At 42.3% G+C, this 122,674-nt stretch overlaps 13 protein-coding genes, 1 long non-coding RNA gene and 2 other non-coding genes across 27 annotated transcripts; 5 read left to right on the forward strand and 11 right to left on the reverse strand.

Moving 5' to 3' along the window:
* Window positions 1-11,313: 11,313 nt before the first annotated feature.
* LOC147322668 (uncharacterized) lies at window positions 11,314-19,561 on the forward strand. The gene is made up of 3 exons (XR_015131123.1): window positions 11,314-11,976; window positions 12,390-12,459; window positions 12,659-19,561. It is a non-coding gene; the product is annotated as an uncharacterized LOC147322668 (long non-coding RNA).
* Window positions 14,747-19,319, reverse strand: LOC147322669 (uncharacterized). Its single transcript, XM_086307209.1, has 5 exons — window positions 19,278-19,319; window positions 17,940-17,946; window positions 17,747-17,850; window positions 16,169-16,765; window positions 14,747-15,817 (listed from the first exon to the last, which is right to left on the reverse strand). The coding sequence occupies exons 1-5, from the start codon at window positions 19,317-19,319 to the stop codon at window positions 15,140-15,142; spliced, it is 1,428 nt and encodes a 475-aa protein (XP_086163335.1). The 3' UTR covers window positions 14,747-15,139.
* A 6,945-nt stretch (window positions 19,562-26,506) lies between the features above and the next one.
* Window positions 26,507-26,588, reverse strand: trnas-cga (transfer RNA serine (anticodon CGA)). Its single transcript has one exon. It is a non-coding gene; the product is annotated as a tRNA-Ser (tRNA).
* A 575-nt stretch (window positions 26,589-27,163) lies between these two features.
* Window positions 27,164-27,235, reverse strand: trnag-ucc (transfer RNA glycine (anticodon UCC)). Its single transcript has one exon. It is a non-coding gene; the product is annotated as a tRNA-Gly (tRNA).
* A 916-nt stretch (window positions 27,236-28,151) lies between these two features.
* LOC147322672 (transcription factor 7-like) lies at window positions 28,152-29,462 on the forward strand. Its single transcript, XM_086307196.1, has 3 exons — window positions 28,152-28,355; window positions 28,491-28,598; window positions 28,736-29,462. Exons 1-3 carry the CDS (start codon window positions 28,266-28,268, stop codon window positions 28,868-28,870), a joined length of 333 nt encoding a protein of 110 aa, XP_086163322.1. The 5' UTR covers window positions 28,152-28,265; the 3' UTR covers window positions 28,871-29,462.
* A 418-nt stretch (window positions 29,463-29,880) lies between these two features.
* LOC147322673 (leukocyte elastase inhibitor-like) lies at window positions 29,881-31,426 on the reverse strand. Its single transcript, XM_086307118.1, has 5 exons — window positions 31,292-31,426; window positions 30,834-30,911; window positions 30,599-30,688; window positions 30,347-30,527; window positions 29,881-30,219 (listed from the first exon to the last, which is right to left on the reverse strand). Exons 2-5 carry the CDS (start codon window positions 30,888-30,890, stop codon window positions 29,993-29,995), a joined length of 555 nt encoding a protein of 184 aa, XP_086163244.1. The 5' UTR covers window positions 30,891-30,911; window positions 31,292-31,426; the 3' UTR covers window positions 29,881-29,992.
* Window positions 31,427-36,732: 5,306 nt separating this feature from the next.
* LOC147322674 (protein CIP2A-like) lies at window positions 36,733-40,299 on the forward strand. The gene is made up of 3 exons (XM_086307221.1): window positions 36,733-37,850; window positions 39,247-39,392; window positions 39,468-40,299. The coding sequence occupies exons 1-3, from the start codon at window positions 37,758-37,760 to the stop codon at window positions 39,592-39,594; spliced, it is 366 nt and encodes a 121-aa protein (XP_086163347.1). The 5' UTR covers window positions 36,733-37,757; the 3' UTR covers window positions 39,595-40,299.
* LOC147322675 (leucine-rich repeat-containing protein 31-like) lies at window positions 37,891-41,324 on the reverse strand. The gene is made up of 4 exons (XM_086307220.1): window positions 41,200-41,324; window positions 40,710-41,057; window positions 40,422-40,577; window positions 37,891-40,148 (listed from the first exon to the last, which is right to left on the reverse strand). Exons 1-4 carry the CDS (start codon window positions 41,252-41,254, stop codon window positions 39,691-39,693), a joined length of 1,017 nt encoding a protein of 338 aa, XP_086163346.1. The 5' UTR covers window positions 41,255-41,324; the 3' UTR covers window positions 37,891-39,690.
* On the reverse strand, window positions 41,272-45,473 carry LOC147322676 (kinesin-like protein KIF1B). Its single transcript, XM_086305062.1, has 6 exons — window positions 45,470-45,473; window positions 45,009-45,195; window positions 44,824-44,890; window positions 44,592-44,676; window positions 42,431-42,614; window positions 41,272-42,161 (listed from the first exon to the last, which is right to left on the reverse strand). Exons 1-5 carry the CDS (start codon window positions 45,471-45,473, stop codon window positions 42,589-42,591), a joined length of 369 nt encoding a protein of 122 aa, XP_086161188.1. The 3' UTR covers window positions 41,272-42,161; window positions 42,431-42,588.
* A 523-nt stretch (window positions 45,474-45,996) lies between these two features.
* LOC147322677 (TIMELESS-interacting protein-like) lies at window positions 45,997-55,415 on the reverse strand. Of its 2 annotated transcripts, none has more exons than XM_086307108.1 (8): window positions 55,146-55,415; window positions 53,833-53,980; window positions 53,284-53,374; window positions 51,985-52,060; window positions 51,554-51,676; window positions 51,404-51,467; window positions 50,409-50,621; window positions 45,997-46,592 (listed from the first exon to the last, which is right to left on the reverse strand). In XM_086307108.1, exons 2-8 carry the CDS (start codon window positions 53,966-53,968, stop codon window positions 46,348-46,350), a joined length of 948 nt encoding a protein of 315 aa, XP_086163234.1. In that variant the 5' UTR covers window positions 53,969-53,980; window positions 55,146-55,415; the 3' UTR covers window positions 45,997-46,347. The 2 variants fall into 2 exon arrangements, with proteins under 2 accessions (XP_086163234.1, XP_086163235.1); XM_086307109.1 differs by lacking the exon at window positions 55,146-55,415 and adding an exon at window positions 55,085-55,106.
* A 2,940-nt stretch (window positions 55,416-58,355) lies between these two features.
* On the forward strand, window positions 58,356-67,534 carry LOC147322678 (transcription factor 7-like 1-B). 6 transcript variants are annotated; one of them, XM_086307153.1, is made up of 8 exons: window positions 58,358-58,500; window positions 59,422-59,472; window positions 61,001-61,154; window positions 62,692-62,903; window positions 65,373-65,469; window positions 65,639-65,795; window positions 65,931-66,038; window positions 66,727-67,534. In XM_086307153.1, the coding sequence occupies exons 4-8, from the start codon at window positions 62,879-62,881 to the stop codon at window positions 66,757-66,759; spliced, it is 420 nt and encodes a 139-aa protein (XP_086163279.1). In that variant the 5' UTR covers window positions 58,358-58,500; window positions 59,422-59,472; window positions 61,001-61,154; window positions 62,692-62,878; the 3' UTR covers window positions 66,760-67,534. The 6 variants fall into 6 exon arrangements, with proteins under 6 accessions (XP_086163277.1, XP_086163279.1, XP_086163278.1 ...); XM_086307152.1 differs by lacking the exon at window positions 61,001-61,154 and having other exon boundaries at window positions 58,360-58,500; XM_086307151.1 differs by lacking the exons at window positions 59,422-59,472; window positions 61,001-61,154 and having other exon boundaries at window positions 58,356-58,500.
* On the reverse strand, window positions 60,250-64,512 carry LOC147322679 (serine/threonine-protein kinase pim-1-like). The gene is made up of 9 exons (XM_086307079.1): window positions 64,299-64,512; window positions 63,648-63,890; window positions 63,361-63,513; window positions 63,145-63,239; window positions 62,960-63,007; window positions 62,638-62,856; window positions 61,441-61,621; window positions 61,184-61,354; window positions 60,250-61,094 (listed from the first exon to the last, which is right to left on the reverse strand). The coding sequence occupies exons 1-9, from the start codon at window positions 64,357-64,359 to the stop codon at window positions 61,003-61,005; spliced, it is 1,263 nt and encodes a 420-aa protein (XP_086163205.1). The 5' UTR covers window positions 64,360-64,512; the 3' UTR covers window positions 60,250-61,002.
* A 3,866-nt stretch (window positions 67,535-71,400) lies between the features above and the next one.
* Window positions 71,401-72,280, reverse strand: LOC147322680 (uncharacterized). Its single transcript, XM_086307100.1, has one exon. The coding sequence runs from the start codon at window positions 72,223-72,225 to the stop codon at window positions 71,401-71,403; it is 825 nt and encodes a 274-aa protein (XP_086163226.1). The 5' UTR covers window positions 72,226-72,280.
* A 2,230-nt stretch (window positions 72,281-74,510) lies between these two features.
* LOC147322681 (TIMELESS-interacting protein-like) lies at window positions 74,511-87,183 on the forward strand. Of its 3 annotated transcripts, XM_086307090.1 has the most exons (9): window positions 74,511-74,569; window positions 75,986-76,089; window positions 78,984-79,131; window positions 79,590-79,680; window positions 80,700-80,775; window positions 81,084-81,206; window positions 81,293-81,356; window positions 82,139-82,351; window positions 86,177-87,183. In XM_086307090.1, exons 2-9 carry the CDS (start codon window positions 76,072-76,074, stop codon window positions 86,419-86,421), a joined length of 978 nt encoding a protein of 325 aa, XP_086163216.1. In that variant the 5' UTR covers window positions 74,511-74,569; window positions 75,986-76,071; the 3' UTR covers window positions 86,422-87,183. The 3 variants fall into 3 exon arrangements, with proteins under 3 accessions (XP_086163216.1, XP_086163218.1, XP_086163217.1); XM_086307092.1 differs by lacking the exon at window positions 74,511-74,569 and having other exon boundaries at window positions 75,973-76,089; XM_086307091.1 differs by lacking the exons at window positions 74,511-74,569; window positions 75,986-76,089 and adding an exon at window positions 77,533-77,819.
* On the reverse strand, window positions 86,907-98,350 carry LOC147322682 (DIS3-like exonuclease 1). Its single transcript, XM_086307057.1, has 9 exons — window positions 97,726-98,350; window positions 95,611-95,703; window positions 95,240-95,528; window positions 92,572-92,807; window positions 91,233-91,387; window positions 90,879-91,057; window positions 90,643-90,788; window positions 89,808-89,979; window positions 86,907-88,241 (listed from the first exon to the last, which is right to left on the reverse strand). Exons 1-9 carry the CDS (start codon window positions 97,962-97,964, stop codon window positions 87,924-87,926), a joined length of 1,827 nt encoding a protein of 608 aa, XP_086163183.1. The 5' UTR covers window positions 97,965-98,350; the 3' UTR covers window positions 86,907-87,923.
* Window positions 98,351-101,883: 3,533 nt separating this feature from the next.
* LOC147322683 (uncharacterized) lies at window positions 101,884-107,653 on the reverse strand. 4 transcript variants are annotated; one of them, XM_086307047.1, is made up of 12 exons: window positions 107,498-107,653; window positions 106,992-107,289; window positions 106,618-106,770; window positions 105,553-105,629; window positions 105,014-105,344; window positions 104,551-104,790; window positions 104,270-104,393; window positions 104,048-104,153; window positions 103,710-103,948; window positions 103,459-103,614; window positions 103,167-103,278; window positions 101,884-103,077 (listed from the first exon to the last, which is right to left on the reverse strand). In XM_086307047.1, exons 1-11 carry the CDS (start codon window positions 107,570-107,572, stop codon window positions 103,191-103,193), a joined length of 1,887 nt encoding a protein of 628 aa, XP_086163173.1. In that variant the 5' UTR covers window positions 107,573-107,653; the 3' UTR covers window positions 101,884-103,077; window positions 103,167-103,190. The 4 variants fall into 4 exon arrangements, with proteins under 4 accessions (XP_086163173.1, XP_086163171.1, XP_086163174.1 ...); XM_086307045.1 differs by having other exon boundaries at window positions 102,548-103,077; window positions 103,167-103,361; XM_086307048.1 differs by having other exon boundaries at window positions 102,551-103,077; window positions 103,167-103,361; window positions 106,618-106,689.
* Between the last annotated feature and the right edge of the window lie 15,021 nt (window positions 107,654-122,674).

The raw sequence follows: 122,674 nt of genomic DNA on the forward strand, positions 1-122,674 counted from the left end.
TTGGACATCTGTAACAACAGCAGACTGCAGATATTGGTGACTTAAGTGCACTATGAGCCTTAGCATCAGCTGACTAGCTGTCATTTCCAATTACTTCCACTTTGTTATAATATCACTAACAGCTGACTATGGAATATTTAATAGCGAGGAAATTTCATGACTGGACTTGTTGCACTGGTGCATCCTATCACATTACCATGCTGGAATTCATTCAGTTCCTGAGAGCGACTCGTCCTTTCACACATGTTTGTAGAAGTAGTCTGCATGCCTAGGTGCTTGATTTAATACACCTGTGTCCATGGAAGTGATTGGAACACATTAATTGAATGATTTGGATGTGTTAGGGAATACTTTTGGCAACATAGTGTATGCCTGACCTTACAAACTCTATGATTATAACAGTCATTTTCACTGTTTTCAGAACACAAGTTATGGTTGGAGATATCATGACCGCCACCCCACCATACAGATGTTTTGGGAGGTATTTGATGAACTAACTGAAGAGCAGAGGAAAGATTTCCTTCGTAAGTACTTGCTGAAGCCTCCATTATGATATGTTACTGAAATCACACTGTATCATATAAAACATTAGATTTTTCTGCGCTTTACCAAGATACATTAGAGAGCAGCATTGTTCTGATTAATATACTGTAAAGCTGCTTCTAGCTGGTGGACTGAGCCGCCTCACCTTTCACCTGGCTCACGTCACACACCTGGAGAGACTCGACCTCCACCTGTGTTGCCTCACGCGAGATGATCTAGAGGCTCTGAGTCAGTTGCTACCAATCTCACACGCCGGACACTAATCGCATGCTCGCTGCAGCAGTCATGTGACTCGTTGTTTTTCAGTCCAGGTGCTGCCCTCTCTCACTGCACTGACCGAGCTTGATGTGTCATCCAATAAGGAAGTGGGAGGTGTGGTCCACCTGCTGGTCTCCGCCCTCCCTGCGACACAAATGAGGAGGCTGCCATTCAACAGCTGCTACATGAGCAACGAGTCCTTCACTGCTCTGGGTAACACACACACACACACACACACACACACTTGTTTATTTATAGAAGTTTTCCTTCAAGTCATTCTCCCTGAATACCTCTTCCACCCTCTAGCCTGAAATGGTGAAAACTTTGTGTTTATGCATCAGCCCTGGCGGTGTCCTATCTGCGCACGGTGGATATTTCCTGGTGTAAAGTGGTTGGCGGTCACTTGGCGCTCCTGCTGGATGCTCTGCAGCCATCAGTCGTCAGCGAGCTCCGTCTTTACAGCTGCGAGCTCACCACTGATGACATGCAACATCTGGGTAACTAACACACAATGACATTATACTTTTTCTTTTTTGGTCTGTAGTGGATCATTAGGCTGCATAAATGTATATTAAGACAAGTAAAGCCTGAAGGAAATTGATATTTCTTTCATTTATTTCATGCTGCCAGCATCTGTAGCTGTCGTATAAAACAAAACAATGAAACTATTCGGTGTTATTTTTGTCTCCATCAGAAACATTGTGAACAAAACAGTAAAGTGAAGTGATCAGTTATCAATGGGTCCTCTTCCTCTGTGCAGCTGCCGTGTGCAGACGGGGCTGTCTCTCCTCACTCCGTGCACTGGATCTGTCCTACAACAGCTTGGTGGGAGACAACGGTTGGTGCAGTCTGTTTGCAGCAGGAGGTCTGGGCTCTCTGGAAGACGTGGATGTCAGTTTGCGACCTTCAACCTCTGCTCCGTGCTCAGCCTGGCTGCCCGCTCTGCTCCGAGCTCTGCCTCAAATGCCGGCGCTGGCTCGACTGGCCATGCAGAGGTGGACAGCTGACTGTCAGGAGAGAGAGCAGCTCAGGTACTGTCTGAAAAAGAGGAGCGTCCTGCTGGAAAGGGATCCAGATTTACAAGACACATCATCAACATGTAAAGGGAACAGTCAGGAGAGCCTAGAAGAGAGTCAGCCTGAGGAGATTGGAGCGGACCGCACTGGAATTTACTGTCAAAGAGCGACCCACTTTGTTGCTTTATTATTATTTTTTTAAGTCTCTGTTACCACAAGAAGGTCAGTGTTGAGGTCAGCTGCATCACGTCTGATGTAAACTGTGTCACACGTGATGGTTTCAGGGAATACTGGGAACTTACAGAGTTAAACACAGCTGGTGTGGGTTATCATATTTGTCGTCTCTCACCTTGGCTGCAGGGTCTGGGTCTTTCCAATGCAGCAGTCCTAACACTTGAGACACACATGCCGAGAAGTGGGGATACCTGGAAATGGACAAAGGCTTTCAGCAGAGTTTTAAAGCAGCTATTCAGGAAAAGAGCTGTGAATTATCTGCATACCTTGTTAGGTAATCAGCTATTTTGGGGTTCTTTAACAAATCAACCAAAAGGTCGACTGAGTATTTTCTCGTCAGAGTACCTTCACCGTTCACGATGATGTTGAGCACAAGCTGGAGCGTTTGATGGATGTTCTTTGCATCAAAGAGCTACGAGGAAATCCCAGAGATTAGAGACAGGATATTATGTGAATCAGCATGAATGTTGTTTGTTGTTCAACAGATAAAAACAAGAAGAGAAAATAGAAACAAAGTAAAAAAGGAACAATTGTTTCTGCCGTTAAGAAAAAAAAATTGAGTCATGGCAGAGACCTGCAGAAGTCTTGAGTCTCATTTGATGACATTTTGTCAGATTGCCTTGTAATTTAAAAAAAACAAAACTGTTTTTTGAGCAAAAGTTCTCCAGGTTTTTTTGGAGTTCTTTCAAAGTTTTCTTATTTTTGGACGTTAGCTGCTTTTTCACTCTTTTTCAGTCCAGTCTGTGCATCTGAACATTTACAGAAAGATTTCTTTGTTTCGTCTTTAGACACTTTGTTAAACGCAGATCCCAGCAGAGTTCGCCTACCTTCTCTCCAACCTTCTCAGGTTTTGTGGATATTATACATGGTTATGCTGAGAATATGTCGGCTACTTTCCACTGGAAATGCCTTTTGGTTAAACTGTCAGCGAGGAATTTGCACTGTTACATTTTTATATAACTTTAATGCAAAAAAAACAGCTGCTTGTTTAAGTGAAAATACACTGATGGGGTTTTTTTCTATTCATGAACAGGAGTGTGATCAGTTTAATAAAAGAAAAAATAACCATAACCAAGATATGAGGGGAAATCTTGGACAAATACAAGCAGACTGGAGCAGCCAGCGTTCAAAACACCGACGTTCAAGGTAACAGAAGGTTCCCGAGCCACATCCACCCAGCTGGTTTCTGTGTTTCTTGTGTATTTGTGTACACTGTGACTTCATGGCTGTCTTGGGCTCCAGCTCTTGTTTTGGTGTCTCATTAATTTGATTTAATGTCCTGCTTAGTGATAACATCACTCTTGGCCTCCCTGCACTGGCTTCCAATTGAATTTAGGATTCATTTTCAAGTTCTTTTATTGGTTTTTAAATCTTTAAATGGTCTGGCACCTGCTGAAGCCCTATGTCCCCACTCGTTCGCTCCGGTCAGCTGAGCAGCTGTTGCTCTCAGTCCCCAAATCACGGCTGAAACTGAGAGGAGACCGAGCGTTCTCTATCGTGGCTCCTAAGCTTTGGAATAATCTTCCTCTTCACATTAGGCAATCGACATCAGTGCTGGTTTTTAAATCCAGATTGAAAAAGCATTTTTATTCACTGGCTTTTGACTCAGTGGTTGACTGACTTGTATTTTATTGTTTTTCGCTATGTTTATTATTGTATCGTATTTATTATTCTTATGGTATCTATTATGTTTCTATTGTTCAGCAGTTTGGTCAGCCTTGTGTGTTTTTAAAGTGCTATATAAATAAACAATGATGATGATGATGAACATAGTAACGTGTGTTGGGTTGCTCTGTCTTCAGACTCACTGTCAGACTGATTAGACAGTGAGTCTGAAGGTGAGAGTCCTCACTGCCCACGCCTGTCTTTGGGTCTGACCAACACCGTTTCCTGTGTGTCATTCCCCCCTCGCCTTCCCCCCATCCGTCCTGTCTGCACTGACCTCTCCAATAAAGACAAAAGGCCTCATTTTCTGAAACTCTTCCTATCCCATCACCTTGCGAAGAATCACTTCACCATGTTGATTAATAAGGACGGTGGGAATGGTTTGAAGTCTCGTCACAGAAAATGTGCCAAAGGCAAAGAATCTGAGCTTGAAATAAAATGAAATGAAAGATCAGCCCCACACAGGGGTTAAATTCAGATGGAAACTCTTATCACACAAAGAGAACAAGCGAATAAATATATCTGAGTGTGGCCCCTCGACTGTCACAGTGTAGCTGACATTTGATCTTATCATGTGTTAAAGCTATTTTAATTACTGAAGAGAACCAGTGTCAAACTCAGCCCAAGTATGGTTGTACGTTAATCCTTAAAGCAACAACGTTTTTAAAGTTGCAGCGTCATTTTTACACCACACCTAAAATCCCACTAATCGTCCGGGCTCTTCACCCTATGACCACACGCTGGGGTATCTAACACCACATGACCCAAATGGAAACTATGTCAGCTGAAAGAAACCCATCGAAATGTGCAACACTTAAAACTTTGCCTGATTGGAGCATGGCTTCAAATACAGCCCTGAAAACAGACAGGCGGTCGTTGGCATTTCGCCCTCGTTCCTGAGAGACTACATCGATGTATCAGTCAACAAATGAACTACTGTGGCGTCACAGCTGGGGCCTTCTCTGTGTCGTTTATAACACAGAGAAGGACCCAGCTGTGACGCTGAAGTGGTATCTTTAAATTAGCTGTAGGTGTGAATGCTTGTCTGTCTCTCTGTTAGCTTTGCAACAGACTGGTGATATTCAGAGTGCACCATATGTCTGGTATTATTTCCCTTCCAAATTAGTGCTTCCTCTTAGTTGCTGGTCTAAATTTGTTTCCTTTCATGTTCAGGCCGTGTTAGTGTTGTCTCTGTGTGTAGCAGGTTTTGTCTCCATGTTTGTTTCACTGTCTGCCTGTCTGTCTCTGTATTCTGTACTTCTGATAGACGTCTAATTTTGCCAGTCCCTCTTTTTGTGCGCCTTGTACCTTGTCACTCTCTGTGACCGCGTCTCACTTTGCCAGTTCCCATGTATTTAATCAGTTAATGGTGGTCTGAGTAACCCTCACCACTTTGTTCTCCAGTGTCTTTGTTCCTGTTCATCCTACATATTTTCCCCCATTTGTTATTTATTTCTGCTGTTTGCTATTTATATTTTATTCCTGCACAGTTTGCTTGAAGCACTCATATTTTGTCTATTCTATTCATGTGGATCTTATCTTTCTATTTCCTTGCTTCCTTTTCTGTTTACTTTGCTTCTTGCCCGTGTTTCGTCCTTTTGCGGTGTCTGTGTTTTTTTAATCCTATGGTCTCTTTTAAGTTTGTTTGTCTCTTTACTTCTTCAAACTGAATTCAAAGTGGAGCAAATGCTATATAACATTCTCATAGTCTCATTCACACTAACGTTGGTTCTGTATCTTGTAACCAAAGGAAGCTTCAGCATGCAGACTGGAGCCAGCGATCAAAACACGTGCTTCCTATTTTATTTTGTTGGTTATGTTGAGTTTTGCTGTAACTGTCTCATTACTCCTGATTTGTCCCTGCCGTCTCCTCTTCCCTAATAACCGTCCTGTGTGTTTATTGTTTAATCTTCTCCTTTCGTCACCCAGCTTCACTGGTCATGTTTCCTAGTGTTATCCCCCAGTATAGGTTTCTGAGTTTCTCAGTTCCCTGTCAGATATTTCATATCATTCTCTCCGTCCAAAATAAACAGGCTGCCTTTAGTTTATCCTTGCCAGCCTGTGAGTCTGCATTTGGGTCTTCTTTTTTCATAACAAATGATCATACTCCCCGCAGATTGTGATAGTGACACCTCCAGGCCATGCTGCAACTCTCTGGAGCTTTCCGCTCTTCAGGAACTCTCTCTGCAGGAGGGGGAGATACAGGAGAGGTGGAGGAAGATCTCAGCCTGGGCGTCTATTGTCTTATGTAGTCTGGAAGATGAGTGGATGGTGGGGTGGGTGCAGTTTTCTCTGTGGTGGGGTTGGGTGGACTGTCCCGGGCTCTGTGGGGCCGGGAGGCGCTGCTGCACTGGGCCCCGGTCTGGATGGGCCTGGGCCCCCTTTCCCTGGCGGGGCGCGGAGTATGGGGGTGTCACCAGGGTGCAGAGGAGGCTACCCCCCCTCTGTCCCCTTCTGGCTGCCTCTGCCTCAATTTTATCCCACAACTTAGACATTCACATTACTCACACTCTCATTACACATACATATAGGATCTTGGGGGTGGGCACAATACATGGATACATGGATACACGATACATGTACACCCCACCCCTGGTGTCGTTGCCCACCTCTCAATTTTAAATACACGTAGACATTGAGGGCTATCAGGAGGGACTATGCGCTTACCTGCTGCTCTCTGGCAGGTAGCTCCATGCCCTCCTGGGTTTTAAATGCACCTTAGAACACACATGCATCAACACTACAATGAGCGGGTTGAGGGAGGTTTGGAGTCTTCTCTCACCCCCATTCTCTGCGGCCTGCTGGAGCGGGGGGGCTAGGAGGAGGAGTTGGCCGTCCGACTGCGGTCTGGAGTGTGGGGCCTCCCTGCTGCTGCGGAGTTGGGGTGGTCTGCCTCTCCCCACCGCAGGGAAAAGGGTAACACCACCTGGGTCTGAGTGCAGTTCCCCCTCCAGGGGCAAGGGTACCTAGACCCGGTTTGTAGAGTACGCTTGGGGAGTGTGATCGTGTGTCTGTCTCCACGTTGGTTGAGTGTGGAGTAAGTACATATGAGAGCATGAGGGTGGGAATGGATGTTTGTGTCTGTGTGTGCCTGTATGTCTGTGTCTATATGTCAGGTTGGGTATCAGGCGCCACCTCTCTGGGGACATCTCAGGCCCTCCAAGGTTTGGAGGCCTATCTCCCCCTACCACCACTTCCCCTGCCAGTGGCGGACTCCCTCAGACATCGGTGCGTTGGTGGTTCTTTGTGTCCGGGGATGCGCGTCCAGGTACACACCGGCTCACTCCTTGGCGGCCGCTTATCGGGGCCTGGAGCCTGGGGCTCGCTCGGGCCCCTTCGGAGGTGGGGGTGCCCCCGGCCTCTCGGCCTGGGGCTCGGTCACTCAGGCACGGCTGGCTGCCGGCGGAGCTCACGGGCGCGTCACTGCAACTCCCCCTGGCTTCTGCTCCGCGGCTGCTGAGTGAGCCCTCATCTGGGACTCTCCTCAGCTCTTTCTGGGACAGTGGCGCGGCTGCCCCTCTGTTGGTCTTCCTTGGTCTGTTGTGTTCTGGGGGCCTCTGGATGTCTGGAGTTTTGATCTCCTCCATACCTGCTTCATGCCCTGGAGGACGGGGCTGTGGCCCCCCCACACCCTCTAGCAGATCATTACATGAAGGAACCTTTTTAAAAAACAAGCGCGTCCATGCTCACAGGTGCTCACACACACAAACTTCACCCTTTTTGGCTCCTACCTCAAAGCACACTGTGTTCTGTTGATCTTATGTGCTGCACAATAATGTTTAATATTTAGTATTTACTGTCATATTCCCATATATCATTGTGATGTTGTTTATTCTATTACTCTTGTTCTCTTCTGCTTGTTTTCTTTTTTCTTTCTCAACAGGTGATCCAGGTGATTAATAGATGCATTTTTTTTCTTTTTTTTTTCTATGGTTTTGTGTCCAGATATCAGCGCTCACCTGGCTGGTACCAAGAAGGTTCAGCAAGTGCTCCCCAGACCTGGAGTCCTGGACAGATTCTTCCCAGACCAGCCTCAAGCTGTGCAGCAGATCCGAGCGACATTGGCTGACCTCTACACTCTAGACATGGTGAGAAAAAGGGCACGGTTTGTTCATTGTTTGGAAAATTTGGCATTAGATAATCCTCACCTGGGTGTTGCTGTTCAGTGTAAGCAATATTATTTGCATTTTATTCCTCTGATTTATTTCTCTGTGGCGTTTATGAACTCGTATTTCTTAGGCTGGCTTTTAAGGAAGGAGAAAAGGTATGTATCAGTTGGCTGGGAAGAAAGATGGAGGTGGAAAGGATGTGCGAGCTATGGGACAAAGTTGCTGAGACTAGGTTAAAAAGAGGTGAGGATCAGTGAGCAGGAGTGTGGCTTTGTGCTGAAAAGAGCACAACAGATTGTTTGGAGAGAAGGTGAAGGAAAGTCAGCTGAAGCAAGACAGTTTGTGGAGTTTGTGTTGGACTGTATGTTATGCTGGGAGCCTGGGGATTAGTGCACTTTGATTCCAAGTTAATACTAACTAGTGTTTCTCACTGGTTTTTGGGTGGTGGAGTAAAAGGGATTGGTTGGTGGCTGTTTCTAATGTTAGCCTTTTCTTGGTTTTCTTACAGGCAGGGTAAAGACATGGTGATGAATGAGTGTGTGGGCAGACGCTGAGGACCAAGAGCTCAGGACAGTCAGACGGGGGCGTCGCAGCAGGAGTCACCGTGCTCGACAACCCTCTGCTGTCCTGAGATGTCAGACTCCTGCCTGCACATACAAACCACACTGAAGTCAAAGTTCCACCTGCACCTCCACCTGTTCTTGCAACAGCATGAAAACTGACAGAGGTGAGACAGAAGAAAAGTTCTTGTCTATTTTATTTATTTTTTTACTAAGTTAAGGAATTAAGTTAAGAAGAGTGATTAAATAAATAGTTTCTTGCATTTTTGATTCAATGATTGTGTTTAGGATTATTTCAGAAACATGTTTAGAGGATCTTTGTAAGCCTGTATTTACTTTAAAAGAAGGGAAGCACTTCTTCATCCTACAGAAAAGGTGACACATTACAGATGAGTTCATAAAAAGTGTCTCTGTCACTCTTTCAAGGCTCTGTCACTTTTTCTTTTGTACTGGAACAGCATGGTAAAGTAGGCCTAGGCTGACATCTTGTGGCAGTGTGTTGTTACTACAACATATGAAATTGTGTTTCTATTGGAAATATAATTCAGCACCACTGAGCCGCTCTCTCAGTTACAAACTGAACCTGTTTTGTAGACGTATAAATCACTAAGTACAGTGAAGCTTTTGGTTTTGTAAAAGTGTTTCTTATTCTAAATGCATGTTGATTTTTATCAGGGTGAAGAGCAGTTAGCAGTGCATTCATGGACATCTTTAAACTATTAATTGAAGAATCTTTGGTCATGATGGCATGAACTAGAAGCGTGAGCTCCAGGTGAGACTGCACAGAACAACAAGTGTCCTTAAACTGCATCAACTGATGACGTCTTACAATTTTATTCCACTGTGTGTTTTTATCATTGAATGTTTCTGTCTTTGTGTACATGTAACGCAGACACTAAAGCTGAGCCAGAACTTCATGTTGAAGAGAAGGATTCTTTTAAAATGCATGGGGGAGCAAGCGAGTCAGATACCAAGGGCACAAAGATGAAGCAGGTCTGATCGGAAACCGTTTATTTCCAGGCCAGGGAGCACAAATAAAAACACCCTTAAAAGGTTCCCTCCTGCTCAACCGCGTCACTCCCTACGGAGAGAAGATCTACATGACCTTATCTGCGTATCTGGAGGTCAGCCGCTGCTCCGCCGTGTTGTACCTGTTTGTACGTGTTTTTAAGTCTCTTGATGTCATCGTGTCTAACACACACCCTTTATCTCCTCTCTGCAGCTGGACCATTGCATCCAGCCTGCCATTATCACCAAAGACATCTGCACGGTCTTTTACTCCCGAGACGCCAAGATTTCCCCACCCCGTTCTCTCAAGAACCTCTTTGGGACTGGATACTCCAAAACTCCTGACTGGTAAATCTGGGCTGCTGCACTGTGGCCATCTCTGTTTCACAATCAAAGATATCTGCCCTGTTACAAAGTTTCCTTGTTCAAAACTTCTGCTTCATTATAGCAACCGAGTGACTGGGATCTACGAGCTGAGCTTGTGTAAGATGTCTGACACTGGAAGCCCAGGTGAGCGGCCATGAAACATGTTTAAAGAACGGCAGCTGTTTTATCATAATTCTGTGGAGAGCTTCATCCTAATGAGGGCTCATGTCCTGAGCAGGGATGCAGAGGAGGAGGAGGAAGGTCCTGGACACATCAGTGGCTTATGTGCGTGGAGAGGAGAACCTGGCCGGCTGGAGGCCCAGAGGAGATAGCCTCATCCTAGAGCACCAGTGGGAGCTGGAGAAGATGGAGCAGCTGCAGGAGGTGGGGCCTTAAAAGATTCATAAAGAAATAAATCTGTTTAATATCGTAGAGGGAAAAATGACTTTTCAGCTCAAAGACCAAAGTGCTATTCTAAAAAGTTTTTTCTTAGAGTACAGACTTTACATGACTAACCTCCCCTCTTCTCCCCACCTCACATTCGCCCCCATCTTTCGTCCAGGTGGAAAAGACCCGTCACCTTCTGGGAGAGGCGGCTCCCGTGGGAACAGCTCCCACCACCAAGTCCCTGAGTGAGTCTCTGTCCCCCAGCGTGAGCTCCGGCACTCTGTCCACATCCACCTCCGTCTCCTCGCAGATCTCCAGCACCACCTTTGAAAGCGTGAGAAGGAGCTGGCCACCAAGGTGAGAAAAACGTGGGCTTAGTGGGCGTTCTTGTTGCTGCCTTCTTCCTTCTCTGCTCGGAGCTGATCGGTCTTGTTCCTGTTGTGTTGTAGTGCCTGCGCCTTCTGACACACACCTTCAATACTGAATACAAGCAGCTGGTGAACAGCATCAGTGACTGCAAGGTGAGAAATAATACAAAGAAATAAAAAAATAGCCTTTCTGTGTCACATCAGGGAGTTCCTATATTGACGTCTACCTCATCCTGCTGTTGTTTCACTTCAGCTTTCTCTCATCTCACCGATCGGACGTGATCCATCCGTGACGAGCTTCAGCAGTGCTACCCTCACCCCTTCCTCTACCTGCCCCTCTCTCTCGGACTCGCGCTGTGGCTCCATGGGCCAGAAGTAAACATATTTTTAGGAACATTGACCTCGATCTGCAAACGGTTATTGACAGGTTATCTATTTGATTCTAACTTGGTGTGATTTGTGTTAAAGGACCCCTGAGAACAGCTCACGTGCCTCCAGTCCCTCCTGCTCAGACTGTGAAAACTTCCCGATGGTTCCCACTCTGGAGACCTCCCACCTTGCGCGGGCTGCAAAAGAACGAGTTCCTGAACTTGGTGCCTGATATTGAAGAAATGCGACCAGGGTGAGTAATGCCATATTAACCCAAATACTGTCACTATGACATGTGTCTCACAGACCAAATGTAAGTCGACACTCATGTTCTCTAGTTCAAGCAGAAATGATGTGGATCGATTCAAATTCCTGAGCCTGGATGATTTCAGCTGGAAACAAACCAACTCTGCTTCTTCCTCAGATAATTCAATTCAATTCAATTCAATTCAATTTTATTTATATAGCGCCAAATCACAACAAAAGTCGCCTCAAGGCGCTTCATAGATACAGAGAAAAACCCAACAATCATATGACCCCCTATGAGCAAGCACTTTGGCGACAGTGGGAAGGAAAAACTCCCTTTTAACAGGAAGAAACCTCCAGCAGAACCAGGCTCAGGGAGGGGCGGGGCCATCTGCTGCGACCGGTTGGGGTGAGAGAAGGAAGACAGGATAAAAGACATGCTGTGCAAGAGAGACAGAGGTTAATAACAGATATGATTCAATGCAGAGAGGTCTATTAACTCATACTGAGTGAGAAAGGAGACTGGAAAGGAAAAACTCAATGCATCATGGGAATCCCCGGCAGCCTACGTCTATTGCAGCATAACTAAGGGAGGATTCAAGGTCACCTGGTCCAGCCCTAAATATATGCTTTAGCAAAAAGGAAAGTTTTAAGCCTAATCTTGAAATCTTGTCTCCTGAATCCAAACTGGAAGCTGGTTCCACAGAAGAGGGGCCTGAAAACTGAATGTGTTCACTGACCGGTGTTGCCAGCTTTGGTGGCTCGTCTCCCGCTCGAAGAGGACCAAAAAGAGAACAATACAGTGTTCAGCTGCCTGGCTGTGCTCTACACACACAGCCCTGCCTTGGTACAGTAAAAACCACATTTACATTTGTTTACATTTCCAATGTAGAGGATGAGTTTAGATCACTGTGGTCCAAGCTTGTCGTCAGTTATAGAAACTGGATGTTGCACAGGAAAGTGTGTTTCCTTACATTTATTTTGTGTTGACAGAAGTCTTTGATTCATATTGATTATTAAAGAGCAGCTGTTCACATGTTTAGAAAGATGCTTTGAAAGGAAAAACTTCCAACCAATCATTTCTTTTATTAAATGTTAAATCAGTTATTCTTACAATCCAACACATGCAGAAACTTTGACATGCTCTGATGTAAATCTTGAACTACTTCACATTGTGCATTTTGTCCCTAAATTTTAAAAATATTTTTAATTACACTTTTTTCTTAAATGTTTTTATTTTATTTTTTTTATCTCTTTCAGGTCGTGAATTTAATGAAACCCATAGTTGCTGCTTCCAGTCATGTCGTGGGCAACAAGGATGTTGATAAAGGTGAAGATTTCTATGGCCACATGCAGAATAACTCATCAGATTGCATGTTAAAATTCCTTTGAATGAACCCTCATGACTCAGAGCTTCATATCTAATGTCTCTTAGCATCGTGCACAGCACTCTCATCAGTATTTGGTTCTTTTGTAGTGATCTGTCTCCAGTGTTGACCTCTAACTCTCAGTTTGTTTCTCCTCCACAGAAAGCCAGAACATTTCAGTAGCACTCATGAGAAAGTTTGCCCAGAACCACAGTGCTGAGGTCCAAGCAGCTGTGACCTCACTTCCTGCACAGCAGAGACCCTTGTTAACGTGCATGCCGTGTTTACTTTTTCTTATGTTAGGAGTTCGGGTTCACCATCCTGTGTTCTGTATTTTGATTTCCTGCTTCACTATAAATCGCTGCTGCTGTTCTTTACGCGGTTTGGACACACTTCTTGCTTTGTTCTCAAGAGTGTGAAGTAATGGATTTAATCTGCTAAGGAGAGTTTTTCATTCCCATTGCTCTTTGGGAGTCAGCGGGCTTTAACCTGTGGAGAAAAGCGTGTGCTCTTGCTCCTTCAAACGGTTTTCTTCAGAGATTTCTCACTGTTTGTACACATGCTGAGTGGCTAGTTTTGAAAACACTTACTTTACCTTTACTACTCTGCTCAGAAATGCAACCTGTGACCTTACACAGCCCAAAAACTTATCCTAAAACATAAATTAACAAGGACAGAAGCTTTTTACAAATGCTTCAACAGTGTAATTCTAACAAGGTATGCAATACATCTAATGTCAGTTCAGAGGTATGAAGTGATGACACTTTGACATCACTGAATAAAAGCAGTCTTGTCATAATAAGCTTTGCTGTGGACAGTTGGCGCGTTCATGTTAAACTTTTTCTTACAAATAAAAAAGGTAATCAGATGTTAAGTTTGTTCAGTTTTAGTTGTTCTCATCGTGTTGCTCCTCAGATCTCCCGTTGTCCCTGAGCCTGACTAAAGCTCGGCAGCTTGTTTTCAGGGCATGGCAATGCAGATATGAGCTAAATGTGACACAGCAAAGAAAAATCAGAATCAAGAAACCCTGAGCTGACTTTCATGGCTGCAGACGTGACATTAAGAGCCTCACAGATCAAAAAAGTATGGGATTTAAACTGCTTCTAGACCTGCACACGTCTGTTTCCAGGGCAGGATATCCATTCCAGTGCAGCAGAAGGAGCGGTCAGTGTGGACCTCGGTGCTGTACAGGACCTCCTGGAGCTGCTTGTCTCCTGGCATCTGGGCTTTCACTCGTATCTGAAGGACAAAATAGGAAAATCAAGTTGCTCTCACTGTCACCTGATTTCCACAGACTGCCATCTGACCACATCCCTGCAGTTGGATCCCACCGCCGTACCTCTAGGATGGGTCTTCTTGTTGTCAACCCAAACCACCCTCTCCTTCAGCTCTGAGCTGAATATATACACATGATTGCTTCTTAAAAAACAAACAAAAACAAAAAAACGTCCCCACACAGAGTGAGACTCAGTCTTGGATGCCCAGATCAGCCAGTGTGGTGTCCAAGAAAGGGAAGGGTTGGTTTGCCAAGTTGGGCTGTACCTCGATGGGCAGTGTCACCAACATGGGGATATCCTGCTCCAGTCTGACGCGCAACATCTTGTTGTGGGACCCCGGGAGCTTCCTGTCTGCCGATCCGCCTCTCCGTCGGCCTGCTCCACAGTCGCCGCCTCCTCCAGAGAGCGTTTTGTGTCGTCTGCTGCCAGCTTGACTTGCTGATCTTTATCTCAGGAGGCAGTGGGTTTTTACCCTCCCCCCCTTTGATCCTGTGCGTTATCGTTTAAAACTCGCTATCTGCATCTTTTGGCTCCAGCACGTCTTTATTGTTAGAGTTGTTGCTTGCTGTGTTCTTCTGCGGGGTGCTGATGATTCATTGTTCTGCTTCTTCTGATGGTAAACGCCTCTGGAAAGCCTGAATATGTGAGCGCGTCTGATTCATACAGAGTTCTGCTCTGCCCCCCCGGACTGATATATGCAGCCAGTGTGAATGTGTGTTATGTATCAATCACATGTTAGGTTCATTAGACTGACACAAGGGTGATGCACGGATGTTGGTGTTTTTAGGGCCAAGTGTGAAAGTGGAAGAAAGACAAATTCTTTTGAAATGTTAAAAGAATGTTGGAAATTTGATCAGAATACAGTAAAAATGAAAGAAACAGATATTTTTCTCAGATCATTGTGTTAAATTGTCATAATCGCCATGTTCTCTTTAAGACTATCAGCTCTACTCTAAACAACCCTGAAAGCCTCTGCTGACACATGTCATCAGTTCCTTTCTTTCTTTGTAAACAAGGTCGAGTCTGTCAGGTCAGCAATAGTACTTCCTACAGATGACCCATCAGTGTTTATTCCATGACTGTAAACATGTTTCCATTTGTCACTTCAGTCTTTACTCTGAAATACAGGAAATGACATCATGGCTCAAAATCTTTGTCGTTCAAACAATTCTTTATTTAACATTTTTTTAACTTTATTTAACAAAATACATTCAATAAAAACTTAAACAACAGAAAACTGATTTTTAATCCAACCACTGGAAAAAAAAAGGTAACGACTGAACACAAACAGAAGAACAATTTATAAAGATTAAAATGGAACTACAGGAAGTTTGATTCATAGCCTCATTTGAACTTTAACTTAAACTTAAGGAGAGCCGACCTGAGCTCTGTGGAGCCTGATCTCCAGGGTTTTAAGTTGGACTCTGAAACCAGAGGATGTTTCTCTCTCTTCAGATTCACTCTGATCCTGTGATGGGAACGATTTCAGCCCTGCGTGATCGCGCTGATGTTTGCACAGAGCAGATGATGAAGTGAATGTTTTGGCACATTGGTAACAGTGAAACAGTTTAGTAGTAACGTGGGATCGTTTGTGTGCAGAGTATGAACTGAGATTACTGAAGCTCTTGTCACACTGCTCACAGCTGTAGTTTCCTTCCATGTGTGTACGTTCATGCTCGTTACAATTACCTGACTGTGAGAAGCTTTTGTCACAGTGTCTGCACTTGTATGGTTTCGCTCCTGTGTGGACTCGTTTGTGTGTTTTAAGGTGACCTGCAGTGGTGAAGGATGACCCACACTGATCACAGAGGTGCTTTTTGACCCCACTGTGAAAGAGTTCATGTCGTTTTAACTCAGCTGATGTGGGGAAGCTTCTCCCACATTCTTTGCAGTATTTCAGTTTGTCTCCAGTGTGTTTACGTTGATGCATTTTTAGGCCGGCTTGCTGACTGAAAGTTTTTCCACAGATGTCACAACGAAAGTCTTTCCCACCACCACAGCGATGACAGGGTTGAGAAGTGGATCCATCTGTGTCGCTCTGCTTCTAAACAAAGACACAAAGACAGTGTAAGTCAGTCCTTCAACACTTTTATCCTGAAAGTCGCCTGAAATAAAGAGCATCTCTGCAGACGTCCAATTACATTTTACTGTTTCGATTAACACACTCAGTTTACTGGGCTACAATAACTACAATACTACCACCATAATACTACAGCAATACTTATTTAATATTACAGTAACATCTGACTTACACTTAAATGAAATGAAAACCTGAATAATGGCTCAGAGCTACTCTTCGGTGCAGTAGAAGTGCTAACATGCTAACACAATTTAATGAGCAGACTTGTTCCAAACAGTCAGACTGAACTTACAAGAATAAAATAAAAATACAAACCTCACAGTAACTGCACTTGTAGAGTCTCTTTCTGGTGTGGATCTGTTGGTGTTGTCTCAGGTACTGTGGAGTTTTAAAAGTCTTCTCACACAGGTCACATTGATAAGGTCTCTCCTCAGTGTGGGTAAACATGTGGTGTTGTAACTGTGCGTCTGTTGTAAAGTATTTACCACACTGATCACACCAGTACACATCTTCTCCAGAGTGAATGCGTAGGTGTATATTTCGGTACCATAGCTGGCTGAAAGTTTTTCCACAGATGTCACAGCTGTATGCCTTAACTCCAGAGTGGGTAACTAGATGTCTCTGTAAGTGGCTACTTCGAGTAAAAGCTCTGCCACACTGATCACAGCTGTAAGCTTTAACTCCACTGTGGACGACTTGGTGTGTTTTCAGGGCATTCTTCCAGGAAAACGACTTTCCACACAAGTCACAGCTGAACGGTCTCTCTCCAGTGTGGATGAGCTGATGTTGTTTTAGTTTAAACTTCCAGGTAAAATCCTTCCCACACTCGTCACAGGTGTATTTTTTCTCTCTCTTTCTTCTGTGAGGTTTGTCGGCCTCCTGAGAGCGCTGACTTCTCGGTCCACGTTGGTCCTGCAGTGACAGAGATACAAGCAGAGGCAGTGAGTGAAATGCAGTCATTAAACAAACTGAAGCTTCAAACTCCCTCCATTAACACTAGTTTTAAACCTGAAGGTGGAGTGTGGCACCAAACACCACCAGAACCTGAACGACTGCAGGTGCTGATAAGTTGCGGTCGCGGTATTTCAACATCTAGTTAGCAATACAGAAGACGAGCGAGAATAAATGGAGTAATATTTTTTATGTGGCAGGTAATTTCAAATGCAGCGATTCTATCAGCCCAACAAACATCAGCAAACACACAAACTGTTTGTGTGCAGTTTGTCTCACAATGTGATTTAAAGACTGCAGCAAAATCCTCTGCAGGTTAGTGCAGGATAAGCAGGCAAGTTTACTGTAATGTGATGGATTTAAGTAAAGAACAGTGTGTGACTGGTGCACAGTGACTGTGGTGCTCATGTCAGAGTTAGATTACATCAAGTGTAGCAGAGATTAACTTAAACTTAAGCTCATGATGCTGACATTCATTCACTGAGCTCCACCCACATACCAACAGTTTAGTGTCTAATATAAAGACAGTGTACTGTCAGTGTAGAGAAAGGAAATCAGCCAGGACAACTCGTGAAACATCTGCAGACATCTGGATGAATTCACAGAGAGCAGCAGGTCAGCTGATCACAGCCTGTACATTAAAAAAATCTACTGGAGCTCTCAATAGAAATGATTGTGAGCTGTGACCCTTTTCCCCACACTGAGCCACTACAGCTGATTTTAGGGTTGAATCCTGCTGAATCCCACTTTAACATCTTCCTGCTCATTTTGATGTTTAGAGGCAACGTCACCGTCTAAGATGTAGGCATTGTATACATTGTATACATTATTTCTACATTACATTAATATTGCACAAGGTTCACTTAGTTTAGCATAAAATATACATACTGTATCAGTACTTCAGCTTTTAATGGAGTATTTCTTAACACTAGTATCTGTCACCTTCTGTGTTGAGCTCATTGTTTTCTCTGCAGTGGCTGAGCTGAGTCCAAGTAGCTGAAATTTCCTCTGCTGCTCCGTCAGACTCTTCTCCTCCTCCTGATCAGCTGGGACACAAAACAGAACTTTGTTAAGCTCCACACTGCACTGAAGAGTCAAAGTGTCTCATATGTTCATCTGAGAACACACAGAACACATTTTAGCTTCCCTGGGTGGACAACTTGTTTGAAACAAACACAAAAGGTTTGAGCACCGATACCAAATTCAGCAGTATGGCACACCAGTACCAGGAGAGCAATTCCTCTTTAAAATATGCCCTGGCCAAGAAAAAACCCGACAATATACGTGTGCCGTGAGAAATGATAGATAGATAGATAGATAGATAGATAGATAGATAGATAGATAGATAGATAGATAGATAGATAGATAGATAGATAAAATTTATTTCAAACATGCAAATATAATTGAAATAACAACAGAAAAAAATAAAAATAACAAAACTTAAAAATCATCAAGTTTTCATGTAAATATCTATGTCTACAGAATGTGTGTGCTCGAAAAGGAGTAGGATGAAGTTTTCTTGTTCCTACCCCCTTATTTCAAATTTCATTGCTTACAAATCCATATCCAGGATTCAACATTATTTGATCATATATTTAACTATGTACAAGTCTAACACATTGAACATACACAAATAAAACCATTTTCAGCACGTAAACCAGAACAACAACAAACTACATTTTTTACATAAACTAATCACTCTGTTTATAACAGCCGCTTAATCTCTGAGTTTATTTTCTATCTATGTGACAAAAACCTTAATGAACACTTAAGGTTGGGTTACTCAGGCCTTGATTTATAAAAAATGAGGACACAATGAGACAACTCAGTCACTGAGAGGAAGATTTCCTATATTCATACAATTTATTATTTTTTGAACAATCCTGTGAATTTTTGTATTGATGTACTTGTCTTGATTTCATCTGTATATCCGAGTGGGTGTAGAAATCTGAGCCATCATCTGAGTAAGCCTCATCACAACTTTGCGCTGATAAAGGCAGCTGTGTTTTAGCCTGGAACACATTTATTTTTACATTTCTCATAAATGTATTTCATTATAGCACTTTTACCGCCAACATGTTGGGTCTTTTGGAGCCGGAAGTGACCTTATATGGAAGAAGGGTGGCGCTAGCTAGCTTAGTTAGCAAGCTGCATTCATAAGCTGTGCAGGTGCCACAGAGATGCTAAGTAGCCTTAATAACAGACTAATAAAACAACACAAACTCTGATTACAATGAGCTCATTTAAAAGCTTTCTTCTAATAAAATTATTTTCTTCTCTGTGTTTCACAACCTTTTGCTGATATCTTTCTGTAAATTAGTTTAAAGCAGCTTGAGTCAATTTAGTCAGATTTTTTTTTCCAACTTGTTCACAAAAACTTGAGAAGAGACACCGAGGAGAGCAACAGAAAGCCTCATTCAGGAGCTAAACTCAAGATTAACTAGACTCGGATTAATATTAGCTCGATGCTTACCTTTAAATCAGTCTTGACAATAATCGGAGAGAAAAACGCCATAAAGCGGGAACTCGGCTTCTTCTTCTTCTGCTCTTGTATTTTTTGGCGGTTAACGCTTTAAGGCGCATTACCGCCACCTGCTGGACTGGACTTTTCATGTCCCAAACATCATCAATTGGGCACAAATTCGTTGGAGTTTCTGTTAATAAAAAAGATGGAATTCAAGGATCTTGTTATTTGGTTTGTTCGTTTTTACCATTTACTCTACAATTTTCTGCCAGTGTATAGCAAACCCCACAGCTCAAATCAATGAAGAATTTAGTATTTTTAACATATTGCTTAAGCTGGAACCAGCAGCTATATAGGCCTAATTTTTAATCCAAACATGTGATAGAGGTTTACCACCAGGAGAAGCAGACTGTAAATAAAAGACTGTGCTACTGAAAACTGTTAGTCTGACTTTGGATTGTAAATATGTTTCCATTTGTCACTTCTGTATTTGTATATGGCTCAAACTATTTGTTATGAAAGCAAAACAAACAAACTGATGTTGTATAAATTGATTCAGGATTATTTACTTCGAGTCCAGAAATCATAGCTGTCTCATCAGATCCAGTTGTGACATTAGCTATAGTTTCCGCGGAGGGTACTTGGTTCTGTATGACAGCACAGCTTTTAGGTTGAATTCAAGCGCTTGAGTACAGCCTGATAATTAGAGGCCTGCAAACTGTTTGCTGATGAACTTTGGAGGTAAAAGTACAGACAGCTATAGAAGACACAGGACACGAGATGGGTTCATTATTTCTTTTGAGTTCCATGTAACAATCCGTAACTCTGTAATTAATGAATGTGCCATTTAATCTTGGCTGCAGCCAAGATTAAATGGCACATTCATTAAATGGCTAAAATGGGTTGGCTGCCGTTCAGCATTTAGCACAAGTCAGCTTTTGATCAGAAAGTTTTCTGGTTTGATCCCTGGCTGCTCCAGTCTGCAGGCGAAATATCCTTGGACAAGATTGTAATCCCAAGCTGCTTTCTGATGCATCCATTGGAGTGTGAATGCTTTATAGAGTTTGTGAAACAGTTGTACGTGTGGTCAGATTGTTTTGTATTTGTGTGTGGATTGAAGCACATGTCTGAGAGCACATCAATCACTGCACATATTTTTTAAAATCTTAGTTTAAATAAAGTTTTTGATTATTTATTATAAAAAAGAGATGATATATATATAATGCAGTGGGCACTCTACCAGCTAACATGTCAGTTAATTTGACACATTGATTTATTTATCATTTCTTTTTCTCTCTCAGCTTTTCAGCTCCATATTTTTGCCATTTCTTCCACACTCAACTCTGTTCTACAAGGTGAGCCCACAGTTAATGTAGGAGAGGGCAGGTGGCATTAAGAGATTTGATTGGGCAATCTAGGGCCCAGTTAGTTCTTCCTTTTGGTGAAAGCTGGGCTCTTCAGTTCAGCATGGTACAGCTCCAAAGATTCTGCAACATCAAACCCTCTGTCTGCTAATGTTACATCACCTGGGCTGAGGCAGTCCAGGTAATTGCAACAGTTTCTTGAAATTAGTTAATTCAGATATAAACAGAGTGACAGTTTACAGATTCAAACATGTCTCAGAGAAAACAGAAAAAAACAGTAAAGCCCAACTCTCCTCTTTGTGATCAGGAAGACAAAATTCAACTTCCTGATCAAGTAGACAAATCATTCAACCAGCTTCTAGAAAAGGAAGATATTCAAAAGTTGAAAGAAATGGAACTCCTAGAAATGCAGGGAAGAAACTTTGAGCTCCAAGCAAAGCTTGATAAAGCACTAGAAAAACTAGTGCTGAAGGACAAAAAGAATCAGGAGCTGCAAGTAAAGCTTGATGAAAGACCGCACACAAATGAAGAGTTTCTTCAAGAAAAAAGGCTACAGGAGATAAAACAGAAGGAAATGGATTTCAAGCTCCAGGACATGGAGAAACACAACAAAGGCTTGCAAATCAAGCTTAATGAAGCTCTGCAAAAAAAATTAAGAACTCCTCCAAGAAAAACAACAACAGGACATGAAGCAGTGCAAACTCCAAGGCATGGAGGAAAAATACAAAGCGCTTCAGGTAAAGCTTGATAAAACACTGAACAAAAATAAAGAGTTGCTTCAAGAACAAAAGCAACAAGAAATTAAACAGAAACAAACGGACTGCAAGCTTGAAGACGTGCAGGAAAAATACACAGCGCTGAAAATAAAACTTGATAAAGCCAGAGGTGGGACCAAGTCATTGTTTTGCAAGTCTCAAGTAAGTCTCAAGTCTTTATCCTCAAGTCTCAAGTAGAGTCTCAAGTAATGTCAGGCAAGTCAGAGTCGAGTCTCAAGTCACTGGTGTAAAAGTCCGAGTAAAGTCACAAGTCTGAAATTTTGAATTTCAAGTCCTTTCGAGTCTTTAAAAAGAAAAAAACGAAAAAATAATGTTGCAGTTATGCTAAATGTAAATATTAGACCATGTAATTTTTAAATCTGTGTTTTTCTCAACACATGACAAAATAGTGAACGTAGAAAATATACACAAATTGTGAAATTGCACCTCTTTAAAATGCAGCTCAATTAAACCTAGCTCCAAGGATAATTTTCACCGACAGTTCTGAGATAAGCTGCATGTTATTCTTGGATGCGGTTGTAGGACCGGTGTCGTGCCAAAGTAGGTATCCCCGACAGAATTTGTTTCCCCTGTGCTGGGAGCATGCAGGAAGTACTGATGTTTTCATTTTGTGAAAAATTAGTATCGTTACATTACCATTCAGTTTGAGGGTTACAACAGAAAATTATATATTTATTGCTCACGGGGTATCAGATGGGATTATTTTAATAAACCATAAACATTTTGGCTAATAACTATTTTTATTCTCCTGTAACTTTATTATATAAAGAGCTAAATCCTCCAAAGTTTCAGGAGAAATGCGTCATAATAAGAAGTGTTTGTGAACGAAAAATCAGCAATGTGGGATACTGTTTGTCCGTGATTTACACAGGGGGAACAAATTGTGGCAGGACCAGCCTGATATTATTTGTATCCCACTATAACTTCGTTGTATAAAGAGCTAAGATCTCAAAAATGTCAGGAGTAGTCAGTCATTATAAGAAGTGTTTGTAAACTAAAAATCAACAATGTGGGATACTGTTTGTCCGTGATTTGGACAGTCCAGCGTGTGCTCCCGACGCAGGGGAAACAAATTCTGTCGGGGATACCTAGTTTGGCACGATAGTAACTTCAGGTCACTGCAACAAGCCCAGGTACAGTTTACCGACGGATGGGTGCAGGACCTTGAAATGCACCGTGTAGAACGAAAGACCATCGTACGTATCATAAGTTTATCAGTCTCACAAATCGTCTTCATAAATACACATTCGTTAACCGTTTATTAATAGGACCTTTGAGCTCAATGGTAATTAATTAGCAGTGGAAATAATTTCTGGTAGCATCACAGAAATGTAGCAGTGACAATAATACTGTATGCTGTAATCGTACTGGACAATTAGTGATACAAAAAACCTGTTTTATCCTGTCAATAAAAGTATATGTTTTTGTCAATGTACCAAAATAACAGAAGCGAAACGCAATATTGTGTCAGGACAATTCACTATTTATGCACAACAAACAAAGGAGCGACAATTTCTGTTCAGCGCCAGACTTGCTTGTAACCTATATCACCAATTATGTTATGAAAATGACGCATTAACTACAACAGCAGACTGACCTTTGTGTAAATGCTTGGAGCAGACTAACCTGTGAGCTGGAGGGTTCTGGGACGTTATATTTGGTCTTTGAATGGCTGCAATCCAGACCACCCGTCGCCTCTTTGTTACTTCGGAAACATGGCTCGAACAATTTCTCTTCAACAACGTAATCCGATAACAACCGATCTCTTTACCCGTCGGCTTCCCGTGGCTGTCATGCGACCGGCTATTGCAGTTAATAATACAACAGCTTCTTGCCATTTTTGTGTTTCTTTTTTATCGCTGTGATTTCAATTGAAAGCCTGCGTGCGCTAGTACCTCTTGCCACGAGTTCCCAGAATCCTTTGCGGTTTTACCCCTGAATGACGTCACATTTTCAATCTCTATATAATATGTATGTTAAATTTTATATTTGGGGTGAAATATCAAGTCTTTTCAAGTAAACCGGTTCAAGTCCAATTCAAGTCCCAGGTCATTGGTGTAAAAGTCCAAGTCAAGTCACAAGTCTTAGAACATTTTTTCAAGTCAAGTCTAAAGTCATAAAATTAATGACTCGAGTCTGACTCGAGTCCAAGTCATGTGACTCGAGTCCACACCTCTGGTTGTTTATGATCAGTAAAAAATAAAACAAACAGTGGGACACAGAGTTTTCTTAAAAATAAACACATGAAAAAAGTCTTTGGTATATTATCTTAATTGCCTCTAGATGCTCCCAGGGCTAGGACTCAGCTGTCTCCAGCATGGACTGCAGGATGGAAGCAACAACAATAAAGAGGATGATAGAGAGGAGGAAGGCTCTGTGGATGACCTGCAGCTCAATGAGGCCAGTTTGGACAGCAAGGATTAGCAAGGTGATCCCTTCAGTCATCCCCCTGCACAGAGAGGAAGCAACCTATTATGCTACAATATAGTCTTTGTGCCAGCGAGGCTTGTACTTGACGCGTGGCAGTCTTCTGGCAGTAGGTGAGCCAGTCTGAGTGTGGTGCAGCCTAGCAGTGTCAGCGTTCTTTTCAGTCACTGGGCGACAGCGTGCTAGATGAGTGGCATTCCAACTCTTTCCATCACTCAGCAAGAAGGCATTCAAGCCTTTGGCTTTTGTTACTGTTACAGGAGGGGTAAATCTGGGATGTCCTTTGGGAACATGGTGGGGTTTCCTTATCCTCACACTCTCTCCTGGTAGAAAAGAAGGTTTCCGTGCGTGACGCCTACCATCAGTGTAACGTTGCATTTTCAACTGATATTTCTGAACTGAGTGACGTGCAACGTATCCAGTGGAGACACAGCAGGAGGCAAAGGGAGTACATCCAGTATAGTACGCATCTTCCTGCCACACAGGAGTTCTTAGGGAGAGGGAAGTAGAGGGAAGTAGTTGCATGCGGTGTTGCACAGTAAACTTGAAGCCAATCCAGCACAGTCGCCTTCCATGGTTTCGACTGCTGGATTGATGTCTGGATACAGGTGCGGAGGGCACGATGAAACCGTTCGATTGCTCCGTTTGCAGCTGGGTAGTAGACAGATGTTCTGCTGTGGGAGATGCCTCTATTCTGGAGGAATGAGGTGAACATTACAGAGGTGAACTGTGCACCATTGTCAGTTATGATGTTCTCTGGGTTGCCATGACGACTAAAGACAGATGAGAGGAACTGAATGACATCATCAGTAGTAGCATAAGGTGAAAAGGCAAGCTCAGGCCATTTGGAGTAGTAGTCAGTCAATGTTATGACGTATCTACAAGCAGGTATTGCAGTATCAAAAGGCCCAACAATGTCAAGACCAAGTTTTTTCCACGGTCCATCAGGCAGTGGGACGGGTTGGAGAGGAGCAGGATTAGTATGTGCAGTTTTGTCATTGGACTGGCAAAGGAGGCATGAGGTTATGGCAGACTGAACTTGTGAGTCCATTTTTGGCCACCAGTAGAGATCTCTTAATCTTTGTTTTGTGCGCACAATGGTGACTTTCATGTGCCAGTGCAATCAGTTTAGGTCTCACTGAAAGTGGTGCAATGAGCCTTGAGCCTCTGAGAACATAATCACTTAGGGTTGAGAGTTCATTACGGATTTTGTAGTAAGGTGCAAGCGTGACATCAAGTGCTTTGATTGAGGCAGGCCAGCCACTTTGTATTTGTGAACGCAAAGCAACCAGTTCAGGGCAAGTTGAACAGGCAGAGTCAAAGTCCGCAACTGGAAGTGAGGACATGGCAGCAAAAACTTGGGCTACCATTTCATGATCTGAATCTGATGTGGAATGGGAAGAAACGGGCAGGGGCAGGCGAGAGAGACAGTCAGCTGTATAGTTCTGAGAACCTGGGCGGTAAATAACATCATAGTCAAAACACAGGAGGTGGGCAGACCAGCGGGCGATGCGCATGCCAACCCTATTAAACCCTTTGGTGCTCAGCAGCGTTGTCAGAGCTTGGTGGTCTGTCCGCAGAGTGAAACGTCGGCCCCACAAATACGTTCTCCATTTCTCTGCAGCCCACACACAAGCATAAGCTTCTTTTTCAACAGTTGAGTACTTTTGATCTGTTGCAGGCAGTGTGCGGGAAGCAAACGCCACAGGTTTTTCTGTGCCATCAGGTTGCACTTGAGCAAATACAGCACCAAGCCCATAGTCACTTGCATCAGTAGAGATCACAACACGCAAGGCAGGGTCAAACAGTGCCAGTGCAGGACTATTCACCAGGAGTTTTTTTACTTCTTCAAAGCTCGCTTGTGCACCTGAAGTCCATGTGAAAGTGTTCTTGTCGTTAGCACAGCCACACATAGGGGCTACAACAGTTGCAAAGTTTGGCAAAACTTGGAGTACCATGACACCAAGTCCAAGAAGGATCTCAAACTGAGGGAACTGGGGAGGATTAAAGGGGCAGCACAGCAGCGTTTTGGAAAACAGTGTAAAGGCTTTTCAGGAAGCTTTTAGGACGCTGTGAAAATACTGAATTTGAATAGTGGAGGCTAGAAGTAGTGAATGTATCCTTCCTCTCTATCATTGGATGGAGAGAGTGTACAAAGGCCGGCATAGTGGGTCTGTGGCCACTCTTGCTTGCACTTTTGCGTGTCCGTCAGCCAGCTGTGGAGAAGAGCAAAGTTTTTACATGCAAAGAGCTGAAGTGAAAAGCAGTGTTCCAAACAATGAAATGTGTCCACTCTTTGTGCTTTTCATGCAGTAATGTTTGATGTTTGAAGCTATTTCTGCTGTTGTCCCATTCCCGGTGAAATCCGCTGTCCCTCCAATCCCGATCCTCTTGCAAAGCAATCAGCATTTGTCAGACGCATCAGTCATTGGCGGTACTCAGACAGGATCCTGGATGACTACACGTCTGGGGTGGCTAAGAGAGCAATTGAAGGATGCCATGTTTACTGAATATGTGCCTAATTTTGTCAGGACATAGCTGGGTCCATTGCTTCTGCGTGCTCTATTTTCACAAGCAAAGGCCTGGCTCTTTCTCCTGGCACCTTCTCAGGTGATCTCCATGCCGTGGCTTCTTCTCAAATCAACGTCTGGACTGCCGCAAAACAGCTGACCGTTGTCGACAGGATTCAAACCTGTGCGGGGAGACCCCAATAGATTTCGAGTCCATCGCCTTGACCGCTCAGCCACAACAACCACATTTGGTTTTGGAGCTACATACTTGAAAGACATACGTCTTCCAAGTCCTACGCCACACGTCTTTCAAGTAGGATGTGCACAACAACGGCCACGCTGGATTGTAAATGCGGTAGCTGCATGACTTTGGTGAGAAAGCTTGTGGTTTTGCAGTTCCGTGAGATCGGTGCAGCACAGCTGCGGTTGAAGCTAGCTGGCTGACATTAGCTTGCTTGTTTGCATGAACAGTAACACACACAGCTGATGATTTTGCCACCGCAAAGAGCTGATCAGTACATGGTTAGTAAAATGTTATCTTCATTCCAAACATTCAGCACAATATTTAAAGTGGGACTGGGTGTCTTTATGAAGAAGTAGCGTGTCCAATCACAGTTTCATGTAAGAAGGTATATGTATGAAGTGATGAGAACTCAAAGCCTGTGTGAACAGTGTCTTTCCACAGCAAACGGTAGCAGCGAGGCCGATGAAGAATGCACCTGGCCTGACATTGTAAGCCTTTGCAGAAAGAGCGGAGAACGTTTTTACTGTAAAACAGTACGCAGCCCACATGCTTGAACAGCACTGCGAGAAGCAACTGCGATGGCCGGGAATCGAACCCGGGTCAACTGCTTGGAAGGCAGCTATGCTCGCCACTATACCACCATCGCTGTGAAAAACTGCAACATCACTGAGTCATTGTCCGGCTTATGAAGCTTTCAGGACAATTAACAAGGTGGGCATTGGGATTACTCGCTTGTCAGGTTCTAAACTGGTCAAAAGGTAGATCACTAAAAAGACTAGTGCTCTCATGCAACTGCACATTTAATCTCATCAGCTAAGCTTCTTTGCTACTCAAGTGTGGCCTCTCACGCATTTAAACTCTTGTGTGATTTTTAGCACCTTGAGAGTCGCAATGGTCACGCGAGTTCTTCAGGTCACAGCAGACAAGGTGCGAATAGGTGTGAATCTGTCTTGGGACGAATCTGGGACGAGGACGTCTTTGGCTCCTCTCTCTAGTTATTGGACTTTGGCAAAAAGGTTTCACGCTTAATTAAAAAATGAGAGCAAGTGTCTGTGTCCCGAATACAAAGTGGGAGCTGGTTCCACAGAGAGGGGCCTGAAAAGTGATGGCTCTGCCTTCCATTGTACTTTTAAATCCCCTCGGAAGACAGCAGTCTGAGAGCAAAGCACTCTGTTGGGATGATATGGCACTGTGAGATCTTGTAGACAAAATTGGGGGTGATTATTCAAGACCTTGTGTGTGTGAGGGCAAGTATTTGGATTTTTATTTGGGATTTAATTGGGAGCCAATGAAGAGAGAAGTCCATATGGGGGAAATATACTCTCTCCTTCCAGTCCCTGACTGTGCTCTGGATGCAGCGTTTTGGAAAATAGTGTAAAGGCTTTTCAGGAAGCTTTTAGGACACTGTGAAAATACTCAATTTGAATAGTGGAGGCTAGAAGTAGTGAATGTATCCTTCCTCTCTATCATTAGATGGAGAGAGTGTACAAAGGCCGGCATAGTGGGTGTACCAGAGCAGGGCTGTGTGTAAAGCACAGCCAGGCAGCTGAACACTGTATTGTTCTCTATTTTGTCCTCTTTGAGCGCGAGACAAGCCACCACAGCTGGCAACACCTGTCAGTGAACACATTCAGGATGAAGATGGGCCATACGTCACGAAGCTGCCAAATGCCTTCATGCTCTATCTCAAAGAGCAGAGGCCAAAGGTCATTGCTGAACTCAACATCCCTGGAAGTGCAGCCGTAAATGCAGTGGTGGGACAGAGAGTAAGTGTGTAACTCTGCATACATTTATGCATCTGTTAATGTTGTCTGCTCATGTTTTTGCATGTGTCCCAGCTGTCCTGTAGTTATGTGTAGTAGCAGTGCTCACAGTGTGTTCTTATGATCTTCTGTCCACAGTGGAAGTCGCTTTCAAACGACCAGAAAGCCAGATATTTCAAGCAGGCTGAAACAGAAAGACAGAATCATGCCAAAGAGCATCCAGCCTGGTCGACCAAAGAAAACTATGTATGTCCAAAGTGCCAACATGCAGTTCCTACATGTGTGCATCACTGCACTGAATGATGAAACAGTCACTGCACAGAGTTTGTATCAGCTAATGAAAACTCTGTGTTTGTTTTCCTCATTGGACTCCCCTGTTGCAGCCCTTCAGTTCCAGACAGAGGAAGCCTTTGTCGCAGACAGTGAGGAAGAACTGCTGTCAGTGCTGGAAGAGCTCGACCCCCTCCCCATCACTGCGCAGTCTCAGCAGCCCTCACCCACCCCTGCCTCTCCTGTAGATGCCTCTCAAACTGCATCAGTTCAACCCCGAGTTGAATTATTTCAAGACCGAGATGAGCCCATCTGTTTTGCTGAAATCCAAGAAGACATGTGGTCAGTGCTTGACTACCTCCCCGTCTCTCAGCAGTCTAATGTGCTCTCCTCTCCTCATTCACACAACTACTCGACTCCTAAACAAAATCTCATCTGTCCTGCTGATTCCCCTCCATCCAAACTGGCGTCCTCCCCTGTTGCATTCACTGAATTGCCGTCAACAACCCCCATCTTTTGCCAACTAATGAAAAACAATAATTTCACTATAGACGATTGGACCGATTTCAATTGAATTAAACTGTTACTCCTGTTATTTCAACATCTGTCTTTGTGTAAATAAATGAAAAAACAAACAAAAGATGCTTCTGTCATAAGTTACAGCAGGATGAAACAACCTTCATGTAGTTCTTGTTTTTAACACTGCAAACCTTCTTTAGTTCTTTTGTTTCCTTTCATATTCAGCACACATCTGTCAGTGTCCACTAACTGTCAGGGAAAAGCCAGATAAAAACACTGTGGGGTCTTTTGGGACACGTGCTCGTTGGGTTTACTCATAGATATCAGAAATGATCTGTTTTGTATTCAAAGGATACACGAAGGACGTTTGTATTAAATGCAATATAGCGACTGATCATATGCTGCTTTCTTTGGGGGGTTTTCACCAACATGTTACACAAATCCAGTTTCTAACTGAAAAGAAAATCCTTCACCATTTTCTAATCAAATTCCCTGGTTTCCCATGTCAGAGATGTCATGGCTGATAGGATCATCGCATATTGAGCTCAAAGCTAAACTCTTGTGTAGGGCCTCTTTCCATGTTGCACCATTCATTTTAAAAAGTCCTGGTAACAAGAGACAGAGGTGACTTGATGTATTACAGTTACTTCCCAATTTACAGAAATGATGTGACTTCTGACATTTTCCTAGCAGGAAATGTGCTACTGTGGGACACTGAAAGAATAAACAGCAAGGCACGTTTTGTTTTAATAACTTTTCTTTACTTCATTTGTATGAACTAGGTTTACCTTACAAAATCTTATACTGTATATAATGTTTTATGTTTAATTCATGTCAATGTCAGCTCGTGTTTACTCGGGTGAGCAGTACCGGCCCACAAAGAGAATGCTCTTGGTGGGTTTATGTCGGATGAAGAAGATGAAGGGATGGTCGGCAACAAACTCAGCGGGAATCGTTATAGAGCGGACTTCCATGTCAACCCCAGTGGCAGCAGCAGCCTCAGTTCCTTCTTCATTTACATCCACGAAAGCCTTGTGGACAACTTTGGACACTATCAGGTCATTTGCTGGAGACATTCCTAGTAGATGAAGAGCCCAGAAATCAGTTGTGTTTTTTTCTTTACCAGATGATGTTTTGCAGTTTTTGTGCTCTCAATATAACTGTATAATTGATTCAGTGTGTCTCATTGGTGCAATATTTCTCACCAGAGAAGTCTCTCTTGTAGATGTCAAAAGCGTTCTCCATTCCCATGTTGGTCAGGATTTTCTCCAAGTCATACTTCTCCTCCATCTTAAATCGAGGGAGCTTGACATCAACCTCGTTGGGGCTCATCATGTCTGGGCGAGTCCAGTCCACAAAGTTCTGATAGGTCAGCTCCTTCTCCAGCTGTGTGGATACAGTGTCACTAGCTTGTCTGATTGAAACTGGACATTAAAGTACTGGTAAGTGCATCTTACCTTTTCCAAGCCTGTGGTATCATCTTCTATGTCATTAGGCAGGAATATGAGCATGCTGAGGTCATTTCCTTTATACGGCATCTCAAGAATCTGTCCAGAAACATTGTTTTTATTTATTACTCCATCAAAGATGATCTGACTTCCTAATCTAGAAATTTAGGCTGATATTTGTAAAAGACAAGTTTTAGATCATGCTGGTGAAATCCTGTAATAAGCTGAAAGTGATGGATGTTACCTTGCAGTTGGCCTCAGGAATGGTCGCAAAAGGAAATTTACTTTTCTGCTGCATCATCTTCACCGGCTTAGTGTCGTTCTGAAAAATAGGGGAGACAAGAGAAATGTTTTTTGTGTTTAGTCTCAAAATGATCTCAAAAAGTTCTGTCATGGTTTTATTCCAGCCATTGAGTGGATTTGGATGTAGAGCACACGTCACAACACAATTTGTTCTTGTTAGCCGAAGTTTGTGTTGTGCTGTTGTTTGAGATTTATTTGAGAACTTATTGGATATTACATGAATAATAAACTGCATTGCATAACTGCATAAAGTTGGAAAGTGATCGTCCTAAAAGCACGATTTTATCCCCTCAGAGCTCCAGGCTTTATGTTCTCATTCAGCAAAGTCCACAGCTCGTTTGTAGTATGACAGATCAAAGTATAACTGCACCATCCTATGCTGCCTTTCTGCACTGTTACCTTGTTCAGTCGAAAATGCACATCAGCAGTCTTCTCCTCCTTAAACTGCGTGTTCCAGCTGCCCTTGAAGTAAATGGCATTCACGAGAACCAGCTTCGTCAGGCTACCCACTGCATCCTGGCTTAGCAAGTCCTTGATTTTATCTGGTAAAAAGAATTTATGAAAACTATTAACTATTACCAAAGATGCACTAGTTACTGTACAACATCTTCAGCTATAAAATCAGAAAACAGGGCAACAGCAAGATGGTTTTTATTTTAAAAAAAGGTGAAAAAGCTTTATGATCAGTATAACAGGGAACAAAAAACAAAAATTCAAGCGTAGGCTTGAAGCCACTGAGGTGGTTGTTAGCGGGGGTGACGCGATGCTTCTGGTATGCATGAATTAATTAAACAGTCCAATAACTCCAGCAGTACTTATCTTGTCCTTTTTGGTCTTTGTTCCAAACATTTTAAGATAAAAGCGCAGCGGTCACAAACGTTTTGCCTTCTTATGATTAACAACACACCTGACGCTGATTACGTGCGTCCACCTTAAATACCTTACATAAACCTACCATACAGGAACTTAAAAAGGTGGAATCCTCAGTGGTGCTTGGTGCCACACCCTCAGGGACTTTAATGTTATATAAAAACACTGACAGCTCAATATCTGCCTCAGTCACTCTCCCCGATCCAGCTGAGTCACCAATAGGAAAAATCTGCTTTTCACAGGAACTTGGTAACAGCAATAAGAGAATACGTAGTTTATTCCAAGAAGATATCGTCTCTCTCCCATATATAACATCTTATTGGAACCGATATGTTCCAGATATCAAGTGGAAGACAGTCTGGATGGTCCCCCATAAATATTTGATTGTAAATAAGGTGAAAGAAGTCTCATTTAAAATTCTACATAAATGTTATCCAGCCAGTCACTACATGGTCAAATTTAAAAGGGACATAAATACTAATTGTACTTTCTGTGGGGATCATCCAGAAACTGTGACGCATCTTTTTTGGTACTGTTCTTTTACACAGAGATTCTGGAAGGAATTTAGCAGGTTTGTTATTGTCCATATTTTAAGGGAGTTTTCTTTACGATGGGAAAATGTTTTATTCTGTTTGTTTAAGTTCCCCAAGAAGTATGAGAAATGTTTTTTATGATGAATTTGTTCATACTTTTAGCTACATTTTTTATCCATAAATGTAAGTTTACTAACAAAACACCATATTTCTGTCATTATTTTAAGGATGTGGAAATGTACATACAATCAATATCAGACTCCACCAACACAAAGGCTCTCAAAACAATACATGTATGTGTATTCTTATAATTGTTACCTTTTTCTTTTACTCTTGGCTTTTTGTGTTCATGTTCTGTTGTTTTGTATACTTCATCTGTTCGTATGTTGTATACTCATTGTTTGTTAAATAAAGTTTAAAAAAAAAAGAAAAAACTTAAAAAGGTTACCTCTAGCGGCAACATGAGGTATCAACCCAAAAATGGCTCCTACAAAAATAATGGGATTAAGATGTCTCATTTCCAGCAGGTGGCACCACAGTCCTATAACCCTCATAGAAAGTCCTTGTATCCTATTATTATAGATGGTAGATTTATAAATGGCCTGTATTTGTATCGCGCTTTTATAAAAACAATGAATGAATTTCCTGCTGCACTTAAGATAATATAAAGATATAGAATCAATAGCAGCCAATCCTAAATGGGCCTGAAAAATAAAAATATGTTAAAGACACAAGTGATCAAAGTAGAAGTACCCATCACATAATATAATAAGAATAGAAGAATTGGCCTGCTATTTACAGCAACATACTGCTGTGATGGTTTTATTAATAGCATGAAACCAAACAGTAAAACCCAGAGATAATGCTGCTTAATACTGAATAGAAATTAGACTGGAAGAACTGGAAACAGAAAATAATGTGGACGGTGGACAATCCGGTAATAATGTCTCAACTGAACACAACACAACTGATCCCCAAGGATTTACAGTGGAGATCATTTAAAGTTACATTATGCTTACCTTGTGTCTGCTTCTCCACCCAGCTGTTGATGTGGACCCTGGCCTCCTCTGCATTTCCTTTGAAGTCCACAGACTCGAGCTCAGCGTTGTAATGCTTTTTGGTGCCTTTTAAAAATTCCTGGAATTGTGAAAATAAGTCACTCGAAACAGATTCAACAAACTACGGAGACTTCAATCAAGTTCAGTCACTGTGTTAAAACATTTTCAGTCCTTTGGATGCAGTTGAAGCTTGAACTAACCAGTCAGCCTTTGTCTAATAAAAGATTAAAGCAAATAGCTTGTTGGATGCCAATTTAAGTAGCCAGCATAGAAAAATACACAGATTGTGGGTAAGCTGGTTTGTAACGTTTCGGTTCAGATGGCAGCAGTTTTTGCTGACAAATGTAAGTTTTAGTATTTCTAAGTATTAATAAATTACTGTTTTACTTCTTTATATATTTCTTTATACTATTTGCAAATATTTTAAAAGTTTAATCTGCTGTGATGACTGGAACACAAAGGAGAGAAATGGTGCCTTGTCTCTTGTTATGAACTGTAAATAGCTAAGTGCTTAGAGCAGCTGGTCCTAGCACACTTCAAATCCTGTCTCCCCCCCACCCTGGACCCCCACCAATTTGCATACCGCCAGAACAGGAGCACAGAGGATGCAGTCTCCATCGCACTGCACTCTGTCCTCTCACACCTGGACAACAACAACACCTACGCCAGAATGCTGTTTATAGACTTCAGTTCAGCATTCAATACATTCCACCCCTCACAACTCATCAGGAAACTGACAGACCTGGGCATCAGTTCCCTCATCTGCAAATGGTTACTGGACTTCCTGACCAACCGCCCCCAACATGTCCGGCTGGATAACCGCTGCTCATCTACCATCACAATGAACACCGGTGTACCACAAGGTTGTGTGATGAGCCCTTTCCTCTACTCCCTCTTCACCCACGACTGCAGACCTGCTGATGGTTCCAACACCATCATTAAGTTTGCAGATGACACCACGGTGATTGGCCTCATCAGTGACAACGATGAGGCCGCCTACAGGGAGGAGGTGGATCGTCTGGCTGAGTGGTGCGACACAAACAACCTGCTGCTTAACACCGAGAAGACCAAGGAGCTCATCGTGGACTACAGGAGGAATGCTGACCCACATCCACCCATCCACATTAAGGGGACGGCTGTGGAGCGTGTGAGCAGCTTCAAGTTCCTGGGAGTCCACATCTCCGAGGATCTCACCTGGACGACCAACTGCTCCAAGCTGGTCAAGAAGGCTCACCAGCGCCTCTTCTTCTTGAGGACTCTGAGGAAGAACCACCTGTCCTCAGACATCCTGGTGAACTTCTATCGCTGCACCATCGAGAGCATCCTGACCAACTGTATAACAGTCTGGTACGGGAACTGCTCTGCCTCGGACCGGAAGGCGTTGCAGAGGGTCGTGAAAACTGCCCAGCGCATCGCCGGAGCACCACTTCCTGCCATAAAGGACATCTACAGGAAGCGGTGTCTGAAAAGGGCTGGGAAAATCATCAAAGACCCCAGTCACCCATCACATGGACTCTTCACCCTCCTGCCCTCTGGGAGGCGCCACAGGAGCCTCCGGACTAAGACCACCAGGTACCGGAACAGCTACTTCCCCACAGCTGTCAGACTCCTGAACTCTGCCTCCTGACATCTGACCCACGTTAAACTCATGCACTGAACATACACACCCCCACAATGGACAACTGTACCCTCAAACACACAATAATAACATGGAGTGAACCACCACTCACAACCACTAGCACTTTATATAGCCTCTGTAGAAACTATCTACACCCTCACTTATCTTAACTGCACTACTGTATAGCTCTGTGTAAATAATCATTCTGTACATTCAATAATCTTTAATCCTACAACTGTTTACAACTTGCATAGTTGCCGGGGATTCCCATGATGCATTGAGTTTTTCCTTTCCAGTCACCTTTCTCACTCACTATGCATTAATAGACCTCTCTGCATTGAATCATATCTGTTATTAACCTCTGTCTCTCTTCCACAGCATGTCTTTATCCTGTTTTCCTTCTCTCACCCCAACTGGTCGCAGCAGATGGTCCCGCCCCTCCCTGAGCCTGGTTCTGCTGGAGGTTTCTTCCTGTTAAAGGGGAGTTTTTACTTCCCACTGTCGCCAAAGTGCTTGCTCATAGGGGGTCATATGATTGTTGGGTTTTTCTCTGTATCTATGAAGCGCCTTGAGGTGACTTTTGTTGTGATTTGGCGCTATATAAATAAAATTGAATTGAATTGAATTATCTGAAGAAGAAGCAGAGTTGGTTTGTTTCCAGCTGAAATCATCCAGGCTCAGGAATTTGAATCGATCCACATCATTTCTGCTTGAACTAGAGAACATGAGTGTCGACTTACATTTGGTCTGTGAGACACATGTCATAGTGACAGTATTTGGGTTAATATGGCATTACTCACCCTGGTCGCATTTCTTCAATATCAGGCACCAAGTTCAGGAACTCGTTCTTTTGCAGCCCGCGCAAGGTAGGAGGTCTCCAGAGTGGGAACCATCGGGAAGTTTTCACAGTCTGAGCAGGAGGGACTGGAGGCACGTGAGCTGTTCTCAGGGGTCCTTTAACACAAATCACACCAAGTTAGAATCAAATAGATAACCTGTCAATAACCGTTTGCAGATCGAGGTCAATGTTCCTAAAAATATGTTTACTTCTGGCCCATGGAGCCACAGCGCGAGTCCGAGAGAGAGGGGCAGGTAGAGGAAGGGGTGAGGGTGGCACTGCTGAAGCTCGTCACGGATGGATCACGTCCGATCGGTGAGATGAGAGAAAGCTGAAGTGAAACAACAGCAGGATGAGGTAGACGTCAATATAGGAACTCCCTGATGTGACACAGAAAGGCTATTTTTTTATTTCTTTGTATTATTTCTCACCTTGCAGTCACTGATGCTGTTCACCAGCTGCTTGAATTCAGTATTGAAGGTGTGTGTCAGAAGGCGCAGGCACTACAACACAACAGGAACAAGACCGATCAGCTCCGAGCAGAGAAGGAAGAAGGCAGCAACAAGAACGCCCACTAAGCCCACGTTTTTCTCACCTTGGTGGCCAGCTCCTTCTCACGCTTTCAAAGGTGGTGCTGGAGATCTGCGAGGAGACGGAGGTGGATGTGGACAGAGTGCCGGAGCTCACGCTGGGGGACAGAGACTCACTCAGGGACTTGGTGGTGGGAGCTGTTCCCACGGGAGCCGCCTCTCCCAGAAGGTGACGGGTCTTTTCCACCTGGACGAAAGATGGGGGCGAATGTGAGGTGGGGAGAAGAGGGGAGGTTAGTCATGTAAAGTCTGTACTCTAAGAAAAAACTTTTTAGAATAGCACTTTGGTCTTTGAGCTGAAAAGTCATTTTTCCCTCTACGATATTAAACAGATTTATTTCTTTATGAATCTTTTAAGGCCCCACCTCCTGCAGCTGCTCCATCTTCTCCAGCTCCCACTGGTGCTCTAGGATGAGGCTATCTCCTCTGGGCCTCCAGCCGGCCAGGTTCTCCTCTCCACGCACATAAGCCACTGATGTGTCCAGGACCTTCCTCCTCCTCCTCTGCATCCCTGCTCAGGACATGAGCCCTCATTAGGATGAAGCTCTCCACAGAATTATGATAAAACAGCTGCCGTTCTTTAAACATGTTTCATGGCCGCTCACCTGAGCTTCCAGTGTCAGACATCTTACACAAGCTCAGCTCGTAGATCCCAGTCACTCGGTTGTTATAATGAAGCAGAAGTTTTGAACAAGGAAACTTTGTAACGAAATGCCAACGACCGCCTGTCTGTTTTCAGGGCTGTATTTGAAGCCATGCTCCAATCAGGCAAAGTTTTAAGTGTTGCACATTTCGATGGGTTTCTTTCAGCTGACATAGTTTCCATTTGGGTCATGTGGTGTTAGATACCCCAGCGTGTGGTCATAGGGTGAAGAGCCCGGACGATTAGTGGGATTTTAGGTGTGGTGTAAAAATGACGCTGCAACTTTAAAAACGTTGTTGCTTTAAGGATTAACGTACAACCATACTTGGGCTGAGTTTGACACTGGTTCTCTTCAGTAATTAAAATAGCTTTAACACATGATAAGATCAAATGTCAGCTACACTGTGACAGTCGAGGGGCCACACTCAGATATATTTATTCGCTTGTTCTCTTTGTGTGATAAGAGTTTCCATCTGAATTTAACCCCTGTGTGGGGCTGATCTTTCATTTCATTTTATTTCAAGCTCAGATTCTTTGCCTTTGGCACATTTTCTGTGACGAGACTTCAAACCATTCCCACCGTCCTTATTAATCAACATGGTGAAGTGATTCTTCGCAAGGTGATGGGATAGGAAGAGTTTCAGAAAATGAGGCCTTTTGTCTTTATTGGAGAGGTCAGTGCAGACAGGACGGATGGGGGGAAGGCGAGGGGGGAATGACACACAGGAAACGGTGTTGGTCAGACCCAAAGACAGGCGTGGGCAGTGAGGACTCTCACCTTCAGACTCACTGTCTAATCAGTCTGACAGTGAGTCTGAAGACAGAGCAACCCAACACACGTTACTATGTTCATCATCATCATCATTGTTTATTTATATAGCACTTTAAAAACACACAAGGCTGACCAAACTGCTGAACAATAGAAACATAATAGATACCATAAGAATAATAAATACGATACAATAATAAACATAGCGAAAAACAATAAAATACAAGTCAGTCAACCACTGAGTCAAAAGCCAGTGAATAAAAATGCTTTTTCAATCTGGATTTAAAAACCAGCACTGATGTCGATTGCCTAATGTGAAGAGGAAGATTATTCCAAAGCTTAGGAGCCACGATAGAGAACGCTCGGTCTCCTCTCAGTTTCAGCCGTGATTTGGGGACTGAGAGCAACAGCTGCTCAGCTGACCGGAGCGAACGAGTGGGGACATAGGGCTTCAGCAGGTGCCAGACCATTTAAAGATTTAAAAACCAATAAAAGAACTTGAAAATGAATCCTAAATTCAATTGGAAGCCAGTGCAGGGAGGCCAAGAGTGATGTTATCACTAAGCAGGACATTAAATCAAATTAATGAGACACCAAAACAAGAGCTGGAGCCCAAGACAGCCATGAAGTCACAGTGTACACAAATACACAAGAAACACAGAAACCAGCTGGGTGGATGTGGCTCGGGAACCTTCTGTTACCTTGAACGTCGGTGTTTTGAACGCTGGCTGCTCCAGTCTGCTTGTATTTGTCCAAGATTTCCCCTCATATCTTGGTTATGGTTATTTTTTCTTTTATTAAACTGATCACACTCCTGTTCATGAATAGAAAAAAACCCCATCAGTGTATTTTCACTTAAACAAGCAGCTGTTTTTTTTGCATTAAAGTTATATAAAAATGTAACAGTGCAAATTCCTCGCTGACAGTTTAACCAAAAGGCATTTCCAGTGGAAAGTAGCCGACATATCCTCAGCATAACCATGTATAATATCCACAAAACCTGAGAAGGTTGGAGAGAAGGTAGGCGAACTCTGCTGGGATCTGCGTTTAACAAAGTGTCTAAAGACGAAACAAAGAAATCTTTCTGTAAATGTTCAGATGCACAGACTGGACTGAAAAAGAGTGAAAAAGCAGCTAACGTCCAAAAATAAGAAAACTTTGAAAGAACTCCAAAAAAACCTGGAGAACTTTTGCTCAAAAAACAGTTTTGTTTTTTTTAAATTACAAGGCAATCTGACAAAATGTCATCAAATGAGACTCAAGACTTCTGCAGGTCTCTGCCATGACTCAATTTTTTTTTCTTAACGGCAGAAACAATTGTTCCTTTTTTACTTTGTTTCTATTTTCTCTTCTTGTTTTTATCTGTTGAACAACAAACAACATTCATGCTGATTCACATAATATCCTGTCTCTAATCTCTGGGATTTCCTCGTAGCTCTTTGATGCAAAGAACATCCATCAAACGCTCCAGCTTGTGCTCAACATCATCGTGAACGGTGAAGGTACTCTGACGAGAAAATACTCAGTCGACCTTTTGGTTGATTTGTTAAAGAACCCCAAAATAGCTGATTACCTAACAAGGTATGCAGATAATTCACAGCTCTTTTCCTGAATAGCTGCTTTAAAACTCTGCTGAAAGCCTTTGTCCATTTCCAGGTATCCCCACTTCTCGGCATGTGTGTCTCAAGTGTTAGGACTGCTGCATTGGAAAGACCCAGACCCTGCAGCCAAGGTGAGAGACGACAAATATGATAACCCACACCAGCTGTGCTTAACTCTGTAAGTTCCCAGTATTCCCTGAAACCATCACGTGTGACACAGTTTACATCAGACGTGATGCAGCTGACGTCAACACTGACCTTCTTGTGGTAACAGAGACTTAAAAAAATAATAATAAAGCAACAAAGTGGGTCGCTCTTTGACAGTAAATTCCAGTGCGGTCCGCTCCAATCTCCTCAGGCTGACTCTCTTCTAGGCTCTCCTGACTGTTCCCTTTACATGCTGATGATGTGTCTTGTAAATCTGGATCCCTTTCCAGCAGGACGCTCCTCTTTTTCAGACAGTACCTGAGCTGCTCTCTCTCCTGACAGTCAGCTGTCCACCTCTGCATGGCCAGTCGAGCCAGCGCCGAAATTTGAGGCAGAGCTCGGAGCAGAGCGGGCAGCCAGGCTGAGCACGGAGCAGAGGTTGAAGGTCGCAAACTGACATCCACGTCTTCCAGAGAGCCCAGACCTCCTGCTGCAAACAGACTGCACCAACCGTTGTCTCCCACCAAGCTGTTGTAGGACAGATCCAGTGCACGGAGTGAGGAGAGACAGCCCCGTCTGCACACGGCAGCTGCACAGAGGAAGAGGACCCATTGATAACTGATCACTTTATGCCTGTTCACTTTACTGTTTTGTTCACAATGTTTCTGATGGAGACAAAAATAACACCGAATACTTTCATTGTTTTGTTTTATACGACAGCTACAGATGCTGGCAGCATGAAATAAATGAAAGAAATATCAATTTCCTTCAGGCTTTACTTGTCTTAATATACATTTATGCAGCCTAATGATCCACTACAGACCAAAAAAGAAAAAGTATAATGTCATTGTGTGTTAGTTACCCAGATGTTGCATGTCATCAGTGGTGAGCTCGCAGCTGCAAAGACGGAGCTCGCTGACGACTGATGGCTGCAGAGCATCCAGCAGGAGCGCCAAGTGACCGCCAACCACTTTACACCAGGAAATATCCACCGTGCGCAGATAGGACACCGCCAGGGCTGATGCATAAACACAAAGTTTTCACCATTTCAGGCTAGAGGGTGGAAGAGGTATTCGGGGAGAATGACTTGAAGGAAAACTTCTATAAATAAACAAGTGTGTGTGTGTGTGTGTGTGTGTGTGTGTGTTACCCAGAGCAGTGAAGGACTCGTTGCTCATGTAGCAGCTGTTGAATGGCAGCCTCCTCATTTGTGTCGCAGGGAGGGCGGAGACCAGCAGGTGGACCACACCTCCCACTTCCTTATTGGATGACACATCAAGCTCGGTCAGTGCAGTGAGAGAGGGCAGCACCTGGACTGAAAAACAACGAGTCACATGACTGCTGCAGCGAGCATGCGAGTAGTGTCCGGCGTGTGAGATTGGTAGCAACTGACTCAGAGCCTCTAGATCATCTCGCGTGAGGCAACACAGGTGGAGGTCGAGTCTCTCCAGGTGTGTGACGTGAGCCAGGTGAAAGGTGAGGCGGCTCAGTCCACCAGCTAGAAGCAGCTTTACAGTATATTAATCAGAACAATGCTGCTCTCTAATGTATCTTGGTAAAGTGCAGAAAAATCTAATGTTTTATATGATACAGTGTGATTTCAGTAACATATCATAATGGAGGCTTCAGCAAGTACTTACGAAGGAAATCTTTCCTCTGCTCTTCAGTTAGTTCATCAAATACCTCCCAAAACATCTGTATGGTGGGGTGGCGGTCATGATATCTCCAACCATAACTTGTGTTCTGAAAACAGTGAAAATGACTGTTATAATCATAGAGTTTGTAAGGTCAGGCATACACTATGTTGCCAAAAGTATTCCCTAACACATCCAAATCATTCAATTAATGTGTTCCAATCACTTCCATGGACACAGGTGTATTAAATCAAGCACCTAGGCATGCAGACTACTTCTACAAACATGTGTGAAAGGACGAGTCGCTCTCAGGAACTGAATGAATTCCAGCATGGTAATGTGATAGGATGCACCAGTGCAACAAGTCCAGTCATGAAATTTCCTCGCTATTAAATATTCCATAGTCAGCTGTTAGTGATATTATAACAAAGTGGAAGTAATTGGAAATGACAGCTAGTCAGCTGATGCTAAGGCTCATAGTGCACTTAAGTCACCAATATCTGCAGTCTGCTGTTGTTACAGATGTCCAAACTTCATTGGTTTCCATGGCTGAGCAGCTGCATCCCAGCCTTACACTGACAAACACAATGCAAAGCGTCAGATGGAGTGATTTAAGCATCTCAACACTGGACTCTAAAGCAGTGGAGATGTGTTTACTGGAGTGACGAATCACACTTCTCTGACTGGCAATCCGATGGATGTGTCAGGGTTTGGTGGTTGCCAGAAGTACTTGTCTGACTGCACTGTGCCAAGTGTAAAGTGTGGGCATGTGTGCACATGGCTGGGCACCAGTGCACAATACAAGGTCCATAAAGACATGGATGAGTGAGTTTGGTGTAGAAGAACTGGACTAGCCTGCACAGAGTCCTGACCTCAACCTGATAGAACATCTTTGGGATGAATTAGAGCAGCAACTGTGAGCCAGGCCTTCTCCTCCAACGTCAGTGTCTGACACCACAAATGCACCTCTGGAAGAATAGTCAAAAAATTCCCATAAACACACCTAAACCTTGTGGAAAGCTTTCCCAGAAGAGTGGAAGCAGTTATAGCTGCGAAGGGTGGGCTGACTATTATATTATACTATCATACAAAAGTCTGGATTAAGACTGAGATGTGACTCAAGGTCATATTTGTGTTAAAGCAGCCGACTGAATGCTTTTGACAGTATGCAGTACACAGTTATTGTGCTACAGGACAGCTGTGAAACTACAGCCTGTGTCTGTTTGGCTGACTCTACCTGTTTGAACTTTTCCCAGTCATGCACGTCCTGGCCGACCAGCACTCCCTGCAGCTCCTCTGGTCGAAACAGCCTCACCAAATCCTGCTCACACACCAGGAAGAAGCCTCGCTTGAACTCCTGGAACAGATTCTCCACTGATGTGTTGAAGGCATGATTCACATAGGCCTCCACAAACTCCTTCCTGTTTAGGAGGGAAAATGTTAAATTAGCAAACATTTCACAGAGACAAAGGTGCTGCAGATGAACCTCACAAACACTTCATGTTTTATATTTACCTCATATTAAGACCTACTAAGGACCTGATTGTTTTTAATTATGTCCTGATCAGAGATGGGCAGTAACGCGTTACTTGTAACGCGTTACTGTAATCTGATTACTTTTTTCAAGTAACGAGTAAAGTAAGGGATTACTATTGCAAAATCAGTAATTAGATTACCGTTACTTTCCCGTAGGAACGCTGCGTTACTGCGTTACTAAAACCGTGATTTTTTTTGCGAGAATGTCTCATGACAGTGACGTAAGCAAGTGCGACGTTGGTGACAGCAGCTGTGTGCAGATCAACAATGGATAATATATCGAGTGCGGGAGAGAGTATGAGCGTGCAGCGTTTAAAGCGTGGAAGTACTGACCTTACTTTGAGTTTGATTCCATAAAAAGTGACAAAAACATTAGCGTCCATCGTGCGTGGGAAGAAAACTTCTTTTTACAGCGAAAAAAACCCCTAAACTTCCGAGCAAGCACCGAGTAGCTACGACGTGATGGGAAACTCACAGAGACACTGCGCGGATTCTTCAACTGACCGCAGCACACCTGCACCAGGGTAACCCTCCGCCTACCCTGCTCCTGCTTTACAGGTGAAAATAGAGCAAAAGGACCGCTGAGTCTTTGACTTTATTTATTTTCTGCTGTGTTTTACTTGCATCTGTTTGAAAGAGTGAGTGAAAACACAAAAAATATTTTATTTTATGTGCTGGAATGTGTAGAAAATAGGTTTAAATGTTAAACTAATTTATTCAAGTCAGAGAATGTTGCATATAATTAAATGTTTTGCTTGATGCATAAAGTTAAAAGATTAAAACTGATAAAACAAGTTAAAAAAAGAGACTTTTCCATTTGATTACATTTTGTATGATGGATTATGTAGAAAAAGTAGAATTGGGCTGAAAGATCTATCACTTTATCACCTCTTCAGGTTGTAAATCGTGTTTTTAAAAAGTAACTAAGTAACTAAGTAACTAAGTAATTAATTACTTTTGAAAATAAGTAATCAGTAAAGTAACGGGATTACTTTTTTGGGGGAGTAATCAGTAATTAGTTACTGATTACTTTTTTCAAGTAACTTGACCAACACTGGTCCTGATACATAAAACCTGAGAGCTCACATAACTGCATATGCTCAGAATAGACAGCACACATGGATACAAATTACTGCCTTGCAGCAGCAATCTTCAGACCATCACTATGAGCTCCATACAAGGTTACACTGTTCCTGTTATTAACAGCAGGGGGCACTATCAGCCACAGACTGGGAGCCAGATATGCTCTGCTGGTGCCTCATTGTTACAGAGGAAAGACTCTATAGTGAGAAACAGCTGAGGGGGAAACACTGATCTGGAAACGTCTGAGTGTTACAGAGGATATACATAGCACTGTGGTTCAGTGTCACACAATCACAAACAAATACAGCAAAGTAGTAAAAAGGGTGTTGCCTCCAAAGATTGCTTTTACTGGTTTGGAGCTTAGGAGGCTTAATAACAACAGGCATGAATGAAGACAGATCAGAACAGCTGTTTGATCACAGCATCCAGTACCAACACAATCATCCACACTCAAGAGCCTGTTGGCTTCAGAGTCAGCAGCTGAATGTCTAAAATATCAAATGTCATTTTTGGTCCATCAGCTACAGCATGAACTGCTTAAAGTGAGAAGCAGCCTGAAGCCCGACAGATTCATCTTTCCAGACTGAAAATATCTCAGAGTGAACCGAGTGGTGCGTTTTCAGGGTGATCTCACAAAGTCAAATCCCTTTAATGATGTTCTGTCCTGTCTTCCTCTATCAAAAGCACACAAACACTATAAAACATTGTTTCGGTGCTTTGGGGTTTTGTTTTCTACACAGAGGTATAGCACGACTAGACCCTAAAGGCAGGCTGCTCACCTACAACCAGCTCACGAACATCTTTCCAATGGAGCTCGCTGCCTTTCTCGTGGATGAGGGTCACTGTGATCCTCCGCTGGATCCCCTGCAGCAAACATAACAGGAGCTCAGGATCACAGTGAGCACAGCTAGAGCAACATTACGCTTTAAAAGAAGATATTCAACTGTGTACAAAGGAAGCAGTTACCACTGTGTGAGTAATAAGGAAACAACATGTGCACCAATCCTGTACCTGGTGCAGCAGGTAGGTACCATGACAGGGCAGGCCTCCACTGTGATCCACGATGGCTGGGATGTACCTGTGCATGGAGGGAGGAGGTGACACAACATCCCAACTTATAATATTCTTCCTGGAGATCATTTTTATGGTTCCTTTAAAGCTTGTGCGTGAATATAACACTCCAGGTGGATACTCACTCTCCAGTGGGCTCCAGCTCGCTGATCTCAAACCAGACCAGCAGGTCGTACTTGCTGACACACTGACCCAGGTTGGATTTGGTGATGGTGTTCAACTTGGAGGCTGCAACTGGCACACACACGCACACACACACACGCACACGCACACACTCACACACACACACACACACACACACACACACACACACTCAACGTTAACAAGTGGGAATTTTTCTGGATTTAAGAGAAGGTGAATAAAAGTGAGCAGTATTTACTACATGCTTTGGGTGACTAAATGGAGGATGGATAGGTGACATGAAAACACTACTGACCCTTTATACTGAGCCAATAGCTCACACACTTCTATTAAATCTGTCTAAAGAGCCAGTAATCACAGAGGATAGATACTGGAAGAAAACTGAAATGTTAGGAGGAACTAAATCACACATTACAACACCAGTGGCAGCACCCTGCTGTCTCACACATCGGGATCACGGTCCTGTTGAAGCGGGATAATTGCTAAAGCTCACAGTTGCATTCCTCTATACTCAATATGATCGAAATAAAATATTTTAACAAACAATTAAAATAAACCCGTAGAGTAATGAACACACCTGAGGTTGGTTGTGTTGGAAGTGATGTATAAAACTAGGATGTATTTATCTTATAGTTTGTATATCAAGAGCCTGTATAGAAGACACCAACACCAAGGACATTTTTATTGTTTGAACTGGTAAATAATCAGAAGCGTTTTTTGGTTTGTGGATTTTAAGATTGTTTTCTAGAACTACCAACAGAAATATGAACTGTACATAACTATTTCAATATGTGTGCAGTGGCCTGTAATTAAAAATGGTGTTTTCATTAGCGCAGATGGAGCCACTTCATCGTGTTGCGTTTCATGTCCCTGCAGTAGCTTAAGAAAGAACTGTTCATAATTGAACGAGCACTTAATGCTTGGAAGAGGGTGATGGTCAGTTGACAGCTCACATACTACACACACACAGAGGCCTTTTATAGAAACATGTTTGCAACCAAAATTCTGCCAATAGTGAAACTGGAGAAAGAAGATGCATCAGAGCAGGAACTGTGGATCAGTTCAAATATTTTTCTGTAACAGATACCAACACATGGTAAATACGTTTAGGATTTGGACTTTTAAAAATAAGAAAAACATTTATTTCCATTGATTATAAATGTCTTTGCTAACCCAAAGCTGACGTCACAGTAGGAACATGTGCTCAAGATATAAACCACCAGAAATGCACAACATTACTCGAATGAGCAGGCACGAACATTGGGAAACCTTTAAATCTGCTCACTGCCAAAGCTTTTCAGCAGAAACTGCTGCACGTGAACTTTAATCCCCCTCTACACAGTCGTTGCTGAGCTGTTGCTCAGGGCTGAGGCCGGTCTCAGCCTCAGCGGGCTCAGAGTCTTTGGGGGGAAGCGGGCTGGTTTGTTGCGTGGAGGTGTTGTTGGAAGGCTCGAGGTCAGGATCTTCTACAGTTTCATCTCCATCAGTAGAACCTTTGATGACATTTGGTGAGGATGCAGCTGGAGGTTTGTCTCCTAACATGTCAGCAGTCTGAGAGGCTGAAGGGCCTGAAAGGGTTGAGAATTAGAAACAGTGATGGTTTCAGTCAACACAGACACACTCAGTCTACTACGATTTATAAAAGACAGGCAAAGCTGAGATAATGAAAAATGAAACTGTAAACTGCAGGGTTCAAACTCATTGTTCAGGGTCAAATTTAAGCACTTTAAGCACTTTCAAGGTCCATTATCAAGCTTTTCCAGCACATTACCAAAAAAACAGTTTGCATGTTCCACTTTGCATCACCTCAGTAAGACCATGTAAAAATTAAAACAAATCGTCTTAGGTTGACTTAAATGTTCTTTGTTCCTCTTTTGTTAAAACAGAGAAAAATGCACCACACAAAAATACTGAAAAAGGAAATGGTTGTCTTATATGCATATAGTGCACAAACTCAAAAAACTCATTTCTCTCAAAAATGCAGATGTGCAAATGTGAACAAATCAACTTGTTAGAGATGCTCATCTCCACTTGGAAAAAACAACCACACAAAAGAAGAAATCTGCACAAATGAACAAGTCTGCTCATCAGATATTGATGCTTCTTTCCTACATGACACAACAACAGGAGACAGATGTTTGGTACTTTAACTAGTTAAGCACCCACACCACCAAAAATGGGGGAAAAGAGAGGAGATCACATTTAATCGGTTATAACACGAGGTCAGAAATATAAGTGCAGACATGAGTGTCCACAGAAGCCTCTGAATCTCAGCTGTAAACCATTTCTACAAACACCAAACAGTTAAAAGAGCAGTTACATCACCATGAATCTGTGGACAGGTAACATCCATATTTTGATTTATGATTTTCTGGAGTTAAATGTGACCCAAAGTATATTTTATAGCATATAAGCTATAAAATACTTTTAAAAATTAGGTGAGGGAAATAATCATTTTTTTCTATGTTTGAGTCCCAGTAACTTTGACATAGTAACATCTGCAGTAATATTTACCCCTCTGATGACAGCTCACAAGCGTTAGCTTTATTTTGATACCAAGACTGTTTACACAGAGTTTGTAATTGCAGAGAAATACTCCATTTATTTTGGCCTCTTCATTTTCGAGCAGGAAGCTCAGAAAAGCCCTGGGGGCCTAACAGGTCAAAGTTCATTCCCAATAAAACTAACTGTGAGATGTTTGACTACATTGCTCTCTGGATTATTGTTACAGTCCTAAATGATCAGCTTTAAAGTGTTTGTGCTAATAACACCATGTACAGTAAGACAGGCATGGAGAACAGCACTGACGGGAGGCTTTGAACAGATGACACACTCAGTTCAATTCAACATATAAGACTTTAAAAACGCACAAACATCGACCTAAAATCTATTTATTCAGTCCATCACCTGTCATAGAATTATGTCAAATAATAATGTATTGTTCATCTCCCTTAAATAAACAGGCAGCCTTAAAGTATGAAACATTCATTCATTAAAACACTAAAATGTGTCTGTCGTCTCCGTGGCTGATAGAGCCCCACAGGCATCAATGTGAGCTTAAAGCCATTTATAATTTTTAAATGGTTTAATGTGTCGGTGCTCACGATAAACACATTTTGAATGAAAGCCAGGGAACTTCAGCAGCACAAGAAATGGCTTCTTTGTGCCCACATGCATCAGTCCCTCTTTTTACCAGTTTTTCTTTAAGGCTTAAGTTGGCTAGTTAAGTGTCGGACTAACGATTAAAGCTTTCACTTGAGTGAAGTCACTAATATTACTGCTACTGCTAAGTAATGTTAGCCAAGTTTAAAGCACACTGCATAAATCACCATGCCATAACTAACTGCTGTGCTAGCACTGCCGTACTCTATCACACTCAGTGCATTTCAATCATTTCTCCAGCAAGTTTGATAGCTAGCAAAATAATAATCATAGTTTTAAACATTAGCCTGTGTTATGTACACATACTCGAAATTATTTACTGTCATGTGACTCAAGAGTACAAATTCCTTCAGTGTCGTTTTCCATCGAACACTCATTAAAACAGCACGAACCCTGAAACTGCTTATTAAAATAATATGTATGTAAATAATAGTATGTTGCATTATAAAAAATTAAGCTTTTGACTGCCCTCCAGAGTTCACGTTAACTTCAGATCTCTGGAAGCTACACTACCCGAATGATGTCAGCTGTTTAGTTTCTATACTGGACAGAAAAAAAAAAGGGGGGGGGGGTGGATTGGCTCCTCTTAAGGAGGACTAATGACTAAAATGTGAAAGTTTAAAGTCGATGAGTAAATCATGCTCGGGTAATACAATGGAAACGGTCTCATATCACCATCTAGTGTTATAAACTGTAAACACATTTTTATGGGTGAAGGCTCATAATAGAGACCGATCAACAGGTCATTTTCTTTTCTATGGGTCTCATTTAAATCACATTACATCATTTCTGCGGTAAATGAGGACCCTGAAGAACGATTTAATGTCACTGTTAAAGATTTGTAGACAATAGATCGCAGACAGCTGGCTCCGCTTTAACTAAAGAGGAAGTAAAAACAGTTTGGATCACAAGTGTAAGGCAAAAACAAAAATACTACGCCTAATTGAAGCTGACATCAGACAGGCAGTAAAGAAATCAATGTTTTCTACATGCTTTGCCTCTTATTACCAAACTCCACACTAATGTGAGAAATCTCTGGTGGTTTGGACGAACTGTGCAATACGGGAACTCGTCACTCGACCTTCAGGGTTTCTGGTGGATATATACACTAGATCCACTTCACTATATTGTAAGGAGTATTCACTCACCACCCATCATCCAAATCATTGAATTCAGGTGATCCAGTAACTTCCACAGCTGTATAGAATCAAGCACCTAGGCATGCAGACTGCTGCTACTAAGTGGAAGTGTTTGGGAACGACAGCAACTCAGCCATCAAGTGGTGGATCACGTAAAATCCCAGAGTGGGGGTCAGTGGATACTGAGGCGCACAGAGGTTGCTAATTTTCTGTGGAGTCCATCGCTCCAAACTTCACGTGGTCTCCAGATTAGCTAAAGAACAGTGCACAGAGAGCTTCGTGGAATCCATTTCCATGGCCGAGCAGCTGTAGTCCAAGCCTTACATCACAGAGTGCAACGCAAAGCAATGGGACACAGCGGTGTAAAGCACGCCGCCACTGGACTCTAGAACAGGAGAGATGCAGTCTATGGAGCGACGGATCACAGTTCTCAATCTGGAAAGCCGATAGACAAGTCAACTTAGCAGTTGCCAGGACAACAGAGCTCCAGGTTTGGTGGCAGGGGGATTTCGGTGCGGGGTTGTTTTTCAGAAGTTGGGCTCAGTCTCTTCGTTCCAGTGAAAGGAACTCTTAATGCTTCAGCATGCAAAGACATTTTGGCTCCCGACTTTAAGGGAACAGTTTGGGGATGGCTTCTTCCTGTTCCAGCATGACTGGGCACCAGTGCACAAAGCAAGGTCCACAAAGACATGAACTCTGGCATGGGAGTCCTGACCAGAACACCACTGGGATGAATGAGAGCAGAGATTTGGAGCCAGGCCTTCAACATCAGTGTCTGACCTTACAAATGGTCATAAACTCCCATAAACACTCCCAGAAGAGTTGAAGCTGATATAGCTGCACAGGCGGACGTCGTGAATGGGATGTCACTCGAGTTCATATGAGTGTGGGGGCAGATGAGCAAACACTTTTGGCAATATACTGTACATTCAATGTTTTGCTTTTTGTATTTTCATATAAAGTTAATACACCAATGAAGCTAGATGATCCTTATGAACCTTCGCTGGATGTTTTGTAGCAGAATCATTAATTATTTCTGTTATATTGTGTCCCAGCTGTATGATACATTTTTGCCATTCTTACCAATTTGCTGCTGGCGTGCGCGCCTCTTTTCCAGGGCCCGCTGTCTGTTCAGCTCAATACGTTTCTGCTGCTCTTCGGTCAGAGAGGGAGTAGGTGGGGGAGCGAGGGCTTCGGCAATCTGCCCTTGGGGAGCATTAATAAAACTCTCTCTGCTGAACAGATCAGGATCCCCAAATGTTTCCAGTTCACGTTGTACCTCTTCGTCACCAGCACCTGAACACAATTTCAAGCAGTGCTGATAATTAAGTCCTGTGGAATATGGCAAGTATTTCCTATGTGCACCTGCAGGTGTGAATCCACCGTAGGGCTGTTCGATACAACGATATATACAAAAACGTCTATTTCATTTTACGCTATCGTTTGTTTCGTGGTGTCGCAAAATAAACTGTTTACGGCAATATTTCTTCATGGTTCTGATGTCACTGTAGTAAAGTTCTCTCTTTCTCTTATATATAACCACACTACGGACGGACAAGCGCCTGTTTTTATGCGTTGTCGTTAGCAACAACGACGGTAAAACCATCGCGTGTCCGCTTGTTTATGTTCCACATAAACCTTTCAGAATAAAGCTCAAGATCCTGTTGAGGCTTTTCAAAATAAACGGAATCACGTGAAAGAGCAGAGTGTTTACGGATGAGAAGTAAAACAGAGCCGCCAGGTGCTAAAAAATAAACCTTAGACTCAAACGTTAGAACAGGCTTTCCCCCGCAGCACGCCGTGTAATAAATACTCACAAAGAAAACGGCGCCGTTACAACTTCTGTCTAAAAATGTGTCGTTTCATGCATCGGTTAAAACACTCGACTCCAGCTACATGACGCGCAGCTGGAAACACTTCACGCAAGTCGAGATTCACAGAATTGACAGAAAATGTTACATTTCTGTGATTTATATCGTTATCGGACGATAGAATTCTTATATCGGGAGATGAGACTTTGGTCATATCGCACAGCCCTAGTCCACCGTATCCCCATCAGTAATGATTTTTCTTCTTACCATCTGTACTTGTAAAATCTTCATGTGTCAGGGGCATGTCCAGTCGTATTCGTTTAAGACATGTCTATAGAAGAATGAGTAAAAAATTACAAATTCTGAACATTAGGAATCCCACACGCTTGCAGGAAATATTCTACTGCTTCCTCTCACCTGCACTTCCTTTTTGCTGCCGAGCCTTTCCACTTTGTCAATAAAATCTTCAAATTGCAATTTGGGGTACAACCTGTGGGCCCAGTTCTCCATCTTCTGCATCAGCAGCCGCAGGTCTGCAGCCTAATGGGGCAAACATCAAAAACAGCGAGTAGTGATATGAAAGAGGGCTGTGTGTGATAGGACGCTTCTTCTTCCCACTAAAAAATGACTTCCAGTCATTGGAACAAAAGACATCTTAATTTGGTAAACCAACCTCTGGTTCCCCTCACTCATTTTTGACCACGACAGAAAGGGCAACTTTTGACCTTTTAGTCTCAAACCAAATTTAGGACATCTAATTAAAAGCTGACAGGCCAAACAGATTTAGCTCAAAAACCAATGTTCATTCACATCTGGTAATTGGTGGGACAGATGTTATCATATCCTACCTCGTGTCCTTTGCCTTTGAACTGGATATTGTCAAAGAGAGTGCCCAGAGCTGGAAGCCCTCGATCTGATATCAGCCTGGGAAAAAATATTAAGACTAAGTTAAACCATTAATGGATTACAAGCAGGGTTAGCAGCACATCCAGGCGTATTTGGCTTATCCAATTCAGGATCGTGGATGGCTGAAGCCCATCCCAGCAGCCAGGTCGCCAGCCTGTCACAGGGCCAACACAGACAGACCCTCTGAATGGAAATGTCAGTGCCTTCAGATGTACCATGTTCAGAAGGCAGTAGCTTGTTGGGGGGGGGGGGGTGTTTGGTTTTCAGGGTGCCCACAACCTTTCTTTTCCTACCTGTTTGTACATAAGGCAGTATAATGAGAAATAGTCAAATTTCTCCATCTAAAAATAAAAAATTGCTATATATATATATATATATATATATATATATATATATATATATATATATATATATATATATATAGCAAAGTTGCAATTAATTTGAATATTTTATCAAATGAAAATCTATGTTTTTCTTTAATACAGCTTGCAAGTTTTATCCTAAGTATAATTGACGTTCTTACTTAAAAGCTTATTTAACATCCTTTGATTTAGTATAACTTAGTTCTGTCCAGGAACATTGTGAACAGAACAGTAACAGAGGAGTGCCACTGGAACACCCACTGGGAGACTACTGGGAACGAGCCTGACTTATGGTTGGCAATACTAACCAGGTTCACACTATAGGTGTACAGAGACTGGAAACATCTTTCTCACACACATCCAGGGATGTCTCCAACGCTCTGACAATTTTCAGTCTGGGAATTTTGCCCATCCAAATGATGAAAACAACAATGGTGTTAGAGTCTTTCTTCTTTAAATGACTGGCAGAGTGAAGCTGCACCATCATCACACAGATGCAGTCATTTGTACCCGCCGCTAAAGCGTAAGAAGACGCTGCAGTACTCTGCGAAACGACAGGTGTCGCCACTCAGATAATATCACATCACTTTTTTTGTGCAAAGTTCTTTCCACAAACTTACGTTTTCAAACATTTGCAACAACTCTGTGTGTCAGTGTGTCTCTGAGCCTCTGTGCACGATTATTAGTGAAACGGTGATAAAAACCAGTGCAGTCACAGACTCGTGTTCAACCTGGCTGCAACACTGACAGTCTGCACACGTCAATCAATGATTTTGGCCTCCTTGTGTCCCAGCTCACACAAGATGACATCAAATTCCTATTTAAATGCGCATTTTAATGCATTTCAACCCTCTGTCGTGATATAAATGTCTTTGCTACCTGTGGGAGTCCAGCTTGGGTTGGGGTCTCTTCACGCCTCTCCTTTTAGCAGTAGGGACATCAGCCAGCTGTGATACCTCACCTTCATCTCCTGCATTGAAAACACATGACAACAGGATGTGTTTCTAACTCATTCTGTTGGCAGCGTGGCAAACTTCAAGCTTATCTTTAAATCCAGACAAATTATAGACTGGAGGTTACAGAAGAAATGTGCTGGTTTGAACAGTATCTGATAGGTTTCATTTGCTCACGCAAACAAAAACATGTGTGTTGTTATTGTTAGAAACATCCAGTCTCAGAGAGATGCTGAAAAACCAGTTCATGCATTTGTTAATTCTAGGCTGAACTAACAAATTCATTATTATCAAGCTGTTCCAAAAAGCTTTGTGGAAGGACTATGAGAGGTTGTATTTCTCCCACATTAGCCTTTTTTCCTGAATCTTATTTTTCTATGATTCTTCATTAAATCATGAATTTAAAATACAAAGTTCTGAATCATCACATCTTAAAGACCTCATAGTAATCCTGTAAGAGCACAGCAGCATCTACCATCTGCAAAAGGGTCTCCTTCCTCCTGGCCTCCCCGGCCTGGGGAGTGTGGTGGTGGGAGTGGGGGGAAAGCTTCATCCTCTATGCCGTCATAGTCAGGAATGTCCTGCGGGCTATTTTCCTGTGGGTCAACCATGGTGAGTCGGTCCTGGAGACAAAGTAAAAGACGTGTGAGCCCCAGTCGTCAACAGCATCAGCATTAAGTTACATGAATTTAACTGCAAGTTGAAAAAATGACATTTATTTCTGTAAGAGTAATTCTTTACTGTGTTACAACATCAACATGAAAACCTAAAAAAAACTGGCATTTACTTTTTTCTTTTTTTACATCAACAGGAGGAGCTGTACAGACACTCATCCCACCTGGAATTATACCCCAAATTCAGAAATGTACTATTATGATACATTAATGGTCCATTATGTTTGTTTCACAGTTATATACATAATACAATTTATAGATTTGTATATATTTACATTCTATCAGGGATGAACTGGTTGTGAACCTTTGGGCTGATAATGACATTTAAAAGTTACAATTTGGATGAATTATTACTGCGATACTTCTTTTGGACTCTGTAGTACCACAGAAATATCATTAAAGTAACAGGTTTGTTTTAAAGTCTTTCAGCTGTTCCGTAAGCATCATCGTCATCATCATTTATATAGCACTTTAAAAACACACCTGGCAGACCGAAGTGCTGCACAATACAAATGTAGTAATAAAATAGCAAAAAACAAACATAGCAATAAAGTAAACTCTTGAGCCAAAATGATGTGACACAACTAGGGCTGCCACAAACGATTATTTTGATAGTCGACTAGTCACCGATTATTTATGCGATTAGTCGACTAATCAGATCATCATCCACTGGACGTAAAACTACAGCTTATTGCACCATGCAGCATATGCTCTTATATAACTATCATTAGCTTATAGCTTTAAGCTTTTAAGGTGCTAACTAAAAATAAAGACAAGATGATAGTTTATTCAATTTTAATGAAATTTGCAGATTGTTTCGGTGAAGTTTAATAAACTCCTTGCTATCTAAAATATAACAGGACAACGGAGTATATTCTCCAGCATCTCACACTTCTGATAATCAGCTGTCTGCTTGACATTTATTCAGCTGTGTAAAAACTATAACTTTAATCTCAGACAAACCGATTTACTCAGGAACAAATAAAATACTAAAAAAAAAAAAGCCAAACAACAACATTTTTAATTTATCTAAGTGACTCATATATATTTAACCTGAGTAGCGAAAGACGGCGGTGGGTTTGAAAACAATTTGCCTGGAGTCCGGTGTTCTCACCGTGCTAGTGACCTAGCCCCCGGCTAGCTATTGAGCTAGTGGGTAACAGACGACTCTGAAAACGTCGGAGCGCTTTTGAAAATATGTGGTGTCCTGATAAACTGAGCCGATATTTGAGGTTTACACAGCTACATTCTCAGCTGAAAATATGTTAAACGTTTATTTTGTGACCCAGAAAGAATAATAAGAGTAATATTAAAACTAACTAGCTGCCGCCATTGTTGGAAACTGAGCTGGGCCGCGCTATGAATTCTGGGACACAGCTGCTTCTTCTTCTTCTTCTTCTTCTTCTTCTTCTTCGGGGTTTAACGGCAGCTGGCATCCTTGTACATGCAGTGCTGCCATCTTCTGTTTCAGTCCGTTATTACACTCTTAAATCCTGCTACTTATTCCTGCGTCTTTTGGGATCTTACAAAGCTTCAAACGACGCGTCGACTATTAAATCAGTCATCGACGATTTTGATAGTCGACGTAATCGTGACTAGTCGACAAATCGTGGCAGCCCTAGACACAACACAGACACAAAAGGAAATCTTCTACATTGTTTTGCTGTTCACACAAGTTCTAATGCTACCCTTTGTTTCTGGAAGGAGACGATTTTCTGTCCAGTATTAAAGTTCAAAGAACAGGGTATCCGTCTCCAGTGGGCTGCTAAACAAGTTTACCAGAAAAATCAGACCCACGGTCATGTTGTGTCACTTTGTCATTCCCTGTTATTGCTGCTGACTAATCACTCAAACTGACAGACTTTGGATATAAAACAAACAATTTAAACATTTAGAAGTTAAACATCTTCTCGGATTCCTTTTGCTGCACATGTCTATGTATGTATTTGCTGTACAGTGTCATTTGTTTGGAACATTAATCTTGATGTATACATAAACATTTGATTTAAAAAACGTGTTTAAAAATGAACACTGACACAATTAAACACAACACTGGTGCACGGTGACTGCAAACAGAAGCAGCTGCTTGTATCCTCCTGTGGATACAAACCAGCAAGAACTCATCAGATCTCTGTCACTTACCATTAATGAAGTTTGGCTTTTATTAATAAACAGAGAGCACGGATATCTATGGAAGAAATATAGTATCATCAGAATTCAAGTATTTTTAGACATTGAATTTATGACACTGAATTTTTATCCTCCAAATTTCCCTGCAAAAATATTCACCTGCAAAAATTCACCTGAAAAAAATTCACCTGCAAAAATTCACCTGAAAAAAATTCACCTGAAAAAATTCAACTGCAAAAGTGATGAACTTTAATGACCCAAGCCAGAGCAATCAGCACCAGATCGAGTCGAGTGGCTCTCAGCCAATTAAATTACGCTGTTTGATCACATGACACCGTTAGCCAGCAGCGTGTCTCCTAAAAGAGAGCTGTTTAAAGGTGAGTGATTAAGTTTTTCTCCTAAATAGAGATCATTACAGAACGCCTAGTCCTACTTAAAATCCCATTTATTATTATTATTTTTTTTATCATCTACTCGAACTAAGGAAAACGTTTGACTAACTCAAAGACAATTTCCACGCCTCCCCTGCCTGACTGCAGAGGCAGTTTTGAATTTAGGAGCGCCAAGATGGCAGCGGCAAACCCTGGCGGCTCTCCGGTGAGTATATATATATATTTTTTTATCTTCAAGTTTGTCTTTTGAAACCTTAATTTTATTTAAATCCGTTGCTCACGTATAAAGTACACAGACGGGGTCTTTGCTCAACTCGTCTGAGGCGTGTCTCACTAAGCGCTACATGCTAGCATCCTGCTAACCGAGCTACCCTTTACATGCTGTGCTTTAGAAAATAGGATACTCGTTAAAAAAAATACTCCGCAGATATTGATAGATAGACGAACACTGCAAATATAATGTTGGAAACGAGAACGGCCTTTAGTGAAGGGGTAAAATACACCATGAATAAAGCCATAGAGTGAATGGCTGCCATGGTTGCAGAACAGCCTGATTTAATGACAAGAATGGGGAAGAGTGAGGTGAAGTGAACCACAGCCACAAAACACGGTCAGACAAGGCGGCAAAAGGGCAGTGATCTGTCCGTCAGTATGAAGTTGGTGTGTGCTTTGGTGAACAAAAACTCCAGACTGGTAGCAGGAAGATGGGAGACTCGTGTTTCACTGGAATAGTGGTGAATTAAAACATCCTTTGTTGGGGACATTTCGGTGTAAATGCATCCATACAGGCAAGACAGAGGCAGACCAGACAGTGAAGAAAACAAGGCAAACATTAGAAATATAAAAACGGAAATATAGGATGAGTCGGGGATGAGTTCCTGCCCCAAGTGGAGGAGTTCAAGTATCTCGGGGTCTTGTTCGCGAGTGATGGGAGAAGGGAGCCGGAGATCGACAGACGGATTGGGGCTGCAGCTGCAGTAATGCGGACGCTGCACCGGTCCGTCGTGGTGAAGAGGGAGCTGAGTGTAAAAGCGAAGCTCTCAATTTACCGGTCGATCTACGTCCCTACCCTCACCTATGGCCTTTACATGACTAACGTCCCCTCTTCTCCCTACCTCACATTAGCCCCCATCTTTCTTCCAGGTGGAAAAGACCCGTCACCTTCTGGGAGTGGCGGCTCCCGTGGGAACAGCTCCCACCACCAAGTCCCTGAGTGAGTCTCTGTCCCCCAGCGTGAGCTCCAGCACTCTGTCCACGTCCACCTCCGCCTCCTCGCAGATCTCCAGCACCACCTTTGAAAGCGTGAGAAGGAGCTGGCCACCAAGGTGAGAAAAACGTGGGCTTAGTGGGCGTTCTTGTTGCTGCCTTCTTCCTTCTCTGCTCGGTCTTGTTCCTGTTGTGTTGTAGTGCCTGCGCCTTCTGACACACACCTTCAATACTGAATACAAGCAGCTGGTGAACAGCATCAGTGACTGCAAGGTGAGAAATAATACAAAGAAATAAAAAAATAGCCTTTCTGTGTCACATCAGGGAGTTCCTATATTGACGTCTACCTCATCCTGCTGTTGTTTCACTTCAGCTTTCTCTCATCTCACCGATCGGACGTGATCCATCCGTGACGAGCTTCAGCAGTGCCACCCTCACCCCTTCCTCTACCTGCCCCTCTCTCTCGGACTCGCGCTGTGGCTCCATGGGCCAGAAGTAAACATATTTTTAGGAACATTGACCTCGATCTGCAAACGGTTATTGACAGGTTATCCATTTGATTCTAACTTGGTGTGATTTGTGTTAAAGGACCCCTGAGAACAGCTCACGTGCCTCCAGTCCCTCCTGCTCAGACTGTGAAAACTTCCCGATGGTTCCCACTCTGGAGACCTCCTACCTTGCGCGGGCTGCAAAGAACGAGTTCCTGAACTTGGTGCCTGATATTGAAGAAATGCGACCAGGGTGAGTAATGCCATATTAACCCAAATACTGTCACTATGACATGTGTCTCACAGACCAAATGTAAGTCGACACTCATGTTCTCTAGTTCAAGCGGAAATGATGTGGATCGATTCAAATTCCTGAGCCTGGATGATTTCAGCTGGAAACAAACCAACTCTGCTTCTTCCTCAGATAATTCAATTCAATTTTATTTATATAGCGCCAAATCACAACAAAAGTCACCTCAAGGCGCTTCATAGATACAGAGAAAAACCCAACAATCATATGACCCCCTATGAGCAAGCACTTTGGCGACAGTGGGAAGGAAAAACTCCCCTTTAACTGGAAGAAACCTCCAGCAGAACCAGGCTCAGGGAGGGGCGGGACCATCTTCTGCGACCGGTTGGGGTGAGAGAAGGAAGATGGGATAAAGACATGCTGTGGAAGAGAGACAGAGGTTAATAACAGATATGATTCAATGCAGAGAGGTCTATTAATACATAGTGAGTGAGAAAGGTGACTGGAAAGGAAAAACTCAATGCATCATGGGAATCCCCGGCAGCCTACGTCGATTGCAGCATAACTAAGGGAGGATTCAGGGTCACCTGGTCCAGCCCTAACTATATGCTTTAGCAAAAAGGAAAGTTTTAAGCCTAATCTTAAAAGTAGAGATAGTGTCTGTCTCCTGAATCCAAACTGGAAGCTGGTTCCACAGAAGAGGGGCCTGAAAACTGAAGGCTCTCCCTCCCATTCTACTTTTAAATACTCTAGGAACAACAAGTAGGCCTGCAGAGCGAGAGCGAAGTGCTCTAATAGGGTGATATGGTACTACAAGGTCATTAAGATAAGATGGGGCCTGATTATTTAAGACCTTGTATGTGAGGAGCAGGATTTTGAATTCAATTCTGGATTTAACAGGAGAAATCTGCTCTCTCTTTCTAGTCCCTGTCAGGACTCTTGCTGCAGCATTTTGGATCAGCTGAAGGCTTTTCAGTGAGTTTTTTGGACATCCTGATAATAATGAATTACAGTCGTCCAGCCTGGAAGTAATAAATGGTAAATGCCCTGTATTTATATAGCGCTTTACTAGTCCCTAAGGACCCCAAAGCGCTTTACATATCCAGTCATCCACCCATTCACACACACATTCACACAATAAATGCATGAACTAGTTTTTCAGCGTCACTCTGAGACAGGATATTTCTAATTTTAGAGATGTTGCGCAAATGGAAGAACGCAGTCTTACATATTTGTTTAATATGTGCGTTGAAGGACATGTCCTGGTCAAAAATGACTCCAAGGTTCCTCACAGCGTTACTGGAGGCCAAGGTAATGCCATCCAGAGTAAGAATCTGGTTAGATACCATATTTCTAAACTTTTCAGGGACGAGTACAATAACCTCAGTTTGATCTGAATTAAGAAGCAGAAAGTTAGCGGCCATCCAGGTCTTTAAGTCTTTAAGACATTCCTGCAGTGTAACTCATTGGTGTGTGTTATCTGGCTTCATGGACAGATAGAGCTGGGTGTCATCTGCATAGCAGTGAAAATTTATGCTATGTCTTCTAATGATGCTGCCTAGGGGAAACATGTATAATGTAAACAGAATTGGTCCTAGCACTGAACCCTGTGGAACTCTATAATTAACCTCAGTGTGTGAAGAGGACTCTCCATTTACATGCACAAATTGGAGTCTATTAGATAGATATGTCACAAACCAAACTGTACACTGGTAAACTGTTACAATAAAAAAGACCGTAATTTTCTTTACTCTTCTTTATTTATGTAACTTTTGTTTTCACTGGCAATTTAGTATTAGGTTAGGACAAAAAACAAATTAGGAAGGTTAAAGACAGAACATTACTAGATTGTGGTTTTAATTAAAATGTAGCCTTTGACAATGCTGAACACATGAGAAGCTACTTTAAGGCATATCACCCAATTTGTAATATTGCTAAACATTTCTTAAGGCAGACGAGTCATGCTGGCTGGGTCAGTGTCATTTTTGTTGTAATTGATGTCTGGTTTGTTCTGTTCCCTAGTGATGGGTAGGGATGGGTACCAGTATCCGGTGTTCTGACATAATCCTTGAAATAGTAATAACACAGTATCCTCAGCAAAGATGAATTAAACAAGTTTTATTTTAATGGAAGTTTACTTCAAGTCTTCAGATTTTTACTGTCTTTTATTTGATTACTTTAAAGTATATGATTACATTAGAGTAATTAAATAAAGACAGTTTTGATGGAGCTCCTGAGCCAGCCCAAGCTCTCTATGAAGACGAGGAAAAACTCCCCTGGGGGGGCCAGACTGACGGGAAGAAACCTCGGGAAAGCCCATTCAAAGAGAGATCCCCTTTCCTGGGATGGCTGGGGGGGGTTACAGGAATTCCAAAACACTGAAATTTAAAGTGGGCCAATTAAAAAAAATTATTTCCTGAAAAAAAGAAAGGTAATTCATACATCACACATAAATGATAACGTCTGAATTGTGTGTGTGTGTGTTTGTGTGTGTGTGTGATAGGCTTATCTCAGCCAAGTGTGATGCTGTAGCTCCTCCAGCGTCGGCCGCGTCTCCGGGACTTTGGTTAAACACGCGTCCAAGAAATCCCGGCAGTCTGGAAAGAAAGGAAAGAGAAAAAACATGAAGATGATAGTTCCAGTGGTCCAAGCCATCAGTCAGTCTTGAAGTGTGACGTTTTCTTACTTTTGGACAGATGTCTTTTGAATTTCAGGCGCTTTTTGAGGAAGCTCGTGGTGTTAAAGTCCCCGGCATGAAGCGCTTCGTACAGAACCACTCCCATTTGCCATACCGTGGTGGGTCCACACCTGTAGCAACTGCGCCCGTACCACTCGGGAGGGGAGTAAATTTCTGTACCTAATAAACAGACACAATTGCAATTTCTTCTAAAACAAAAGGCGAAAATTGTGACATCTGTGAAGAGCAAGAGCAGAATATGTTACCATAGAAGACGCGGTACTGCGACTGCTCCTTAACAAAGCAGCTCAGTCCAAAGTCGATGATACGAACACGCGGTACATCTGAGCCGGTCTCAATTAGAATGTTCTCACTCTTGATGTCCCGGTGAAAGATGTGTTTATCCTCCAGGTGCTTCGCAGCATCAACCAGCTGCTTCAGAATGACCTGGAAATAGAGCAGGGCGATATGACCAAAAATATTTATCACGATATACATTTGAAAAGTTGCGATAACGATATAACTGACGATATAACTGACACTAGACAAAATACTTTACAACGCCACAACTTTATTAGTGCAAAAAACCCCATAAATGTATTTTCACTTAAACAAGCAGCTGTTTTTTTTATGTGCATTAAAGTTATATAAAAATGTAACAGTGCAAATGCAAATTCCTCGCTGACAGTTTAACCAAAAGGCATTTCCAGTGGAAATTGGCCGACATATCCTCAGCATAACCATGTAAAATATCCACAAAGCTTAAAAAGAGGTTATACACACACAATACGGTAATATCACGTTGAGGTGCAGTACGTATCACTCCGCGAGGCGCCTGCCTACGATAGCCGTAATGCTCCGACAATCCATCGAGCGGTGCGGCTTTGTAGCTTAGCAAAGTCGCCGTGTACATAAAATCGTTTTGAGGTCAGTAAACACAACCAGAATTCATACATAAGGCACACGGGATTATAAGGGGCACTGTCGAGTTTCAGAAAAATCAAAGGATTGATTTTAAGTGTGCCGTATTTTCCAAACAACACGGTAATAACGGCGGCCCGCTAGCATGCGCTACCAAAAATCGTGCTTTGTTGTGTATCTGACGGACGAAAGCTAAACCAGTTCCACACCACTAAAGTTGCAGCATTTTTACAAACCAGTTCTGGTTCATCCGTTTCATTCAACGATCCACTTTTGCTCTTCTCTTTCTGCGTCACCGCCATCTGCGTATGTAAACATAGGCACTGCGCATGCGCGTTTTACCTATTCTAGCGCGATATTTCATTTTCCTATCGTTGCCCAAAATTACACCGGTATTACCGTGAATGGTATGATATAGCCCAGCCCTACCTGGAAACGATGAAAAAGACAATAATCAATCAATGGGTTAATGTTTCTCTAATACTCTGTGCTTTGATTGAATGATGTACAGTCTAAGACTCTTCTAAGGCAAGTCAACTTGCCTTGGCCTTGTCCTCTGGCAAAAATCCTCCATTTTCTTCTATGTATTTATCCAGGTCCACAGCGGGGACAGGTCTCTCCATCACCAGGATCAGCTCTCTGCCAAAGTCAAACCACTCCAACAGAGACACTGGGGCTGATGTTTCCACTGATCCATCTGCTTCAGCTGCAAGCTTCAGCATGATGGCAACTTCCACTGACACATTCTTCCCGTTATCATCCTGAAATATTTCAACAAAGTGGATGATGAGGCACAGACGTTCCACAGGTGAACGCTGCATGCAATCCACTAATGTAAAAACAATTCAAGTCTTGCACATTTACCTTCACTTTGCAGTACACTTTCCCCTTTGGGATGTGTTTGATGGCCACCTAAAAGACACAGGGCATTGATGAGCATTTCCTCAGTATGACATCATTAAAGGTGTAAAACAGCATACATCTCAGCTTACGATATTATCCCTTATCTGCATTACTGCCTGTCTTACTACCACCATCTGAACACTTACTGGTAAATGATCCTTTATGCGGTAGCCAGCAAACACTGCTCCACAGCCTCCTTCTCCAAGCCGGTGCTCCTCCACGTATCTTGCTTGGAAGTCACCTAAACAGACAAACACAAATTGGGTTTTACTACAGCTGTCACACAAATTACTCTCTGCTGTACCCTAAATGTTCATTTTGCTCTTCACCTGAATATAAAAGCTAAGCTGCTTGCTACTTACGTTTCTGTTCAGCCACTGACTTTTTGGCAACGGTTTTGGTTTTGTCCTGGTCCACGTTCTTTTTCTTAGGTGGGTCCCTGGTGTCTCCCGCAGCTTTCCTTTTGCCAGCCTTTTTGTTTTTACTGCAGCTCTCTGAAATCTCTATGCTGCAGTCTGCAGATGTGGAAAACACCAAAAGCACATCAGCTTATTAGATAATAGACACAAATATCTCCCAAACACTAATATCTTCAAACTAGCAACCAGATGTACACTTAATCTACCCCTCACTCAACTAATTAGCCTACCTTTACCAGTGTCCAACCAGGAAGATGCCTGCCCCTTGTCACCGCTCACATGCTCAAGAAGTTTACGCTTTTTTGCTGTATTGGTTGTCCCCGCTTCATCTTGTTGGACCTTTCGCTTGACTCCCCCGACCACATGAGCATCTGAGCTGGTGGAAGGACCAGCCTGCTCAGTGACCCTCCTTCTTTTTATGGGGGTCGTTTTTTCAGGACTGGCCTTTCTTTTAGCCATCCTGCTCTTACAATCTATAAACAACAACAACACATTAGTGAAAAAGAGCGCTCGACATCAGGACTAGAAGGATTTTGATGTCATTGAATTTTAAATTAGTATTGCTTACAATATAATAACAAGTTTATCCTTTTGATAAAAAACACACCAAAACGAGTCCATACCAGGTCTACTAAGTCTAGATACTGATGACACTTGTTGCTCTGTTTTCACTGCTCAGTCCAAGAATAAACTTGTCACATTATTTTACCAAAAGACAAAGTGCCCCAGTAACCTTTCTTTGATTAGACATGTTGCACTCAGGTTAGTTTCAATCAAAACCAGGATTTAAATCCTCTAAAAATGAATCATTTTATACACAGAGCCTCAACATTGTTAGAAATGTACATTCTGTTATTTAGGGGATTTTATTTTTTACTTACTTTGATCTCCTGGATCTTTCTTATCTGCCTCAGTCGTAACTTTTCTTGTTTCCTTTTTCATCTTAATTTTTAAAATAGAAAATGTCACCTTAATGAGTGAATAGTCCTTCAAATGTCTGGATGCTTGACTTTTCTAACTAAGCTGTATAAGTCAGTTCTGTAAGTGAGCTTTAAAAGTAAACTCCGGAGTCTATGGCAACACAACATTAGAACCTTGCCTTTTAGTGACATCACTAAAAGGCAAGTAGTTTAAAGAAAAACACTCTGGCATTTCATATAATTCAGTAATTTCACATTAAACTTTCTTTCATTATCCTTTCATTATTTGTTTAAAGACTTGATGTGTGGATGCTACTATGAAGACTTCTAGTTGAGCAAACACTAATAAACACTGACTAGTTTATCTGAGATAAAATATAACACTTTTTTATTAAGTCAGTGTTAACTCTGTTTTTTTCTGTTAGGATCATTCAATAGTATCAGAAGAGAAAAGAAAAGTATGTTTTGTTTTGTTTTTTTTCTTCAAGATCTGTTCACATGTACTTAGCAAGAGTGAGTACACAGCGTTAAAAAATGGTACTTAGTGTAGTGAGGAAGGCGAAAAGCAAAGAGAGCATATGAAGGTAATATTGAAGAAGGCGCAGTTTTGAAGTGGTGAAAGGCAAAGGCATGAGTGCAAGCGTAATAAAAGGTAATAGGAGAGATGTCGAGCAGGCGGAGGACTTGGCTGGAGCAGGAAAAGGCAAAAGGGGAAACGCGAGTGCACGTCTGAAACTTCTTCACTGTCAGTGAATCCTAATTCTTAAGACTAACTAAGAAGAATAAATCTATGTATGAATGTCGTTTTGAGCACATCTCCTCTTTCTACTGATCAATTCTTCCACCTAGTGGATAGATGATAGTATTGCAGCTTGTCTCGTCACCTGTTGTGTGTTTTGTGTGCTCCAGAACCTGCGTCCTGTTGGAGTACTGTACGTAAAACACACAAACACTGGAGTGAACACAGCTGCTGAACATCTCTATATTCATAACTTCTTCCTGTTATCTCATATCTGTCTCCCTTCATCTGTGTAGGAACGGTGTACAGATGTATGAGTATGTCACTCCTGCTCCTCCACCTAACACCTCCACTCCAAACTAAGTTTGCTCTGCTGCTTTGGTTCACTGATCTGCAAGTATCTGTCATTTGTTTGCAGATGTCTGCAGGAATTATTGTAATGATCCATTAATGGTGCCTGATTTCATTCAGTTTTACAGCTTGTCTCGTGTTTTTGAACTGCTTCCCTCACAGTTGTACACAGTGCTAACATGTGCTCTTACTCTGTGTTTTATTCCTGAAGAAAAAGAAAGTGCCCAGCCCAGCAGGATGAAGATGGGCCATACGTCAAGAAGCCTCCAAATGCCTTCATGCTCTATCTCAAAGAGCAGAGGCCAAAGGTCATTGCTGAACTCAACATCCCTGGAAATGCAGCCGTAAATGCAGTGGTGGGACAGAGAGTAAGTGTGTAACTCTGCATACATTTATGCATCTGTTAATGTTGTCTGCTCATGTTTTTGCATGTGTCCCAGCTGTCCTGTAGTTATGTGTAGTAGCAGTGCTCACAGTGTGTTCTTATGATCTTCTGTCCACAGTGGAAGTCGCTTTCAAACGACCAGAAAGCCAGATATTTCAAGCAGGCTGAAACAGAAAGACAGAATCATGCCAAAGAGCATCCAGCCTGGTCGACCAAAGAAAACTATGTATGTCCAACAATAATTTCATTATAGACGATTGGACCGATTTCAATTGAATTAAACTGTTACTCCTGTTATTTCAACATCTGTCTTTGTGTAAATAAATGAAAAAACAAACAAAAGATGCTTCTGTCATAAGTTACAGCAGGATGAAACAACCTTCATGTAGTTCTTGTTTTTAACACTGCAAACCTTCTTTAGTTCTTTTGTTTCCTTTCATATTCAGCACACATCTGTCAGTGTCCACTAACTGTCAGGGAAAAGCCAGATAAAAACACTGTGGGGTCTTTTGGGACACGTGCTCGTTGGGTTTACTCATAGATATCAGAAATGATCTGTTCTGTATTCAAAGGATACACGAAGGACGTTTGTATTAAATGCAATATAGCGACTGATCATATGCTGCTTTCTTTGGGGGCTTTTCACCACCATGTTACACAAATCCAGTTTCTAACTGAAAAGAAAATCCTTCACCATTTTCTAATCAAATTCCCTGGTTTCCCATGTCAGAGATGTCATGGCTGAAAGGATCATCGCATATTGAGCTCAAAGCTAAACTCTTGTGTAGGGCCTCTTTCCATGTTGTACCATTCATTTTAAAAAGTCCTGGTAACAAGAGACAGAGGTGACTTGATGTATTACAGTTACTTCCCAATTTACAGAAATGATGTGACTTCTGACATTTTCCTAGCAGGAAATGTGCTACTGTGGGACACTGAAAGAATAAACAGCAAGGCACGTTTTGTTTTAATAACTTTTCTTTACTTCATTTGTATGAACTAGGTTTACCTTACAAAATCTTATACTGTATATAATGTTTTATGTTTAATTCATGTCAATGTCAGCTCGTGTTTACTCGGGTGAGCAGTACCGGCCCACAAAGAGAATGCTCTTGGTGGGTTTATGTCAGATGAAGAAGATGAAGTGATGGTCAAAGAACATTTCAAAGCCCACACTGAGAAGTTGTTCAGAAAAAGAAGTTGAACCTGACCAAGATGAAATCCAAAATTGGGAATTAATTGTTTTATTGTATTATTTTTAATGTCACATATGGTGCTGTGTAATCCGTGTATGTATTATGTGTCTCTGCTGATGTGTTTCATGCCTCACTTTCATTTTACTGTAATTAGGCTAGTTTTAAGTTTCTTGAGTATTCTGATAAGGATACTGTGTAGTATGATTTGCAAATGAAGAGGAATCAATTAGTCTTAAATTAATTGACTAAGAGAAATGAAGCGTTGGAAGAATGTTATGTTGATGACTATGAGGTTTCTGGGGTTTATTCAATAGAGCAACAACTGTGTGGGATCTTTATACAAATTCTTATATTCTATTTAGAGCTTGCTTTAAAGTATGTTAGCAAAAAAACAGCGCACGCATTCATTTTCACGATTTTTGTTCTTCTTTAGTCATTGGGTCTTTTTAGGTGGTACCTCCAGGTACCACAAGGGGGAATGTGGTGGATTTTTGTGTGATATGTATAACTATACACTATATATCTATGTGCACTGAACATATATATTTTAACTTTCATGTAGAGTCTTAAGCACAAGACATTTTGCTTCACCATGTTTATTAAGGTGGTGCAGTAACAGGGCAGTTAATGCTGCTGAGAGTTCTCCTGCCTAACTCGCTCTCCAGCTAACTAACCTTCCCTAACGTCTTTCATGCAGCACATGTCTGTATCTATTTTTTCTACTCTTTTACAGAGCATCTTTTTGACTGTCTTGATTTTAATTGGATCTAAAAGGGTTGGATCTCCACATCGTTGGTGGAAGAAGATTATCAGGATGGCTTCAAAATTTGCGACTACAGCCCCTCTTCTGTGGAACCAGCTTCCAGTTTGGATTCGGGAGACAGACACTATCTCTACTTTCAAGATTAGGCTTAAAACTTTCCTCTTTGCTAAAGCATATAGTTAGGGCTGGACCAGGTGACCTTGAATCCTCCCTTAGTTATGCTGCAATAGACGTAGGCTGCCGGGGATTCCCATGATGCATTGAGTTTTTCCTTTCCAGTCACCTTTCTCACTCAGTATGAGTTAATAGACCTCTCTGCATTGAATCATATCTGTTATTAACCTCTGTCTCTCTTCCACAGCAGGTCTTTTATCCTGTTTTCCTTCTCTTACCCCAACCGGTTGCAGCAGATGGCCCCGCCCCTCCCTGAGCCTGGTTCTGCTGGAGGTTTCTTCCTGTTAAAAGGGAGTTTTTCCTTCCCACTGTCGCCCAAGGTGCTTGCTCATAGGGGGTCATATGATTGTTGGGTTTTTCTCTGTACCTATGAAGCGCCTTGAGGCGACTTTTGTTGTGATTTGGCGCTATATAAATAAAATTGAATTGAATTGAATTGTGTTAACTTGTGTAGTTACACAAGTTACACAGGCAGAATGCCGTGTGAACACTGTCTCCAGGTGGAAAACAGAATGAGCGATACACCTGCTGTCAGGCCTGCAGGGTTTCTCCCTGTGATGTTCTTCTCTGTCTTGTGGTTGACAATTTTTTTTTTTACTGGCACAAATAATTTGTGGGGCGTCTTATTGTGACACCTGATTGTTGTAGTATTTTTAAAATGGCTGTGCAAAAAAATAAAAATAAGAACCCCAGATGCATTGCCTGCATTTTTAGATGAATAGTTGTATATAACTTTATTATTTACAAAATTTTTGTTTAATTTTAATTTAAAAAAATTACCACTTATATTTGCATTTCAAGTTATGAAAATAATTTACTAAACATGTCTGTGGTTTTTATAGTAAAGAGAAAATATAACTACTACTAGGGTTTTATGTGTTTGTGTGATTTCAGACCAGTTGTTTTAATAACTGTAAATTTGGACGTGTGAGGTTGTGCTGAAAAGAATGATACCAAGAAAGACAAGGTAAAAAAAACAACAACAATCAAAAGCAGCCAAAAATGGCCAATTATATTTTGGACCTCAGAATATTGACCCAACAAATCATGAAAAATGAGGTTTCAATAATTGTTTGTGACAGTGCAGCTTTCTGGCAGTAGTAGTAGTCAGTACAATTTGATTTTTTTCTAACAAAAACAGTATGAAACTTAAGTTAGACTTGTGTTTGGAAATGAGCCCCCGCCCAGTGTTGTGTAGCTTTCTGGATTTTATACTTATTGGTTACATATTTATTTATTATACAGGCTATACAGTACACACATTTTATGTAACTGAAATGTTTAATTATGTGGGCTATAGAAAATAATTAAGTTATAGACCATATTTATATGAAACATATGCTTAATGTATATTAATCATAAGTAACACCTGCATATGTCTTTAAAACAAGGCTTTGATTTTGCCACCCCATTTGATTTCCATGCCAGCCTGGAAAAATTTCTCTAGATCCGCCCCTGGACCTGTCCTGGACCAGCAACACCAAATCAGTGACTAAAAGAGCTCAGCAGCGACTGCATTTTAAGAGACGACTGAAGAAGGTGCACATCCCCAAACCCATCTTTAATACTTTCTACAGAGGTACCATGCAGAGCATCCTAACCCGCTGCATCACAGTCTGGTATGAAAACTGTCATGCGTCCAATCGCAGAGCCCTCCAGAGGATTGTGTGGACCGCACAGCGTGTTATTGGCAGCTCTCTACCCAGTCTACAGGATATTTACACCTCACTGGGAAAGCCACTAGCATCATGGCTGACCCGCATCACCCTTCCCATCAACTGTTTACCACACTTCCCTCCAGAAGACGACTGCGTCATCAGGAGCAGGTCGGCAAGATTGTGCAATAGCATTTTCCCCCAAAGCAGTTTGGCTCCTGAACACCATGGTTCCCTCCTCTGCACTGAAAACTTCTCCACACACTTCTTGGACTACATAATACTCTCCTCTAATTATTATTACTATTATGATGTGAACATTTTGTGCACTTAAATCTTACTGTGCTAATGACCCCTGCATCAGCACCTTGTTTGGAATAGCAGTGGAGAAGACATAGATTCAATGCTGCAGACGTCTGAGCAAAGAAAGCTTCTAGAAGAGTAAAGACTAGCTAGAAGAATGAAGATTCACAGAGTAAATGTGAAAATTCATCACAGGGCTCTATGCACTTGATTAACTGACCATGAGCAAGTTTGCTAGTCTGGAGCATTCAGATCCACCACAAAGACTGTTCAGTGCTCACAGAAACTGCACAATACCCAAGAGCTGCATCTGAGCCTCTACAGGCCTTAAACAGCATGTTAATGTTCAAGACAGTTTAATTAGAAAAAGACAAAACAAGTATGGTTGGTCTGGAAGGGCCGCCAGGAGAAAGCTTCTTGTCTCTAAAGAGAACACAACAACTCAGTTGAGGTTTGCAAATTTGCCCTTGAAAGCTTCTGGAGCAACATATTTTTAAAAGATGAGACTAAAGTGGAGGTTTGGTCATAATGCACAGCAGTAACTTCAGCAAAAATCAAACACAGCACAAACACCTCAAATCCACTGTCAAGTACGCTGGTTCAATTGTGGTGATTTGAGCTTGTTCTGCAGACACAAGCAATAAGCACCTTGCAGTCCACGAACTCCTCTGTATGCCAAAGTTTTCTAGAGTCAAATGTGAGGCCGTCTGTCCAACAGCTAAAGCTTCTCCTAAATTAGGCCATGCAACAGGATAATGAGCCCAAGCACAGCAGCAAATCTACTGCATGGAAGTCCAGACCTCAACCTGACAGAAATGCTGTGTATAAAGAAATGCTTGCAAATGTTGATGAATTGAAGTTATTGCTGCTAACTGCTGCTTCTGTAACCGACTCAATCATAGAATGATTATGATATTGAAAAAGACAAATGCCTGAATCCTAAATTGTGGATATCCTTTTGTTGTGATCTAAAATGTAACACTAAATGTGATTAAAACACTAAAAATCTGGACTCTTGGGCTCAACAACTGTAAGGATCACCAGCCCGAGGAAAACACAAAATACACATGACCCCGTGACAAAGACAATTCATTCTTGAATGAAGACATTGATCTGACTTTTTAAAATTTTGCCAATTGTGTTTATTATTAAATTATTGAGGAAATAGAAAGGGGGGGAGGGGTTGTAAAGAAGAAGGTAAAGGAAAGGGATAGAAAGGAGGAAAGAGATAGAGGAGAGAAAACCCCAACAATCCCCTCTGAGCAAGCACTAGGTGCGACAGTGGATAGGAAAAACTCCCTTTAAAGGAAGAAACCTATGACAGAACCAGGCTCTAGAGGAGGCAGTCAACTGTCGGGACTGGTTGGGGGGTGAGGGTGAAAAGAGAGAGAGGGGGGGGAGGGAGGGAGATGGGACAGGTGATAGGAGTTAAAGGGAGACAGGGGAGGGAGAGGTGTCAGGAGAGAAAGGGAGAGGAAGAGAGAGGAGAGGTGAAAATTAAGATGGAACAGACGAGGTGACATTAGCAGTAGAAAAAGTAGAAAAAGTAGAAAAAGCAGGAGTGTCCCTCCTCCAGAAGAAGCAGAAGCGTTTTTTCTTCTTTTCCATGAGCTTTTCCACGAGCACTTTTTTCTCTAGGATGAGGGTTCTCAACTGATCGATTGTTTCTGCATTCTCCTGCTCAAGTCTCTTGCATGTTTTCTCCACTTCTTCTAATTTGGCTTGTTTGTCTTCGAGCCTTTCTTTCATTTCTTTAGATGTTGCCTCCTGCATTAGCTTTGCCTCGTGCAGCTCTGTATAACTCTGTTGTAATTTGTTGTGCGTGTCTTCCAACTGCTGACTTCTGCTCTCGATTTCTTGAAGTGAACACTGCAGGTCTTCGTTTGTTTTCTCTAGTTGTTGCTTTAGCACCTGTATCTCAGTGTTTTTGCACTTCACGTTGTCTGAAAGTTCCTCGACTTCTGTGTTTTTTCTCAGCATGTCATTGAGCTTACTCTGCATCTCTGAGCATTGGTTTTGCAGTTTTTCCTTTTCCTCTTCCAGTTCAGGTGTTTTGTAGTTCAGTTTGTTATAAAGTTCTTGCAGGTTTTGGTTTTTCCTCTCAAAGTCCTGGAGAATTTCTTTGTCTTCTTTCTGCTTTATTTCCTGTTGTTCTTGGTCTTGAAGCAGCTCTTGATATTTGTGCAGTGTTTCATCAAGCTTTACCTGCAGCGCTCCGTATTGTTCCTGCACACCTTGGAGTTGGCACTGCGTGTCTCTCTGGTCCAGTTTTTCTTTCTCTTCAAGGATTTCTTTATTCTTTTGCAGAGCTTCATCAAGCATTACTTGCGAGCCTTCGTTGTGTTTCTCGATGTTCTGAAGTTTGCAATCCAGATGTTTCTGTTTCATGTCTTGCTGTTCTTTCTTTTGAAGGAAATCTTTATTTCTTTGCAGTGCTTTATCAAGTTTTATTTTCAGCGCTGTGTATTTTTCCTGCACGTCTTCAAGCTTGCAGTCCGTTTGTTTCTGTTTAATTTCTTGTTGCTTTTGTTCTTGAAGCAACTCTTTATTTTTGTTCAGTGTTTTATCAAGCTTTACCTGAAGCGCTTTGTATTTTTCCTCCATGCCTTGGAGTTTGCACTGCTTCATGTCCTGTTGTTGTTTTTCTTGGAGGAGTTCTTTCATTTTTTGCAGAGCTTCATTAAGCTTGATTTGCAAGCCTTTGTTGTGTTTCTCCAGGTCCTGGAGCTTGAAATCCATTTCCTTCTGTTTTATCTCCTGTAGCCTTTTTTCTTGAAGAAACTCTTCATTTGTGTGCGGTCTTTCATCAAGCTTTACTTGCAGCTCCTGATTCTTTTTGTCCTTCAGCACTAGTTTTTCTAGTGCTTTATCAAGCTTTGCTTGGAGCTCAAAGTTTCTTCCCTGTCTAGGAGTTCCATTTCTTTCAACTTTTGAATATCTTCCTTTTCTAGAAGCTGGTTGAATGATTTGTCTACTTGATCAGGAAGTTGAATTTTGTCTTCCTGATCACAAAGAGGAGAGTTGGGCTTTACTGTTTTTTTTCTGTTTTCTCTGAGACATGTTTGAATCTGTAAACTGTCACTCTGTTTATATCTGAATTAACTAATTTCAAGAAACTGTTGCAATTACCTGGACTGCCTCAGCCCAGGTGATGTAACATTAGCAGACAGAGGGTTTGATGTTGCAGAATCTTTGGAGCTGTGCCATGCTGAACTGAAGAGCCCAGCTTTCACCAAAAGGAAGAACTAACTGGGCCCTAGATTGCCCAATCAAATCTCTTAATGCCACCTGCCCTCTCCTACATTAACTGTGGGCTCACCTTGTAGAACAGAGTTGAGTGTGGAAGAAATGGCAAAAAATATGGAGCTGAAAAGCTGAGAGAGAAAAAGAAATGATAAATAAATCAATGTGTCAAATTAACTGACATGTTAGCTGGTAGAGTGCCCACTGCATTATATATATATCATCTCTTTTTTATAATAAATAATCAAAAACTTTATTTAAACTAAGATTTTAAAAAATATGTGCAGTGATTGATGTGCTCTCAGACATGTGCTTCAATCCACACACAAATACAAAACAATCTGACCACACGTACAACTGTTTCACAAACTCTATAAAGCATTCACACTCCAATGGATGCATCAGAAAGCAGCTTGGGATTACAATCTTGTCCAAGGATATTTCGCCTGCAGACTGGAGCAGCCAGGGATCAAACCAGAAAACTTTCTGATCAAAAGCTGACTTGTGCTAAATGCTGAACGGCAGCCAACCCATTTTAGCCATTTAATGAATGTGCCATTTAATCTTGGCTGCAGCCAAGATTAAATGGCACATTCATTAATTACAGAGTTACGGATTGTTACATGGAACTCAAAAGAAATAATGAACCCATCTCGTGTCCTGTGTCTTCTATAGCTGTCTGTACTTTTACTTCCAAAGTTGATCAGCAAACAGTTTGCAGGCCTCTAATTATCAGGCTGTACTCAAGCGCTTGAATTCAACCTAAAAGCTGTGCTGTCATACAGAACCAAGTACCCTCCGCGGAAACTATAGCTAATGTCACAACTGGATCTGATGAGACAGCTATGATTTCTGGACTCGAAGTAAATAATCCTGAATCAATTTATACAACATCAGTTTGTTTGTTTTGCTTTCATAACAAATAGTTTGAGCCATATACAAATACAGAAGTGACAAAAGGAAACATATTTACAATCCAAAGTCAGACTAACTATTTTCAGTAGCACAGTCTTTTATTTACAGTCTGCTTCTCCTGGTGGTAAACCTCTATCACATGTTTGGATTAAAAATTAGGCCTATATAGCTGCTGGTTCCAGCTTAAGCAATATGTTAAAAATACTAAATTCTTCATTGATTTGAGCTGTGGGGTTTGCTATACACTGGCAGAAAATTGTAGAGTAAATGGTGAAAACGAACAAACCAAATAACAAGATCCTTGAATTCCATCTTTTTTATTAACAGAAACTCCAACAAATTTGTGCCCAATTGATGATGTTTGGGACATGAAAAGTCCAGTCCAGCAGGTGGCGGTAATGCGCCTTAAAGCTTTAACCGCCAAAAAATACAAGAGCAGAAGAAGAAGAAGCCGAGTTCCCGCTTTATGGCGTTTTTCTCTCCGATTATAGTCAAGACTGATTTAAAGGTAAGCACCGAGCTAATATTAATCCGAGTCTAGTTAATCTTGAGTTTAGCTCCTGAATGAGTCTTTCTGTTGCTCTCCTCGGTGTCTCTTCTCAAGTTTTTGTGAACAAGTTGGAAAAAAAAATCTGACTAAATTGACTCAAGCTGCTTTAAACTAATTCACAGAAAGATATCACCAAAAGGTTGTGAAACACAGAGAAGAAAATAATTTTATTAGAAGAAAGCTTTTAAATGAGCTCATTGTAATCAGAGTTTGTGTTGTTTTATTAGTCTGTTATTAAGGCTACTTAGCATCTCTGTGGCACCTGCACAGCTTATGAATGCAGCTTGCTAGCTAAGCTAGCTAGCGCCACCCTTCTTCCATATAAGGTCACTTCCGGCTCCAAAAGACCCAACATGTTGGCGGTAAAAGTGCTATAATGAAATACATTTATGAGAAATGTAAAAATAAATGTGTTCCAGGCTAAAACACAGCTGCCTTTATCAGCGCAAAGTTGTGATGAGGCTTACTCAGATGATGGCTCAGATTTCTACACCCACTCGGATATACAGATGAAATCAAGACAAGTACATCAATACAAAAATTCACAGGATTGTTCAAAAAATAATAAATTGCATGAATATAGGAAATCTTCCTCTCAGTGACTGAGTTGTCTCATTGTGTCCTCATTTTTTATAAATCAAGGCCTGAGTAACCCAACCTTAAGTGTTCATTAAGGTTTTTGTCACATAGATAGAAAATAAACTCAGAGATTAAGCGGCTGTTATAAACAGAGTGATTAGTTTATGTAAAAAATGTAGTTTGTTGTTGTTCTGGTTTATGTGCTGAAAATGGTTTTATTTGTGTATGTTCAATGTGTTAGACTTGTACATAGTTAAATATATGATCAAATAATGTTGAATCCTGGATATGGATTTGTAAGCAATGAAATTTGAAATAAGGGGGTAGGAACAAGAAAACTTCATCCTACTCCTTTTCGAGCACACACATTCTGTAGACATAGATATTTACATGAAAACTTGATGATTTTTAAGTTTTGTTATTTTTATTTTTTTCTGTTGTTATTTCAATTATATTTGCATGTTTGAAATAAATTTTATCTATCTATCTATCTATCTATCTATCTATCTATCTATCTATCTATCTATCTATCTATCTATCTATCTATCATTTCTCACGTATATTGTCGGGTTTTTTCTTGGCCAGGGCATATTTTAAAGAGGAATTGCTCTCCTGGTACTGGTGTGTCATACTGCTGAATTTGGTATCGGTGCTCAAACCTTTTGTGTTTGTTTCAAACAAGTTGTCCACCCAAGGAAGCTAAAATGTGTTCTGTGTGTTCTCAGATGAACATATGAGACACTTTGACTCTTCAGTGCAGTGTGGAGCTTAACAAAGTTCTGTTTTGTGTCCCAGCTGATCAGGAGGAGGAGAAGAGTCTGACGGAGCAGCAGAGGAAATTTCAGCTACTTGGACTCAGCTCAGCCACTGCAGAGAAAACAATGAGCTCAACACAGAAGGTGACAGATACTAGTGTTAAGAAATACTCCATTAAAAGCTGAAGTACTGATATGTATATTTTATGCTAAACTAAATGAACCTTGTGCAATATTAATGTAATGTAGAAATAATGTATACAATGTATACAATGCCTACATCTTAGACGGTGACGTTGCCTCTAAACATCAAAATGAGCAGGAAGATGTTAAAGTGGGATTCAGCAGGATTCAACCCTAACATCAGCTGTAGTGGCTCAGTGTGGGGAAAAGGGTCACAGCTCACAATCATTTCTATTGAGAGCTCCAGTAGATTTTTTTAATGTACAGGCTGTGATCAGCTGACCTGCTGCTCTCTGTGAATTCATCCAGATGTCTGCAGATGTTTCACGAGTTGTCCTGGCTGATTTCCTTTCTCTACACTGACAGTACACTGTCTTTATATTATACACTAAACTGTTGGTATGTGGGTGGAGCTCAGTGAATGAATGTCAGCATCATGAGCTTAAGTTTAAGTTAATCTCTGCTACACTTGATGTAATCTAACTCTGACATGAGCACCACAGTCACTGTGCACCAGTCACACACTGTTCTTTACTTAAATCCATCACATTACAGTAAACTTGCCTGCTTATCCTGCACTAACCTGCAGAGGATTTTACTTGTATCCTCCTGTGGATACAAACCAGCAAGAACTCATCAGATCTCTGTCACTTACCATTAATGAAGTTTGGCTTTTATTAATAAACAGAGAGCACGGATCCGTGCACAGGAGGATACAAGCAGCTGCTTCTGTTTGCAGTCACCGTGCACCAGTGTTGTGTTTAATTGTGTCAGTGTTCATTTTTAAACACGTTTTTTAAATCAAATGTTTATGTATACATCAAGATTAATGTTCCAAACAAATGACACTGTACAGCAAATACATACATAGACATGTGCAGCAAAAGGAATCCGAGAAGATGTTTAACTTCTAAATGTTTAAATTGTTTGTTTTATATCCAAAGTCTGTCAGTTTGTCATTCCCTGTTATTGCTGCTGACTAATCACTCAAAGTGACACAACATGACCGTGGGTCTGATTTTTCTGGTAAACTTGTTTAGCAGCCCACTGGAGACGGATACCCTGTTCTTTGAACTTTAATACTGGACAGAAAATCGTCTCCTTCCAGAAACAAAGGGTAGCATTAGAACTTGTGTGAACAGCAAAACAATGTAGAAGATTTCCTTTTGTGTCTGTGTTGTGTCTAGGGCTGCCACGATTTGTCGACTAGTCACGATTACGTCGACTATCAAAATCGTCGACGACTGATTTAATAGTCGACGCGTCGTTTGAAGCTTTGTAAGATCCCAAAAGACGCAGGAATAAGTAGCAGGATTTAAGAGTGTAATAACGGACTGAAACAGAAGATGGCAGCACTGCATGTACAAGGATGCCAGCTGCCGTTAAACCCCGAAGAAGAAGAAGAAGAAGAAGAAGAAGAAGAAGCAGCTGTGTCCCAGAATTCATAGCGCGGCCCAGCTCAGTTTCCAACAATGGCGGCAGCTAGTTAGTTTTAATATTACTCTTATTATTCTTTCTGGGTCACAAAATAAACGTTTAACATATTTTCAGCCGAGAATGTAGCTGTGTAAACCTCAAATATCGGCTCAGTTTATCAGGACACCACATATTTTCAAAAGCGCTCCGACGTTTTCAGAGTCGTCTGTTACCCACTAGCTCGATAGCTAGCCGGGGGCTAGGTCACTAGCACGGTGAGAACACCGGACTCCAGGCAAATTGTTTTCAAACCCACCGCCGTCTTTCGCTACTCAGGTTAAATATATATGAGTCACTTAGATAAATTAAAAATGTTGTTGTTTGGCTTTTTTTTTTTAGTATTTTATTTGTTCCTGAGTAAATCGGTTTGTCTGAGATTAAAGTTATAGTTTTTACACAGCTGAATAAACGTCAAGCAGACAGCTGATTATCAGAAGTGTGAGATGCTGGAGAATATACTCCGTTGTCCTGTTATATTTTAGATAGCAAGGAGTTTATTAAACTTCACCGAAACAATCTGCAAATTTCATTAAAATTGAATAAACTATCATCTTGTCTTTATTTTTAGTTAGCACCTTAAAAGCTTAAAGCTGTAAGCTAATGATAGTTATATAAGAGCATATGCTGCATGGTGCAATAAGCTGTAGTTTTACGTCCAGTGGATGATGATCTGATTAGTCGACTAATCGCATAAATAATCGGTGACTAGTCGACTATCAAAATAATCGTTTGTGGCAGCCCTAGTTGTGTCACATCATTTTGGCTCAAGAGTTTACTTTATTGCTATGTTTGTTTTTTGCTATTTTATTACTACATTTGTATTGTGCAGCACTTCGGTCTGCCAGGTGTGTTTTTAAAGTGCTATATAAATGATGATGACGATGATGCTTACGGAACAGCTGAAAGACTTTAAAACAAACCTGTTACTTTAATGATATTTCTGTGGTACTACAGAGTCCAAAAGAAGTATCGCAGTAATAATTCATCCAAATTGTAACTTTTAAATGTCATTATCAGCCCAAAGGTTCACAACCAGTTCATCCCTGATAGAATGTAAATATATACAAATCTATAAATTGTATTATGTATATAACTGTGAAACAAACATAATGGACCATTAATGTATCATAATAGTACATTTCTGAATTTGGGGTATAATTCCAGGTGGGATGAGTGTCTGTACAGCTCCTCCTGTTGATGTAAAAAAAGAAAAAAGTAAATGCCAGTTTTTTTTAGGTTTTCATGTTGATGTTGTAACACAGTAAAGAATTACTCTTACAGAAATAAATGTCATTTTTTCAACTTGCAGTTAAATTCATGTAACTTAATGCTGATGCTGTTGACGACTGGGGCTCACACGTCTTTTACTTTGTCTCCAGGACCGACTCACCATGGTTGACCCACAGGAAAATAGCCCGCAGGACATTCCTGACTATGACGGCATAGAGGATGAAGCTTTCCCCCCACTCCCACCACCACACTCCCCAGGCCGGGGAGGCCAGGAGGAAGGAGACCCTTTTGCAGATGGTAGATGCTGCTGTGCTCTTACAGGATTACTATGAGGTCTTTAAGATGTGATGATTCAGAACTTTGTATTTTAAATTCATGGTTTAATGAAGAATCATAGAAAAATAAGATTCAGGAAAAAAGGCTAATGTGGGAGAAATACAACCTCTCATAGTCCTTCCACAAAGCTTTTTGGAACAGCTTGATAATAATGAATTTGTTAGTTCAGCCTAGAATTAACAAATGCATGAACTGGTTTTTCAGCATCTCTCTGAGACTGGATGTTTCTAACAATAACAACACACATGTTTTTGTTTGCGTGAGCAAATGAAACCTATCAGATACTGTTCAAACCAGCACATTTCTTCTGTAACCTCCAGTCTATAATTTGTCTGGATTTAAAGATAAGCTTGAAGTTTGCCACGCTGCCAACAGAATGAGTTAGAAACACATCCTGTTGTCATGTGTTTTCAATGCAGGAGATGAAGGTGAGGTATCACAGCTGGCTGATGTCCCTACTGCTAAAAGGAGAGGCGTGAAGAGACCCCAACCCAAGCTGGACTCCCACAGGTAGCAAAGACATTTATATCACGACAGAGGGTTGAAATGCATTAAAATGCGCATTTAAATAGGAATTTGATGTCATCTTGTGTGAGCTGGGACACAAGGAGGCCAAAATCATTGATTGACGTGTGCAGACTGTCAGTGTTGCAGCCAGGTTGAACACGAGTCTGTGACTGCACTGGTTTTTATCACCGTTTCACTAATAATCGTGCACAGAGGCTCAGAGACACACTGACCCACAGAGTTGTTGCAAATGTTTGAAAACGTAAGTTTGTGGAAAGAACAAAAAAAGTGATGTGATATTATCTGAGTGGCGACACCTGTCGTTTCGCAGAGTACTGCAGCGTCTTCTTACGCTTTAGCGGCGGGTACAAATGACTGCATCTGTGTGATGATGGTGCAGCTTCACTCTGCCAGTCATTTAAAGAAGAAAGACTCTAATACCATTGTTGTTTTCATCATTTGGATGGGCAAAATTCCCAGACTGAAAATTGTCAGAGCGTTGGAGACATCCCTGGATGTGTGTGAGAAAGATGTTTCCAGTCTCTGTACACCTATAGTGTGAACCTGGTTAGTATTGCCAACCATAAGTCAGGCTCGTTCCCAGTAGTCTCCCAGTGGGTGTCCCAGTGGCACTCCTCTGTTACTGTTCTGTTCACAATGTTCCTGGACAGAACTAAGTTATACTAAATCAAAGGATGTTAAATAAGCTTTTAAGTAAGAACGTCGATTATACTTAGGATAAAACTTGCAAGCTGTATTAAAGAAAAACATAGATTTTCATTTGATAAAATATTCAAATTAATTGCAACTTTGCTAAAATATATATATATATATATATATATATATATATATATGTATATGTCTGTCTGTGTTGGCCCTGTGACAGGCTGGCGACCTGGCTGCTGGGATGGGCTTCAGCCATCCACGATCCTGAATTGGATAAGCCAAATACGCCTGGATGTGCTGCTAACCCTGCTTGTAATCCATTAATGGTTTAACTTAGTCTTAATATTTTTTCCCAGGCTGATATCAGATCGAGGGCTTCCAGCTCTGGGCACTCTCTTTGACAATATCCAGTTCAAAGGCAAAGGACACGAGGTAGGATATGATAACATCTGTCCCACCAATTACCAGATGTGAATGAACATTGGTTTTTGAGCTAAATCTGTTTGGCCTGTCAGCTTTTAATTAGATGTCCTAAATTTGGTTTGAGACTAAAAGGTCAAAAGTTGCCCTTTCTGTCGTGGTCAAAAATGAGTGAGGGGAACCAGAGGTTGGTTTACCAAATTAAGATGTCTTTTGTTCCAATGACTGGAAGTCATTTTTTAGTGGGAAGAAGAAGCGTCCTATCACACACAGCCCTCTTTCATATCACTACTCGCTGTTTTTGATGTTTGCCCCATTAGGCTGCAGACCTGCGGCTGCTGATGCAGAAGATGGAGAACTGGGCCCACAGGTTGTACCCCAAATTGCAATTTGAAGATTTTATTGACAAAGTGGAAAGGCTCGGCAGCAAAAAGGAAGTGCAGGTGAGAGGAAGCAGTAGAATATTTCCTGCAAGCGTGTGGGATTCCTAATGTTCAGAATTTGTAATTTTTTACTCATTCTTCTATAGACATGTCTTAAACGAATACGACTGGACATGCCCCTGACACATGAAGATTTTACAAGTACAGATGGTAAGAAGAAAAATCATTACTGATGGGGATACGGTGGACTAGGGCTGTGCGATATGACCAAAGTCTCATCTCCCGATATAAGAATTCTATCGTCCGATAACGATATAAATCACAGAAATGTAACATTTTCTGTCAATTCTGTGAATCTCGACTTGCGTGAAGTGTTTCCAGCTGCGCGTCATGTAGCTGGAGTCGAGTGTTTTAACCGATGCATGAAACGACACATTTTTAGACAGAAGTTGTAACGGCGCCGTTTTCTTTGTGAGTATTTATTACACGGCGTGCTGCGGGGGAAAGCCTGTTCTAACGTTTGAGTCTAAGGTTTATTTTTTAGCACCTGGCGGCTCTGTTTTACTTCTCATCCGTAAACACTCTGCTCTTTCACGTGATTCCGTTTATTTTGAAAAGCCTCAACAGGATCTTGAGCTTTATTCTGAAAGGTTTATGTGCAACATAAACAAGCGGACACGCGATGGTTTTACCGTCGTTGTTGCTAACGACAACGCATAAAAACAGGCGCTTGTCCGTCCGTAGTGTGGTTATATATAAGAGAAAGAGAGAACTTTACTACAGTGACATCAGAACCATGAAGAAATATTGCCGTAAACAGTTTATTTTGCGACACCACGAAACAAACGATAGCGTAAAATGAAATAGACGTTTTTGTATATATCGTTGTATCGAACAGCCCTACGGTGGATTCACACCTGCAGGTGCACATAGGAAATACTTGCCATATTCCACAGGACTTAATTATCAGCACTGCTTGAAATTGTGTTCAGGTGCTGGTGACGAAGAGGTACAACGTGAACTGGAAACATTTGGGGATCCTGATCTGTTCAGCAGAGAGAGTTTTATTAATGCTCCCCAAGGGCAGATTGCCGAAGCCCTCGCTCCCCCACCTACTCCCTCTCTGACCGAAGAGCAGCAGAAACGTATTGAGCTGAACAGACAGCGGGCCCTGGAAAAGAGGCGCGCACGCCAGCAGCAAATTGGTAAGAATGGCAAAAATGTATCATACAGCTGGGACACAATATAACAGAAATAATTAATGATTCTGCTACAAAACATCCAGCGAAGGTTCATAAGGATCATCTAGCTTCATTGGTGTATTAACTTTATATGAAAATACAAAAAGCAAAACATTGAATGTACAGTATATTGCCAAAAGTGTTTGCTCATCTGCCCCCACACTCATATGAACTCGAGTGACATCCCATTCACGACGTCCGCCTGTGCAGCTATATCAGCTTCAACTCTTCTGGGAGTGTTTATGGGAGTTTATGACCATTTGTAAGGTCAGACACTGATGTTGAAGGCCTGGCTCCAAATCTCTGCTCTCATTCATCCCAGTGGTGTTCTGGTCAGGACTCCCATGCCAGAGTTCATGTCTTTGTGGACCTTGCTTTGTGCACTGGTGCCCAGTCATGCTGGAACAGGAAGAAGCCATCCCCAAACTGTTCCCTTAAAGTCGGGAGCCAAAATGTCTTTGCATGCTGAAGCATTAAGAGTTCCTTTCACTGGAACGAAGAGACTGAGCCCAACTTCTGAAAAACAACCCCGCACCGAAATCCCCCTGCCACCAAACCTGGAGCTCTGTTGTCCTGGCAACTGCTAAGTTGACTTGTCTATCGGCTTTCCAGATTGAGAACTGTGATCCGTCGCTCCATAGACTGCATCTCTCCTGTTCTAGAGTCCAGTGGCGGCGTGCTTTACACCGCTGTGTCCCATTGCTTTGCGTTGCACTCTGTGATGTAAGGCTTGGACTACAGCTGCTCGGCCATGGAAATGGATTCCACGAAGCTTTCTGTGCACTGTTCTTTAGCTAATCTGGAGACCACGTGAAGTTTGGAGCGATGGACTCCACAGAAAATTAGCAACCTCTGTGCGCCTCAGTATCCACTGACCCCCACTCTGGGATTTTACGTGATCCACCACTTGATGGCTGAGTTGCTGTCGTTCCCAAACACTTCCACTTAGTAGCAGCAGTCTGCATGCCTAGGTGCTTGATTCTATACAGCTGTGGAAGTTACTGGATCACCTGAATTCAATGATTTGGATGATGGGTGGTGAGTGAATACTCCTTACAATATAGTGAAGTGGATCTAGTGTATATATCCACCAGAAACCCTGAAGGTCGAGTGACGAGTTCCCGTATTGCACAGTTCGTCCAAACCACCAGAGATTCCTCACATTAGTGTGGAGTTTGGTAATAAGAGGCAAAGCATGTAGAAAACATTGATTTCTTTACTGCCTGTCTGATGTCAGCTTCAATTAGGCGTAGTATTTTTGTTTTTGCCTTACACTTGTGATCCAAACTGTTTTTACTTCCTCTTTAGTTAAAGCGGAGCCAGCTGTCTGCGATCTATTGTCTACAAATCTTTAACAGTGACATTAAATCGTTCTTCAGGGTCCTCATTTACCGCAGAAATGATGTAATGTGATTTAAATGAGACCCATAGAAAAGAAAATGACCTGTTGATCGGTCTCTATTATGAGCCTTCACCCATAAAAATGTGTTTACAGTTTATAACACTAGATGGTGATATGAGACCGTTTCCATTGTATTACCCGAGCATGATTTACTCATCGACTTTAAACTTTCACATTTTAGTCATTAGTCCTCCTTAAGAGGAGCCAATCCACCCCCCCCCCCCCCCCCCCCTTTTTTTTTTCTGTCCAGTATAGAAACTAAACAGCTGACATCATTCGGGTAGTGTAGCTTCCAGAGATCTGAAGTTAACGTGAACTCTGGAGGGCAGTCAAAAGCTTAATTTTTTATAATGCAACATACTATTATTTACATACATATTATTTTAATAAGCAGTTTCAGGGTTCGTGCTGTTTTAATGAGTGTTCGATGGAAAACGACACTGAAGGAATTTGTACTCTTGAGTCACATGACAGTAAATAATTTCGAGTATGTGTACATAACACAGGCTAATGTTTAAAACTATGATTATTATTTTGCTAGCTATCAAACTTGCTGGAGAAATGATTGAAATGCACTGAGTGTGATAGAGTACGGCAGTGCTAGCACAGCAGTTAGTTATGGCATGGTGATTTATGCAGTGTGCTTTAAACTTGGCTAACATTACTTAGCAGTAGCAGTAATATTAGTGACTTCACTCAAGTGAAAGCTTTAATCGTTAGTCCGACACTTAACTAGCCAACTTAAGCCTTAAAGAAAAACTGGTAAAAAGAGGGACTGATGCATGTGGGCACAAAGAAGCCATTTCTTGTGCTGCTGAAGTTCCCTGGCTTTCATTCAAAATGTGTTTATCGTGAGCACCGACACATTAAACCATTTAAAAATTATAAATGGCTTTAAGCTCACATTGATGCCTGTGGGGCTCTATCAGCCACGGAGACGACAGACACATTTTAGTGTTTTAATGAATGAATGTTTCATACTTTAAGGCTGCCTGTTTATTTAAGGGAGATGAACAATACATTATTATTTGACATAATTCTATGACAGGTGATGGACTGAATAAATAGATTTTAGGTCGATGTTTGTGCGTTTTTAAAGTCTTATATGTTGAATTGAACTGAGTGTGTCATCTGTTCAAAGCCTCCCGTCAGTGCTGTTCTCCATGCCTGTCTTACTGTACATGGTGTTATTAGCACAAACACTTTAAAGCTGATCATTTAGGACTGTAACAATAATCCAGAGAGCAATGTAGTCAAACATCTCACAGTTAGTTTTATTGGGAATGAACTTTGACCTGTTAGGCCCCCAGGGCTTTTCTGAGCTTCCTGCTCGAAAATGAAGAGGCCAAAATAAATGGAGTATTTCTCTGCAATTACAAACTCTGTGTAAACAGTCTTGGTATCAAAATAAAGCTAACGCTTGTGAGCTGTCATCAGAGGGGTAAATATTACTGCAGATGTTACTATGTCAAAGTTACTGGGACTCAAACATAGAAAAAAATGATTATTTCCCTCACCTAATTTTTAAAAGTATTTTATAGCTTATATGCTATAAAATATACTTTGGGTCACATTTAACTCCAGAAAATCATAAATCAAAATATGGATGTTACCTGTCCACAGATTCATGGTGATGTAACTGCTCTTTTAACTGTTTGGTGTTTGTAGAAATGGTTTACAGCTGAGATTCAGAGGCTTCTGTGGACACTCATGTCTGCACTTATATTTCTGACCTCGTGTTATAACCGATTAAATGTGATCTCCTCTCTTTTCCCCCATTTTTGGTGGTGTGGGTGCTTAACTAGTTAAAGTACCAAACATCTGTCTCCTGTTGTTGTGTCACGTAGGAAAGAAGCATCAATATCTGATGAGCAGACTTGTTCATTTGTGCAGATTTCTTCTTTTGTGTGGTTGTTTTTTCCAAGTGGAGATGAGCATCTCTAACAAGTTGATTTGTTCACATTTGCACATCTGCATTTTTGAGAGAAATGAGTTTTTTGAGTTTGTGCACTATATGCATATAAGACAACCATTTCCTTTTTCAGTATTTTTGTGTGGTGCATTTTTCTCTGTTTTAACAAAAGAGGAACAAAGAACATTTAAGTCAACCTAAGACGATTTGTTTTAATTTTTACATGGTCTTACTGAGGTGATGCAAAGTGGAACATGCAAACTGTTTTTTTGGTAATGTGCTGGAAAAGCTTGATAATGGACCTTGAAAGTGCTTAAAGTGCTTAAATTTGACCCTGAACAATGAGTTTGAACCCTGCAGTTTACAGTTTCATTTTTCATTATCTCAGCTTTGCCTGTCTTTTATAAATCGTAGTAGACTGAGTGTGTCTGTGTTGACTGAAACCATCACTGTTTCTAATTCTCAACCCTTTCAGGCCCTTCAGCCTCTCAGACTGCTGACATGTTAGGAGACAAACCTCCAGCTGCATCCTCACCAAATGTCATCAAAGGTTCTACTGATGGAGATGAAACTGTAGAAGATCCTGACCTCGAGCCTTCCAACAACACCTCCACGCAACAAACCAGCCCGCTTCCCCCCAAAGACTCTGAGCCCGCTGAGGCTGAGACCGGCCTCAGCCCTGAGCAACAGCTCAGCAACGACTGTGTAGAGGGGGATTAAAGTTCACGTGCAGCAGTTTCTGCTGAAAAGCTTTGGCAGTGAGCAGATTTAAAGGTTTCCCAATGTTCGTGCCTGCTCATTCGAGTAATGTTGTGCATTTCTGGTGGTTTATATCTTGAGCACATGTTCCTACTGTGACGTCAGCTTTGGGTTAGCAAAGACATTTATAATCAATGGAAATAAATGTTTTTCTTATTTTTAAAAGTCCAAATCTTAAACGTATTTACCATGTGTTGGTATCTGTTACAGAAAAATATTTGAACTGATCCACAGTTCCTGCTCTGATGCATCTTCTTTCTCCAGTTTCACTATTGGCAGAATTTTGGTTGCAAACATGTTTCTATAAAAGGCCTCTGTGTGTGTGTAGTATGTGAGCTGTCAACTGACCATCACCCTCTTCCAAGCATTAAGTGCTCGTTCAATTATGAACAGTTCTTTCTTAAGCTACTGCAGGGACATGAAACGCAACACGATGAAGTGGCTCCATCTGCGCTAATGAAAACACCATTTTTAATTACAGGCCACTGCACACATATTGAAATAGTTATGTACAGTTCATATTTCTGTTGGTAGTTCTAGAAAACAATCTTAAAATCCACAAACCAAAAAACGCTTCTGATTATTTACCAGTTCAAACAATAAAAATGTCCTTGGTGTTGGTGTCTTCTATACAGGCTCTTGATATACAAACTATAAGATAAATACATCCTAGTTTTATACATCACTTCCAACACAACCAACCTCAGGTGTGTTCATTACTCTACGGGTTTATTTTAAAGTCTGCTAATGAGTGACATGAAGTTTTATCAGTCCGGTGACCTGTCCAGGGCGTATCCTGCCTCTCACCCTATGACAGCTGGGACAGATTCCAGGACGTGCAGAAGAAAATGGACGAGTGGACGTTTTATCATCTCCAGAACAATACTCGTGCTGGGTTTTGTATGAAGTGGTCACAGGTAGTACAATATGTGTGAACTCACCAAAAATGGTTCTATAACACAAGACATTTAATTTACACAAGACATTGATCCCACCAGTGAGATATTGAGATCACTGGTGCTGAGAGAAAAGCCTTTTGTTACCAGACTTCTTTAACCTGCTGCAGTTGACTAGTTTCCTGCAGGATTGAACCACATTTGCAGTGAGTACTAGGTCTTGTCAAAGTAACTGCTGACACTTCACTGGCATTAACACGTTCCCTATCCTCCTTACAACTAAGTTTAACTTGATGTGATTTTAAAAACTAACTTTTACAAAACGTATCCACTGATTCGGTTTGACTCTGGTTTCTAAAAAGATGGCGGGACATGTTTTTACTTAATATTGTGTTTGCTTTCCTGTGACTTCACACACTCGTGTGGTTTGTCCACACACAATCTGGAGCTACAAGAATGACCTGGATGACTCAGCACGAGTGATCTTCAATGATCACCGTTCTGTTAGCGCACAGCGTGCAGTTCTCACAAGTGTCTGCTTGGAGGTAAAGCTGGGCTACAGCGTTTCTATGCTGTTGTTGCCGGGAGGCGTGAAGCCCTTTCCAGATCCATCAGAGCCAACTCTCTGATTTCTTCCAGAATAGAGTACAGACTGGGAGTTTTGCTCTGACGAAACTCTCTTTCCTCTTTGGAGAGTTTGGGGCGCCGGGCTGTCTTCTCCTGAGCCAGCGCCTCTTCATTCTGACGCACCACCTCTTTGACCAGCTGACTGCGGCCCTGAGGGCTGGGCTGCTGGGACTTGGCACTGTGGTGAGGCTTGTTGCTGATGACCTCGAGGTTTAGACGGTCAGCGTGGCAAGTTGAAGAGTGGACAGAAATACGAACCTGAAGAGAGCAGAGAACGTAAGTCACAGTATTCCTCAGTTCGATCACTACACAGTAATGGCACCTACTGAAAATAGTCTAATGGAATGCTATGCAAAGACAGGCCCACTTAAGGTTTGTGACGTAATATATAACAGCAGTCCTCTCAGCACTGTGCGCAGCGTCACAGCTAAGTAGACAGTGGTGTAGAGTGGAGAAGTTTCCGACTGTGCCACAATTTTGTTCATAAATAGGATAAATTGGATACGTATGTTACACACACGTATCCAATGTAACAAACGTTCATCCATCCGTACACGAACTTTCTTTACTGTGCTTTCTAACATTCACACGACGTGGAGACTGGAGCAGAGGGGGAGAAAAACATTCATTAACACTGTGACCTCGGTCAAGTGTCACAGTGAGGTTGTTGTTTTGTTGATTTGTTTGTTGAATATCATCATCATCTCTTTGTTTGATATGATCATAGCTTGACAGCAGTCAATGCTGTGGTGGACAACTTGTGTTTGGGCTAATGTTTCTTTCTATCTTGTTTTGGCCACATGTGTCATCCATCATCATCCATCAGTAAGCTATGTTGTTAGCATTGCCTTTGCCCTTTGACATTTATGACCCCAGGATAAGTCCATGAAAGAAAGAAAAGATGTTGATAACAGTGGAAGCAGCAGTACTCTGTCACTTTTTCATGTCTTAAAGCCAAAGATGTGAGAATAACACACCGTTACTTCAGTTTCTTTTTGTTAGCTAACCTTAGGGTAATGTTTCCTGCTCTTTTTGCTTAAATCACATGCACTTATTCCTCACAATCATCGTGTGTAACATGCCTGAACTTAATATAACTTGACGCCAGTGATGGGCAGCAACGCATAATTAGATTACTTTTTTCAAGTAACGAGTAAAGTAAGGGATTACTGTTGCAAAAAAGGTAATTAGATTACTGTTACTGTCCCGTAAACACGCTGCTCTACTGTGTTACTAAACCGTGAGTTTGTTTGCAAGAGTGTCTCATGACAATGACATAAGTGCATGCGACGTTTGTGGTAACAAACGTGTGCAGAGCAACAATGGATCATTTATCGAGTGCGAGAGAGAGAGTGCGACCGTGCAGCGTTTAAAGGCGTTTATGTGAAAACAATTACCGCCCACTGTCATTTTTTATCTCCCTTTACAAAAAGGTTTGTGTAGAAACGCCACAAACTGGAAGCATTACATTTCTTGTCTTGGAGGAGAGCCCCCCCCCCCACACTTATGTTTTTGTTTTCATATAATATTTAAAAACAATAAACTGAATAACTTTAAATGATTTATTTTCAGGAATCATTTTCGTCTCATTCATCTTACTGACGTTTTGTTACCTTGAGATTAGCTAACAAAGCAGCAACCACACAACACTTTATCACAACAAGATCATAAAACGTCTCTTAATGTTGGACCACAAAAGATCCAGTAGTCGTATGAACCTGTGATTCATATACACTCATGCATATATATTTGGAATCGTCGCCTTTAGGCGCTGCATTGCTGGAAACCTTCTAAAATGATTGATTAGCGTTTTCTGTGACTTACGGTGATGTGGTCAAACAGTTTGAAGGTGGAGGTGCCACAGCTGGAGGTGGTGGTAATGCGGTCCGGGTATTTTCGCACAGTGCCACCCTGCCAATCACAGCTGCCGTCCTGTCCCGCTACCACCACCAGGCCCTCTTTGTTCTTCAGATACACAGGCCCCCTCACACCATACCTGTGAACAACATGGCTGTGGTCAGAGGCAGCCTTACTTACTCAGTGATATTACTCAACCTGCTTTGCGCCCTGTGATTTTAATCATTACATGGATTCTACAGCCTTCTCAAAATGACCACAGGTTACATTTTAATAAACTGTTAATATTGCATATCCCTGTAACACCACAAGCATGGAGAACACTGATGTTATTAAATTACACTTTCCTTGCAATAAACAAGCAGCAACCTCCAGAGGTTAGCTAAGCTAACGTAGAAGTGCCACAAACACAAGGCTGGCTCCAAAGCACCGTCCCTCCCCACAGACTCAACTTCAGCAATGCAATTAACTTATTTAAAGCCTGGTAGAGAAAAGATTCGGGGTTTTAGCCGATTTTCCCTGCTCACAATAAATGTTTAAGGAATTAGTTTAGTAAATTTATACAATTTAAAACTCATTTTGAGGTTTTTTAAGAGAAAATAAAACTAGCGTGTATACTGTTAAATATACATTGATTAGCGTGCAATTACATCTTCCAACAAATTCATTCATTGTCATAAACTTTGAATTCGTCTATTAAAAATACACGAGTGGTTGGCCGTCTGTGAGCTGCTGTACAGCTCCATTAAACAAAGGAAAAGAAGAAGACTGCAGAACAAAACACAGGACTGAAGGTTCTTACTCTGGGATAAACACCAAGACACCGTTGTCTCGAATGGAGTAGACAACAGCGTCAGCCACACAGCACGGGTCTGTCTGAGGGTCTCGTTCTCTGAAAAACAGACACTGAAACAGTGCTGTGGATCGCATTTGGGCTGCCTGTGCTGCCTGCAAATGAAACACAGACGTCAGCACAGCTTCTGTTAATAGAGTAAGAGGTGAATCATTGAAAAACACAAACAATAAAACACCCCTGACCCTGTTCTTGCTGTTGACATGGTGAGCCATTTCCTCCACTTCTTTGTTACTGGCTGGTGCTTTACCAGATACAACGCCCCTCTGCATGTGCAGGGCTGCGGTAAGAAGGCGGTGCACGACAATGTCTGCGTACCGACGGATGGGTGAGGTAAAGTGTGTGTAGCGATCCAGAGCCAGACCTACGACAACGAAGCAAATATCAGCACGTTAGCCTTCTTTCTAGTTCTCAGTCGAATAATTCTTCACAAACAACAGACGTTGGACAAGTGTGTGCAGACGTGTGATGGATGGACTGACCCACAGTCACACTGAAACTCTAGTGCAGCCAATAAAAGCTGTGCAGCGGTATCGTACCATAATGGTAGTATTGGTCTTGAGGATGAGCACCAGTGGAGAAGTACAGAGCCTGTGACATAGCAGTGGTGGCCATCATTCTGAACAACCTGTTCACCAAGGGGTCCTGTGGGTCCACAGCTCGGTCCAGTGAGGCAGCTAAAGCCTTGTTGGACCTGAAGGAACAGAGCCAGAAACCAGGGATGAGTGAGGCCTCTCATCTCAGCAGTCAGTGACACAAAGCTACTTGCATCACCATGTCTCTTGTCCTGGGACCGGTTCTGCTGTTGGTTTAACCCCCCCCCCCCCACAATCCTCCAACCGCACATTCATATTTTGTTTTCAAACTCCATTGCAGTTCATTCCACGCCTCAGATCCTCAGACCTTTTGTAAACAGTTAAACAAATAAAAGTTAACTGTAATAGATTACAGGTTGTAATTAAATAAATCACTGCCTCTTTTAAAAAACAGAAAAACAAACCATCTTTAATTATTTGAGTTGTTTGTTTTGTTCCCGTGTGAGAATATTCAACACTGCTCTCTGTGCAAAACGGGTTTAAAAGCATAAACAGCTGTGGGATCCTGTTTGTCCGGGATTTGAACCGGGGAACAAACTGCGGCAGGATCAGCGTTGTGCCGAGGTCGGCATCGCCGACAGCATGTGTTCCCCCTGCGTGGCGAGCGTTCGCTGGGCACGGAGTGTGGATCCAGGTTACGCCGCCTCCATTACAAACAGTCAGACGTGGAAGTAGTGATGTTTTAGTTTTGTAAAAAAGTGAAACCTGAGTGTCGTTACATTACCATTCAGTTTAAGGGTTACAACAGAAAATGAAATATTTATTGTCCTCTCGTGGTATCAGACGGGATTATTTTAACAAACGAAGGACATTTTACCTGATAATTATATTTATCCTGTAACTTTACTGTGTAAAGAGCTAAAACCTCCAAAGTTTCAGGAGTAGTTAGTCGTTATAAGAAGTGTTTGTGAACTGAAAATCAAGAATGTGGGATCCTGTTTGTCCGTGATTTGGACAGCCCAGCGTGTGCTCCCGACGCAGGGGAAACTAATTCTGTCGGGGAGACCGACCTTGCCACGACAGCTGTTGTGAAGCTGAAGCCAAAGGCAAGATATGCTTCATCATATGTTCTAGTCTTTGGTTTGGAAGCATATTTGGCTTCAACCTCAACCTGAGCTGAAGGAACATGTCTTCTTCTTGTCTGACTGCTCATGTGACACCTGAGTGTGTCCCCGTGTTATCAAACATTTCAGGTTCACACACTTGTGTGTCTGAACATGATGTGCGTTGGACTACAATATGCATTTCCTCAGTTTCTATACTGAACAGTCAAAAACATTACCTGGTGTCAATGGTGAAACCTTTGGCCTTTGCAGTGTCCACCAGCTGGTTGAATAGCTCCTGTTGTGGTGGTGGGTGACACCTTAGAAGGGCCTGGTTGGGGAAAGCTTCCTGGATCTTGCGGGCCACCCAGTGGTTGGCGTAAATCATGCACTCTGCCACGGTCTCATGGACCTCCAGGGGCTGACGAGGGACCAGGGCCGTAATGTTCCTCTCCTCATCCAGCTGGGCACCCACCTGAAAAGGGAAAATGCTTCTAACGTGACTTCAATGAAAAAGAATATGAAAATGCATCAGTGGGCCACATTTTACTACAGTTTACTTTAACTCAGTTGAACATGCACCATTCCACCGGAACAAATGCTGCACGGAGAACCAAATGTGAATGAATCTCAACCTGAAAACAGTCTACTGTCTTTCCTACGTTCAGCTCTCTATCATACCAGTAAGAACACATATCCCTAACAGGCACACAGCTCTGCTCATGGGCACAGAAACTCCACCGATCTGCTGTTCATGCTTTTTGTTTATAGTGGACAGCCAATCAGAGTTTAAGTTAGCTCAAAGGAAATGTGCCTTAAAGAGAGAACAAAACTTTTCTCAGACTAAGGATGAACTGAGGGGACCCAAAGCACTTCAGCAGGAACCAAAAGAAGCCAGAAAGTTTGGATTTGAACACAGTTTTGGCCGTTTTATATAATAGATCAAGATGAAACATCTGTTGTCCTTATCCTTCAGGACAACTGATGTTTCACCAGCGGTCAATAATCCAGCTTTGTCAAGATAAGAACTTGATTTTTGGGTGGCAGCTCAATCATTAAACACACTTTTAGAAATATATTGGTTTTTCCACTATCCCAGAAGCAACCCGAGAGAATCATTTTTACTTCATATCAATATTCTGTGTGCGTACAGCCATAACAGGAATGCAATAACTGAATAATAAATAAATCCAAGACATCCTATTAGAGAGCATCTTATAGAACAACAGGAATTGTCCATATGAGGTTTTAACAGATGGCCGACCAGCCGCTGTAGATAAATGGCTGTGATCTAATGTGAAAACTGTCAGTGGTTTCACAGTGGAGTGCTTGGTTTCTTTATTCCAATATTCTCACTGAAATGACTTTCTGATAAAATGTTTTCTGCTGAGGAACGTGTTCTGCTTAGACGCCTGATTTTAAAAATAACGTCTCTATTAGACCGTACTATAATTTATTATCGATGAAAAGAAATATATGGTATCCATCTGTAATTCTGTAAATAACACAGCAAAAAACCAAACTAAACATAAAGACCTGGAAGACTCCTGCGTCTAAATTCATTCAGTTATTGTACTGAGTCCTGAACATGTTAGAAATATGGTATCTAAGCAGATTCTTACTCTGGATGGCATTACCTTGGCCTCCAGTAACGCTGTGAGGAACCTTGGAGTCATGTTTGACCAGGACATGTCCTTCAATGCACATATTAAACAAATATGTAAGACTGCGTTCTTCCATTTGTGCAACATCTCTAAAGTTAGAAATATCCTGTCTCAGAGTGACGCTGAAAAACTAGTTCATGCATTTATTACTTCCAGGCTGGACGACTGTAATTCATTATTATCAGGATGTCCAAAAAACTCGCTGAAAAGCCTCCAGCTGATCCAAAATGCTGCAGCAAGAGTCCTGACAGGGACTAGAAAGAGAGAGCAGATTCCCTTCATTGGCTTCCTGTTAAATCCAGAATTCAAAATCCTGCTCCTCACATACAAGGTCTTAAATAATCAGGCCCCATCTTATCTTAATGACCTTGTAGTACCATATCACCCTATTAGAGCACTTCGCTCTCGCTCTGCAGGCCTACTTGTTGTTCCTAGAGTATTTAAAAGTAGAATGGGAGGCAGAGCCTTCAGTTTTCAGGCCCCTCTTCTGTGGAACCAGCTTCCAGTTTGGATTCAGGAGACAGACACTATCTCTACTTTTAAGATTAGGCTTCAAACTTTCCTTTTTGCTAAAGCATATAGTTAGGGCTGGACCAGGTGACCCTGAATCCTCCCTTAGTTATGCTGCAATAGACCGTGGCAGCTGGGGGATTCTCATGATGACGCCGAACATCATCATCACCTCTTTGTCATCATTATCACTGACTACATGTTTATAGACCAATCTCCATTTAATCATTAGTTATCATTAATCCCTGGCCCTTTTCCACAGGTGTCTTTTGACCTGATTTCCTCCCCTCGGCTGTATGAAGTGTTTCGGGGTGACTGATACTGAATTTTCTAACCATGATGTCATCTGACAAAATGACCAAACACAGAGGTTAAGTCAAACTTTCACTTAGACAGAAGCTTAGAAGGGAGAATCTTCTGCAGCTGAAATGTGCGAGAAAGATAGTGGTTCCAGTTTTTAATGTGCAGAATGGATTTCTCTCCACTGAAGCTATGTGCACGGTTTACTTTGTTTGATTCACTTCAGATTCATTGAATCATTTTGTGTCGTATGTTAGACGTCAGTAGTGACGATGTGTTAGGGTTAGACACTCAGCTATAACATGCTTACGCTTTCAATTAAGAACATGAACCTTAAATGTTTGCAGTCTTTATTTATATAGTCTTACTGTTAAGTACACACATTACCAAAACACACAAAATACTCTATGAAGATACAAGAAACCAATCATACCTCCACTCCTTCCAGCTCCAGCGCTCCTCCTCTGTCCCTCTTTGCCCGAAGATGTCTGGCTACATGTGTGAGCATCTCAAGTGCCTCAGTGAGTTGAGCTAGCTTAGAACCCTTTTCCTGAGGACCCAGGTTGGCCAGTTCCGCTACCTCAACCTGTTCTCCGTTGAGGAGCGCCTGAGCCAGCTCGTAGTGGAGCTGATAGGAGGAGCGGATGAGTGTACGACCATACCAGACCTCTTGGACTTCAAGGGATTCTGCGTCAAGCTCCCAAAGCACGCTCATTGCATACCTGAATTTGAAAGTGTCAGTTACACAACTAGCATGCATTTTAAGCATATGAAAATGAAACGTGTGATGGGAAGTCTACTAACCTGTCAGCACCTCCCAGCAGTGAGCAAAGGTCTGCGCTGAGAATAGCAGGCAGCATGTCGTACCTGCGGTCTGCCAGGTAGTAGGTTGTAGCCCTTAAGAAGTGACATAATAAATATAAAAAGGCAATGAGATCAAAGCAGCAGCTTTATCATCTTCTTTCTAATCAAAAGTGAGACATAATTTGAAAATAAGTACTAAATATTCAGAGTTTGTTCCACCTTTGTCATTTTCATCCTTCTGTTTATTAATAAGTCAGGAAGGATGAAATAAATAAGCAAAATGTTTTTCTTATGATTTAATAAATATTCCCCATTTTCTGAAATAGAATTTAAGGCTTCAAACCACAATCATGAGATTTTAATTTACTTCTTTAAAGTGTGGAGGCGAGCTGGACAGGTGGGTGATCTGCACGCTGCTTTGTGGACAGCTATGAAATGTAAAATGGAATTTTAGAGTAAGTCAGAGAGAAAGCAGAGGACCAAAACTACATTAAAAATCACAACATAAAAAATATATAGTAAGATTTCAGTATTATTTTATAAGTGCACGTTGTTAACAGTCTACACGGAGTTTCTCTCCTCACTCGGCTCTCAATCATCTTCTGTACATGCTGCTGCTGCTGCTGCTGCTGCTGCCTTTAAAAAACGACATGCACTTCATGGACCTTCTTACTAATTTATCTGCAGACTACACTTTATCAGATACATTTTATTAGCACTGGGTTAGACACTTCTGCCTTCTGAACACTCCTTTCTTCACTTCCAAGACTCAACAAGGTGCTGAAAGAATTCCGTAGAGATTTTGGATTATAGCGAGATTACACCGAGATGACAGCAGAATGCATTTGCTGCAGATTTGTCGGCCGTTCAGCTGTGACACAAATTTTTTTGGGCTGCTTCCCTGTCACATGGTGTCATCGCTGCATGTTCCCAGGAAGGAAAATTTGTGGAGATCAAGTGCAAGCATTACTTTTGCAGCCCCGACCTTCACTTCATTTACTGCAGATATTTTAAACTCAGTTTTATTCATTTGTACAATACAGCACAAAATAAATAAATAAATCAGAACATGTGCATATATCTGGACATAAACACAGATGAATATCTTCTTGTTCTATTACTGTGGTTCAACTGTCTTGTTGTATCATCCTCTTTATTAATAAGATGCACTGAAAGCCAATTATAGACAAACCATTAACATCAGGTACTCAAGGTCACATGCCATCATGTGACCTCCGGTGTTTTCCTGACACCCGTAACTGTACAAAGGGGATCTGAAAACAAATGATGTGTGACACACTGTTCTTTACTTCTACCACTCAGTAGAATAAAACTAATTTAGTTGGAAGCGGACTCATTTTTCCTTTTTTTGCTGCATGACCTTCTGGTTGAATGTTGTGTACAAGTATGGCTGCCATGTCCCGTAGTAATATATGTTTATGAAGGCCACAGTGAAAATCACTCAGGCTTTCCCACAGCGGAAACATTCCCCTGTCCTGTTAATGGCATCGTACTCAAAATGAGCACAAGTTCTTCGTAACAACATGGACCACTGTGTTCTGTGTGTAGCAGTTCTCTACTGTGAGAACCCCAACCACCTTTTAGCACGACCAGCATTCGTCCATTCGCACACATATTCATACAGCGCGTTAGTCTATACCTTTAAGCATTTTCTCTCACATGCACACTCACACTAACGGATGCATCCAGGGAAATTTGGGGGTTAAGTATTTTGTGCAAGGTGACTTTAACATGAAGCCCGAAGGCACCAGGGATTGAACCAACAACGTGCTGACCATTGGTTCAATTCCTGGTGCCAGTGATACTTTCAAAGCCATCATGGACCCTGTGAAGTCCTTCTACATGTGATTAAATGATAGACATTTAAGGCTTAATGCTTCACATCAGACACGAGCCTTATTTAAGGTGGCCCTCTGTGTTATTTATAATTGCGCTACAAGGCATGCTGCTGATGCAACATTAATTCAGGCAACAACTTTCTTGCCTCTTTGTACTTCTGAAAGTTCCTCTGAACACTTATGCAAGATGCTGTAATTTTCTTTTATCCTTTTATATCCCACCTACTCTACCCAACCACTCCAACCAGTTCCTCACCTTGAACGTGCCTCCAAGTCTGTGAGCGAACCCTCTTTGACAAAGTGAGTGACATCAGCAATGTGAACTCCCAGCTCCAGCCTTCTGTTGGGGAGCTTGTGTACAGACAGCGTGTCGTCTACATCTTCACAGCCGCGTGGATCGATGCTGAACACCAGGCGACTGTCCCTAAGATCCCGCCGCTCTGCCACCTCAGAGGGGTCTACCGTCCACGGCTTCTCCAGAGAGTTGACCGGCATCTCTCTCAGCTGATGGCAGACGGACAGGCACAGCTAAACAGCCGCATAGTCTTTTGAACTTTTCACATTTTGTTATGATTCTATACAAAACATTAATAATAATAATAATAATAATACATTTTATTAAGCGCCTTTCAAAACACTCAAGGACACTTTACACAAAGACAAAGCAAAACAGTGTTTCACTTTCAGTTGCTCCCTTGTCACAAGGGGTCACCACACCTGATAGCTCAGCATCTTTTGATACGGCAGAGTTTTATACCAGATGCCCTTCCAGGCACAACCCTGATTTGTATCTCCGGTTGCAATCGAACCAGTGACATTTTGCCTGCAAGCCAGTGTGTAAACCACTGATGAAAAAAGGAAAGAATGAACTATTCCACATATTTAATGATTCTTTAATATTTTGTTGATTTGATAATAATAATAATAATAATAATGGATTGGATTTATATAGCGCTTTCCAAGGCACCCAAAGCGCTTTACAATGCCACTATTCATTCACTCTCACATTCACACACTGGTGGAGGCAGCTACAGCTGTAGCCACAGCTGCCCTGGGGCAGACTGACAGAAGCGAGGCTGCCATATCGCACCATCGGCCCCTCTGGACAACAATAGCTATATTGCAATCTTTAAAACCTTTGGTTACTATGGTAACTCTCTGATAACCAAGCACTCTCTGATGTGACCAATCACAGAAGCTCTACTGCCACCCCCTTTATAACATAAAAAGTTATGAATGATGTTCCAGTCTATGATAGTGGACTCATCTGTGCTTGTCCTTTGTTACAGCCCATTGCAACCCTTACACTCCTTACAGTGGAAATGCAGTTGTCTTCAGGTGTTGCCTAGGTTTAACTGCCGATTGTCTACACCTGGTGAGGTGTGGCTAAAGGCGTTCCTGAAGTGGTCTAGTCCAATCACCTTCTCCAGGCCAATCAGCATTCATGCTGTGTCCTCGGTTATTCTTCCTTGTACACGCCTCATCTCATCACTCATGCTCCATTCAACCATTCCACCACCAGCTTCCAGGCTCTCGGGGCTCCTGCTCTAATCCTTTTCACAGACGGGGTTCTGTTCCGCTGAGATAGGCCATCTGAGTCTAACGGCAAATCACCTGTTTAAATTCTGTTCATCAGTAAATCAATTTCATTCTTTCAAATAACCTCTCCTTATTAAAATATCTGCACTGTATTTAGTGATGAACAATTGTTAAACTCTGGTGTTTGCTCCCATAATTTCCCTTTTATTTTGACGCTCTCTGCTCTTTCCTCTTTCACCTGATCTCTGACTGCGATTGTTTGGAGGTGAAAACCAAACATCACCTGGGTTTCAGAAAACCAGAGTTACCCTGGTAAGCAACCATTCTCTGTATCTCACTATGGGAGATATAATCTACTTCCAGGTTGTAAGTTCTTTATCCTTAACAAGGTATGGAGCAGGGTAAGCCCACACTAAGGACTGAGTGTGCCAGTGAGGATGCAATAATATCAAAAACGCATAACCTAACAAATGTAATAGATGGTCCTCTGGTGAACTGTGAAGGTCACACTCTCAGTAGCCTTCAACAGCCACACAGACAGATACACTCAACAAAACAGGAACACACAGATGCTTCAATCTATGCAAAGGAGTGCAAGACACAGAAAAGCGCTATATATGGCTACATTTTCAGCAATTTACCGTTTAAAAGTGGGCCCTGCATAAACAGGATGTGGACCAATTGGTGCATTCCCAAAGTAAATGTGATACGAAAGAGTAGCTAAATGCAGTTTAATAAATGGAAAATAATCCTCTCTTATTTAGCTAATCCTGAAGGAAACATAACACATGTGGAACAGAGTTAGGAATGGGTACCGGCAATGTTCCCTCGAAGCTGTGTGTGTGCACAATTGCGCACTGCTGGCACGGTCTCTGCGCACAGAAAATCTGCGTTGCGCACAAAAAAAAAAATCTAATCTGAATTGAAATTAAAATCAATACTTTAACAAGTCTGTTTTGCAGTGTTAGTCAGTGACTGGCTGCTCCCGTATGGGATCCAGCCAGTAATGCGATTCACATTCGTATATACGCAGCTAATCAATGTCGTTGACAGGCTCTGACAGCGTCCTTATGTGCCGACACCGGTGTTTTAGCGAGCAAAGCGGCGTGGCGACGTTTAGTGTGTGTCAGAACAATGAGGCGACTGCTGAGTGTTACAGGTGTTACAGCAGTGACACATCTGCTGCTGTCAGGCCTGCAGGTATCAGGCTGTTGTTCTCCTTCATCTCATAGTTGACAGAAATTATTTTTGGAGTGGCACAAATAATTTGTGTGGCATCAGATTTGATGCAATTTGATGATTGTTCTCTAAATAATTTAAAATGTTTATTTAAAAAAACGCCTTGGCTGCATTTTTAGGTAAACAGCTGCAAAAAACTTTGTTGTTTGCATAACTCAGTTACTTTTTTGAAGAACTATATAATTAATTACCCAACATTGGTCATTATTTACTGTATTTTGCAGACAGAGTTACAGACTCTCTCCCAGACCACAGACTCATAATACAAGTCAGAGCTTTATGAAAAAAAAAAACAAAAGAAACTTGTGTTTTCAAAATTGGAGTTCAAGTTATTTTTACTTCCAATAGCGTTAACATGCTACACAGGTCATGAACAAGATTTTTTTGTTTTGTTTTTTTAAATTTTCATTGTAAGTGGGCTAAAATAGTTAATTAAAAGTAGTCTAACATAAATGTAAATGCTGTAATTTTATTATTTTAATAAACCATGTAACTTGCATGGATTCAATGCTGGCGTCACCACAGTGCACACGTCTGCTGTTGCTCACAGTGGTCCAAGGGATCGCTCAGGGAGTTTCTGTGTTCGCTCAGACACATGAAAAATTAGAGGGAACATTGGGTGCGGGTATACCGGATACGGGTGGCTTTTTTTTTTCTTGAGATGTCATACACTTTGGATTCTAGCCAATCATTTTACGTTTCCGAGGATAGTAGGCGGGTCCAGGTACGTATGTTCTTTGAGAGCAGAGCTACAGATTAAATGTCCAAGGCAAAGCGGTCAAAAGTCTGGCTGTACTTCACAGCAAAATATGCAAACTCAGCAGCAACAAGTGCTTTAAGGTGATACTGTGATACTGTGCAAAGGAAGTAACACCTCGAATCCAATGAAACACCTGGCAACGCAATAGCGTTTTTTTAAAAGCAGAGAAATGCATCGTATTTGATAGCTTGCTGCGAGACTTCACACCGAGCACATCTGCTGCGGGTGGGTTGCCTGTTATTGGACCTGGAGTTAGCAACATCCCCCAAAAACCCGAAGAGGAGAGTCCTGGCCCCTAGCCCTGCCAGTGTAGCAGACGGATGATGATGCAGCAGCAGCCGTTCTTCTCTGCGTGAGGAGCTTAATGTTGTTCGTGTGTAATTTACGTTGAGTAGGCTAACCACGTTATTACATTAATGCATGTAAGGTGAACTAGCAAACACCGTCGTAGTTACATGCGACTGTCTTCTTGTTTGATAGGGCTGCAGAAAAAGCTAACACCGTTATCTTTTTACAAAAAAAACAAACAGCTAAACATGTTTTCCATTATTCACCGGTTCCAAACAAAGTAGGTATGTTGTATCAAAAGAAAAGGCTAACTTGGTTATCATTTTGCAGAAAAAAGAGACTGCTAAAAATAAAAACATAAGAGGTTTTTGGACAAAGTTTGTGTTCTCCATTCTTTAAGCAATTCAATTCAATTCAATTTTATTTATATAGCACCAAATCACAACAAAAGTCGCCTCAAGGCGCTTCATAGATACAGAGAAAAACCCAACAATCATATGACCCCCTATGAGCAGCACTTTGGCAACAGTGGGAAGGAAAAACTCCTGTTTAACAGGAAGAAACCTCCAGCAGAACCAGGCTCAGGGAGGGGCGGGGCCATCTGCTGCGACCGGTTGGGGTGAGAGAAGGAAGCAACGGTTAGAGCACCATTTAAGCACCCGCACAGTTTCAAAAGTACCGGTATCGGATAAAACCTAAACGATACCCATCCCTAAACAGAGTATAGATAAGGAATCTCTCAAATACTTCATAAAATGAGCATGTAGAAAGTGATCTAGCATTCTGAATGTTCACAATGACTCTCAGAGAGAGACCTGCTTCATTTTAAATCAGCCACTCGTGTGCCACGCCCAGAGTGCTGACCATTTGGGATGTGGAAGAAAAAAATCACGCCAAGTCAATGTTCAAAGGCAATGGTCATGGCCAGTAGTGGAACAGAAAAGCTAGTTCTGCCATCAATGGCCTGATGGGCCAGTATGGGATCTATAAAAATGAGAGACAGCTACTCCTCCCTCACCCCACTCAGTATCACTGGTATGAGGTTGAGAAGGGGAAAATGCATACAGGTCAATGCTGAACACATGAGAAGCTACTTTAAGGCATATCACCCAATTTGTAATATTGCTAAACATTTCTTAAGGCAGACGAGTCATGCTGGCTGGGTCAGTGTCATTTTTGTTGTAATTGATGTCTGGTTTGTTCTGTTCCCTAGTGATGGGTAGGGATGGGTACCAGTATCCGGTGTTCTGACATAATCCTTGAAATAGTCATAACACAGTATCCTCAGCAAAGATGAATTAAACAAGTTTTATTTTAATGGAAGTTTACTTCAAGTCTTCAGATTTTTACTGTCTTTTATTTGATTACTTTAAAGTATATGATTACATTAGAGTAATTAAATAAAGACAGTTTTGATGGAGCTCCTGAGCCAGCCCAAGCTCTCTATGAAGACGAGGAAAAACTCCCCTGGGGGGGCCAGACTGACGGGAAGAAACCTCGGGAAAGCCCATTCAAAGAGAGATCCCCTTTCCTGGGATGGCTGGGGGGGGTTACAGGAATTCCAAAACACTGAAATTTAAAGTGGGCCAATTAAAAAAAATTATTTCCTGAAAAAAAGAAAGGTAATTCATACATCACACATAAATGATAACGTCTGAATTGTGTGTGTTTGTGTGTGTGTGTGATAGGCTTATCTCAGCCAAGTGTGATGCTGTAGCTCCTCCAGCGTCGGCCGCGTCTCCGGGACTTTGGTTAAACACGCGTCCAAGAAATCCCGGCAGTCTGGAAAGAAAGGAAAGAGAAAAAACATGAAGATGATAGTTCCAGTGGTCCAAGCCATCAGTCAGTCTTGAAGTGTGACGTTTTCTTACTTTTGGACAGATGTCTTTTGAATTTCAGGCGCTCCACAGGACGCCTGTCTTTTTCAGGCTCTTCTCCACAGGACGCCTGTCTTTTTCAGGCTCTTCTCCACAGGACGCCTGTCTTTTTCAGGGACAATCTTCACCCACAAATTCATAAAGTCCTTGTGAAGGGTCAGTTTCTCAATGATTGTTCGCCCATGGTACCTGTGGAAGATTACAGTTGTCATTAATTTTCATTAATTGTGTAAACTCACAGAAAATAAAACATTGATGCACTTCAAACCCATTTAAAAGTACCCACCTGGCTTCAGGTGCAGCATCCCCTGCCATTCTAGAGGCAGCAATTAGAAATCTTTCAGTGAAGGTTCCTGTTTTCAGGGTGACGGCTGCTCCAAGTTTGTCAGCCAGCTGGTGCAGGTGTTGAGCCGTGCTATTCCTCACTGCAACACAGCGATGGCTGAGCAAGGACAATATTAGACACACAACTCAGTGAACATGATCTCTCTTTCATGTCTTCTAATAAAATCACTACAGCTTCTTCTCTCCTCTTACGTCAGTCCTGTGTTAAACAGAGCGCTCAGAATCCGTCCATGGCTGCAATTTTCCACCATGGCATCAAGCGCCAGATTGACCTCCTGATGTAGAAAGTTGTTGTTGGTCATTGCAAGCTTCAGCAATAGAGCTCGGCCTGTTGTTTCAACTTCTGGGTCCATTGTTCTCTGGAGCTGAATGTAGAGCTCATTGATGGCATGTATGGCCTCAAAGGCTATTGCTGAGCGTTGGTTTTTCACCTAAAATGTGAGTGAAAATCATCAGTTGAGGCTGTAGTATGCACTTGAAGGGAAACTAGCTGCATGAAACGCATATAAGAAACATAAAGTGTGCAATACCTCCTCAATGAGGACCAGACACACTTCATGTAGTTTAGTCTTCAGGATGTCCGAGTGGTGCTTTGCCAGAGACTGAATAGTTTGCAAGCCCTGTCTTTTCTTAATCCTGTATTTACACAACACAACATTGAACACGACTTCAGGAACACCACAAATAACACAGCCACATTATGCAGCACTGTTTCTGTGCAGTATTTAATGTCTCCTTACTACGTTTCTTACCAGTCGTCTGAAGACAGCAGACTAAAGCTGTGGGACAGGCTCTCTACAGGTGTAGCTACAGGCGGGAGTTTGACCCTGCTCTCTCTTGGATTATTCTGACTGCACTGACTGTCTGCTTTCTTGTCTGATAATCAACGAGGTTAGTAAAAAGAAACTGTCATTTCTTCTAATTCGAAGCATGATGCAGTGATTAATTGTTCATTAAAATCTTTTTAAAAAATCTCTTAATTTAAAGTTTGATTATTCAGCATCTTCTACAGTTACTGAGGAAAACCACTTACCGTCTATAGGGACGACTTTTGCACGGCGCAGCAGCGTCCCAGGCCGAGGTCCTCGTTTTTGCGGTATGGGAACTGTTGGAGGTTTTGGAGTCAAAGGCTTTACTGCAGTAAATGTTTTGGTTGGTACTGTGTGTCCAGGTGAGGTTACAATCCCATCCTGGAAATGCTGCAGTTTTTCCAAAATAGGCCCAAATTTGTCTTTTGCTGTCAAGACTCTTATTCCACGAATGACCTTCGTGTCTGTTTAGACAAAAAAATAACTAAATAACTACAAATTGACATCTTACAAAAACAACAATAAACATTTTTCTTCCTGATTTTTTTTTTCTTCAAAAAAGCATATAAAATGAATGGACAGCAAGAATGTGTAATTTAGCATTAAAATAGATAATCTACAGTGTCAAATTTTAAAATCTAAACGAACTGATTAACAGCAGGTGTAACCACTAAAGAAAAGCATCACCTTTGAACCGACCTGCTCCTGAATGTTTAGCAGAGAAAACAGGCAATTGCGATGGACAAGCTGCTCGAGGAGGTGGAGGAACTGGAGTGAGCGGTGTCATCTCAACAGGACTAACAATGAAAGGAATGGCCCTCAGATCACTTGGTGTGTGTGTGTCTGCAGAGCTGAGGCTACTCAGACTTCTTTCAGGGTCCTCCTGATTCCAAAAGGGGTCATCCAAACAGTTCCAGCTTCCCTGGACTATCTCTGGAGAGCCTGCGCATTGCTCAGGTAAAGGTGGGAGTTGCACAGCATAATCTCTGGGTCTCTGTGCGATATGCAATGTGTCTGCCTGTTGAAAGAACACATTTGTCTTACTGCTCTGAGCTTTGTGAAAGTCCAGGATCCTGGACTCTGTGGTGAAGCGCTGACAGTTGCTCTGTCTACAGTGACTTACACAAAAATTACACTGTGCAAAGCAGCAAAATATAACACATCTCTCAGAAACATTTACATTTGATCAGCAGAGAAGTCAAGAATGAGTATGTTTAGTTACTTACATCTCCACCTGTGCGCTTTCTCTGAATCACATCTTCAAAGCGATGGAAAAAGTTATCTGATGTCTTTTCAGACATGCCTGAGATAAAAAGTGAACAAATTGTTTAGAAATAGAAAGTTAGTGAGTGCTGCTCAGTGTGTGAGTGGCAAGTTCTAACTGAGCTGCTCAGTAAATAACTGTTATGATGTGGAACTCACAGAGCATTTTTTGAAAATATTCATATATATACACTATTTTGTGTTTACAAAAATATCAGACATGTCTAAATCAAAGGCAGGTTATGATCTCTAATTATGATCTTTAATCAACAAATTTAAATAGACGTCCTAATCACAGCTTCTAAAACTAGACAACACTATACTGATAAATTCATATAAAACAGCAAAAAGGAGATAAAAGCACTGTCATAAATAGAGAAATAAGTACAGTAAATAAATAAATACAGTTTTTAAAAAATATAGAAAAAAAACATGTGTCATTTGTTACAACGACAACAAAATAGCAGCTTGGACAAAGCTGTTTCTTCAAGCTTCGCCTGCATTTAGGGTCTGCAAACCTCTGTCCCACAGGAAGAAGCTGAAATCCTCCAATAAGGGGTGGGAGTCATTTAAAGTAGAGTAACTCATCCTCTACAACTGCCTAGTATTCAAGGACTCTATGTTAAGATGCTCTAACATGGTACAGTACCTTCAGAAACGCCTCAAATTTCTTACATACTGAAAATTAAATCTCTTCTCAGGAACCTTTTCTCCATTCAGTAGAAGTAGATCTAGTATTCATTTTAAAGTTCTAATGAAGACAGCAGACTAAAGCTGTGGGACAGGCTCTCTACAGGTGTAGCTACAGGCGGGAGTTTGACCCTGCTCTCTCTTGGATTATTCTGACTGCACTGACTGTCTGCTTTCTTGTCTGATAATCAACGAGGTTAGTAAAAAGAAACTGTCATTTCTTCTAATTCGAAGCATGATGCAGTGATTAATTGTTCATTAAAATCTTTTTAAAAAATCTCTTAATTTAAAGTTTGATTATTCAGCATCTTCTACAGTTACTGAGGAAAACCACTTACTGTCTATAGGGACGACTTTTGCACGGGGCAGCAGCGTCCCAGGCCGAGGTCCTCGTTTTTGCGGTATGGGAACTGTTGGAGGTTTTGGAGTCAAAATAGGCCCAAATTTGTCTTTTGCTGTCAAGACTCTTATTCCACGAATGAACTTCGTGTCTGTTTAGACAAAAAATAACTAAATAACTACAAATTGACATCTTACAAAAACAACAATAAACATTTTTCTTCCTGATTTTTTTTTCTTCAAAAAAGCATATAAAATGAATGGACAGCAAGAATGTGTAATTTAGCATTAAAATAGATAATCTACAGTGTCAAATTTTAAAATCTAAACTAACTGATTAACAGCAGGTGTAACCACTAAAGAAAAGCATCACCTTTGAACCGCAATTGCGATGGACAAGCTGCTCGAGGAGGTGGAGGAACTGGAGTGAGCGGTGTCATCTCAACAGGACTAACAATGAAAGGAATGGCCCTCAGATCACTTGGTGTGTGTGTGTCTGCAGAGCTGAGGCTACTCAGACTTCTTTCAGGGTCCTCCTGATTCCAAAAGGGGTCATCCAAACAGTTCCAGCTTCTCTGGACTCTCTGTGGAGAGCCTGCGCATTGCTCAGGTAAAGGTGGGAGTTGCACAGCATAATCTCTGGGTCTCTGTGCGATATGCAATGTGTCTGCCTGTTGAAAGAACACATTTGTCTTACTGCTCTGAGCTTTGTGAAAGTCCAGGATCCTGGACTCTGTGGTGAAGCGCTGACAGTTGCTCTGTCTACAGTGACTTACACAAAAATTACACTGTGCAAAGCAGCAAAATATAACACATCTCTCAGAAACATTTACATTTGATCAGCAGAGAAGTCAAGAATGAGTATGTTTAGTTACTTACATCTCCACCTGTGCGCTTTCTCTGAATCAAATCTTTAAAGCGATGGAAAAAGTTATTTGATGTCTTTTCAGACATGCCTGAGATAAAAAGTGAACAAATTGTTTAGAAATAGAAAGTTAGTGAGTGCTGCTCAGTGTGTGAGTGGCAAGTTCTAACTGAGCTGCTCAGTAAATAACTGTTATGATGTGGAACTCACAGAGCATTTTTTGAAAATATTCATATATATACACTATTTTGTGTTTACATGGCAACGGGAGGAAACAACCCGGCAAAATAACACATGACATATAATATTAATTCAGCAGTGGAGTTCTCTGCCAGGGCATGACTGACATTTATGAACATCGCTGTGAGGCATTTTATCACTCTTGGAGCCATATAGAAAATATTGCAGCTCCTCTCCCTGTCAGATAATGGCACTAATTTCACCAGCATGGTTTAAACCTCTGTGACTGCTGAAGGGCAAGAATTACTGGTTCTTTGTGCGTCTTAATCCTTACCAAATAATGAGAAAAAGTCTGTCATTTTTCACGGCTTATAATTCAAAAGGTGGGCTTTTTCAAACCCCACATTAAAACAAATGTTTCTTTTTTTGGCATGTATTCATTTATTTATTTATTTTTGATGCATCATTCCAAAGTAGTTATGCAATATAGAAAAACATCTGCAATGAGGTAACCAAGAAGGTCACCAAGGGACAGTCGCCATGGCATTTTGTCCTGATTGTGTCAAGAGCGTGGCTGTAAGCATAAAGGAAGAAAAATTCCATCCATCCATTCGCTTCCGCTTATCCTTTTCAGGGTCGCGGGGGTCACTGGAGCCTATCCCAGCTGTCATAGGGCAAGAGGCAGGGTACACCCTGGACAGGTCGCCAGTCTATCGCAGGGCTAACACATAGGGACAGACAACCATTCGCACTCACATTCATTTGCACATTCACACCTAGTGACAATTTGGATTATCCAATTAGAGGCTTGTTGCTACCTAGTTAGCGATGCTACACACCTGTTACTGTGTATTTTCCAATGATTCAGCACTCCTTGGATTTTTAGACAGTAATGAGATCATGTGCACACTCCACAGAGGTCCAGAGTCCAAATGTGACCTCTAGCACCAAACGCTTGCTGTAGTTGTTGGTGTCAGTTGGCAACCACCAAACCCTGACACATCCATCGGATTGCCAGTCAGAGAAGTGTGATTCGTCACTCCAGTAAACACATCTCCACTGCTTTAGAGTCCAGTGTTGAGATGCTTAAATCACTCCATCTGACGCTTTGCATTGTGTTTGTCAGTGTAAGGCTGGGATGCAGCTGCTCAGCCATGGAAACCAATGAAGTTTGGACATCTGTAACAACAGCAGACTGCAGATATTGGTGACTTAAGTGCACTATGAGCCTTAGCATCAGCTGACTCGCTGTCATTTCCAATTACTTCCACTTTGTTATAATATCACTAACAGCTGACTATGGAATATTTAATAGCGAGGAAATTTCATGACTGGACTTGTTGCACTGGTGCATCCTATCACATTACCATGCTGGAATTCATTCAGTTCCTGAGAGCGACTCGTCCTTTCACACATGTTTGTAGAAGTAGTCTGCATGCCTACGTGCTTGATTTAATACACCTGTGTCCATGGAAGTGATTGGAACACATTAATTGAATGATTTGGATGGGTTAGGGAATACTTTTGGCAACATAGTGTATGCCTGACCTTACAAACTCTATGATTATAACAGTCATTTTCACTGTTTTCAGAACACAAGTTATGGTTGGAGATATCATGACCGCCACCCCACCATACAGATGTTTTGGGAGGTATTTGATGAACTAACTGAAGAGCAGAGGAAAGATTTCCTTCGTAAGTACTTGCTGAAGCCTCCATTATGATATGTTACTGAAATCACACTGTATCATATAAAACATTAGATTTTTCTGCGCTTTACCAAGATACATTAGAGAGCAGCATTGTTCTAATTAATATACTGTAAAGCTGCTTCTAGCTGGTGGACTGAGCCGCCTCACCTTTCACCTGGCTCACGTCACACACCTGGAGAGACTCGACCTCCACCTGTGTTGCCTCACGCGAGATGATCTAGAGGCTCTGAGTCAGTTGCTACCAATCTCACACGCCGGACACTAATCGCATGCTCGCTGCAGCAGTCATGTGACTCGTTGTTTTTCAGTCCAGGTGCTGCCCTCTCTCACTGCACTGACCGAGCTTGATGTGTCATCCAATAAGGAAGTGGGAGGTGTGGTCCACCTGCTGGTCTCCGCCCTCCCTGCGACACAAATGAGGAGGCTGCCATTCAACAGCTGCTACATGAGCAACGAGTCCTTCACTGCTCTGGGTAACACACACACACACACACACACACACACACACACACTTGTTTATTTATAGAAGTTTTCCTTCAAGTCATTCTCCCTGAATACCTCTTCCACCCTCTAGCCTGAAATGGTGAAAACTTTGTGTTTATGCATCAGCCCTGGCGGTGTCCTATCTGCGCACGGTGGATATTTCCTGGTGTAAAGTGGTTGGCGGTCACTTGGCGCTCCTGCTGGATGCTCTGCAGCCATCAGTCGTCAGCGAGCTCCGTCTTTGCAGCTGCGAGCTCACCACTGATGACATGCAACATCTGGGTAACTAACACACAATGACATTATACTTTTTCTTTTTTGGTCTGTAGTGGATCATTAGGCTGCATAAATGTATATTAAGACAAGTAAAGCCTGAAGGAAATTGATATTTCTTTCATTTATTTCATGCTGCCAGCATCTGTAGCTGTCGTATAAAACAAAACAATGAAACTATTCGGTGTTATTTTTGTCTCCATCAGAAACATTGTGAACAAAACAGTAAAGTGAACAGGCATAAAGTGATCAGTTATCAATGGGTCCTCTTCCTCTGTGCAGCTGCCGTGTGCAGACGGGGCTGTCTCTCCTCACTCCGTGCACTGGATCTGTCCTACAACAGCTTGGTGGGAGACAACGGTTGGTGCAGTCTGTTTGCAGCAGGAGGTCTGGGCTCTCTGGAAGACGTGGATGTCAGTTTGCGACCTTCAACCTCTGCTCCGAGCTCTGCCTCAAATTTCGGCGCTGGCTCGACTGGCCATGCAGAGGTGGACAGCTGACTGTCAGGAGAGAGAGCAGCTGAGGTACTGTCTGAAAAAGAGGAGCGTCCTGCTGGAAAGGGATCCAGATTTACAAGACACATCATCAACATGTAAAGGGAACAGTCAGGAGAGCCTAGAAGAGAGTCAGCCTGAGGAGATTGGAGCGGACCGCACTGGAATTTACTGTCAAAGAGCGACCCACTTTGTTGCTTTATTATTATTTTTTTAAGTCTCTGTTACCACAAGAAGGTCAGTGTTGACGTCAGCTGCATCACGTCTGATGTAAACTGTGTCACACGTGATGGTTTCAGGGAATACTGGGAACTTACAGAGTTAAGCACAGCTGGTGTGGGTTATCATATTTGTCGTCTCTCACCTTGGCTGCAGGGTCTGGGTCTTTCCAATGCAGCAGTCCTAACACTTGAGACACACATGCCGAGAAGTGGGGATACCTGGAAATGGACAAAGGCTTTCAGCAGAGTTTTAAAGCAGCTATTCAGGAAAAGAGCTGTGAATTATCTGCATACCTTGTTAGGTAATCAGCTATTTTGGGGTTCTTTAACAAATCAACCAAAAGGTCGACTGAGTATTTTCTCGTCAGAGTACCTTCACCGTTCACGATGATGTTGAGCACAAGCTGGAGCGTTTGATGGATGTTCTTTGCATCAAAGAGCTACGAGGAAATCCCAGAGATTAGAGACAGGATATTATGTGAATCAGCATGAATGTTGTTTGTTGTTCAACAGATAAAAACAAGAAGAGAAAATAGAAACAAAGTAAAAAAGGAACAATTGTTTCTGCCGTTAAGAAAAAAAAATTGAGTCATGGCAGAGACCTGCAGAAGTCTTGAGTCTCATTTGATGACATTTTGTCAGATTGCCTTGTAATAAAAAAAAAAAACAAAACTGTTTTTTGAGCAAAAGTTCTCCAGGTTTTTTTGGAGTTCTTTCAAAGTTTTCTTATTTTTGGACGTTAGCTGCTTTTTCACTCTTTTTCAGTCCAGTCTGTGCATCTGAACATTTACAGAAAGATTTCTTTGTTTCGTCTTTAGACACTTTGTTAAACGCAGATCCCAGCAGAGTTTGCCTACCTTCTCTCCAACCTTCTCAGGTTTTGTGGATATTATACATGGTTATGCTGAGAATATGTCGGCTACTTTCCACTGGAAATGCCTTTTGGTTAAACTGTCAGCGAGGAATTTGCACTGTTACATTTTTATATAACTTTAATGCAAAAAAAACAGCTGCTTGTTTAAGTGAAAATACACTGATGGGGTTTTTTTCTATTCATGAACAGGAGTGTGATCAGTTTAATAAAAGAAAAAATAACCATAACCAAGATATGAGGGGAAATCTTGGACAAATACAAGCAGACTGGAGCAGCCAGCGTTCAAAACACCGACGTTCAAGGTAACAGAAGGTTCCCGAGCCACATCCACCCAGCTGGTTTCTGTGTTTCTTGTGTATTTGTGTACACTGTGACTTCATGGCTGTCTTGGGCTCCAGCTCTTGTTTTGGTGTCTCATTAATTTGATTTAATGTCCTGCTTAGTGATAACATCACTCTTGGCCTCCCTGCACTGGCTTCCAATTGAATTTAGGATTCATTTTCAAGTTCTTTTATTGGTTTTTAAATCTTTAAATGGTCTGGCACCTGCTGAAGCCCTATGTCCCCACTCGTTCGCTCCGGTCAGCTGAGCAGCTGTTGCTCTCAGTCCCCAAATCACGGCTGAAACTGAGAGGAGACCGAGCGTTCTCTATCGTGGCTCCTAAGCTTTGGAATAATCTTCCTCTTCACATTAGGCAATCGACATCAGTGCTGGTTTTTAAATCCAGATTGAAAAAGCATTTTTATTCACTGGCTTTTGACTCAGTGGTTGACTGACTTGTATTTTATTGTTTTTCGCTATGTTTATTATTGTATCGTATTTATTATTCTTATGGTATCTATTATGTTTCTATTGTTCAGCAGTTTGGTCAGCCTTGTGTGTTTTTAAAGTGCTATATAAATAAACAATGATGATGATGATGAACATAGTAACGTGTGTTGGGTTGCTCTGTCTTCAGACTCACTGTCAGACTGATTAGACAGTGAGTCTGAAGGTGAGAGTCCTCACTGCCCACGCCTGTCTTTGGGTCTGACCAACACCGTTTCCTGTGTGTCATTCCCCCCTCGCCTTCCCCCCATCCGTCCTGTCTGCACTGACCTCTCCAATAAAGACAAAAGGCCTCATTTTCTGAAACTCTTCCTATCCCATCACCTTGCGAAGAATCACTTCACCATGTTGATTAATAAGGACGGTGGGAATGGTTTGAAGTCTCGTCACAGAAAATGTGCAAAAGGCAAAGAATCTGAGCTTGAAATAAAATGAAATGAAAGATCAGCCCCACACAGGGGTTAAATTCAGATGGAAACTCTTATCACACAAAGAGAACAAGCGAATAAATATATCTGAGTGTGGCCCCTCGACTGTCACAGTGTAGCTGACATTTGATCTTATCATGTGTTAAAGCTATTTTAATTACTGAAGAGAACCAGTGTCAAACTCAGCCCAAGTATGGTTGTACGTTAATCCTTAAAGCAACAACGTTTTTAAAGTTGCAGCGTCATTTTTACACCACACCTAAAATCCCACTAATCGTCCGGGCTCTTCACCCTATGACCACACGCTGGGGTATCTAACACCACATGACCCAAATGGAAACTATGTCAGCTGAAAGAAACCCATCGAAATGTGCAACACTTAAAACTTTGCCTGATTGGAGCATGGCTTCAAATACAGCCCTGAAAACAGACAGGCGGTCGTTGGCATTTCGCCCTCGTTCCTGAGAGACTACATCGATGTATCAGTCAACAAATGAACTACTGTGGCGTCACAGCTGGGGCCTTCTCTGTGTCGTTTATAACACAGAGAAGGACCCAGCTGTGACGCTGAAGTGGTATCTTTAAATTAGCTGTAGGTGTGAATGCTTGTCTGTCTCTCTGTTAGCTTTGCAACAGACTGGTGATATTCAGAGTGCACCATATGTCTGGTATTATTTCCCTTCCAAATGAGTGCTTCCTCTTAGTTGCTGGTCTAAATTTGTTTCCTTTCATGTTCAGGCCGTGTTAGTGTTGTCTCTGTGTGTAGCAGGTTTTGTCTCCATGTTTGTTTCACTGTCTGCCTGTCTGTCTCTGTATTCTGTACTTCTGATAGACGTCTAATTTTGCCAGTCCCTCTTTTTGTGCGCCTTGTACCTTGTCACTCTCTGTGACCGCGTCTCACTTTGCCAGTTCCCATGTATTTAGTCAGTTAATGGTGGTCTGAGTAACCCTCACCACTTTGTTCTCCAGTGTCTTTGTTCCTGTTCATCCTACATATTTTCCCCCATTTGTTATTTATTTCTGCTGTTTGCTATTTATATTTTATTCCTGCACAGTTTGCTTGAAGCACTCATATTTTGTCTATTCTATTCATGTGGATCTTATCTTTCTATTTCCTTGCTTCCTTTTCTGTTTACTTTGCTTCTTGCCCGTGTTTCGTCCTTTTGCGGTGTCTGTGTTTTTTTAATCCTATGGTCTCTTTTAAGTTTGTTTGTCTCTTTACTTCTTCAAACTGAATTCAAAGTGGAGCAAATGCTATATAACATTCTCATAGTCTCATTCACACTAACGTTGGTTCTGTATCTTGTAACCAAAGGAAGCTTCAGCATGCAGACTGGAGCCAGCGATCAAAACACGTGCTTCCTATTTTATTTTGTTGGTTATGTTGAGTTTTGCTGTAACTGTCTCATTACTCCTGATTTGTCCCTGCCGTCTCCTCTTCCCTAATAACCGTCCTGTGTGTTTATTGTTTAATCTTCTCCTTTCGTCACCCAGCTTCACTGGTCATGTTTCCTAGTGTTATCCCCCAGTATAGGTTTCTGAGTTTCTCAGTTCCCTGTCAGATATTTCATATCATTCTCTCCGTCCAAAATAAACAGGCTGCCTTTAGTTTATCCTTGCCAGCCTGTGAGTCTGCATTTGGGTCTTCTTTTTTCATAACAAATGATCATACTCCCCGCAGATTGTGATAGTGACACCTCCAGGCCATGCTGCAACTCTCTGGAGCTTTCCGCTCTTCAGGAACTCTCTCTGCAGGAGGGGGAGATACAGGAGAGGTGGAGGAAGATCTCAGCTTGGGCGTCTATTGTCTTATGTAGTCTGGAAGATGAGTGGATGGTGGGGTGGGTGCAGTTTTCTCTGTGGTGGGGTTGGGTGGACTGTCCCGGGCTCTGTGGGGCCGGGAGGCGCTGCTGCACTGGGCCCCGGTCTGGATGGGCCTGGGCCCCCTTTCCCTGGCGGGGCGCGGAGTATGGGGGTGTCACCAGGGTGCAGAGGAGGCTACCCCCCCTCTGTCCCCTTCTGGCTGCCTCTGCCTCAATTTTATCCCACAACTTAGACATTCACATTACTCACACTCTCATTACACATACATATAGGATCTTGGGGGTGGGCACAATACATGGATACATGGATACACGATACATGTACACCCCACCCCTGGTGTCGTTGCCCACCTCTCAATTTTAAATACACGTAGACATTGAGGGCTATCAGGAGGGACTATGCGCTTACCTGCTGCTCTCTGGCAGGTAGCTCCATGCCCTCCTGGGTTTTAAATGCACCTTAGAACACACATGCATCAACACTACAATGAGCGGGTTGAGGGAGGTTTGGAGTCTTCTCTCACCCCCATTCTCTGCGGCCTGCTGGAGCGGGGGGGCTAGGAGGAGGAGTTGGCCGTCCGACTGCGGTCTGGAGTCTGGGGCCTCCCTGCTGCTGCGGAGTTGGGGTGGTCTGCCTCTCCCCACCGCAGGGAAAAGGGTAACACTACCTGGGTCTGGGTGCAGTTCCCCCTCCAGGGGCAAGGGTACCTAGACCCGGTTTGTAGAGTACGCTTGGGGAGTGTGATCGTGTGTACAGCGTCTCTTTATGTCTGTCTCCACGTTGGTTGAGTGTGGAGTAAGTACATATGAGAGCATGAGGGTGGGAATGGATGTTTGTGTCTGTGTGTGCCTGTATGTCTGTGTCTATATGTCAGGTTGGGTATCAGACGCCACCTCTCTGGGGACATCTCAGGCCCTCCAAGGTTTGGAGGCCTATCTCCCCCCACCACCACTTCCCCTGCCAGTGGCGGACTCCCTCAGACATCGGTGCGTTGGTGGTTCTTTGTGTCCGGGGATGCGCGTCCAGGTACACACCGGCTCACTCCTTGGCGGCCGCTTATCGGGGCCTGGAGCCTGGGGCTCGCTCGGGCCACTTCGGAGGTGGGGGTGCCCCCGGCCTCTCGGCCTGGGGCTCGGTCACTCAGGCACGGCTGGCTGCCGGCGGAGCTCACGGGCGCGTCACTGCAACTCCCCCTGGCTTCTGCTCCGCGGCTGCTGAGTGAGCCCTCATCTGGGACTCTCCTCAGCTCTTTCTGGGACAGTGGCGCGGCTGCCCCTCTGTTGGTCTTCCTTGGTCTGTTGTGTTCTGGGGGCCTCTGGATGTCTGGAGTTTTGATCTCCTCCATACCTGCTTCATGCCCTGGAGGACGGGGCTGTGGCCCCCCCACACCCTCTAGCAGATCATTACATGAAGGAACCTTTTTAAAAAACAAGCGCGTCCATGCTCACAGGTGCTCACACACACAAACTTCACCCTTTTTGGCTCCTACCTCAAAGCACACTGTGTTCTGTTGATCTTATGTGCTGCACAATAATGTTTAATATTTAGTATTTACTGTCATATTCCCATATATCATTGTGATGTTGTTTATTCTATTACTCTTGTTCTCTTCTGCTTGTTTTCTTTTTTCTTTCTCAACAGGTGATCCAGGTGATTAATAGATGCATTTTTTTTCTTTTTTTTTTCTATGGTTTTGTGTCCAGATATCAGCGCTCACCTGGCTGGTACCAAGAAGGTTCAGCAAGTGCTCCCCAGACCTGGAGTCCTGGACAGATTCTTCCCAGACCAGCCTCAAGCTGTGCAGCAGATCCGAGCGACATTGGCTGACCTCTACACTCTAGACATGGTGAGAAAAAGGGCACGGTTTTTTCATTGTTTGGAAAATTTGGCATTAGATAATCCTCACCTGGGTGTTGCTGTTCAGTGTAAGCAATATCATTTGCATTTTATTCCTCTGATTTATTTCTCTGTGGCGTTTATGAACTCGTATTTCTTAGGCTGGCTTTTAAGGAAGGAGAAAAGGTATGTATCAGTTGGCTGGGAAGAAAGATGGAGGTGGAAAGGATGTGCAAGCTATGGGACAAAGTTGCTGAGACTAGGTTAAAAAGAGGTGAGGATCAGTGAGCAGGAGTGTGGCTTTGTGCTGAAAAGAGCACAACAGATTGTTTGGAGAGAAGGTGAAGGAAAGTCAGCTGAAGCAAGACAGTTTGTGGAGTTTGTGTTGGACTGTATGTTATGCTGGGAGCCTGGGGATTAGTGCACTTTGATTCCAAGTTAATACTAACTAGTGTTTCTCACTGGTTTTTGGGTGGTGGAGTAAAAGGGATTGGTTGGTGGCTTTTTCTAATGTTAGCCTTTTCTTGGTTTTCTTACAGGCAGGGTAAAGACATGGTGATGAATGAGTGTGTGGGCAGACGCTGAGGACCAAGAGCTCAGGACAGTCAGACGGGGGTGTCGCAGCAGGAGTCACCGTGCTCGACAACCCTCTGCTGTCCTGAGATGTCACACTCCTGCCTGCACATACAAACCACACTGAAGTCAAAGTTCCACCTGCACCTCCACCTGTTCTTGCAACAGCATGAAAACTGACAGAGGTGAGACAGAAGAAAAGTTCTTGTCTATTTTATTTATTTTTTTACTAAGTTAAGGAATTAAGTTAAGAAGAGTGATTAAATAAATAGTTTCTTGCATTTTTGATTTAATGATTGTGTTTAGGATTATTTCAGAAACATGTTTAGAGGATCTTTGTAAGCCTGTATTTACTTTAAAAGAAGGGAAGCACTTCTTCATCCTACAGAAAAGGTGACACATTACAGATGAGTTCATAAAAAGTGTCTCTGTCACTCTTTCAAGGCTCTGTCACTTTTTCTTTTGTACTGGAACAGCATGGTAAAGTAGGCCTAGGCTGACATCTTGTGGCAGTGTGTTGTTACTACAACATATGAAATTGTGTTTCTATTGGAAATATAATTCAGCGCCACTGAGCCGCTCTCTCAGTTACAAACTGAACCTGTTTTGTAGACGTATAAATCACTAAGTACAGTGAAGCTTTTGGTTTTGTAAAAGTGTTTCTTATTCTAAATGCATGTTGATTTTTATCAGGGTGAAGAGCAGTTAGCAGTGCATTCATGGACATCTTTAAACTATTAATTGAAGAATCTTTGGTCATGATGGCATGAACTAGAAGCGTGAGCTCCAGGTGAGACTGCACAGAACAACAAGTGTCCTTAAACTGCATCAACTGATGACGTCTTACAATTTTATTCCACTGTGTGTTTTTATCATTGAATGTTTCTGTCTTTGTGTACATGTAACGCAGACACTAAAGCTGAGCCAGAACTTCATGCTGAAGAGAAGGATTCTTTTAAAATGCATGGGGGAGCAAGCGAGTCAGATACCAAGGGCACAAAGATGAAGCAGGTCTGATCGGAAACCGTTTATTTCCAGGCCAGGGAGCACAAATAAAAACACCCTTAAAAGGTTCCCTCCTGCTCAACCGCGTCACTCCCTACGGAGAGAAGATCTACATGACCTTATCTGCGTATCTGGAGGTCAGCCGCTGCTCCGCCGTGTTGTACCTGTTTGTACGTGTTTTTAAGTCTCTTGATGTCATCGTGTCTAACACACACCCTTTATCTCCTCTCTGCAGCTGGACCATTGCATCCAGCCTGCCATTATCACCAAAGACATCTGCATGGTCTTTTACTCCCGAGACGCCAAGATTTCCCCACCCCGTTCTCTCAAGAACCTCTTTGGGACTGGATACTCCAAAACTCCTGACTGGTAAATCTGGGCTGCTGCACTGTGGCCATCTCTGTTTCACAATCAAAGATATCTGCCCTGTTACAAAGTTTCCTTGTTCAAAACTTCTGCTTCATTATAGCAACCGAGTGACTGGGATCTACGAGCTGAGCTTGTGTAAGATGTCTGACACTGGAAGCCCAGGTGAGCGGCCATGAAACATGTTTAAAGAACGGCAGCTGTTTTATCATAATTCTGTGGAGAGCTTCATCCTAATGAGGGCTCATGTCCTGAGCAGGGATGCAGAGGAGGAGGAGGAAGGTCCTGGACACATCAGTGGCTTATGTGCGTGGAGAGGAGAACCTGGCCGGCTGGAGGCCCAGAGGAGATAGCCTCATCCTAGAGCACCAGTGGGAGCTGGAGAAGATGGAGCAGCTGCAGGAGGTGGGGCCTTAAAAGATTCATAAAGAAATAAATCTGTTTAATATCGTAGAGGGAAAAATGACTTTTCAACTCAAAGACCAAAGTGCTATTCTAAAAAGTTTTTTCTTAGAGTACAGACTTTACATGACTAACCTCCCCTCTTCTCCCCACCTCACATTCGCCCCCATCTTTCGTCCAGGTGGAAAAGACCCGTCACCTTCTGGGAGAGGCGGCTCCCGTGGGAACAGCTCCCACCACCAAGTCCCTGAGTGAGTCTCTGTCCCCCAGCGTGAGCTCCGGCACTCTGTCCACATCCACCTCCGTCTCCTCGCAGATCTCCAGCACCACCTTTGAAAGCGTGAGAAGGAGCTGGCCACCAAGGTGAGAAAAACGTGGGCTTAGTGGGCGTTCTTGTTGCTGCCTTCTTCCTTCTCTGCTCGGAGCTGATCGGTCTTGTTCCTGTTGTGTTGTAGTGCCTGCGCCTTCTGACACACACCTTCAATACTGAATACAAGCAGCTGGTGAACAGCATCAGTGACTGCAAGGTGAGAAATAATACAAAGAAATAAAAAAATAGCCTTTCTGTGTCACATCAGGGAGTTCCTATATTGACGTCTACCTCATCCTGCTGTTGTTTCACTTCAGCTTTCTCTCATCTCACCGATCGGACGTGATCCATCCGTGACGAGCTTCAGCAGTGCTACCCTCACCCCTTCCTCTACCTGCCCCTCTCTCTCGGACTCGCGCTGTGGCTCCATGGGCCAGAAGTAAACATATTTTTAGGAACATTGACCTCGATCTGCAAACGGTTATTGACAGGTTATCTATTTGATTCTAACTTGGTGTGATTTGTGTTAAAGGACCCCTGAGAACAGCTCACGTGCCTCCAGTCCCTCCTGCTCAGACTGTGAAAACTTCCCGATGGTTCCCACTCTGGAGACCTCCTACCTTGCGCGGGCTGCAAGAGAACGAGTTCCTGAACTTGGTGCCTGATATTGAAGAAATGCGACCAGGGTGAGTAATGCCATATTAACCCAAATACTGTCACTATGACATGTGTCTCACAGACCAAATGTAAGTCGACACTCATGTTCTCTAGTTCAAGCAGAAATGATGTGGATCGATTCAAATTCCTGAGCCTGGATGATTTCAGCTGGAAACAAACCAACTCTGCTTCTTCCTCAGATAATTCAATTCAATTCAATTCAATTTTATTTATATAGCGCCAAATCACAACAAAAGTCACCTCAAGGCGCTTCATAGATACAGAGAAAAACCCAACAATCATATGACCCCCTATGAGCAAGCACTTTGGCGACAGTGGGAAGGAAAAACTCCCTTTTAACAGGAAGAAACCTCCAGCAGAACCAGGCTCAGGGAGGGGCGGGGCCATCTTCTGTGACCGGTTGGGGTGAGAGAAGGAAGACAGGATAAAAGACCTGCTGTGGAAGAGAGACAGAGGTTAATAACAGATATGATTCAATGCAGAGACGTCTATTAACTCATACTGAGTGAGAAAGGAGACTGGAAAGGAAAAACTCAATGCATCATGGGAATCCCCGGCAGGCTACATCTATTGCAGCATAACTAAGGGAGGATTCAGGGTCACCTGGTCCAGCCCTAAATATATACTTTACCAAAGAGGAAAGTTTTAAGCCTAATCTTGAAATCTTGTCTTCTGAATCCAAACTGGAAGCTGGTTCCACAGAAGAGGGGCCTGAAAACTGAATGTGTTCACTGACCGGTGTTGCCAGCTTTGGTGGCTCGTCTCCCGCTCGAAGAGGACCAAAAAGAGAACAATACAGTGTTCAGCTGCCTGGCTGTGCTCTACACACACAGCCCTGCTCTGGTACAGTAAAAACCACATTTACATTTGTTTACATTTCCAATGTAGAGGATGAGTTTAGATCACTGTGGTCCAAGCTTGTCGTCAGTTATAGAAACTCGATGTTGCACAGGAAAGTGTTTCCTTACATTTATTTTGTGTTGACAGAAGTCTTTGATTCATATTGATTATTAAAGCGGGCTTTAACCTGTGGAGAAACACGTGTGCTCTTGCTCCTTCAAACGGTTTTCTTCAGAGATTTCTCACTGTTTGTACACATGCTGAGTGGCTAGTTTTGAAAACACTTACTTTACCTTTACTACTCTGCTCAGAAATGCAACCTGTGACCTTACACAGCCCAAAAACTTATCCTAAAACATAAATTAACAAGGACAGAAGCTTTTTACAAATGCTTCAACAGTGTAATTCTAACAAGGTATGCAATACATCTAATGTCAGTTCAGAGGTATGAAGTGATGACACTTTGACATCACTGAATAAAAGCAGTCTTGTCATAATAAGCTTTGCTGTGGACAGTTGGCGCGTTCATGTTAAACTTTTTCTTACAAATAAAAAAGGTAATCAGATGTTAAGTTTGTTCAGTTTTAGTTGTTCTCATTGTGTTGCTCCTCAGATCTCCCGTTGTCCCTGAGCCTGACTAAAGCCCGGCAGCTTGTTTTCAGGGCATGGCAATGCAGATATGAGCTAAATGTGACACAGCAAAGAAAAATCAGAATCAAGAAACCCTGAGCTGACTTTCATGGCTGCAGACGTGACATTAAGAGCCTCACAGATCAAAAAAGTATGGGATTTAAACTGCTTCTAGACCTGCACACGTCTGTTTCCAGGGCAGGATATCCATTCCAGTGCAGCAGAAGGAGCGGTCAGTGTGGACCTCGGTGCTGTACAGGACCTCCTGGAGCTGCTTGTCTCCTGGCATCTGGGCTTTCACTCGTATCTGAAGGACAAAATAGGAAAATCAAGTTGCTCTCACTGTCACCTGATTTCCACAGACTGCCATCTGACCACATCCCTGCAGTTGGATCCCACCGCCGTACCTCTAGGATGGGTCTTCTTGTTGTCAACCCAAACCACCCTCTCCTTCAGCTCTGAGCTGAATATATACACATGATTGCTTCTTAAAAAACAAACAAAAACAAAAAAACGTCCCCACACGGAGTGAGACTCAGTCTTGGATGCCCAGATCAGCCAGTGTGGTGTCCAAGAAAGGGAAGGGTTGGTTTGCCAAGTTGGGCTGTACCTCGATGGGCAGTGTCACCAACATGGGGATATCCTGCTCCAGTCTGACGCGCAACATCTTGTTGTGGGACCCCGGGAGCTTCCTGTCTGCCGATCCGCCTCTCCGTCGGCCTGCTCCACAGTCGCCGCCTCCTCCAGAGAGCGTTTTGTGTCGTCTGCTGCCAGCTTGACTTGCTGATCTTTATCTCAGGAGGCAGTGGGTTTTTACCCTCTCCCCCTTTGATCCTGTGCGTTATCGTTTAAAACTCGCTATCTGCATCTTTTGGCTCCAGCACGTCTTTATTGTTAGAGTTGTTGCTTGCTGTGTTCTTCTGCGGGGTGCTGATGATTCATTGTTCTGCTTCTTCTGATGGTAAACGCCTCTGGAAAGCCTGAATATGTGAGCGCGTCTGATTCATACAGAGTTCTGCTCTGCCCCCCCCGGACTGATATATGCAGCCAGTGTGAATGTGTGTTATGTATCACTCACATGTTAGGTTCATTAGACTGACACAAGGGTGATGCACGGATGTTGGTGTTTTTAGGGCCAAGTGTGAAAGTGGAAGAAAGACAAATTCTTTTGAAATGTTAAAAGAATGTTGGAAATTTGATCAGAATACAGTAAAAATGAGAGAAACAGACATTT

Source organism: Aulonocara sp. 'chitande type north' Nkhata Bay, linkage group LG9, assembly GCF_057382095.1.
Source record: "Aulonocara sp. 'chitande type north' Nkhata Bay isolate Kocher_YH1m ecotype deep benthic linkage group LG9, A_spYH_male_GT1.1, whole genome shotgun sequence".
Lineage (NCBI taxonomy): Eukaryota > Metazoa > Chordata > Actinopteri > Cichliformes > Cichlidae > Aulonocara > Aulonocara sp. 'chitande type north' Nkhata Bay.

Bases quoted from the DNA above. Each gene is read 5' to 3' on its own strand.
- LOC147322669 (XM_086307209.1), bottom strand. From the start codon at position 19,319: ATGGCGTTTTTCTCTCCGATTATTGTCAAGACTGATTTAAAG. The intron at 16,766-17,746 runs GTGACAGATACT...CTGTCACTGCAG, and splicing joins CAATGAGCTCAACACAGAAG to GACCAACGTGGACCGAGAAG. The intron at 15,818-16,168 runs GTTTGTATTTTT...GTCTTTGTTTAG, and splicing joins ACAAGTGCAGTTACTGTGAG to AAGCAGAGCGACACAGATGG.
- LOC147322672 (XM_086307196.1), top strand. From the start codon at position 28,266: ATGCTCTATCTCAAAGAGCAGAGGCCAAAGGTCATTGCTGAACTCAAC. The intron at 28,356-28,490 runs GTAAGTGTGTAA...TTCTGTCCACAG, and splicing joins ATGCAGTGGTGGGACAGAGA to TGGAAGTCGCTTTCAAACGA. The intron at 28,599-28,735 runs GTATGTCCAAAG...CCCCTGTTGCAG, and splicing joins GGTCGACCAAAGAAAACTAT to CCCTTCAGTTCCAGACAGAG.
- LOC147322673 (XM_086307118.1), bottom strand. From the start codon at position 30,890: ATGATGCAGCAGAAAAGTAAATTTCCTTTTGCGACCATTCCTGAGGCC. The intron at 30,689-30,833 runs GTAACATCCATC...GTTTCTGGACAG, and splicing joins TTCCTGAGGCCAACTGCAAG to ATTCTTGAGATGCCGTATAA. The intron at 30,528-30,598 runs GTAAGATGCACT...GTATCCACACAG, and splicing joins ATACCACAGGCTTGGAAAAG to CTGGAGAAGGAGCTGACCTA.
- LOC147322674 (XM_086307221.1), top strand. From the start codon at position 37,758: ATGACACACAGGAAACGGTGTTGGTCAGACCCAAAGACAGGCGTGGGC. The intron at 37,851-39,246 runs GTGAGTCTGAAG...ATTTCCTCGTAG, and splicing joins ACTGTCTAATCAGTCTGACA to CTCTTTGATGCAAAGAACAT. The intron at 39,393-39,467 runs GTATGCAGATAA...GTCCATTTCCAG, and splicing joins ATAGCTGATTACCTAACAAG to GTATCCCCACTTCTCGGCAT.
- LOC147322675 (XM_086307220.1), bottom strand. From the start codon at position 41,254: ATGTTTTGGGAGGTATTTGATGAACTAACTGAAGAGCAGAGGAAAGAT. The intron at 41,058-41,199 runs GTAAGTACTTGC...AGCTGCTTCTAG, and splicing joins GCAGAGGAAAGATTTCCTTC to CTGGTGGACTGAGCCGCCTC. The intron at 40,149-40,421 runs GTAACTAACACA...TCCTCTGTGCAG, and splicing joins TGATGACATGCAACATCTGG to CTGCCGTGTGCAGACGGGGC.
- LOC147322676 (XM_086305062.1), bottom strand. The intron at 44,891-45,008 runs GTGAGTATCCAC...CTCCATGCACAG, and splicing joins GAGCTGGAGCCCACTGGAGA to GTACATCCCAGCCATCGTGG. The intron at 42,615-44,591 runs GTGAGCAGCCTG...CCTCCTAAACAG, and splicing joins TGTTCGTGAGCTGGTTGTAG to GAAGGAGTTTGTGGAGGCCT.
- LOC147322677 (XM_086307108.1), bottom strand. From the start codon at position 53,968: ATGGTTGACCCACAGGAAAATAGCCCGCAGGACATTCCTGACTATGAC. The intron at 53,375-53,832 runs GTAGATGCTGCT...TTTTCAATGCAG, and splicing joins AGGAGACCCTTTTGCAGATG to GAGATGAAGGTGAGGTATCA. The intron at 46,593-50,408 runs GTAAGAATGGCA...CAACCCTTTCAG, and splicing joins CGCACGCCAGCAGCAAATTG to GCCCTTCAGCCTCTCAGACT.
- LOC147322678 (XM_086307151.1), top strand. From the start codon at position 62,879: ATGATGAGGCACAGACGTTCCACAG. The intron at 65,796-65,930 runs GTAAGTGTGTAA...TTCTGTCCACAG, and splicing joins ATGCAGTGGTGGGACAGAGA to TGGAAGTCGCTTTCAAACGA. The intron at 66,039-66,726 runs GTATGTCCAACA...TTTTCCTAGCAG, and splicing joins GGTCGACCAAAGAAAACTAT to GAAATGTGCTACTGTGGGAC.
- LOC147322679 (XM_086307079.1), bottom strand. From the start codon at position 64,359: ATGAAAAAGGAAACAAGAAAAGTTACGACTGAGGCAGATAAGAAAGAT. The intron at 63,514-63,647 runs GTAGGCTAATTA...CCACATCTGCAG, and splicing joins CTGGTTGGACACTGGTAAAG to ACTGCAGCATAGAGATTTCA. The intron at 63,008-63,144 runs GTAAGTGTTCAG...TGTGTCTTTTAG, and splicing joins GCATAAAGGATCATTTACCA to GTGGCCATCAAACACATCCC.
- LOC147322680 (XM_086307100.1), bottom strand. From the start codon at position 72,225: ATGCTTGATGAAGCTCTGCAAAAGAATAAAGAAATCCTTGAAGAGAAA.
- LOC147322681 (XM_086307090.1), top strand. The intron at 80,776-81,083 runs GTAGGATATGAT...TTGCCCCATTAG, and splicing joins TCAAAGGCAAAGGACACGAG to GCTGCAGACCTGCGGCTGCT. The intron at 81,357-82,138 runs GTAAGAAGAAAA...AATTGTGTTCAG, and splicing joins AGATTTTACAAGTACAGATG to GTGCTGGTGACGAAGAGGTA.
- LOC147322682 (XM_086307057.1), bottom strand. From the start codon at position 97,964: ATGCCGGTCAACTCTCTGGAGAAGCCGTGGACGGTAGACCCCTCTGAG. The intron at 91,388-92,571 runs GTAATGTTTTTG...CTGTTCCTTCAG, and splicing joins GGTTTCACCATTGACACCAG to GTCCAACAAGGCTTTAGCTG. The intron at 89,980-90,642 runs GTAAGAACCTTC...TGTTGTTCACAG, and splicing joins GTCTTGGTGTTTATCCCAGA to GTATGGTGTGAGGGGGCCTG.
- LOC147322683 (XM_086307045.1), bottom strand. From the start codon at position 107,572: ATGTCTGAAAAGACATCAAATAACTTTTTCCATCGCTTTAAAGATTTG. The intron at 106,771-106,991 runs GTGATGCTTTTC...TTGTCTAAACAG, and splicing joins ATCGCAATTGCGGTTCAAAG to ACACGAAGTTCATTCGTGGA. The intron at 105,345-105,552 runs GTAAGTAACTAA...TTCTTTCAACAG, and splicing joins GAAAGCGCACAGGTGGAGAT to GCAGACACATTGCATATCGC.